The 121896-nt window shown below is 43.6% G+C and overlaps 2 protein-coding genes across 5 annotated transcripts in view; both read right to left on the bottom strand.

Annotated features, from left to right (window-relative positions):
• Positions 1-374: 374 nt before the first annotated feature.
• Positions 375-94604, bottom strand: CFLAR (CASP8 and FADD like apoptosis regulator). Of its 4 annotated transcripts, none has more exons than XM_068245151.1 (10): positions 94526-94604; positions 32918-33279; positions 29303-29408; positions 26510-26645; positions 19299-19375; positions 17293-17323; positions 11017-11054; positions 4605-4689; positions 2280-2796; positions 375-539 (listed from the first exon to the last, which is right to left on the bottom strand). In XM_068245151.1, the coding sequence occupies exons 2-10, from the start codon at positions 33277-33279 to the stop codon at positions 416-418; spliced, it is 1476 nt and encodes a 491-aa protein (XP_068101252.1). In that variant the 5' UTR covers positions 94526-94604; the 3' UTR covers positions 375-415. The 4 variants fall into 4 exon arrangements, with proteins under 4 accessions (XP_068101252.1, XP_068101248.1, XP_068101250.1 ...); XM_068245147.1 differs by lacking the exon at positions 94526-94604 and adding an exon at positions 79982-80371; XM_068245149.1 differs by lacking the exon at positions 94526-94604 and adding an exon at positions 63794-63916.
• A 23734-nt stretch (positions 94605-118338) lies between these two features.
• NDUFB3 (NADH:ubiquinone oxidoreductase subunit B3) overlaps positions 118339-121896 on the bottom strand; it is a 14934-nt gene continuing 11376 nt past the window's right edge. The window contains exon 3 of the mRNA XM_068246949.1: positions 118339-118571. Coding sequence (XP_068103050.1) covers positions 118415-118571 — 157 coding nt within the window. The 3' untranslated portion in view covers positions 118339-118414. The remainder of the gene's footprint in view (positions 118572-121896) is intronic.

The following is a 121896-nucleotide window of genomic DNA, read 5'->3' as shown; positions in this document are numbered from 1 at the left end:
TAAAAAATAAGATAACAACACATCAGTGATGAAAAGCCGCATCACACGTTGCCACTTTGATGCATACAGTGCAGCATACAGTCCATAAACTCATGTTTGCACCGTAACCACATACGTCGGCCAGTAACGCGCAGCATGCGTGTGTTGACCCAGCGTGGGAGCGCCATTGGAATATAAGATTATATTGTCTGTTGAACTGCAACAAACATGGGGCTTGATTCACTAAAACGTGATAACTGCTATCACAGCAATTATCACGCAATCTGTGCGCACAGAGTTACTTTGCGTGATAAGCGAAGGTTTGCGCGCGATCACATGCAGTTTTCACATGATAAATCTCCTGTAGCTTACTATGATCAATCTGTCCCATTAAGAATAGGTGAAAATATATATTTATTTCAGAATGAGTAGAATTTTAAGCAGGATGAAGGAATAGCTTCTTTGTGAGAGTATGCTGCAGCATTAATGAGTATCCTCTTTGCTTATTGTATATGATGCGATTAAGTTCTGTGTGAATCTCTTGTATGTCCTGGTGTTTCCTGCAACCAAAACAAACAGAAATCTTGTTAGTAACATTATAGTCTGTATTCTCGACAATGCTGCCCACTAGGAATGGTCCATGAGATGCAATTCATTCTGAACTGATGCAGGATTGTGACAATTTGTGTATGCAGGTTTGTGAAGATTGAAAATGAACCGACTGAATCCCACCAAGGTGGAATTGGACTTTTCATTTTAAAGCTGATAATCCTGCATTAACTCTGAATTTGCATCTCATTGACCATCGCTACTGCCCAATGAATAAGTGACTGTATCTGTATAAGGGCCCATTCACACTTGAGCGTTTTGCCGACGATTTCGGCAAAACGCTCAAATGCTAGCTCTTTTGAAAGCGCTAGTGTAATTAAACCCTATGGGCCCTTTCTTACTTGCACAATTTGCGCTAATCGCCGCAAACTGCCCACAATCGAAGCGCAAATGCGTCACCTGCACCATTTCCTGGTTTAGCGTTTCAGTGCTATAGAAGCGCTAAACACGATCGCTGAAAAATCGCTGCATTGTTCAGTGATGTTTCCACTGAAAAATCACTCATGCATTTTTTTTTGCTTTCATGTGTGAATGGGCCCTAAAATCAAACTGACAAGCTAAAAAAAAAATACAATTTCTTGTGATCGTTTTTGATCAAATGCAATAATTTTACTAATGGGAGGGCTGGAAAAATTTGATTGCATTAAATAGATTCAACCATTATATATATTCAAATGATCACCTTTTTTATATGTCTATGCAAAAGTTTTAAGTCAATAATTTAATAAGATAGCAATGAAACCTATATATGTGTGTGGCCAGCATAAGAGACTGGTTTCAAAAAAGTCTGTTCAACGATAGATTGCACATCTCTGTAGTCTCAGGTGCCGGACCAACAATTTTAATAACTCTATATTATTTAGTAAATCCCACTGAAGGTCCACACACCACTATCCATCCAATCACTGAGGATCATTTTGGGACTACATAAGATACCCTTTGTCAAATCACAGGACAGAAAAATACTCATGTATGCATTGCTTAGGGCCTCCAGCAGTCACCCATGCCATCCCGGAGGGATGCTCCGGGTGCGGAACTGCTCTGACTCAAGCTACATACACATGGAGGGAGCTCGGATACCGATCCCATCAGGGCAACATAGAAGCGACGACACTGTACACAGCTTCTGGCTGAAGATACGCATGTTGCTATGCAGGGGGGTTGGAGGGACTGTTGGACAGGAGTATCCTGGACCCGGTCATTCATATGACAACGGTACCTGTTCTTGCATCACTTAAAGGGGAACTGAAAAGAGAGGTATATGGAGGCTGCCAAGTTTATTTCCTTTTAAGCAATACCAGTTGCCTGGCAGCCCTGCTGATCCTCTGCCTCTAATAATATTAGCCATAGCCCCTGAACAAGTATGCAGCAGATCAGGTGTTTCAGACTTTAAAGTCAGATCTGACAAGACTAGCTGCATGCTTGTTTCTGGTGTTATTCAGATACTACTGCAGAGAAATAGACCAGCAAGAAATAAATATGGCAGCCTCCATATACCTCTTACTTCAGTTCCCCTTTAAGAAAATGTTCAATTTAACTGTTTTAATTTAATTGTTAAATGATTCCAGTTATTTAAGTTCATTAGTAATGTCATAGTTAAAATAAAATAAAACAATTCACATTACTGTACCAAATAATTCACAACAAATAGTTTGAGCCATGCATACTTGGTTCTTAAAGCTAAGCATTACCTTCTTTTTATGTCACTTAGTAACTCTATAAGCGTGTCCAGGTACAAAGAAGGGCTCCCCGAAAACCTCTGAAGTTCCAGCTCATTTACTTTACAATGACTGGAAAAAATGTCTGCTTCATTGGGTGTAGTTACAGAGCTCCGTCTCCTCTCTTCTCCTCCTTCACTGCAGATGGGACCATCAGTTTCCAAGAGATTTTCATCTTGCTCCACTTCGTAGTCGCAACTTAAATAGTTTTGCACAAAGAAAAGTTTTGGTTTTCCAATTAGATTTGGACATGACTGTCCAGTGAAAAAATGTGTAATATTTTGTAAAGAGAGGCCGGGCGTGCAGCCGTCTAGGAAGAACAGAGATTCTGTTTGCCCCCGGCTGATGATGATACATACAAACATATCATGATGTCTGTGCTGTTCCATGTTAGCAACGTCTCGTAGTATCTCCTTAACTTCCTGAACGCTTTTATGCGTGTGACATTGGACACTGAAATGGAGGCATCGGAAGGCACGTTCCAGCATTTCTGTAGGAAAATGTAAAAAGTCACATTAAATAGGACAGCTGCAAAAAGATATTGTACATGTATACATCCATGATAAATTTCCACTTTCAGCCGCCGCGTATCCTTGTTCTAGCGCCCCACTACGTAGTTGTAATGTCACAGATATGTAGTGCGCCTGCGCAGAGCGCTTCTGGCCGCGCGAACATGGATGCACATCGCCGTGCAGCACCTGCACAGTCATCCCCAAACCACCCAGACCGGAGAGTAAGTTCGGAGAGTCCGTAGGCTGTACCGTAGGGGAGTTTTTTTTTTTAAATTTTATGTTGCACTAAGGTATCCTTTAAGTAGTTCAGAAAACAGGACTGTATTGGACCCAAGATGGGTCAAATAGGTCAGAGAAGCTCTTTTGCATAGATAACAACTGAAGTTTTTTTTAACTCTTTCTGCAAAACAATATGATTATTTTCTTTGCTACTAATGCTATTTTTCTTAGCTGTACTACACATATAATTCATTATCTCATATATTTATTTTGGCTTCAGGTTTGCTTTAAGTGTAATGCTTGATCAGTCAGTTTGTCGTATTGTTTTCTAGGAGTAAACCATGACTGGTCCACTCGCCACATTAAAATAGTAACAAGTGATCACATTTTTATGGGTTGAAGGTGTACCAGGGCCTAAACTTCACAGAGGGCTTTCTGCACACTATGGAGACAAAGTGATTACAAATGATCCAGAAGTTAAAGATAGTCAGAGAAGCTCAAGCGTCTACTTGATGCAGATCAGATGTTTGGCGTTTGACTAAATTTGTTTCATGCTTCTTTCAATTTTTTGATTCAGGCACTACTGATGCATGAAAGATCAGCAGAGCGCTAGGCAACTGGTATTCTTTAAAAGGAAATAAATATGGCAGCCTTCATGTTCCTCTCAGGCATACCGGTTAGTTGAGACTTCTGGTTGCCTGAGTTCCGGATAACCGGAACTTTGCTGTACAATAAGATAAAATGTACAAAGGTCAGTATTCCAGATGTGGCCTTACTAGAGAGTTAAACAGGGGCAATATTATGCTAGCATCTCAAGTTTGTATTTCCCTTTTAATGCATCCCAACATTTTGTTAGCTTTAGCTGCAGCGGCTTGGCATTGAGTACGATTATTTATCTTGTTGTCGATGAGTACTCCTAAGTCCATTTGCAAAATAATGGAACTAACTAAATGTTGAAACACCCTGTATGATCAGTAAGGCTACGTTTACACTGGAGCGTTGCAGGGTGTTGAGTCAGACAATGTAATTGCATTGCTAACATAATGGTATGTTCACATCAGTGTATAATAATGTGTTGCGGTGGAACCTGTCAGCACAACGTAAGGTATGCTGTGCGATATTGGACAGCATGTTTACAGTTGCAGTGAGACATACTTTTCATTGACTGTATGCGTCGCAATGCTTGAGTACCACACAATGCAACTTTTGCAATCTGGCATCATTCTGTTTTTACAGGACAACACCCCAGTGTAAACCTATGCTATACATTTCACAGGCAGTCAGTCCTCCCGTAGAGTCTTTCACAAAATTCCCTGCCGGTAAAGTATTCACAGGGCCTTACTTGTTCCACATTTTGTTATGTTACAGCCGTTTTCCAAAATGGATTACATTTATTTATTTTTTGGAACTTGTGTCACCTAAGATACCATTTTGCTAAATTGGATAGGTTCACCGCTGTTCTCAAACTTTAGTAAATAATATTTAATTTAATATGGAAGACCATGAAACATGCAGTTACATTTTCCTGTATCTGCATCAGTACATCTAGTAAATTAAAGTCACTTACCTGCATCATTTCCCACACAGTCAATGATTAGGCAGAAGCCCATTGGTTCATGTCTAACAGGATACCGATCATCCATTACTTCTGTCTGTAGAAACATAAACCTACCGTAAGTCAGAGAATCCCAAAAAGTCATAAAGGAAAATATTTTCTCTCAATGAAAAAAAATAAAAATATTTAATTTAAAAATGAAATAGGTTTACTGCAAATTACAATCAGCCTTAAAGGGAACCTGAAGTGAGAAGCATATGGAGCAGGGCATATGGAGGCTGCTATATTTATTTCCTTTTAATACCAGTTGCCTGGCTGTCCTGTTGATCATCCTTTTCTCACTAATGTCTGAATCACACATCTGAAACAAGCATACAGCTAATTTTGTCAGCTACCTCTGATCTACATGCTTGTTTAGGGTCTATGGCTAAAAGTATTAGAGGCAAAGGATCAGCAGGACTGTCTTGCAATCTTCATTGTTTAACCACTTCAGCCTTCAGTCGTTTTCACTTTATGCTTCCGAGCAATGTTCACCTCCCATTCATTAGCCTATAACTTTATCACTACTTATCACAATGAACTGATCTATGTCTCGTTTTTTCCGCCACCAATTAGGCTTTCTTTGGGGGGTACATTTTGCTAAGAGCCACTTTACTGTAAATGCATTTTAACAGGAAGAATAAGGAAAAAACGGAAAAAAATCATTATTTCTCAGTTTTCGGCCATTATAGTTTTAAAATAATACATGCCTCCATAATTAAAACTCAAGTATATTATGTGCCCATTTATCCCGGTTATTACACCGTTAAAATTATGTCCCTATCACAATGTATGGCGACAATATTTTACTTGGAAAATAAAGTGCATTTTTTCCGTTTTGCATCCATCACTATTTACAAGCTTATAATTAAAAAAATATATAAATATTTCATGTTTACATAGATATTAAAAAAGTTTAGACCCTTAGGTAAATATTTATGTGTGTTTTTTTTTTTAATTGTAATGTTTTTTTTTTATTTATTAAACATTTTATGTGGGTATTTTTGGGAGGGTGGGATGCAAATCAATTTTTTTTAGGACATATTGGTCTATTTTTTTATTTTTTTTTTGCATTTTCCTGCAGTTAGCTTTTTGGCCACAAGATGGCAGCCATGAGTTTGTTTACAATGACGTCACTCTAAGCATAACACGGACGCTTAGAGTGACGCCGGGGGAAATAGGAACAGAAAAACCTCAGCTTCCGTGCGAAGCTGACGGTTTTTCTCGGGGGGAGAGCAATCAGTAAACGGGCTCCATAGCCCGATTCACTGATTGCCTGGCTAGCGAACCGCGGGCTGGGAGTGCGCGTCCACGATCGGCCGCGGGGGCGCGTGGCAGCGCACATGGCCTCCTGGGCGTAGCTAGTACGTCCAGGAGGCCAAAGTAGTTAAAATTAAATAACAATGTCAGCCTCCTCCATATCCCTCTCACTTCATGTTCTCTTTAAAGCATACATGTCAAACTCTGGCCCTCGGAGCCATCAGATTTAGTGGTTTCCCCACTTTGCATTATGTTTGGCCCACTCTAGGCCACCGGAGAAGCTATATTGGAGGGTAAGCTCTAGATCACCAGTGATGCCATTAGGGGAGGAGGATAGCACTAGACACCAGGAAACTGTATAGGAGAGGGAAGGGGGGCAATAGACACCAGGGAACTGTATAGGGGAAGGTGAGGCCACTAAACACCAGGAAACTGTAGGGGAGGGAGGACCACTAAACATCAGAGAACAGTATAGGGGTTGGAGGGGGGCAGTAAACACTAGGGAACATTATAATAGACAGAGGTGGCCACTAGACATTGGGGTCGGCCCGCAACTTGGTCCCAGAGTTCAATTCGGCGCCACTTTGTATTGGAGTACGACACCCCTGCTTTAAAGCATACCTGAACTGACAAAAAAAATATAGACCTAGATATCTCAGTCAAACTTCTTATGCCCCTCTGTTCCTGCGCTGTGACCCTTTGAAAATATATGACAATGCTGTTGAATATGATGCTAGGGGCTGCACTCTCCTCAGTGTACAAACGTGGCCACAGTGTGCAGGTGCAAAGTACATCCTACGCCTGCACTGTAGCACCAACCTGCTTGTGCACAGCTTTTTCCTCTGTGCCACTAGGCAGGCGCAAATCCTAGTGATGCCTGCATGGTCTGGCCATGCTTGTACATGGAGAGGAGTGCAGGAGCAAAGAAGAAGAGGTGGCAGCAGTGGATTCAAGGAGGATCAGGGAGGCCCCTGGAAAATCCAGAGGCTTCCCTCTAGCGATGTAAGAATTTCGTCTTTGGGGGTTTAACACTTCAGATTTGCTTTAAATTGTACCTGAGACGGGGGGGGGGGGGGGGAGATTTAAAAAAAAAATTACACATACCTGGGGCTTCCTACAGCCCCCTTGAAGCTTATTGCTTACTATTCCTCCTGCGCTGCCTGGATGCTCTGCAATTCGCCCTCCAGAAGTCCTTCAGTCGGGGCCAATCAGCACAGGCGCAGTCCAACCGCATGCACTCCACTTTTGTGCTCCTGTGGGCGATGGGGGCACACAGGCGGACGGGAAGTGATCAGCCTGGAGGGGGCTGGAGGAAGCTTCTGGTATGTATCATTTTTTTAAATCCACCCTTCTTAGGTACACTTTAAGGTGGCCATACACAACAGCATATTTAATATTTTTTTCGGATTTCAAAATTACGATCAATTTCTCCATTTGATTTTAACTTTTGAAAATCCTTACCGATGTATCACACACATACGTTCAATAGTACCTCAGTTATGAAACGAAATATTAAGTTGATTGGGTCTATACATTGAGATACTTACAATCTATCCTACACCATTTAATCTTCTGAAAAATGTATCAGAATTTTCTACCACAGGTGAATAGATTTTATATATATATATATATATATATATATATATATATATATATATATATATATATATATATATATATATATATTTTTTCCCTATCTAGTGTTTTGTATGCACTATATTGTATGGGAGAGAGGGGCATTAGTGGCACGGAGGAGAAGAAGGGGGACATTAGTGGTGTGGGAGAGAGGGGCATTAGTGGCATTGGGAGGAGGGGGGACATTAGTGACATGGGGAGAAGGAGATGGGCATTAGTTTCATGGAGGCGGAAAAAAATTCACTACAGTGGCATGGGGAGAAGAAGGGGGTCATTATTTTAGCGGCTAGGAGAGAAGTATGTACAGTATAAGCTGTGACTCTGTGCCTGTACTGTTAGTAAACCAGCTGCAGTGTGCGCCGATCTTTGCTACCTCTAGTATGTACAGTATTAGCGTTTTGTCATATTATCTGTATTTTGGAGGATCCTCTGCCAAATAACATGTATTTTTGGGAAATGCTGTCAGATTACATGTATTTTGGGGGTAAACACTATGGCAGCGCTCAAACTTCCCTGGCAGACCTTTTACACCACTGCTAAGGTCATGTATATTTGGCCCCACCCATGACCACACCCACATTCTGTTGCGTGGTAACACCCATTTTTTTGACGGGAGCCCCGCCTGCCAGCCGTTGAGCCCCCCAAAAAATCTGAAGCTAGAGCCGCCGCTGATTTGAAACAACAACATAGTACATGCTGTTCATGAGTACATGCTGTAATGATAGAGACAAATAACCTCACTGCTTATAGAATATGCAATCATGCAATAGAATTGTTTCTGTGCTCAGAACTTCCATCACATTGCACCTTGTGACTCTGAGAACATTCCCCAGGCCTGACTGATACTAAAAATTTTGTGAGCTCAGATATATACACATAGCTAGTTTCATTTCTTCTGAGTAGAGCAGCTGAGGTGTGGGTGTAACATAAGCAGGAAGCTGGAAATCCCCAAGCTCTGTAGTACGTAACTTTCAGAATCTGGTATGCATTTCCATAAATTAGTTATTGATAGGAATCCTAAATACTGTAAGGTTCAGATTAGGTTCAATACTATTCAATGTATTTATTAATGATATAGTAGAAGAAATAAAGAGTATCTGCCATCTTCACAGATAATACCAAACTCTGCAGAATTATCAACACTAAACAGGATAGTGACATATTAATACAGGATCTAGATAGCATGGCCATATGGAAAGGAACAAAGTAGGACTATCCACGAGGCCACCTAGGCAAGTGCCTGGGGCCTAGTCAGTGTCAAGGGCCCCAACTGCCGCCTTCTCAGAACCCTCTCCATATCATATTACCAAAAGGACCACAAGTGGGAGCCAAAGCTACTATGGTGTCCATGGACCAATTTCCTCCTAATCCATCTCTGGGAAGGCATATAGCAGATAAAATGTAATGGTGATAAATGTAAACCTTGGACGTACAAATGGTAGAGCATCATATAATTAAATGGCATAGAGCTGGAAGCATTAGACTTGGAGAATGATTTGGGAATAATGGTTAATAAGTTAACTAAACACATTCAATGCCAAGCTGGAGCTAAGGCAAATTAAATTCTGAGTTACATAAAACAAGATGTTTGTGTGCTAAATCACTTGTGAGGCCAATGGACATGCTAGAACAGGTACAAAGACAGTCTAAATTAATCAGTGGGATGGAAAGTCTCACTTATAAAGAAAACATGGACAAACTGGGCTTAATTAGTCTAGAAAAAGAAATATGACCGAGAGGAGACCTAATTAACATGTATACACACATCAGAGGGAAATACAGCTTAACAGATGAGCTTTTTGTCTCTAGGATTGTACAAAGGACATGGGACTTGATCTATCTGCATATGGAAGGAAAACATTTTTGCCATTGATTTAGAAAGGTTTTATTTACGGTAAGAGAGGTTAAATTACTGAATATCCTACCACAGGAGGTAGTTATTGTTGTTTAGTCGCTATTCAGTTACGTCAGACTCCATGGACCATAGCATGTCAGGTCCATCTATCCTCTGCTGCCTCTGGAAGTTTATCCAGGCTCATGTTTGTTGCTTCCATAATACTATCTAGCCATCTCATTTTCTGCTGTCCCCTCCTCCTTTTGCCCAGAATTTTTCTCAACATCAGCGTCTTCTCCAATGATCCTGGTCTTGTCATTAAAAGCTTGATTCACAAACCAGCGGTAAGTATACCGCACACAAACAGCGCAAGTTAATATAGCGTGTTATATCAATGTAGCGGGGGGAGCAGGCATGTATAGCAAGCAGTTCAGATTCCCACTGCTCTGTCCATTCTTTTCCGGTCCCCTCCATTATCTTGTAAATGCCGTCCAAAGCTACTTTTGGTTCGGCCAGGTTGGTGAGCAGTGCGCAGGTGCTGCCCGGCGACGCATATTTTTTAATGTTGAGCCTTATGCCAACTTTTGCACACTCTTTCACCCAAGAGGGTTCTTAATCCTCCTTCACTTTCTGAGTTGTATCATCTGCGTATCTGGGATTATTGATATTTCTTCCAGCAATCTTAATTCCAGCTTTTGCTTCATCCAGTCTGGCATTTTGCCTGATATACTCTCCGTATAAGTAAGATAAATATACAGCCTTGTCCTTGTCGTACTACTTTTCCGATATTGAACCCATCATATGACCGATATGGAACCAATCTTGACCTGCATACAAGCTCCTCAGGAGACATGTTAGGTGATTCGGGACTGTCATCTCTTTGGGAACTTGCCATCATTTATTGTGATTCACACAGTCATAAGCTTTGATATAATAAATGAAGCTGACGTAGAAGGGAGACGCTGTGCGTAGCGAATGCTGGACAGATACAATGCTCATCTACAACCAAGTAGCCTGCTCTCTTCTATGGATAGGGGAGAGATGACAAGTCAGTGACATGCGGTGCAGAACAAAAATGCTTATTCATTGTTGCTGATTGATCGTCTCTAACAATGCAAAATGTAGCATTTGTAAATAAGGCTTATGATTGTAACTATTACAACCAAGGCAATACAAAAAATTATTACAGAACCATTGATGTAGAGATCCAGAGATTTACCAGGCTCACAGCCACTGGCTCACTCTGACTGTAGTGGCAATCTCTACTTCCAAACAATGTTCCATTCAGTGTACTGCAGTTAAAGGAGTACTACCTTAAAAGAGAGATTGCTGCCACTTGTCAGTGCAAACAATATTATGTAATCAAAGTTCAGAACAGGCAGCAAAGTGATTGCTGTATGCTCTCTGTCTAGCACAAACTAGCATGAGGAATCTCAAGCACTCTATAGTCATCTGTCATTTCCAAAGCAACCTCAAAGCAATCATTTTTAATGTTTGCCTACCTGTGATAAATTATGTTGATGTATTTATATAGTGCACAGGGAAGGACCCGGTTGGACATTATGATGGAGAAATATCGGTGTGTGACGCATTACAGACAGATAACATACATATTAAACACTCATGTTTCTTTTGAAAGAGAATGTAGAACATCACCTGTATAAATGGTCTTGTTTCCTGCACTGGGGTTGACCCTAGAGGTGGGAAGAAAAGAGAGAGTTACAGTAAACAATTTGTACAAATCTTGTTGAGGCAGATTTACCAAAATAGGTGCAAAAAGAGCATGATCAAAAGTGGATTGGGTACCCAAAGTAACCAATCACGTTTTGCTGTTGCAACAAAAATTCTGCTCTGAACAACTGAACAGCCTCTATTTCAGTCTTCTTTGCTAATTGCATTGACTAATCAGTTTTCCAAAAACTGAGGTTGTGGATACCTTAAAAGTGTTTAGAATTCCAATGACATCATCAATCTAGCCCTACTGTGCTTTCCTAGCACCATGTCTATTGGCACAAATTGCTTCTGTCCCCTACACCAACTTCATAAAGGATAACTAGGCAGCAATAGTAGAGAAGTCAACTACCAATACAATACAAAATCTGGAAGTTATAAGTTTATACCAGCGATTCAACATGACTAAAAAATATACTAAAGAAAATAATATAGACTAGAGTATCACAATGCAGACATGAAATGACATGATGTGAATGGAATGTGGACAGAGTGCATGTGTGTTCACAAGTTATAAAGTGCCCACAGCCAGGAAGAATTGCAAAGGAATCCACATTTCAGAGATTAGAATACTCTTTCATCAAGGTATGTCGTTCACCCCTCCAAAATACTCTACTAGCTGCAGATACTGTAGATGTATGCTACAGGAAATATCATCCCTAAAAAAGCCTCAGTGAGGAGCACAATGTAGTTATCAGGTTGCTGAATCTATGGTTATTTCTATATCACTGCTAGCAAAGTCAAGTTTACCTGTAAACTTTACTTCTGCAGTCCCTTACATCATTTATTTCTGCAGTCCCTTACATCATTTACACACAGTTCTACCTGAAGTGAGAGGGATATGGATTCTGCCATGCTTATTTCCTTTTAAACAATACCAGTTATCTATCATCTGGCTGATCTTTCATGCCTCAGTAGTGTTTGAATCTCTCACCTAAAACAGTCAGACTTCAGTTAGAAGACTCTGATCTGCATGCTTGTTCAGGGTCTATGGCTAAAAGTATTAGAGGCAGAGGATCATCAGGACATCCAGGCAACTGGTATTGTTTTAAAAATAAATACATATGTCAGCCGCCATATCCCTCTCACTTCAGGTGTGCTTTATAAAGAGGATGGACTACCTGGTTGCCAGAAAAGAAAAGTGCTGTTTCTTTAAAATAATGGCATTTTTCAGATTGCCAGATGTAGAAGAGGCGAAAATGACTCACTCCTTCATGCATAATTGCCACCTTTCCACAATCATTAGTTTAATGTTTTGTTTTTTTAACAATGATTTAGTGATGATTGCCATATTTATAAAGTTGTGATCAAAGTGAGCAATGTCTAGCATTCATCACTCGCCTCTTGGCAGACACCAAAGGCAAAATGGGAGAACTTTCAATCACCCGGCTCACCAGTTAACCAAGTATAGGGACTCTGCTACAGTGAAAGTCAAATGGCTGTGTGTTCACTACTTTGTATGCTAAGAAGTAATAATTATGAGTAGCCGTCAGCTACTCCATACAGGTCTGGCGCCCCAGAATACTATTCAGGACGGCACAGTATGTCACCTGATGAAACGGCTTTAGCTGCAAAACGTGTTGTCCTAAAAGTGCTGAATCTTAATAAATTATTCTGGAACTTAACATGTGAGTCTTCTTCTAGACGTTAGGGTGCTTTTTATTATTTTATTATTTTTGGAATATTTCTGGGCACCTCCAGTCCCTCTGTTTAGCATTCCAGTCACCCCCCTTAGGGGATAACTTTGGGTTTCTGAAACTGTCAAATTTTTGGAGCTGCAACCTTCACCTGACACAAGGTCGAGTGAAGATGGTACTTCGTCACATGCTTCCACGAGTGGTTACTTCTTACAGCAACCCACACTCGTGAGTATAATCAATTTACTTAACACAATTTTAACTTTTCTATTGTGTAAAATACCTGGAAGGGTGTGTGCAGTCCGTTCCTTCCCTTTAATGGCTAGTGTCATGATATAGCAACTAGTTAGGATGTTCGGAAAATACAGAAGCATATTTTTCATTTTTCTGACTGTATCATATGTGTAGGGCGGCTACAGCCACTCTGGCTTTGGGGGAAGCTGTGATTGTTTGTATGGCAGAATGAAGTACTTTGAGCTTTTGTATTCAGTTCCTCTGGAAGTTGGATGCTGCTAATTGAATCTCCTGTAGTACATTTGCATTTGAGGGGGAACAATAGCAGTCAGGTCTTCACCTTTGATCGGCCGTCTCAATGTGATTGTCTGTGTCTGTTTACAGGCAATTACAGGTAAACTGCTACCTGTGGCCAAAATACAATCTTTTGATGTATGGACTAGACTATAGTTACCTGTGGAAATTGGATTTTATGGAAGTGTTCTGAAATCTCTGAAAAGATCAAACACTAACACAGGAAGGCTTTGAAGTCTTTTGACGGGTGTGCTATAATACACTTTTACATATGGAAGTTAGATGTCTGGGAATTAAATTATGTCTGGAAATTTAATGAAAATGAGTTCCTCCCCTTCCCAATGAAGTTGCAGCCTCCAGGCATATATCCCAGTATAAAAAGCAGGGCCAGATGCCTAAAAATCATCTACTCTTGAGGGTAGCACATCGCCAGAGCTGATCCCGATCGAATCGGTAAATCCGTGTCCCTCCACGGTTGGACATTTGCGTTGGTAAAAGTTCACTTTACGTTTATTTACCTTTTTATTTTTATGCAAACTTATCTTGTGTGTATCATTGTAATTTTTACTTTGTTTCTGTAAATCTTTTGTATATATACATTTCTGAATTGTTCCACTTTTTTCCTGGAATATTAAATCATTATTTAATAAGTTTGACTTCTGCTGTACTTAGCTAACCCTCATAGCCTAGAAGAGTCTGAAGTGTAACTGTGTATAAGTCCATGCCTGATTGTATGATTGAGCAACACTACCGTATAAGATTGTAATTGCATTGTGTGTATTGGGCACTTCTGCGCTCGACAGCAGAGTGGGAAGTCTCGGAGTGGCTAACAGTATCGTTCGGAACGACTGTTAGTGGTTTTGCTTTACTACAGTGTAAGTTTACAACTGTGTGTGTGTGTGCGTGGCGTTCCCGTATTTGGCCTAAAGCGCAAAGCTGACCCGAATATGAAAACGTGTATTGCGTGCTGAGCACTCGACAGCCGAGTGGACGTGTCTAGCAACAGCTATTATAATGTTATAATTATATATTATTATATATAATAGTATAATGGAATTGGTCAAGGGACAGTGAAGAGAACAAAGAATATTAGTCTGGATTCTTTAGCCAGATTTTTTAGTCAAATTACCTCTGGTAGATCCAGGTTGGTAAACCAATTTTGAACTAGGCATTAGAAGGGTCGGAGGGAGCTGTAGGAGCTGTTTGATTTACGATTCCCCTGGGCTCTGCAATATAATATCTACCAGCTAATTTCCTTTATACATAGAACCCTGTCCTCTGCAGAAAATTTTTTATATTTTTTTCATTTAATTTAATTTCTTGATTATGCCTGTTTGTAAAACATAGGGGGCATTTCATTTTAATTTTAATTTTAATTCTGGCCGGAAGTTAGTCATTTGGCCACTAGATGGCAGTAAATGTGATCTGACAATAAAGCATTAAGCCAAATGTTGTAAGTCCAGCAGGGAGTTAGCGATTCTGCCACTAGATGGCACTAGGTGAAACTTAGCCATTTCTCTTAGTCAGTGGAAAGCGCCGGGGACACCTGCGTTCCAGGCGATCACTTATGATGTCAGTACCAGGAAGTCGCGCAGCCCTAGTGCGCGCGAGGCACTCATGTATTGAGGAACGAGCCAGCCCAGAGTATAAGAGACGTCGGCGCCCTAGTGACGTTAGCCCCTGATGAGTCCATTGGACGAAACGCGTAGGGCGTGACCAGGAGCGCTGACGTCACTGGGCTTGAGGAGGAAACACGGATGGTGAGGGTACAGGCTGCTACCAGGAGCGGGAAAATCGGGACGCCGGTGCCGCTAGTGGAGGAGACATGTTAATGGGCTGGGATGCCCGAGATGCCTGATATTTCTCTACACACGTGAGTGCGCTGAAATTGCGCAGGCCCTGACTTTTAACCTACTGTATTACGCTATGTATGTTTTTTATATTTTTTACATATGGAACTGAATATTAAAATGTGGATCTTCTAAACTACGGATCAGAATCTGTGTACACTGTGATTGGAGCTGGCCACTCTCAAGGCTAAATGTGAGACCCACCTGGAAAGTGAGGTGGCGTTTATCCGGTGAGCTGCTGGTGTGAAGGGGGAGAGATCACGAGTGGAGCACTTTTGAGCACATGTGCACGTTTGGGGCTTGATTATTGTGATTCATGATGACAGTAATGCACTATGTGCGGCCATCTGTTTCTGTTCAGTTTTAGAGAGGAAGAGGAGCGCTGTCACACTCAGATTGAATGTACATCAAGGACCTGTGATAGCGAATACTCGTTGACAACTTCCAGTATATTGCATGCAAATTATATGACTGTCTATTGAAATTATATGACTGTTTATTGAAGCATTGGAGATTTTTGGCAGGCGCAGTTTGTGCATACTATAGTTAGCAACAGCTAGTGGTGGCAGTGAGAAGTGTTTGAGGGGTCACAGCCTTGAGGGAGCTTGACTAAGGCTGCTTCCCCTCTCGATCTGGTCAAACCCGCAGTCGGGAACCGTATACGCAGGTGTGCCGCGGGCCGGTTCCTGACAGCTAGCTGCTCCCAGGTCAAACGGACGTTTGCATACAGGTTAGCGTCCCTTCCAAAAGGATGACCTCACTGCGATGGAAGGGTTCTAGTATGAAACTGTTTGCATGCAAACTCTTTTAGAAGCTAACATCCTCCATTAGTGTAAGTTGTAGCACCTGTTTCAGATGCAGTTGGGTGCATTTATGCCTTTAAGAGGCTCTGCACAAAATTTTTGCTGTTAAGTCATTCAGATGCAGCCTGGGTTTGGATGCACTGCCATTTCTTCCTACTGTGTACAATCCATATACTTTACAACCTCCCATTGTGATTACCTTAATACACTAGATCAGGCACCTGGTGTCCCTGTGTTTTTTCTCTTTTACATGTCTGGATAAAAGCAAGAAGTTTTGAATCGGGATGATACAATTTATACAATATTCTACTGCTAGTACAAGTCTGGATAGACTCCATACAAGTAAGTGTAGCTGCTGGTCACCAATTTTAAGTAAGTACAATGCCCTCTTTTCCACACAAAATCTGATAGCTTTTTTTTTTTTTTTTTTTTTTTTTTTACAAATCTGGCATCTAAAAAGTTTCAATTAGATATGTAAATGTGTGGTAAATGAAAAGAGCAATTTTCAGATTGCCATGTCTTTACAAATGAGCCCCATAATGACAAATACATAGCCTGCAAGCTAGCGACATTCTGTTGCTGTGTGATGGGGTGCAGGGTTGCAGTTGACATCACGCGGCTGGCTTGATGAGTGAGGAGTAAAAAGCTGATTACTGGCCGTTGCATGAAGGGATGCTGTACATCTCGCGGCTGGCGGGGTGAGTGAGGAGAAAAAAGCTGATCACTGGCTGGGGCATGAAGCAATACTGTACACTCACTAGATTCTCGGCAGTGGTAGTCATTATCAGTTGCCTCGGGTAAGTTTCATCTAGTGTATAAGTATGAAGCTTTACAGCAGAAGGGGTATGAAAAAGAGCAATCACTTGGCCGAGACAATCCAGTACTTCGGCAGTACACATCCTAGATTCTCTGTACAGGCTGCCCCATCCAACCGCTTCAGCTGAGACCCCCTCTAGCATGTGTATGAGGTTTTACGCTCTCTCGGGTCAACTGAGTCACATGACTTTTTAAAATATGCAACCTGAAAACTTTTAGGGCCTGCAACAACTGTACTGCATGTCAAAATAGTGCACTTTACCACAAACTAACTCCTTCCCAATATCATTACACAGATGTTTATAAAGTATACTGCTGTAATGTACAGCGATGCCAGGAGGCATTTTTTCATATATTCCTCATACCTCTCAGGATAGTTATCTCAGCTATCATCACTTCATATTGACACCAAAACAGATAAAATCTAAGAAACTTTTCTTGACTTTCCCTAGGGTTGTATTAAAAATAAAATCTGTTGCGAATCTGAATGCCTTTAATCTACAAGTTATGACATACAATGTTAATGTGCATTTTAATGCAAATTAAGAAACATTCTGCAATCCATACCTTTATGGCCATTAAGTATACTCGAACTGCTCTGAAAGACAAAAATTCAGAGGTTATATAAAAGTATCTAAATTATCCTACATGATTTATTTGGTCGTTTACACACTTTTTTTTTTATTGTTATTTTTTTTAATAGTCACATGCATGGCAATTATCACACACTTTTTAACCCCTTCCCGACTGCCTAAACGCCTATATGAGCCGGGAAGGTGGAAGCCCCAGGACCGCCTAACACGTCAAGTCCTGGGGCAGGGTTTTGCAGGGGATCGCACGTGCCGATGTGCGCACATCCCTGCTAAGTGACAGAGCGGAGCTCCGTGATCAGCCTGCCAAGCTGCGACCGCGGCTTGCAGGCTGTTAAATGAGAAAAAATAAAACAAAAAAAAAAGTTTGTTTACATTTGTACAGCGCTGCGATCTAGCACAGTGCTGTACAGGGGACATTAAGCTGTCCCTCCGAGTGTCCCCTGAGCTGTCCCTCTCATAGACTGATGCCTATGAGAGGCGGGGAAAACTTCCGATAGCCACCTGGTGACAAATTAGGGGGCATGGGGGGGGGGGGGGAGAGTGTTAACTGTTTTTGTTTTTTTTAAAGGCTCTTTATATGTAATTAAAAAAAAAACCCTAATGATCGCAGCAGTGATCAGAGCCCACCAACAGAAAGTTCAGTTGGTGTGCAGAAAAGGGGGGGGGGGGAGGGAAAGGGATTCATTTGAGTGCTTGGTTGTGTGTCTCTGCAGCGAGCCATTAAAGTTGCAGAGCCCTAATATGTGAAAAATTGCCTGGTCACTAGTAGGGCGTAAGCCTGTGGTCCTTAAAAAAACGCTGAAGTGAAAAAAAAAAATTATGATATAATGAATTGGTTGTGTAGTACGGATATTTACTAGAACATTAGTAGCAAAGAAAATATTCTCATTTTTATTTTCAGTTATGTAGTTTTTTTTTTTTATAATATTGCATCATTCTCTAATATTTGCAGTTTACACACTACTCAGCATTCTAAATAATTTTACAGATCAGTAGTGAACTTTTCAACCCCTTCTCTGCAGAGAAAAATAAAATTACAATGACTGACAGTTGAGATAACAAGCTTTAGAAGACAGAGCTCTCTGCGACTTTGAAAGTCATGGAGCTTAAAGTAGTCATCAAGGGAGAAATAGTAAAATAAGTGGTACTTACCGGGGGCTTCCTCTAGCTCCAAGCTCTCAGGACGTCCCTCGCTGCAGCTCTGCCCGCAGCCGTTCGCCGCAGGTCCGCTCCAGCGATGACGTCAGAGCGACCTCCAGGTCGCTCTGTACTGCGCCTGCGCGAGCGGTGCTGTCAATCACGCCACGTGGGCCGGAGCGGACTGCGCAGTAGTACTTCGCCTGCGCAGTCCGCTCCGGCCCACGTGGCGGTGATTGACAGCGCCGCTCACGCAGGCGCAGCAGGTCGCTCTGACGTCATCTCCGGGGACCGGGACGAACCTGCGGCGAACGGCTGTGGGCAGAGCTGCGGCGAGGGACATCCTGGGAGCTTGGAGCTGGAGGAAGCCCCTGGTAAGTACCACTTATTTTACTATTTCTCCCCTGATGACTCCTTTAATGGCTTTTTTTGCATAGATAACAACTGGAATTTCTCTCTACCTGTACTGGAAACAATATTAGACTTATGTCTCTGCTTCCTAATGTTTTATTTCTTAGCTGTACTACACATACAAATCATATCAATTTTTTTTTTCGCTTCAGTGTCTATTTAAGTGGTTAACATGTCTCCTTATTCACTGGTTTGGTTTTATATTCCCTTCTCAAGTCACACGTTATTCCATTATAGGTCACATCTTTGTAGTGATGATCTATCCAAATGCAGCTGAATCATGTCGCTGTTTAGCTAGATATAGAGCATTTAAGATTATTCCTATAATGGTAGTGGTTTGCCAGTTCCCTACCAGGGATGGGTTACTGATGCGGTCATTGCCTTCTGTAACATAGGTCCAAACACTGTACTTTGTGTAACCTGAATACTTACAACAGAAGAGGGTACATGGCTCCTAGGACCAGCTGGATGTGCTGCATTGATGTACTGACCACCTTGTACTGTATTACCTAAAATAAAGCAATTCAACAAAGAATGAGCTTCTCCAATAAGACAGAATGCAAGTTATGTAAATAAGAACACTGTGCTTTCCCTTTGTTGTCTTTTTTGTGCGTATAGTTGTCACCCAGAAATCTCAGAGATCCTGCTCTCGAGTTCTAATTTCATCAAGAACACATGCCATTTCCATAGTTTACCACAAAAAAATATGATTTCTGGCTGGTCGCTGTGAATAGGGACATCACTGAATGCTGTAAGAAGCTTCTATAGCAAGATACACTTAAGGGCTCCTCTTGGGCCCCAATAGAGATATAATTCTGGGCCTCCCATATTGGGTCCAGTACAGGAGTACCACCTGTAACCCCCTGATAACAGCTATGGTAGTTAGCTACAGTTAAAATCTAGCTTTCTCTGGTTTGGTACTAAAATACAGTATAGTAATGCTTTACAAAATAGACAAAAGGATGGAATTGTAGTGGAACCCTCCAAAACTGTATGCTTTGGAGGAAGTCAAAACAAATGTTGATAAAGGAGTATGATGATGTAATGAACTAGCCTGAAGGTGTGTGCACACCTTTGATGGATGTTGCCCTTCGGTGATCAGAACCTAAAATCCAGTGGCAGAATGGTAAATGTGGTTATTTACAAGAAATGGTAATGGGTAGGATGTAGGCGCACAATGTGTATTCTATTTTAGCGTTTTAAAATATAAATAAAAAAGATAGGTAATCGCTTACCTCTCCAGAAGATTTAGAAACCAGTTCAACTAGAAAAAGGTTTTTATTCAAAAAGCAATCTGACAATGCGTTTCACGGGTCATGGACCGCTTCCTCAGGTCAATACAAAATGCCTTGATAGCATAGGGGATAGATTAGAGGCGCCTATACTCTATCCCCTATGCTATCAAGGCATTTTGTATTGACCTGAGGAAGCGGGCCATGACCCGTGAGACGTGTTGTCATATTGCTTTTTGAATAAACACTTTTCTCAAGTTGAACTGGTGTCTGTATCTTCTGGAGAAGTAAGAGATTACCTCTTTTTTTATTATTATTTTTATTTATATTTTAAAACACTAAAATAGAACACACACTGGGTCCACCATCCTACCCATTACCAGTCAGACGTCCTTTGGAGGTAATAGGTTTGCAGTTTTTCTGGACCCTCAAAGAGGAGAGCGACCATCCAGTATACAGCAGGACCTGGAGTACCAAGCAGTGATGGTTAATTCCCTGCGGGCCTATACAACCCAAACCTGCAACTGCAACCCAACTTTGTGAGAATACAGGGAGTGCAGAATTATTAGGCAAGTTGTATTTTTGAGGAATAATTTTATTATTGAACAACAACCATGTTCTCAATGAACCCAAAAAACTCAATATCAAAGCTGAATATTTTTGAAAGTAGTTTTTAGTTTGTTTTTAGTTTTAGCTATTTTAGGGGATATCTGTGTGTGCAGGTGACTATTACTGTGCATAATTATTAGGCAACTTAACAAAAAACAAATATATACCCATTTCAATTATTTATTTTTACCAGTGAAACCAATATAACATCTCAACATTCACAAATATACATTTCTGACATTCAAAAACAAAACAAAAACAAATCAGTGACCAATATAGCCACCTTTCTATGCAAGGACACTCAAAAGCCTGCCATCCATGGATTCTGTCAGTGTTTTGATCTGTTCACCATCAACATTGCGTGCAGCAGCAACCACAGCCTCCCAGACACTGTTCAGAGAGGTGTACTGTTTTCCCTCTTTGTAAATCTCACATTTTATGATGGACCACAGGTCCTCAATGGGGTTCAGATCTGGTGAACAAGGAGGCCATGTCATTAGTTTTTCTTCTTTTATACCCTTTCTTGCCAGCCACGCTGTGGAGTACTTGGACGCGTGTGATGGAGCATTGTCCTGCATGAAAATCATGTTTTTCTTGAAGGATGCAGACTCCTTCCTGTACCACTGCTTGAAGAAGGTGTCTTCCAGAAACTGGCAGTAGGATTGGGAGTTGAGCTTGACTCCATCCTCAACCCGAAAAGGCCCCACAAGCTCATCTTTGATGATACCAGCCCAAACCAGTACTTCACCTCCACCTTGCTGGCGTCTGAGTCGGACTGGAGCTCTCTGCCCTTTACCAATCCAGCCATGGGCCCATCCATCTGGCCCATCAAGACTCACTCATTTCATCAGTCCATAAAACCTTAGAAAAATCAGTCTTGAGATATTTCTTGGCCCAGTCTTGACGTTTCAGCTTGTGTGTCTTGTTCAGTGGTGGTCGTCTTTCAGCCTTTCTTACCTTGGCCATGTCTCTGAGTATTGCACACCTTGTGCTTTTGGGCACTCCAGTGATGTTGCAGCTCTGAAATATGGCCAAACTGGTGGCAGGTGGCATTTTGGCAACTGCACGCTTGACTTTTCTCAGTTCATGGGCAGTTATTTTGCGCCTTGGTTTTTCCACACGCTTCTTGCGACCCTGTTGACTATTTTGAATGAAACGCTTGATTGTTCGATGATCACGCTTCAGACGCTTTGCAATTTTAAGAGTGCTGCATCCCTCTGCAAGATATCTCACTATTTTTGACTTTTCTGAACCTGTCAAGTCCTTCTTTTGACCCATTTTGCCAAAGGAAAGGAAGTTGCCTAATAATTATGCACACCTGATATAGGGTGTTGATGTCATTAGACCACACCACTTCTCATTACAGAAATGCACATCACCTAATATGCTTAATTGGTAGTAGGCTTTCGAGCCTATACAGCTTGGAGTAAGACAACATGCATAAAGAGGATGATGTGGTCAAAATACTCATTTGCCTAATAATTCTGCACTCCCTGTATACCTCCCTATACTTGACTATACTGCACCATTGGGCTCCCGGTCTCTCCCGACTTCTCACCTAGGTATTCTTGGCCCTTACAAGAATCACCAAAGAAAAAAATCCTATAAACAACAAGAATTGTCATTATTACCTTGTAAGGGTAAATTTGTAAGGGGAAAAATCTTTTTTTTTTTTTAAGAATTACCACTTATACACACTTACACAAGGGAAACAGTGGTGATGTCATCGATAAATTTTCAGGGAAGAACACACACACACACTCCCATTATGGAAATTATGTTTGTGCCCTCAATGTGGGTGTGATTTCTTATCACTTCCTGTTCTTGGTGATACTGTCTCTGTCTAAATCCTGGTACACACATCCAATTTTGATTTGCCAATCTTACCACTTTGATGTAGTATGAAAGCTTACCTGCACAGTCTGTTCATAGTTGTCACACTCTGTCGACCCTCATACTACAAGGAGGTGGTAAAATTGAGCAGTGATCGGTCAATCAAAATTGGATGTGTGTATGCGCCCGAATGCCTGGTACACACAACGCAATTTCCTATCAGATCAACAGGTCAAATCAATAATTTTTGACATGTCTGATCTGCTCCCGATCAAGAGCGGGATGGATTTTGTGCAGGACTCATCTGAAAATGAATCTTATTCTCGATCGGAAGCTGACACGTCTTAAATTATTGAAATTGCTTCCTGTGTACCAGGCAAGGGCGTAGCAATGGGGATAGCAACCATAGCGTTGCTACGGGGCCCCTACGTCAGGGAGGCCCGCAGCAGGATGCCCCGCTAGGTGCTGGAGGGGTCGCAGCATGAGGGGAGAGCTTGGTGGCACGTCGGTGGGGAGGGGGGGGGAGGGCCCCCCCCCTCACCTCGGGCTCTCCCCTCTGCGCTCTCCCCTCCAGCATTAAACAAAGATTGTATGCAGGCGGAGGCGGTGGGGCAGCGGCGGCAGATACATACCTTCCGTGCGCTCCAGCCTCCACAGATGCGTCTCTCTAGCTTCTGACGCGACTTCCTGTTTTTACTGGAAGTCGCGTCAGAAGCTAGAGAGACGCATCGGTGGAGGCTGGAGCGCACGGAAGGTATGTATCTGCGCCGCTGCCCCGCCGCCTCCATACAATCTTTGTTTAATGCTGGAGGGGAGAGTGCAGAGGGGAAAGCCCGAGGTGAGGGAAGGGGGGGGCCCCCCTCCCCACCGACGTGCCACCAAGCTCTCCCCTCATGCTGCGACCCCTCCAGCCCTCAAAAACGGCCCTGAGTGGGCCCGGGGGGAGGGGGAGGGGGCGGCCTAACCTGGGGGTCCCTGTCACTCACAGCCTAACCTGGGGGTGCCTGTCACTCACTACTTAACTGGGGGGCGCCTGTCACTCACAACCTAACCTGGAGGTCCCTGTCAGTCACTTCCTAACTGGGGGTCACCTGTCACTGCCTGAACTGGGAGGGCTCCTGTCACTACCTGAACTTGTGGGGCTCCTGTCACTACCTGAACTTGTGGGGCTCCTGTCACTACCTGAACTTGTGGGGCTCCTGTCACTACCTGAACTTGTGGGGCTCCTGTCACTACCTGAACTTGGGGACTCCTGGTGCTACCTTAACTAGGGGGCACCTGTCACTACCTAAACTATCCAGGCCAGCCAGCCTAGCATCACCACCAGCCAACCAGCCCAGAATCACTGTCAAAAAGGCCACAGCATCACCACCAGTCAGGCCAGCATTTACTTCAACCAGCCAAGTACAGCCCAGCATCACCGCCAGCCAACCCAGCCACAGCATCACCGCCAGCCAACCCGGCCACAGCATCACCGCCAGCCAGGCCACAGCATCACTGCCAGGCCTTTCAGCCCACACATCATCCCCAATACAGCCAAACACAGTATTGCCAGGCACAGCAGCCAGTACAGGAGAATTCAGAAGCCAGGTGAGAGGAGTCTACCATATTAAGGGGGCATTCTGCCTATTTATGTGAAATGCTGTCTATTTATGTGCCTCATGACTGCTGAATGTGTCTTGGTGGGGGCCTCATGATTGCGGAATTTGTCTTGTTGGGGGCCTCAGGATTGCTGAATTTGTCTTGTTGGGGGCCTCACGATTGCTGAATTTGTCATGTTCGGGGCCTCATTTTTGCTGAATTGGTCTTGTTGGGGGCCTCACGATTGCTGAATTTGTCATGTTGGGGGCCTCATTTTTGCTGAATTTGTCTTGATAGGGGCCTCATGATTGCTGAATTTGTCTTGTTGGGGGTCACATGATTGCTAACTGCGAGACTATGGGAAAAGCTGAATCATCATCATATGAGACAATAGCATTAAACCTACTTTTTTAACTTTTAAAATAGAAAATAAAACTGGGAGGTTGTACAAAATGAATTTATTTTTCAGGAGTAGGATGGATGAAATTGTTTATCTTCACAGTTTATTTTCAACTTGGATTTTCCATAATGTTCATGTATGAGTTAAAACGTTTGTACAGTATTTAGGTTAAATTGCTGTTGCCACAAGGGGGCCCAGTGATTTTCTAGTTACGCCCCTGACTACTACCTAAACTGGGGACACCTATAGACCTGGCTACTTATACAGTACTTAGAGGGGTGTGGGAATGTTGGAGTGGAGGGTCCTGAAGGAATGTTTGGGTGGGAGGTCCGAGGTTCGTGGGGTTGGAAGCTACGCCCCTGGTACCAGGCATTACTCTTGCCTACGCTATTCAAATGTAAGTTTTAAGTGGCGTTTCACTTAGCAGTAGCATCCTCCATTTCAAGTCAGGTATAAACTGCAGCTAGTTTGTAAGAATTACAGAAGTGATTGTTAATGCCCTTATTTGGTCAACTAGCATTTCCAGAAGCAGGACAGCTATGATTGTTACCATGGTTCCCTCACAACAGTTGAACTTTAAAAGACAACTCCAGGATGTTCAAAATGAAAGCATCCCTCAGGATATATATTTGTTACTGTAATTAACCTGAACATAGATTCTTTGCTCATTAAAGTGAAAAGAACAATGAATAAAATTGCATATTTTTTTATAATATTCAGTTATAGATTATAAAGTCAGTGTTTGCCCATTGTAAAATCTTTCCTCTCCCTGATTTGCATTCTGCAATTTATCAGTGGTGGTAACATCTTTAGTCGTGCCAGGTGATCTGTAAGGAATGTTCGTTACTGAGAGTTCTATGCACAAAGGGAGATACTACTTGCTTGGCAGTTAGAAAAAGCTGTTATTTCTCACAATGCAATGAGATTGACAGCAAACTGTCGGGGACCATGGTCATGACATCACACTGTGGGAGGGGTTTCACTACAATATCAGACCACGCTGAAGATCTAGTTGATAAAAGGTAAAGATTTCTCATGGGAAAGGTGGAATCAGCTACTGAGTGGGATGAAGTTCAATCCTTGGGTACAGTTCCTCTTTAATATGCTGACCACAACTGCTGCTATTGCATTTGAGTGAATTTTCCCAGGGATCTCCAGGTTCCCCTCACATGGCAAAATTATATTGGTGGATCAAGTGCAACCCCCCCCCATTGGCCTTTAAAATGACACTGAAGCGGAAATAAACTTAGAATATATTGAACTGTATGTACTGTATAGTAAAGCTGATAGATCATTAGTAGCGAAGAAATTATTCAAATACTGTTTTCAGTACAGGAAGAGTTAAGAAACTTCAGTTGTTATCTATGCAAAAGAGCTTCTCTGCACTCTCTGACCAAAGTGGTCGGCTACAGTGCTGTTTTCTGAAGCACATATACATCAAAGAAACAGAAAGACAGATTTAGCTAAGATTTTTACTGCAGGGAAGTTCAAAGGCTCATTAGCTCTGCTTGTTTTATAGTTTAAAATACAGAGTGTGGCTTGTAATTGCAAATATATCAGAATTATGCAAGGTAATAAAAAAAGCAATTTTGAATCTGAAAAAAAAAATTTGAGACTATTTTCTTTGTTACTAATGTTCTATTTTTTAGCTGTACTACAGGTACAGTTCAATATCCCATAATTTTATTTTTGCTTCACATGAGACAATGATTACGCTAGGGACATTAAATTGTGATCTCCTCTGAGGGGCAGTTGAGGATGTGAGCTGCTCGATGTACTCAGTAAAGTATTGCTTATATCCTAACCAGGTGAGTCAGCCAGCTAGCGGGAGAGAGTGATACGTTTTTGTGCATTTGATAACTTTAAAAGGTCAACACAGGTATACATTATAAATGTTATTCTTACAGCACACCCTGACCAACAACACAGCATGGGTGTTCTCCTTTAAGCTTAAATGTAAGAATTTTAGAGCAAGCTCCCTCCCTTACCTTTCTGTTTGAATTTGAGAATCTTGTTCTTCAGGTCAGTCCTGTGGATTCTTTGTAAATTTCTCTCCAACAAGTCCAGGTTTTCTGGTGCTATTAAGCCATTTTTCTCCAGGTCAGTTGCAAGACACAGAAATGTCTGTGGAAATATAAGAGAACCAGCTAAGCATCACAATGAAATGGAATAAGTAAACCATTAGCTGTCCTTCCTAAACAGAAGTGAGTTGAAATGGCCACAAGTTCACTTCAAAAATCCAGCAGCTTTTATTTTTCTATGGGTGTTTAAAGGTGAACATAGGAGTCCTATTGGGGATATGCAGTCCATCTGGGAATAAGGAATCTGTCAGAATAAGTCAAAGGTCATCTATATGTAGGCGATAAACAAGTGCACCAAAATGTGTCCAGATGATATGTTGGAGGTACCAGGTACCTATAAGTCCTGCTGCAGTAGACAGGGCCGGCGCTACCATAGAGGCAAAAGGGGCATTTGCCCCAGTGCCCCGACCTCTGCTGAGGCCCCAACAGTGCCAACCCTGCTATATTTTCTCAACCACCCCCCCCCCCTTTGCGCTCGCACACACGCACTGCTCCCCGGGGCCCTGCTGCAAGTATATTAGCAGCCGTAATTACCTTAGTCCCGGCGGGTGAACGGGCAGGCAGCGGCTGCATTCGGAGACACGCTGTCTCCCTCCTTCTCTATGACCCGGCGTGTGTTTACACATGACACGCACTACTGTCGGCTAAAAGGCCGCCCAGCGGGAGAGTCCGGCGGACACGTCGTTGCCGCTGGTAGTGTGTGTGTACGCACCTTTAGCAGTTTTTCTCTAATTGTTTGGCTAGTCAAACTATAATTAACTGCAGTAGTCTACTTTGGGACTGTTATAATTCTATTTACTAATGTACCAAATATTATCTTGGTTCCCCACTTCTAATTACATGCGAGTAGTGTAGTGTTGGGCGAACAGTGTTCGCCACTGTTCGGGTTCTGCAGAACATCACCCTGTTCGGGTGATGTTCGAGTTCGGCCGAACACCTGGTGGTGTTCGGCCAAACTGTTTGGGTTCGCCCGAACTGCTGAACGCCCGGCCGAACAGGGCCCCTGTTCAGCCGAATACGGCCCCCCTATGGGGTCGCAGGCATAAGGGGGGAGCATGCCCCGATCGCGGGGGGGGGGGGGGGGGGGGGGTGTCGGAAATTCCCCCCACCCCCTCCGCTAGCGCTCCCCCCTCTGCCCGCTTCCCCATACAACAGTTTGACGAAAGTAAAATAGTACCGGTGGTGGTGGCTGGCTGCTGCAGTGGCTGGCTGGCACTATGAAGTGACTGAGGAGGAGGAGTCTCTGACCTCACGTCCTCTGCGTGATGACGCATACGAGGGTACGCGTGACGCGTACCCTCGTATGCAGAGGACGTGAGGTCAGAGAAAGGGCGGAAGTACCACAAGGGTACTACCGCTGAACCGCCCGCTGCCCGGCCTCCCTCAACGCGTCCTACTCCGACTCCTCCTCCTCAGTCACTTCCCAGTGCCAGCCAGCCACTGCAGCAGCCAGCCACCACCACCGGTACTATTTTACTTTCGTCAAACTTTTGTATGGGGAAGCGGGCAGAGGAAGGAGCGCTAGCGGAGGGGGTGGGGGGAATTTCCGAACCCCCCCGCGATCGGGGCATGCTCCCCCCTTATGCCTGCGACCTCATAGGGCCCCCAAAAGCGGGATGTTCGGGGTTCGGCCCGAACATGCCGAACATCGCGGCCATGTTCGGCGAACGTTCCCGAACCCGAACATCCAGGTGTTCGCCCAACACTAGAGTAGTGTGAGTAAGGGTTGGTGTACAGCAACTGTGCTTTTGTATAACTTTACTAACAGTATCATTTTACCGATGTGGAAAACTCTGAAAGGCATGCTGTAAAATCTGGTGGCACAGCAGTGTAGTAAATAGTACTCTCACTTTGTAGCCCTAGAGACCAAGGTTTAAAGAGGAACCAGTGGCGTAGCGAAGGAGCTATGGGCCCCGATGCAAGTTTTACAATGGGGCCCCCCAAACATTCTATACATAATAAATGATACAGCGCACCAAAACCTGCCAATGGCAACTACAGTGTCAGAGGCGCAAGAAAGGGATGGGGAACAGTTAGTAAATGATTATCACTATTCAAAGTATCTATAGAAGTGATTATTATGAGCACAGGACTAATAGAGAGCTAATACTGTAGTTGAGGGAGGGCCCTTCTGGCCCCGATGCAGTCGCTACCTCTGCACCCCCTATTGCTACGCCCCTGAGAGGAACATTAATCCAGGATTAAACTTCATCTCAATCAGTAGTCAATACTCTCTTTCTCATGAGAAATCTTGACCTTTTTTTTAATAGATCATCAGGGACGAGTGTATGGCTGATATTGTGGTGAATCCCCTCCCACAGTGCGATTCCAGGACAATGGCCCTGACAGTTTCCTGTCTGTGATCATAGTTGCATTGTGGGAAATAATGTCTGTTTACACACACAAAGTATGTATACACAATATTTTAGCCTATCATATTGTTTGTTAGTGGGTGCGTTTAGATAATGGTAGTTGGTCATTGGCAAGTAACCAGCCGATCTGTTTAAGGCAATGGATATTTTTTTACATTTTTTTAATAGTTTCGTAAGATGAGAATTGATTAAAAGGTAGCAGAATTACAGGTTATGCTATATACTGGCAGTGTATTAAACTCTGATTAAAAGCATTCATGCAGGCTTCAAGACACATGTAGCAAATACATTTGACCACTTCAGTTTTAAATTGCAGAAGCATACATACTTTTTTCTTCAGCCGGCCTCCGTTATTTAAATCTGCTTTTAACAAGAACACGAGTGATTCCAAATCGTCTTCCTCCATATGTTCATTTATTTCTACTAAAAGTTTACTGCAAAATAAACACACAAAAGTACAGTAGTATGAATCATTCAAATTTCTCATCTGGAGAAGCTGACATTGACAAATGAATAAGTATATATTTATTTTCAAGAAGATGGCAAGATAGAGGGTGATAATAGCAGTATGTATACTTACCTGGGGCTTCCTCCAGCCCCATGAGGTCCATGGGCTCCCTCGCAGTCCTCTACGGGAGCTCCGTTCAATTGCAATAGCTCCCGATATTCTAGCCTGTGGCGCTTTTCTTTGCATGCACAACCCAGCTGCGATGCACCCCGCCTCTCCTGTGTTGCAGTAACGTGCAGACGCAGAACATGGGGCGCATGTGGCCAGGTCATGCATGCACAGAGGCCCACGACTGGCCAGAATACCGGTAGCTATTACAATTGAAAGAAGTTACTGGAGACGACTGTGAGGGAGCCCACAAAATTCATGGGGCTGGAGGAAGCCCTAAGTCAGTATAAATAAAATGTGTACACATGCTAGCTGTAACTCAGTCAAGGTAGCCAATAACAACCACCTTTCCCGAGAATCTAGCAGGTGTACGATTTGGTGTCCACCCTCCTTCAGCCAGCGATCAGCCAGGTGGAATGATTCAGCCAAGCACTGGTGGAGAATATGGTTCTCCCCACTCATCCCTCCCACAGCATGACATCAATCTCCCGCCGATATGTCCTCGTCTATTCTGAGGCTGGCTGCTGGCTTCAGAACAGGACAGGTGAGGGAGAGGATCGCTGCAGGAACGGGGTGAGGTGAGAGATACTTAAGGTGGCCACTAACGGTCCAATTTCTAGCGGAAAATCGTTCGAACCATCAGAAATTCTGATCGGAAGAGAAATCGTTCACTACACCATCAACGAACCAATCTTTATTGGAGATTATTTACAACCAATCCGATCAGAATTTCTGATCGCTCGAACGATTTTTCACCAGTAATTGGACAGTTAGTGGCCACCTTTACACAACATTGCTTCCTGCTGCCAATCTTTGCCTGGGGAAATCTCATTATAGGTGTTCAACTACACCCAATAGCCTATCTGGTACTCGAGTAGCACAACCGTTGCTACGGTAACGCTTATTTTATGATCCGCAAGTATAGTATTTTTCGGACTATAAGACGCACTTTTTCTCCCCCAAAAGTGGGGAGAAAAAGTCCGAATGTACCGTATTTGGACTTAAGTTTTTTACCATTGTTTAAATTCCCTGCAAGTCGCTCTGAAGATCTAGCGTCCTCAGCTAGTTTTCAATGCCCCGAGTCCCCCGACCACGTGGATAAGTGTAATGAGCCAGCTTACCGATGCATGAATAAGAAGTAAGGACCCTGGTCTTCCCTGCATGAGCTGTGTAGCGTACCCAGCTGGTTAACACTGCCCCGCGTCATTGGCTGTAATTGGCTGCGTGCATCTCAAGCTGTCACTTGACTCTTCTCACGAGAACAGGCTTCAGTTACCCTAGATGTGCGAATGCTGTTAGCGGACAATCAGCGGAATTGTAATGGGCAGCGGCAGCAGGAGAGGCAAGTGACAGCCGGAGATGCGCGCAGCCGATGCACAGTTGCTAATCAATGGAATGGGAAGCGGGGCAGTGTTATGTTAACCAGCTGGGTACACTAGACTGCTCCTGCAGGGAAGACCTGTTACTTATCATTCATGCATCAGTAAGCTGGCTCGTTACTTTGTTCCCGCATCGGGTAAGCTTTGGTGATTCCAGGAAAGGGGTGTGACGTGGCTGCTGTGGATTGGTTTACAGCCCTGTCAGTCAGGGCTGCCGCTAAGTGACTGGCCCCAATGGTCCCACTGGCGAGACCATCGGATCCAGTCATTTAGCGGCAGCCCTGACTGACAGAGCTGTAAACCAATCCACAGCAGCCACGTCACATAACACTGCCCCGCGCGTCCCATTCCATTGATTAGCAACTGTAAACCAGCAAACCTGTAAATCAGCAGCAGCAGACATGTCAACCCTCTTTCCTACAATGTGGTATCTGCGATTGCTCAAGCTATTGCTGCTCATAGTGAGGCTGCAGCACCTTTCAAGTCACTAGAATCCTGGGGAACATAGAGGTGAGGCTGCAGCCCGCAGCACTGCATCAGCTAATTCCCACACACGCGAGGATGTCTGCTGATTTCGCCCTCCAGTCATCAATGGCATAGAATCAGGGTAATGTACGCTGCTTGCCAGCCAAGCAGCATTTAGCAGCGAGCCTTCCTCCTTCTATTCCAGACACATAGCCCTTCCCTGACTCACATGCAGGCCTCCTTATGTCACTGCCAGCAGAATAACTCCACACACATCACACCAATCCTCATCTGAGGACTCCTGCACACAGCAGACTTGGCATATGACCACAGGGAGATGCCAGGCTGAGTGCAGAGCTTGGCTGCTTCTGCTAAACCAGGAGGACTTGCTAATGCATCCTTCTTACTACTGACAGCTCCAACTTACAACTGTGCCATAGCCAAATCCATTCTGCTCTTCCTATCCTACCTGGACTGAGCCATATGGTGCCCATTGATGATACAACACAGGTGGACAGAGGCAGAAACCGGACAGAAGAGGTAACAGGAGGAGTACAGAGGAGGGGACACAGGGACAGAGCAGGACACAGGGGGGACACGAGGTACTAGGGGGACATGAGTTACAAAGGGATATAATAATGGGGGGGTGGAGAAGATCCACAAGATGCCTCTGCACCATGGATGCACCAGGAATAGTTTTTTTTTGTATTCCCAATTTTTATCCTCTAAATCTAGGTGCATCTTATGGTCTGGTGCGTCTTATAGTCCGAAAAATACAGTAATCGGAATTGAATCACAAAATGCTGCTAGTGGAAAAGAGCTATAAATAACTTCAGTTATCAGATCACCGCTGAGGACTTTTAAATTAAAAACTTTGTTTTCTGCCTCACTGGACAATGCTGTGAGGCAATTATTATTATCACAGCACAAGTAAAGACAAAACACATGAAAAATGCTCAATCAGCATTTCCGGTCTGAACTGAGAAAACAGAAATTGGATTTCCACAGAAATTCGATTTACCGCAAATCGGTAATTTTAGCCCAATCATGGAACTCAGAAGCACTGGACCAATCAGAGAATTTTTCCACAAAAAAAAACAAAACAGATTGCTGTGGTAATTTTAGACCAATTACAAGACTGGGATACAACCGAGTATTCCGGAGTCTTGTGACCTGAAATTTCCATGGTATTCTGATTACCACGGTAAAATTCTGCACTCTCTGATTGGTCCACTACTTCTGAGTTAACTTGGAAGTATTTAGCCAATCAGGGAATGCAAAAAATGAGAAAAAAAAAGACTTCTAGGAAACTGGAAAAACGGAAATCGGCATTTTCGACAATCCCTACACATGAACTAAACTCAGAAAGCATTACTGATAAGCCTGATAATAGTGTCAAGGGATAAACAAGACAGAACAATCTATGTGCAATAAGTACACTGCACAGCAAATATTGATAAAGGTCACAAACAAAGGGTTTTACCTGTAGTCAGAAATGGCTGTGCCTTGTGACATCAGTCGTTCTGCTTCAGGCCTTGTCAACTTTAGATGTCTTTTCAGGAGATCAAACCTTTTAACTAGGCACAATACTTCAACTACCGGTACTCCATGCACAAATATTTCACTTAATTCACTTAGAAGTTCCTTTATGTTGGTCTGAGATGTGATGTTCCGGCAAGCGAACCGTATAACGTCTCGCTCGTCAGACTCCAGCTCTTCCTCTATTTGCAGAAGTGTTCTACTCGAAATGCATTGAAAGCTCATTACAACAGCCCTCTGTGTTAAAGTATCAGCAGTCACAAGGAAATGAGTCTTTTCTTTGACAAATACGTCATTTGGAGGCATCTATGGAAAACAAAAAGAAAAAAATCTTAGTTAACGAAAAAAGCCCATTTCTCTGCAATGACATCATGACCTACTCAAATAGGAAAAAAAGTCATGCTGCAAGTGCTAATCATATCAGTTATAATTTCCTGGACTTGCTACTTTACAATCACCAGTTCAGGGCTCTCCAAATATGCAGTGCAAATTTCGAAATGTAAGGCTTTTTTTGACTTGGCACATATTTCAGCTATCAGCCAAATACCATTGTAACAGGTCCAAAGGTCCGTGCATGCTGGTGCTCAGCCACCAGATCACCACTACACTCTTCCAGTATCCACGAGAAAGGTACTCTTATCATGGCAGAATATTAGATTCTTATACAGTTTGTTGCTACTTCGCTAAGAACCATAATGATGTTTAGGGGGTGGGACACAGTCAGAGCCCCCTAAAGTGATTGCAACTATAGTCCTTCAATTCTGTTATGGCCCATACTCACGGGCTACAATTGTCGCCGCAACCACGCTGCTGTCGCAGGCGATTGGCGGCGGTCAATCGCATGGCGACAGTTGCCGCCGCAACTGTCGCTAGTCCGTGTGTGTATGCGGACTAGTGACAGCAACCTTATAGCCGGAGCATTGAGTTTCCGGCAGGGGGGAGGAACGTCGGCGACAGCTTCCGTCGCATCCCTAGTCCCACTTCCGCGTGTGTATGCGAAGGGACTTGGCGACGAGCTGTCGCCGAACTATCGCGCACATGCTCCCGTGTGCTAGCGACAGCCAAGAAAAGTAGCCCGTGAGTATGGGCCATTAATAAACGAGAAATTGCTGTTGAAGAGGTCCCTTAAAGAGACACTGGAGCGAAAAAAAAATTGTGATATTATCATTTGTATGTGTAGTACAGCTAAGAAATAAAACATTAAGATCAGATACATCAGTCTAATTGTTTCCAGTACAGGAAGAGTTAAGAAACTCCAGTTGTTATCTCTATGCAAAAAAGACATTAAGCTCTACGACTTTCAAAGTCGTGGAGAGGGCTGTCTTCTGACTTTTATTATCTCAACTGTTAGTGAACAAATGTATTTTTCTCTGCCAGAGGAGAGGTCATTAGTTCACAGACTGCTCTGAAAGAATCATTTTGAATGCTGAGTGTTGTGTAATCTGCACATATTATAGAATGGTGCAATGTTAGAAAAAACACTATATACCTGAAAATAAAAATATGAGCATATTTTCTTTGCTGCTAATCTTCTAGTAATTATTCATAGCAATTAGTAGAGATGAGTAAGGCACCCCTCTATTGTAACTGGGTGATGTGCCCTGGCAAGACCTGGCAGCACTCCTGGTCAACCTTGTAATCGAAAGAAAATGCCGGCACCATCCAAAATCTTCTTATGCTCTTTTATTGATCCATATACAAAGCAGCCGTCATGGCAACGTTTCAGAGACAACTTCTCCTTTATCAAGCTAAGCCGCAATGTAAAACACGTCATACATTGAATTCTCACACTTTATATAGAGGACATGGAGGGCCATCCACCAATGGCGCTAGAGATTGGTATCTAACCAATCACTCAGGTCCGCTGCTAACCGGAACGGATAGAGAACTGCGCTATTTCAAACCCATTGGACGCTGGCAAGAAGTCCAGCCTCCCATACCTTCAAATCCATTGGTCGCAGCCACGCACCGCCGTTACCTCCGCCGCCCCTCCTCTTGCGTGTATCTCCCACCACGCCCACATCTAGCGGACCTGATGGTGAACATCGCAGGGTGACGTCAGCGGGAGCGGCGTCACCCGCTCGCTACCGCCTACTCAGAGGGACAGCCTATGATGAGAGCGCCGACACCAGTTGGCACCACCTATCACTCCTGATGTAAACAAAACGGCGGAGCGTGGAGCGAGCCAAATAAAGAAGGAAGGGCGAGCGTCAGTATGTTATATAAATAAAACAAAACACTAACCAAGACATGGGCAAGAAAAGGGGGGGGGGGTGCGGCTGGGAAGGGGGAAGGGGAAGGAAACACTCTGGAGAACGAGGACACATTCAGCATAAATCACAAAGTCAAAATAAAGCCATCAAATGCCACATAGTGGCAAGACATATCATGTAACTTACATATGTGAATACCTATACACACTATGTCAAGTGCGGCAGCCCAAGAGAGGCATCTAGAGAAACGGCAGCAGATCCAGCTCACGATTTAAGCCCCGTGGCTCCATGGTGTCTAGTTTTTTTATCCAAAAAGCCTCACGCCACAATAGCTTTTTGATTCCATCTCCGCCTCTTCTGGGAGGCAGGACCTGTTCCAAAATCATAAATCTGAGTTGGGAGACATTATGTCTAGCTAAAGAAAAATGGTAAGGGACTGCCTGATCAATCAAATTTTCCCGTATGGCATGTTTGTGAGATGACAATCTCACCTTCATTTTCTGTGTTGTCTGGCCAATATATAAAAGTCCACAGGGGCATTTAAGTGCATAAACTACGTACATTGGGTCACATGTGTGACATCCTTTGATCTTAAATTTGGTGCCCCTGTGGGGATGAACAATTTCACTACCTTTAATGACTTAACTGCAATGCACGCAGTTCAAGCATGAAAAGATACCTTTTCGTGTAGATACTGATCTAGTAGCAGGCGGATCTGTATCCGCATGTACCAGATGGTCCCTAAAGTTTGGTGCTCTACGATAAGAGAACAAGGGAGGATTCACAAAATATTCTAAATCTGGAAAACTGAAAAATCCCAGTGTTTCCTAATAATTTTTGACACATTACTGCTTGCTGTACTATACCTAGATACAAATGGTATCCTGTTCTCCTTCTGTCTGTTATTTCTCTGTCTGCCGCCATTACCCAAACACCTCTCGTGGGCTGCGTGAACCACATCAGAAGGGTAACCTCTCTATATAAACTTTGAATGCATCTGGTCCATTCTCTCTTTCCTCACTGCCTCATACTCTACAATGGTCTGCACCCTCTGAAACTGACTTATAGGCACTGACCTCTTGGTAGCCCACGGGTAAAAACTCCCAAAATGCAACAGGGAGTTCACATCCGTGGGCTTGACAAAGAGATCAGTGGTCAAATGGCCATCCTGCCTGATGACCTGTGTAAAGCTGACATTACCGAGCAGGGAGATAAATTACCGACTTGGCTGCAGTTACCGACAACACATGTCAGTAAATTGTCAGCAAATGTCAATTCACAAAGCCTTCAACAAGCAGTAAGCCTGGCGGTAGTTACCGACACCTCTGGTGAGGTCTTAACAAGTTACCGACACCTCTGACAGCTCTGATTAATGCAAAGTGCAGAGAGCCGATGTCTGTTTGATTCATCTGTGGAGAGAGCCAGAGAGCCCTCTGTGTGAATCATTTCAGCAGGCAGGGAAAGACTGTGTGACTCATCTGTCTGAGTCATCAGTGGGAGAGCCAGAGAGAGCCGTCTGTGTGATTCATTTCTGCAGGGCAAAGAGGGAATCGGGACACTGCTCTACTCTACCGCTCAATGGGCTGCGGTAATTTACCGACCTCCAAGGGCAGCTGGGGAAATCTTTATGAATTAGCACACAGACCGGGAAAATACCGAGTGCGGTATTTTCCCAACAAGATTTTTTTTATCGCACTGCTGTTTATGAATCGAGGCCATTGTGTCAAGAAAGCTGATCCTTTCTCTAGAGCTGTGGGTAGTAAGTTTAATCTCATGACATTGGTCCATTAATTCCGAGACAAACGCTTCGAGGGTCGAATGCGGCCCCGCCCACATGCAAAAAACATCATCAATGTATCTAAGCCAATGTAAGGCATATTTTTTAAAGAGGCTATTAGTATATACATATATCTGTTCATACAGGCCCATATAGATGTTCGCGTAGGACGGGGCCACATTCGACCCCATAGCAGTACCCCTCAATTGCATGTAAAAGGTGTCCTCAAATCGAAAATAATTGTATTGCAAAACAATCTCCAGTAAGTTACAAACAAAATCAATCTGTTCCCTTGAGTAATCCGAAGCAACCTCCAACATATGTCGGACAGCCTCCACACCCCCATCATGTGGGATGGAGGTGTAGAGGCTCTCCACATCCATAGTAACCAACCAGCAGTCATCTGGAATTGACTGTACATTACGAATAACATTCAAAAACATAGGAGTTTCTCGCAGATAAGTAATTATTCATAGTACACAACCAATTCATTATATCATTTTTTTTTTCCGCTTCAGTGTCTCTTTAAGGGTCACTTTAAAAGTACTTTGAAAGATTAACGGAGAAGCCTATACACAGAAAAAACAACAAGATCTGCCACAGTATACTTCAGCCACAACATAGAAACTGTATTAAAATGAATTCCCTGGGGTCTATTTGGTCTTCCCTACTCTATAAACTTGAAGGGAGTCTGTAGCTAATTAAAAAAAAAAAAAAAAACAGATACTTATCTAAGGAGAGGGAAGGCTCTGGGTCGTATAGAGCCTTTCTGTTCCACTCCTCGTCCTGGCGTTCCGCCACTGGCTCCCCCGTTAGCAGTCTCCGACTGATCGTCTTCGGGAGCACTTGGGCTCTCAAAGACTTCTGAAGCCTCCCGGGCAATTTAAAAGAAGGAGCCTGTGGAGGAACTAGGGGATGAGGAGGCTCTATACGACCCAGGAAGGCTCTTCCTGGGTCGTATAGAGGGAACTGGAAGGCTCTCTATGACCCAGAGCCTACAGTAGGTAAGTATCTGTTTTTTGTTTTTTAATATGGCTTCAGATTCACTTTAACTTAAAGGAGTTATCAGGCATTTTAAAAGAAAATAAGTGCTACTTACCCGGGGCTTCCTCCAGCCCCAAGCTCCCAGCATGTCCCTCGCCGCAGTTCTGCAGTCAGCTGTTCGCCGCCGCTGTATCCCGGTCCCTGGCGATGACGTCAGACCGACCTGGAGGTCGGCCTGTACTGCGCGAGTGGCTTGTAAATCACTGCCACGTGGATCGCAGCATACTGCGCAAGTGCAGTAGTTCTGCGCCTGCGCAGTACGCTCCGGTCCACGTGGCGATGAGTGATAGCAACGCTCTCAAAGGCACAGTACAGGAGGTCGGCCTGAGGTCATCGCCGGGGACCGGGAGGCAGCGGCAGTGAACGGCTGACGCCGGAGCTGTGGCGAGGGACATGCTGGGAGTTTGGGGCTGAAGGAAGCCCCGGGTAAGTAGCACTTATTTTCTTTTAAAATGCCTTGATAACTCCTTTAACCTTAAACTCACCCTTTGCACAACCACACCATTCAACTCTGTCCTGTTCCCAACACTATCACTTACCAATACGCCCTTCCCAAAAACTCTGACCTGAACTTTGTTTTAAATTTGTTTGATCAGCTCATAGATTTGCAAAGCTCTGATTTGCTGTGATCACATCCTGCTTTAGCACATGATCATGACTAACAAATCAGAGACTTACATAACTATCACCTGACCAAACTGATCACATGCTTGTCCATTAGTTCTTCTAGACATAACCTTCACTAATGCTTAACCTTAACCACTTCCCGACCGCCTAACGCACAGAGGCGGCCGGGAAGTGGAGCCCTGAAGGACCAGCTCATGCCCAAAGGCGGCGGTCCATTTAAGGGCATGGGCGGAGCGTTCGCGTCATCCGTGCCGCGATCCTCCGCCGGCGCCTGTCACCGCTCGCCCGCCGCAACATCCCGCCGGCTATACGGAAGCGCCGGCGGGATGTTAACCCCGCGATCGCCGCATACAAAGTGTATAATACACTTTGTAATGTTTACAAAGTGTATTATACAGGCTGCCTCCTGCCCTGGTGGTCCCAGTGTCCGAGGGACCACCAGGGCAGGCTGCATCCACCCTAGTCTGCACCCAAGCACACTGATTTCTCCCCCCCTGCCCCAGATCGCCCACAGCACCCCTCAGACCCCCCCCCCCCTGCCCATCCCCCAGACCCCTGTTTGCACCCAATCACCCCCCTAATCACCCATCAATCACTCCCTGTCACTATCTGTCAACGCTATTTTTTTTTATCTCCCCCCCTGCCCACTGCCCCCTCCTGATCACCCCCCCCCCACCCCTCAGATTCTCCCCAGACCCCCCCCCCCCAGACCCCCCCCCCTGTGTACTGTATGCATCTATCCCCCCTGATCACCTGTCAATCACCTGTCAATCACCCGTCAATCACCCCCTGTCACTGACACCCATCAATCAGCCCCTAACCTGCCCCTTGCGGGCAATCTGATCACCCACCCACACCAATAGATCGCCCGCAGATCTGACATCAGATCACCACCCAAACGCAGTGTTTACATCTATTCTCTCCTCTAAACACCCACTAATTACCCATCAATCACCCCCTATCACCACCTGTCACTGTTACCCATCAGATCAGACCCTAATCAGCCCCTTGCGGGCACCCAATCACCCGCCTACACGCTCAGATTGCCCTCAGACCCCCCCTTATCAATTCGCCAGTGCAATATTTACATCTGTTCTTCCCTGTAATAACCCACTGATCACCTGTCAATCACCCATCAATCACCCCCTGTCACTGCCACCCATCAATCACCCCCTGTCACTGCCACCCATCAATCAGCCCCTAACCTGCCCCTTGCGGGCAATCTGATCACCCACCCACACCAATAGAACGCCCGCAGATCCGACATCAGATCACCACCCAAGCGCAGTGTTTACATCTATTCTCTCCTCTAAACACCCACTAATTACCCATCAATCACCCATCAATCACCCCCTATCACCACCTGTCACTGTTACCCATCAGATCAGACCCTAATCTGCCCCTTGCGGGCACCCAATCACCCGCCTACACGCTCAGATTGCCCTCAGACCACCCCCCCCTTATCAATTCGCCAGTGCATTAGTTACATCTGTTCTTCCCTGTAATAACCCACTGATCACCTGTCAATCACCTGTCACTGCCACCCATCAATCACCCCCTCTCACTGCCACCCATCAATCACCCCCTGGCACTTCCACCCATCAATCACCCCCTGTCACTGCTACTCATCAATCAGCCCCTAACCTGCCCCTTGCGGGCAATCTGATCACCCACCCACACCAATAGTTCGCCCGCAGATCCGACGTCAGATCACCTCCCAAGGGCAGTGTTTATATCTGTTCTCTACCCTAAACACCCACTAATTACCCATCAATCACCCCCTGTCACTGCTACCTATCAGATTAGACCCCTATCTGCCCCTAGGGCACTCAATCACCCGCCCACACCCTCAGAATGCCCTCAGGCCCCAGCCCTGATCACCTCGCCAGTGCATTGCTTGCATCTATTCCCCCCTCTAATCACACCTTGAGACACCCATCAATCACCTCCTGTCACCCCCTAGCACACCTACCCATCAGATCAGGCCCTAATTTGCCCCGTGTGGGCTCCTGATCACTCGGCCAAACCCTCAGATCCCCCTCAGACCCCCTTCCGATCACCTCCCCAGTGCATTGATTGCATCTATTTTCCCCTCTAACCACCCCCTGAGACACCCATCAATCACCTCCTGTCACCCCCCTAGCACTCCTATCCATCAGATCAGGCCCAATACAACCTGTCATCTAAAAGGCCACCCTGCATATGACCGGTTCCACAAAATTCGCCCCCTCATAGACCACCTGTCATCAAAATTTGCAGATGCTTATACCCCTGAACAGTCATTTTGAGACATTTGGTTTCCAGACTACTCACGGTTTTGGGCCCGTAAAATGCCAGGGCGGTATAGGAACCCCAGAAACTGAGCCCATTTTAGAAAAAAGACACCCCAATGTATTCTGTTAGGTGTATGACGAGTTCATAGAAGATTTTATTTTTTGTCAAAAGTTAGCGGAAATTGATTTTTGTTTTTTTTTCACAAAGTGTCATTGTTCACTAACTTGTGACAAAAAATAAAATCTTCTATGAACTCGCCATACACCTAACGGAATACCTTGGGGTGTCTTCTTTCTAAAATGGGGTCACTTGTTGGGTTCCTATACTGCCCTGGCATTTTAGGGGCCCTAAACCGTGAGGAGTAGTCTAGAAAACAAATGCCTCAAAATGACCTGTGAATAGGACGTTGGGCCCCTTAGTGCACCTAGGCTGCAAAAAAGTGTCACATGTGGTATCGCCGTACTCAGGAGAAGTAGTATAATGTGTTTTGGGGTGTATTTTTACACATACCCATGCTGGGTGGGAGAAATCTCTCTGTAAATGGACAATTGTGTGTAAAAAAAAAATCAAACAATTGTCATTTACAGAGGTATTTCTCCCACCCAGCATGGGTATGTGTAAAAATACACCCCAAAACACATTATACTACATCTCACGAGTACGGCGATACCACATGATTGGCACTTTTTTGCAGCCTAACTGCGCTAAGGGGCCCAAAGTCCAATGAGTACCTTTAGGATTTCACAGGTCATTTTTGTTTCAAGACTACTCCTCACGGTTTAGGGCCCCTAAAATGCCAGGGCAGTATAGGAACCCCACAAATGACCCCATTCTAGAAAGAAGACACCCAAACGTATTCCGTTAGGAGTATGGTGAGTTCATAGAAGATTTTATTTTTTGTCACAAGTTAGCGGAAAATGACACTTTGTGAACAAAAACAATTAAAATCAATTTCCGCTAACTTGTGACAAAAAAATAAAAACTTCTATGAACTCACCATACTCCTAACGGAATACCTTGGGGTGTCTTCTTTCTAAAATGGGGTCATTAGTGGGGTTCCTATACAGCCCTGGCATTTTAGGGGCCCTAAATCGTGAGGAGTAGTCTTGAAACAAAAATGACCTGTGAAATCCTAAAGGTACTCATTGGACTTTGGGCCCTTTAGCGCAGTTAGGGTGCAAAAAAGTGCCACACATGTGGTATCGCCGTACTCGGGAGAAGTAGTACAATGTGTTTTGGGGTGTATTTTTACACATACCCATGCTGGGTGGGAGAAATACCGCTGTAAATGGACAATTGTGTGTAAAAAAATCAAAAGATTGTCATTTACAGAGGTGTTTCTCCCACCCAGCATGGGTATGTGTAAAAATACATCCCAAAACATATTGTACTACTTCTCCCGAGTACGGCGATACCACATGTGTGGCACTTTTTTGCACCCTAACTGCGCTAAAGGGCCCAAAGTCCAATGAGTACCTTTAGGATTTCACAGGTCATTTTGAGAAATTTCGTTTCAAGACTACTCCTCACGGTTTAGGGCCCCTAAAATGCCAGGGCAGTATAGGAACCTCACAAATGACCCCATTTTAGAAAGAAGACACCCCAAGGTATTCCGTTAGTAGTATGGCGAGTTCATAGAAGATTTTATTTTTTGTCACAAGTTAGCGGAAATTGATTTTAATTGTGTTTTTTCACAAAGTGTCATTTTCCGCTAACTTGTGACAAAAAATAAAATCTTCTATGAACTCACCATACTCCTAACGGAATACCTTGGGGTGTCTTCTTTCTAAAATGGGGTCATTTGTGGGGTTCCTATACTGCCCTGGCATTTTAGGGGCCCTAAACCGTGAGGAGTAGTCTTGAAACGAAATTTCTCAAAATGACCTGTGAAATCCTAAAGGTACTCATTGGACTTTGGGCCCTTTAGCGCAGTTAGGGTGCAAAAAAGTGCCACACATGTGGTATCGCCGTACTCAGGAGAAGTAGTATAATGTGTTTTGGGGTGTATTTTTACACATACCCATGCTGAGTGGGAGAAAGATCTCTGTAAATGGACAATTGTGTGTAAAAAAAATTAACAAATTGTCATTTACAGAGATATTTCTCCCACCCAGCATGGGTATGTGTAAAAAATACACCCCAAAACACATTATACTACTTCTCCTGAGTACGGCAATACCACATGTGTGGCACTTTTTTGCAGCCTAACTGCGCTAAGGGGTTCAAAGTCCAATGAGCACCTTTAGGCTTTACAGGGGTGCTTACAATTTAGCACCCCCCAAAATGTCAGGACAGTAAACACACCCCACAAATGACCCCATTTTGGAAAGTAGACCCTTCAAGGTATTCAGAGAGGGGCATGGTGAGTCCGTGGCAGATTTCATTTTTTTTTTGTCGCAAGTTAGAAGAAATGGAAATTTTTAATTTTTTGTTTTGGTCACAAAGTGTCATTTTCCACTTACTTGTGACAAAAAATAATATCTTCTATGAACTCACTATGCCTCTCAGTGAATACTTTGGGATGTCTTTTTTCCAAAATGGGGTCATTTGGGGGGTATTTATACTATCCTGGAATTCTAGCTCCTCATGAAACATGACAGGGGGTCAGAAAAGTCATAGATGCTTGAAAATGGGAAAATTCACTTTTTGCACCATAGTTTGTAAACGCTATAACTTTTACCCAAACTAATAAATATACGCTGAATGGGTTTTTTTTTTTATCAAAAACATGTTTGTCCACATTTTTCGCGCTGCATGTATACAGAAATTTTACTTTATTTGAAAACTGTCAGCACAGAAAGTTAAAAAAATCATTTTTTTGCCAAAATTCATGTCTTTTTTGATGAATATAATAAAAAGTAAAAATCGCAGGAGCAATCAAATAGCACCAAAAGAAAGCTTTATTAGTGACAAGAAAAGGAGCCAAAATTCATTTAGGTGGTAGGTTGTATGAGCGAGCAATAAACCGTGAAAGCTGCAGTGGTCTGAATGGAAAAAAAGTGGCCAGTCCTTAAGGGGTAGAAAGCCCTAGGTCCTCAAGTGGTTAAAGGATACATTAGTTCAGCTGTCTTCCAAACATATGCTGTCACCTCCATAACTGCCGGCGGCTTTTGTGCATGCGCAAGTGTTCACACGTGCCACTCACGCTCAGGTGGCCTTGATGACAGCGGAATTGCGGCAAACAACACAGTCTTCTAGGGGCTGGAAGAAAGCCTCAGGTAAATAAAACTTTGTATGCTGCATTCAGCTAATGTATTAAAGGAAACCTTAAGTGACATGTTGAGGTAGATATGTGTATGTAAAGTGGCAAGCAAATAAATATGCTATTTTTTTTCTTCTTTTTCTGCCTGAAAGAGTTAACATTCAGCTATGCAACTGGTAGTTTCTTTCCAGTCAGGACCGACTCGAACTATTGCATCCCTCACTGATGAGGAATTAAAGCCACAAAAACACTTTCCTGGCAGAGAACAGAGAATAATAAAAAAAGGTCAATATTTCATATATTTCAGCCATATGAGACACGGGACAGAATCTGGCAATAAAGTGAACCAGACGAAGCACCCTCATGTATTTTACCATATATATATTAATGGTAACATTAGCGAAAACACCTACCATGCTCTCTGTTTCATTCTTAATGCTTGTTATCGGCCCTGATAAAATCCCAGACTGAGCATTCAGTCTGGCTTTGCTCAGGAATCATTATAGCGGATTCTGTCTTTGATGTATTTTCAAGCCCAAGCCTGCCCCCTACTGGCTCTGCTATAATGACTCAGCTATAATGATTCCTGAGCAAAGCCAGATTGAATGCTCAGTCTGGGATTTTATCAGGGCTGGTAACGAGTAGGCTGAGCAGTAAGGATAGATACAATTGTTTAACTCATCAGTTTATGTTCATGAAAGTTAACGTTAACCCTTTGTCTCTACAGTCCATAACCTGAGCTTCTTACCTTAATCCTTTACCCATAACATTAACCTATTGGGCAAACTAGAACTAGGGCTTTAAAGCAGACCAGAACTCAGAGTTTCTTCTCTGCTCTAAAAAGATAGCCAACAGCATAATAACCTTTAAAAGTAAAGAAAAACATTTCTTGGTTACAGCTGATACAAATCCTGTAATAAATCTTCAGTTTACTTCTGCTTTCATGGAAGCAGACATATCGCTAACATCATGTGTTTACCAATAAAACCTCTGCCATGACAGCCAGCTGACACAGCTGAGGGATCAAATTACAACTTGTGCTTAGTCACAGATGAGGAGGGATTAGACAGGCTAAATACATGACTATAGAAAAGCTAAATACTATCAAAATACATACAGAGTGCATTTCTATACAATTTCCTTCTGTCCTGTGCAAGAGTTCAGGTCCACTTTAAAAACCAAAACTACAGTACCTATTTGAAAATCCTGCTATTAATCAATCAGCATATAACCAAAATATCAAGCAACCACATAAACTGCTACATAATTTACTGTACATCATCAATATATCAATGTACAAAAAGCAAAAAGACAAAAAGATATAAAATGCCCTAGTTTCAGAAAAGTTTCATTATATTTAATGTTTTACTGAATATTTCATCTATTGAAATAATGATATTACTGTATAGGTACATTCAGGGAATTCTTACAGCAGTCAAGCATTTCACTTTTCGGCTTATAAAATATTACAAAATGGCAAAATGGAGTTACAGGCTCAACTCAAAAAAACACGCACGCACGCACGCACGCACGCACGCACGCACACACACACACACAATTTTAATTTCTTATTAAGATATTTTAAATTAGTCCTTTTTTTGTGCTAAACACAATGAAAAAAATAAATATACCAACAATAGCATGCATTCCATTTAAAATGAGTATCTACTGTAGATTAGGCCTAATTCACACCATGTCCTCTTCTGTCTGCTTTTTATCAGCACATCAATGTTACAAATTGATACATGTTGCTGAAAAGCAGACAGAAGCACATTAGGCCTCGTTCACATCTAGCTAGCGCAGATGGCCGTGCAATCCGAATGCAACGCATACGATCGCACGCCACCTGCGCCGCTGCCCGCTGCACTGCCAATGGGATCAGCTCTGCATTTCCGGGCAAAATGCAGGCAGCCGTACGCAAGCGCTTCCTAGCACATCGTACTGCTGCGCAGCGCAGTAGATGTGACCGGTAGAAGGGCAGTCTATGCCCTTCTGCCGTTCCTGCGTTTCAGCACATCATACGCGCTTCCGAATGCGCACGGAAGCGCGTATGATGTGAACGAGGCCTTAGTGTGAATGAGGCCTTTCCGCAAAGGCCAGATCTACAGAAGTTAGCATTTTCTGGCTTCTGGTCATTGCCTGGCCTCTGCACAAATACTGGAGCCAGGCAGATGTCAGATCAGAGGAGGGGGGGGGGGGATGCGAGAGTTGGATGCTCACCTGAGGGGACTTGCTGGGGCTCAGTAGAGCTCTGTGACTGCAGCTAGCTGAGGTAGTAAGTAAAACTGCATGCTATGAAGCATTACTGCCAGGTCAGGAAGATGTGGGTATATCAGTATACATGTAAGATGAAAGTGAAAGTAAATTAGGGGGAATATAATTAGATTCATGAGTATTCATAAAAAAAACCATCACATGCTTTGGCCTTAGGGGGAAACAGCTCAAGACTCAGAAATTACAGACATAAAAGGGAAAGTCCCTTTTACTGTAAAACAGTTTTGATAAAGAATTGAGACGAACACATAAAGCCCTTCCCAGCTTATGCTGAAATCATCATGTAGAATCATATAGTTACGAGCATTGCAGTTCTCCACCGGCCCAGAAACAATGGTACAGTAGCAGGGGACCAGTGGAGCAGCTAAGTAAGTTTTACACTGACAACCCCCCCCCCCCCCCCCTCAAGCACTGTATATGTAACAGTTCATTTGGCGCAACTAAACTTGCCAAGGACTTTTACGGTATAAGAAGAGTAAACAGTGGAAGGGAACAATTTTTTTAAAGATTACCACTATTCAAAGTTTATATACAAGTGATTAGTATCAGCATAGCACCTTTAAATAGCTAATACTGTAGTTGAGGGAGGGCCTCTAGTGGTCCCCTCTGGACCAAGGGCCCTTATGCGGTTGTAACATCTGTATCTCCTATTGCTGCTCCACTGCAGGGGGCAGTGAATGCAATATCCATGCTCACCAATCATGTTTAACTATCAATATTAATTTAAATGGGAGATCTTTGATGTGTACCCGTGGCAAATTGAAGTAAAAAAGATAGATCCTCCACAAACTTCCCGCTTCCCCCTTTCCCCACTTTTGCCGCATAGTGGATTTTCCACTATGATGTTTTAAGCCTCTTTTAGGAGGGAAATATGTGTATCATGTATATCTAAAACCCTATTCAGCTGCTCTATGTGAAAGAAAATAATATTCTGCTAGTGAAGAATTAGTACAGCGCTCAGATCATTCCTCACCACACTGTCGGCTTTGTAAACAGCAGAGCCCAAAAACAGCACAAGAAGTTGGCCTTCACCACTGTGAGTACAGCCGGTGGTTTGAGCTAGTTGGCTAAGACTGCTAGTTAATTGAATTCTGGATAAACTGGGATAATAAGGTTTTAGTGCAGGAAAGTACAAAGGGTCATTACTTTGGTATCTTTGTTTGCTAAACAAAACAGAGCAATGGATTCTAAATAGCAAATGTCACTGATGCAATTTTAAAAATGAATTTTAGAAATGAAAACTGAAAATACTATCTCTAAAGCCAAACTGACTATAAAGAAATAGAAATTGGGCATTAAAGAGAATCTGTATTGTTAAAATCGCACAAAAGTAAACATACCAGTGCGTAAGGGGACATCTCCTATTACCCTCTGTCACAATTTCGCCGCTCCTCGCCGCATTAAAAGTGGTTAAAAACAGTTTTAAAAAGTTTGTTTATAAACAAACAAAATGGCCAACAAAACAGGAAGTAGGTTGATGTACAGTATGTCCACACATAGAAAATACATTCATACACAAGCAGGCTGTATACACCCTTCCTTTTGAATCTCAAGAGATCATTGTGTGTTTCTTTCCCCCTGCAGTTCTCATGCACTGAAGTTTCAGGCTGCTCGTTTTTCTCCTGCAAACAGCTTTGCCCTTGTCTGTAATTTTTCAGTATGTGAAAGCCCAGCCAGCTCAGAGGACGATTTATCCAGCTTGTAAAAGATAAGAGAGAAGAGAGAAGCTGCCCTAATCTAAATAATACACAGGCAGTGTGCATAGAGGGGCCTGGAAGGGGGAGTTCATAGCAGAACCACAACACTGAAGAACTTGGCAGCCTTCCAGACACAGGCCGACAAGTCTGACAGGGGAAAGATACATTGATTTATTACAGAGACTGTGATAGTAGAAAGTGCTGCAGTAAGCCAGAACACATTAGAATAGCTTTTGTTCCAATTTATCATTGTAGGATGATAAAAAACAGGATGCAATTTTTGTTACGGAGTCTCGTTAAAAGAAAAAAAAAGCAGTTGCTAAAGTACATAGTAAAATAATGTTGAAACTAGGATATAAGAAAGAATAAGCAGGGTGTCCTAGAGCCAATGTGACTTTGTATAGACAAAAGGCTGGAGCCATATGAAAAGCGCATGCAATTTCGCACAATGCGGAATTGCACATAATGATTTTCAATGGTGACACACGTTTGTTTGTTACTCCACTTTTTTTGACCCTTGGTTCACAAGCATGTAAAAACTGATTCCCTGCCGCATAAAATCGCAATGTATGTACGATTCCCATACTCTGCTAGCAGGTGCCGGCAGTCTATGGTGGACGACATGAGTGAAAACATACATAGAATGCAAAAATGTGTACACAAGTGTGTAGTCTCCGTTTGTTCTAAATCTTTAAGTGACAGTGACCCATTGGTCCTCATCCTTTACCACTTCCTGAAGCCGCTCCATCATGCACCTCTACGTCGCCTCTCCTCACCTCCCCATTGCAACAGTACGATTTACTCTGATGTACTGGATCAAAGCATCTGTACAGCGCACATTTGTTGAAGTCCCACCCACAGGGTCAAGCTCAATCCTGACAGGCGACACTAAAGCGTTCCTTGATACAATGTTGACAGTACAACCTTTTCAAACCCATTTAGAATTTTAAACTGTGGGAATATACTTTGAACAGATACTTTATGTAGTACTTCATATTCCATAGATGTGGAATATTGTACAAACAAGACTGTATCATCAATTTAATAACGCATGTGTATACACATTTGGAATCCAAGAAACAGTGTACAATACTCTAGTCTTCAGGAGGAAGAGGCACCGGGGGGGGGGGGGGGGGGAGATAGAACAAACACTTTTAAAGCAGTAAAATCAGAAATACAGGGATGAGTTGGCCATATAAGTGCATTGTGCAATATCAGTACACGGCTGTTTATATATCTGACACTAAGGTTTGGCCTGGGTAAGTGGGTCGTATGTGCTCACAGGGTTCTTCGCTCTAATGCAAATGGACTTTTAACTTTTTTTCCATAATTACTGTCGTCTCTGAGATAGGCCGCCTCTTTATTTTAGATTTTATATTGATTTATCCCCCCCCCCCCCCCCCCCTCCTGGACAACTCTTCTTCCTGACATTTTATACCCTCCTTAGGAGGGTGACAATCTGCCAACACGTTTGAGTAGGTAGAATCATCCCAGATCTTTCAAGTTTTGATAAAATAGTGTTCTACAAATACCTAAAAATTAAACTGTTGAATAAACCTGCAAACAGGATTTCTATCTGTTATGGAAAACTGTTGCATGGCGACTATGAATGACAGAGTAAGCCAGGTAGACACTGGAGCGGAGAGGAAGTATGTTTGTATAGGTGGGGGGCAGAGTTACGGATGTGCACAGAAGAAAATGTAAAAGGAGATGCAGGGGAAATCCCACACTCCATGCCAAGGTTCCAATCCTTCCAAGACCAGAAGACTGAGATAAAACTAGTTTCACTTACCTGGGGCTTCTGCCAGCAACCCCTGCAGCTGACTTGTGCCCACGCCATGACATATCGATCCTCTGTTTCCCCACCGCGGCTCACTTTTCTTCTCGTAGTGGAATCCGACTTCTAAGTCAATGTCCTCTTTGCCTTGGCCACGCGTATCCTCGTACGCTTTCTCGTGGCCAGGAGCCCAAAATGTCTACTGCACCTGCACAGTACACTTCTGGCGACCTGAGTGTGAACGAAGAGGTGCGCGACCAGGACACCGCCTTCAAGTGAAAGTGAGCCATGGCGGGGGAATGGAAAAATCGGTATGTCATGTCGCGGGCACCGGTCGGCAGCAGGGGGCTGGCAGAAGTCCCAGGTAAGTGAAACAATTTTTTAGGACCTTCCAGTTCCGCTTTAAGAGGGAAGCCTCTGAAAACTCCAAAGATTTCCCACATCTCTCTCCAGACCACTGCCGCTGACCAGGACCCTCAAATTTTTGCATCCGCGCTCCTCTTCATGCATGAGCGTGGCTGCTCCTGCGCAGTAGCAGAGCCGCTAGTAGGCGAGTGTGTCAGGCTTACTTTGTACGCACCGCCGTAATCACGCAAGTGTAATGGGGACAAGAAGGATGTGGGAAGCCTCTGAAGGATCCAGAGGCTTCCCTCTTCTTAGTAAAGTATCTGGGTTTATTTGGCCTCGGGAACAAATGTGCCTGAGGCAGAATAAAATGTAAAATACAAACAAACATACTTACCTATGAAGATGGAAGCCTTTGGATCCTCCAGAGGCTTCCCACTTCCTCCTGGAGACCACTGTTGGCGAGCGCAGATCCTCTGAACATATCTGAGGAGGGCTGTGGAGTCGGTACAAAATCATCTGACTCCGACTCCTCAGTTTATGAAACCACAGACTCTGACTCCAGGTACCCAAAATTGCTCCAACTCTGACTCCTTAGTCTAACACTTACCAAGGCTGTAGAGTTGGTATAAAAATCATCTGACTTCTTAGTTTAGGAAACTAACACCAGGGCCCATATGCAATTCACTTTTTGACTTGAGTTTTTTACTAGGAGATAATTTTTATCTTCGATTCATGACGACTTTTTTTTCATTTTGAAATGGAAAAGGTACCGATAAGTACTTAAAATGGTGCTATCAAAATTATTTCAAGTATTTGTTTGCTTGGTGGTGGTTTAAAACACATTTTATTGACAAGTTTGAAAATTTCACCTAGGAGAAAACTCTGTGAAAAAGTGAATTGCATATGGCCCCAGGTACCCAAATTTGCTCCGACTCCACGACTCCTTGACTCCACAGTCCTGCTTTAACTAGTTTCTGAAACATAAAAGCAACATCTGAGAATAGTGCATTTATCAATTTATAACCTGACAGGGGTCTACAATGAGCAATATCAAGTAAGTTGGTCCAACATATAATAAAAATGTACAAGGATAAACAAAAATTACACAGCAACAAATCCAGATATAAGAATCTGCAAGATTCTTCAGGACAGGTAAGCCAACTACTCCCTCCTCCTTTGTTTTGTAACTATTTTATGTTTGTAAGTGCCTCCACCCACCAATGAGCAAGGAATAATATGTAGGGTTTACTGAACAGCTTTGGTTTTTGAAAACAGAGTTTTTCCAAATAAGGGTAAACCGTACTTCTGATCCAATTTTCTTTATTTTATCTTTGAATAATAGCGTGTGGAAAAGAGTTGAAAACCTTTGGAGGGAAGGGGGTTTAATTCCCTTTGTCCCCAATAAATATATTTTTCCTCACTCCTGTGGATATTGTAAGCTTTTATATGAAAACTGATCATTCTAGGAATAGGAAATGAGGACAGCAATAGAAACTAGTTGCGGACTGTAAATCTTTCCCTCTACAAAAAATGTTTTATTTGTTGCTCTCTCCATCACTCTTGGAGTTATTTCCCTACTTCTGTTTGGACAGGAAATAATGGAATACCGCATAATGGAAATCCCCACAGTTGAACGTACAGAACACCACTACAGATCCCAAAAAGTTCTAACACCTTACTATTTACTTACTATTTTCGCCATAGCTCCCTTGATTTTTTAACTTTATATTGCTGAAGTGAGTTTTTTCATTAAAAGTATATTTAACCGAGCATAACAGAGCCCTTTATTTGCATAAAGCACCTGGACTGAGTCTGCATCCCCAGTCCTGCTACCACTGCAATTACATAGAGTACCGTATATTGAAATTCATAATACATGGTTAGATACTTTATGGATTTTAGTTTGATATATTGCCAAAAATGGCCCATATGCAATTCACTTTTTCACCTGAGTTTTCTCCTAGGTGATAATTTTAAACTTGTCAATAAAATGCATTTTAAGCCACCAGCAAGCAAGAAAATACTCAAAATAATTTTAATAGTACTTTCTTGCCTACTTTTTGGTACTTTTTTAGTTGAAAAGTGCTGGAAAGTTATTTTAAATTGAAGATGAAAAATTATCTCCTAGGAGAAAACTCAGGTGAAAAAGTGAATTGCATATGGCCCAATGTTTCATAGCTTCTTTATTTAGTTAATTTGCATCAGTCAGGCAAGCAGGTTCACTGCTTCTGTCTTCACAAAGGAAACAGCACTGTTGCAAATTACAGAGGCAGAAGAGTCTCAATCTTCTAACTGTAATATTAAATACTTAACGCAGGAAGAAGTGAAGGTAAGACTAAATAAATAAAAAATAGACAAGGCACCTGGCCCGGATGGCATGCATCCTCGGGTCCTAAGGGAATTAAGTTCAGTCATAGATAAACCCCTTTATCTTATCTTTTGTGACTCTCTTGCAACTAGCAGAGTCCCAGTGGATTGGCGTACAGCCCACGTTTTCCCATTATTTAAGAAGGGCAAAAAATCAGATCCAGGAAATTATAGACCTGTATGCTTAACATCAGTTGTACACAAACTTTTTGAGGGGTTACGAAGAGATACTATACATGACTTCATAGTAGAAAATCTTATTTCTCAGCATCAACATGGGTTTACTAAAGACAGGTCCTGTTTGACTAACATGCTCAGCTTTTATGAGGTAGTGAATGCTAATATGGATATTGGGAATGCTGTGTAATGATCTGCTCAGCTGCTTGTGCAGGCAGGCAGCTTTTTGACCATTGTTTAGGTTTGCATGCTGCAGGACTCTGGAAAGGAGACCTTCTGTCAGTTTTGCAGCTTGTGCTTGCTGAGGAATTTGCATACATTGTCATGCAAATTGCCTGGCCACATTCATTGGAGGTGTGTACTATAAGTACTATGTGTTTCCCACAATGCTTGGCTGGTCATAAGGATTCCTTCCTGTGAAACACTCCTGGAGGAGTGTCAGCCTTGCTCTTTGTTTGAAGATCAGCTTAGAGTAATTCCTGGAAACTGTGCTAGGCAGGTTCCCTAGTGCAGTTAGGATTGTTTATCTGTTTTGTTTGTCTGTTGCGATTGTCCTGTCCCAGCGGTGGTCGACAGGAAATGGTTCTGATCTCTGTTCTTGGAGTATAGCTGGTGCAGCGGTTGCTACCAGCTATCTCTTCTGATCTGCCTCCCTGGATCGTACTAGCCTCTTTTCGCTAGTGCTGTGGATCCTTCTGTTCTGCCTCCCTGGATCGTACTAGTCTCTTTTCGCTAGTGCTGTGGATCCTTCTGTTCTGTCTGTCTGAATCGCACTTGCCCTAGCGTTAGTGGCAGTGGGATCCTCTGATCTGGATCTTGGAGCTAACCTCGGCTGCGGTCGCTGCTGGTTACTCCTTCTGTTTGTCGTGTGCTTGGATCACACTGCTCTGACAGCAAGAGCAGTGGATCTTTCTGATACCTGGTTCGCACTGGCTCTGACGGTAAGAGCAGTGGTTGCTGTTTGATCGATTCTCGTTGTCTGTCTGTTTGTTTGCGTGCGCTTGCTGGTGCCTGCGGTAAGGCAACCGTGTAGCAAGCGCGTTTGTGTGGTGTCTGTCTTGTGTTGGTTAGTTAGGCGTGCTTGTCCCTGTTGTGCTTATCACGCGGGGACCGCGCACGAACGCGTGCACTGTTGCGAATGAGTGCGTTGTTCGCGTTCAGTTAGCGTTTGTTGTTTTCTTTATCTTCTCGTTGTATGATTTGCTGTGCCTTTGCTATCCTCGTATTCTGTTCTGATCTGCCTTGTGTTGCTTCTGGCAATCGCCTTTCTTGCGGTTGCGTTTCTGTTTCGTATCTGCTGTTGTGTGTGCGCTGTCGCGGGGTGGCGACTAGATTGGCGCACACACATACAACCTGTCGCTTTGCTCGTTCTCATTCGCAATCGCTTTTCTTGCGATTGCGTTCTGCGCTTCGTACAATTCCTGTCTGGCATTTGTGGAGGTACAGAGGATTGGTTCCTCTGCACTCCCCAGCGCCATCTGCCGACAGGAATTTCCCTCTACGGGTGCGTAGCACCTTTTTCTGGGTTCCTGCAATTATACGCTTGTGGAGGATTTCCGCCGTATCAGCGCACGCGTTGTGCGCTGATCACGGAGAAAGTTCCACAATCGTTACATGCTGTAGATGTGATATACTTGGACTTTGCAAAGGTCTTCGACACTGTTCCCCAAACAAAAAGTCTGGTGCAAAAGTTGAGGATGCAAGGACTGGGGAAGAGTCTGTGTGCATGGATAGGGAACTGGCTAATGGACTGAAATCAAAGAGTTGTGGTCAATGGGTCGTACTCAAAATGGGAGACTGTTAGCAATGGGGTCCCACAGGGGTCTGTACTGGGTCCAGAGCTCTTCAATTTATTTATTAATGACCTAGTAGATGCAGTAGTGAGCAATGTTGCTATTTTTGCAGATGATACAAAATTGTGCAGAATCATCAACTCTCAGGAAGATAGTGTCATATTGCAACAGGATCTGGATAGGATGGCTATATGGGCACATAAATGGCAGATGAAATTCAAAGTTGAAAAATGTAAAGTCCTGCATTTTGGTCATACCAATGGTCTAGCACCATACAAAATAAATGGGATACAGTTGGGGACATCAAACTTGGAGAAGTACTTAGGAGTACTCATCGACAACAAGTTAAATAATTGTACTCAATGCCAAGACGCTGCAGCTAAAGCTAACAAAATTTTGGGATGCATTAAAGAGACTCCGTAACAAAAATTGCGTCCTGTTTTTTATCATCCTACAAGTTCCAAAAGCTATTCTAATGTGTTCTGGCTAACTGCAGCACTTTCTACTAACACAGTCTCTGTAATAAATCAATGTATCTTTCCCCTGTCAGACTTGTCGGCCTGTGTCTGGAAGGCTGCCAAGTTCTTCAGTGTTGTGGTTCTGCTATGAACTCCCCTTTATGCACACTGCCTGTGTGTTATTTAGGATTAGAGCAGCTTCTCTCTTCTCTCTCTTATATTTTACAAGCTGGATAAATCGTCCTCTGAGCTGGCTGGGCTTTCACATACTGAGGAATTACAAACAAGGGCAAAGCTGTTTGCAGGAAGAAAAGAGCAGCCTGAAACTTCAGTGCATGGGGGAAAGAAACACACAAATGATCTCTTGAGATTCAAAAGGAAGGCTGTATACAGCCTGCTTGTGTATGGATGTATTTTCTATGTGTGGACATACTGTACATCAACCTACTTCCTGTTTTGGTGGCCATTTTGTTTGTTTACAAACAAACTTTTAAAAACTGTTTTTAACCACTTTTAATGCGGCGAGGAGCGGCGAAATTGTGACAGAGGGTAATAGGAGATGTCCCCTAATGCACTGGTATGTTTACTTTTGAGCGATTTTAACAATACAGATTCTCTTTAAAAGGGAAATAAAAACTCGAGATGCTAGCATAATATTGCCCCTGTTTAACTCTCTAGTAAGGCCACATCTGGAATATGGAATTCAGTTCTGGGCACCACATTACAACAAAGATATTGCAGTTTTAGAGCAGGTGCAGAGACGAGCAACAAAATTGATACATGGGATGGAAGGTCTTGCTTACCAAGAAAGGTTAGATAAACTGGGTTTATTTAGTCTAGAGAAAAGATGCCTTAGAGGAGATCTAATTAACATGTATAAATACATCAGAGGGCAATATAATAGCTTGGCAGATGAGCTTTTTGTCCCTAGGCCTTCTCAAAGGACTAGAGGATATGATCTGCGCATGGAGGAAAAACGTTTTAGCCATTTATTTAGGAAAGGGTTCTTTACAGTAAGAGTGATTAAGATGTGGAATGCGTTGCCACAGGAAGTCGTTATGGCAAACTCTATACCTGCATTTAAAGGGGGCTTAGATGCTTTCCTTGCGTTGAAAGACATCCATGGCTACAATTACTAGGTAATGCCTAATGATGTTGATCCAGGGATTTTATCGGATTGCCATCTGGAGTCGGGAAGGAATTTTTCCCTTTTGGGGCTAATTGGACCATGCCTTGTAGGGTTTTTTTCGCTTCCTCTGGATCAACAGGGATATGTGAGGGAGCAGGCTGGTGTACTTTGTACTGGTTGAACTCGATGGATGTATGTCTTTTTTCAACGAAAATAACTATGTAACTATGTAACTGTCTGTGGCATAGTATTTGCACGGCACTAACACAAAACTAGCACATTGACAATTTAAAGGACTTTTGAATTCAACAGAAATACTATGTGATGCATCTGTCACCACTTCCCAGTTGATATCTTAAGATAAAGAGTATAAATAATTTGCCTGTTTGATCCACTTAAGTCAAATGTACAGCCATATAACTAATCACAGAGCTAGTTCAAATGTCATTTCCTCAACGTGATTCCACTCTCACATTTCAGTCAGTAACACGGTAGCCCGAGTCAACTTCCTGTTGCTCAGACAGGATCCAAAAGCAGCACGAGCAGACTATAACATGAAGCATAATGACATGATCATTTGAAAGCAACCAGCAAATCAGAAACTTACTAACTGATATCACATGCTTACCTGTGGATTCTCCTGAGGATTTATGAAGTAGAAACTAACCATCTCTAATAACTTCAATGGCATTTTAGAAACAGCCATACACTAACGTCCGGTTATTAGGTAGCTTATCCAGAACTTCTTATGACAATTCAGAAGTCAAGAAGTCAGATAACAATTCAGTTGATCATCAAATCGGTCAGATTATTTAGTAACTCCTCCGAAGCAGAAATCATGTAGGAAAAGATTATTGATTAGACTCTAATCAGCTTTTCTCAACCTTATTACCCTGGAGGAACCCTCTAAATACTTTTTGGATCTCAAGGAACCCCTGACATGGTGTTTAAAGTGAACCAGATATGAAGAATGAAAAAGATTTTATACATACCTGGGGATTCCTCCAGCCCCATCCGCCTAAATCGTTCCCACGCCGCCGACCTCTGCTGCCCGCAGCTACAAAAACCGGGCCGCACTTCCGTTAGTCGAAGCTAGTCTTGCGTAAGAGAAGTGCGCTGTTTGTGCATCTCTCCAGCAGCCGCTGTAAAGCTACGTAGAGGGTTCTCTTCTACTGCATAGGCTGGCTTCAACTGCCGGAAGTGCGGGGACCCGGTTCTCGTAGCTGCGCGCAGCTGAGGACGCCAGCGTGGGAGCGATTTAGGCGGATGGGGCCGGAGGAAGCCCCAGGTATGTACAAAATCTTTTTCATTTTTCATATCTGGTTCCCTTTAAAAGCTGGTGTGGCTGTTTATGTCACTTCCCCTATTACAGTGCCTTTCACTAGAATGTTTCTAGTGCTTTTTTATTAATGTGCTCATTATTATCCTGACCCCCAATTTAGTGCTTCTTTTTACAGTACTCCCTATTATAGTGTGCTCTCTATCACATTTCCCCCAACCCCCAAGATGGAGAAAAATGCAAAGGAACCCCTGCAGAGTACTCGAGGAATCCTGGGGTTCCAGGGAACCCTGGTTGAGAATGCCTGGATTAGAGACCGCTTTAAAACTGAGAAAAAAATATTTAAAGAGGAACTGCAGTGAAAATAAAATAATTAATAAAATTGCTTATTTTTATGATATTAATTATAGATTATTTAGTAATTATTTGCCCATTGTAAAATCTTTCCTCTACCCGATTTACCATTCTGAAATTTATCACTGGTGTCCACATCTTTAGTTCTGCCAGATGATTTGTACACAATGTTTGTTACTGAAAGAAGACAATAAGCAGGCCACCGCCCTCGAGTCCAGGCTTGCAGCCGCAGAGGCACGCTTGGAGGACCTTGAGAACAGGGAGCGCCACTCCAATCTCCGAATCAGAGGCCTCCCTGAATCTTTCTCAGCGCTGAAAGAGGTAGCCATAAATCTTTTTACAGCCTTACTGCCTCAAGTCGACCCGGAGCTCCTGCGTCTGGACAAAATTCACAGTGCTCTCGTGAAGCCTAGAACCCCAGACTTGCCCCGTGATGTCATCTTACAACGAAACTATTATGAGGCCAAAGACATGATCATGACTGCTACCTGAGACTTAACTGCTTTACCGGGGGGTCCCTGTCTCTGTCCATATACAGTATACTCAGACCACTGCCCGCTCACTCTACAGAAACGTAGGACTCTCAGACCTATCTCCCTGGCTTTAATTCGTGAAAAAAATCACTATTGTTGGGGCTTCCCATGCTGCTTGAACTTTACAGTGAATGGCAGACAGTTTACTGTTCGATCCCTGGATGAAGGCCGCGAGGCCCTGGACTCAGCTTCCATTCAGTATGACCTGCCAGCACCACAGCCCTTACCACAACGGTCCTCCAGACTGGAATGGATCTGGACCACTGTAACTGCCTGCTCGCCCTGGTCTCCCGGATCACAGCCTATTCCACCAGAACTCCGATATCTTTCCACAAGGTCCACGGTCTCCTAGATCCTAGGTTCTCAACATGTGGTACGCGTACCCCAGGGGGTACTTCTGATGGTTCCAGGGGGTACTCGGGCTTGATATATTTAACCAACAATAACAAATTTAGAGATTTAGAAAATGATAAATCTTATTTAAACAACACCAAGTTAACATACTAGCTAGTTAAAAGCAATAGTAAATGCTTGGAAATTGTTTAGAACCAATTATCATGTACTACAATCAAATATATATTTGTCAAGGGGTACTTGTGATAATTTTTACTATACTAGGGGGTACTTGGTGATTACTGGGTTTTAAAAGGGGTACATACCAATAAAATGTTGAGAAACACTGTCCTAGATCACAGCATTCCTCTCCGGGATCATGATCTGAAACATTTATCCCCTGCGGATTAGATTAATTAATCTCATAACTTTACTACCGGCTGACTCGGATGTGAAGATCTCTGTTTAATTGAACTCTTTTTCATGGTTCTATCCTAAAGAAATATGTTTTTTTTTTTACAACCATGAGCCTATTTACACTATATTTAGCCGATACCACAAAAGTTATATTTCATCCGCAGGCTGAGACTATGCGTTTCTGGTATAACTGCACATCAACAACTGTATATCATTTTGTTTTAGGTTCCCATTCTTGCTTTTTGCTGAGACATTTTGCTTTAATGAGAGTTCTTTATATTAAAAGTACTTATTTGTTCATGGTCTTAGACCTTTTGCCCGCCTGGGCCTGGCGGGTCCGTGTGCTTTTTGGGTGGAGGCCTTGGAAAGGGCGGCACACATCCCTATCCTATTTGAGTGAAGTTTTTTCTCTGGGACGCGGGTTCGGTCGGTGGAGGAACTTTTAGTAAGACTCTTTAGCTTTTATATTTACTTGGCATGCCCTGGTTTCCCAGATGTGTATTGTAGCTCGGAAGACTGTCTCAAATCATTTCACCTTATCTGTGAGCCACCCACTTGGCATATTATGCTCTATTGATTACATTGTGCTCTCCTTAGCGAGCTGGGCGCTTAGGCCTGGCGAGGTCCCGGGGCTAAAGAGTGGAGGCTGCGGGAGGGTGAGGAGTGCCACCCTTCTTTAAAGAGCCCCTCGGGGCTCTGGGGTGCTCACCAACCCCCTCTGGTCAAGGAAACCCGCCTTGGGGCCTCCCTGGGTTAGGGCGACCTAGCAATATTGAACTTAAATTTAATCTTACTTCTCTGATTTATGGTCCCCTTCCAAACTGCTGCACTTTTCTTTGGCTTATAGCTGGGTACCTTTCCATGCTGCCTACCTTCGATGGGTTCCCTAACATCTCTACACCCCATTAAGGGGAATCTGTACCATTACCTTCTCGTTCTTATTCTTGTTATGGTTATTATATGTATCTTTGCTCTAACCATTTTGTTTCCACTGGTCATCATGCTGGGTTACTTCCACCGTAATTATTGTACTTTTAGCCTATCCAATATTTCTATATAATGGTGTTAGAGATATTACCTCATAATGTCCGGGGATTTAATATTGGAAGTAAACGCAATAAAGCCTATCCAATATTCCTATATAATGGTGTTAGAGATATTACCTCATAATGTCCGGGGATTTAATGTTGGAAGTAAACGCAAACCCCCCCCCCCCCCCGCGGAAAGATGACGTCTTCGCGATGGGATCGGGCCGTTCGTATCGGCGGGTCGTTCATAAGTCGGGCGTTCATAAACTGAGGACTACCTGTAACTGTAATTAAATTTAATATTGCAATCATACTATAACATGCATGATAAGATTTATATCTAGTACAAAGATATCATCAATCTGATGAAATGATTGATATACTGTTAGTTATAAAGCAACAACAAATTAAATAATGAAATGCACCATATATAAGCATCTCCTGTCAAGCAACCTCCCTATTTTCTCCATTTTATATGGAAAACATGGAGAAATGTACCCTGTATGTATTTAGAGAATTTAGCCTGTTTAATTCCCCCCTCATTTGTCACTGATCACAAAATGTAATTTGATATCTCCCGTGTCACATGACCTCAGCAGAGATGGCAGATACACTCATTAGAAAGTACAGGCTGTAAACAATATGTCTGCTTCCATGAATCAGGAAGTAGAATCAGTGCAGATTTATTTTAGGATTTGTATCAGCTGTAACAAAGAAATGTTTTTTTATTTAACATTTATTATGCTGTTGCATATCTTTTAGAGCAGAGAGGATATTCTGAGTTTAGGTACACTTTAAGAATACCTGCAAATCATCTAGCCGACTCCTATTTCAGGCGTCACAAATGTTTCACATAGTTTTAAAATGAATGCAATCTGGATTAGTAACTTTCAGACAAACATGTGACCTACATACCGCTAACAATCTATCATAACATATCTTCACTTCAGTCTCATAATGCTAATAATATAAGCACCAAAGAATTCAAGAAGTGTAGACTGGTGGGATCAGACTAGGGTACTTCTCCACTCTGTAATCCCCCTTGGTGTTTACAGCTTTCTTAGTAGATCTGTTTGGGAGTCAACAAATTAAACCACAGATTAGAACCCAGAATGTGTGTGTAATAAGTATGAGATTTCACGATTGTATCACATGAATCTCTGCAGATTTGTGCACATTCATGGCATGACTCTCCCGTTCTACCACATTCCCACATTCCCAGCACATCAGCCTGTACCTTTGACAAAGCAGGATGGGTCCATGGATTCATGTTGTGGATGCCAAATTATTACCCTACCATCTGTGTCCAGCTGAAGAAATTGAAATTCTTCTAACCAGGCTACATCCGGTTTACTAGTTTGGTGTTTGATATGCACAATAAAGCTGTCTATACACTATATAATTTTGAACGTACAATTCTACCACCTCTTTGCACTCTATGAGGCCGAAAGGACTATGAACAGATTGTTAGTATCAGCTCTGACGCTGCATATGAATTGTAAGAATGGACAAGATTGTACAATCAAGCCTTCAAATGGATACAAACACATATCAGACACAACGGATATGTTAAAAATATACTGTTCATCGGCTCAACTTTGGATCGTATAGTTGCCAAACCAGCATAGTGCGGACCTAGCCTACGACGGACTGATGCCACATTAAGGTTCCCAGTAGAGGTAAAATACAAATCTGTAACGCAATAATACATCATTGCCATTTACAACATACCTAACGTTGCCTGGAGAAAGTGGACAGTAACCATGTAGAAGATGCTAAAGAACAACCATAGGTGAGAGCTGAGAAAAAGAAGGCTTGCTCTTGATGAGATACTCATCCCATTTTCGATACAGATAACAGAAATTGTCCAACTTTAAGACTTCTTCCTTTAAATCATTGTGTTCATTCTACATTCCACCCAGCTGACAGGAATAGCTTAGCATTTACCATGTTTGGTCAACCAGTGCACTTTTATAATGGAAGTGAGACATATGACCTACGGTTACATTCCTATAAAACCCCCTGTGAATTTCTAACAAAATTTGTTATGAAGGTTTTGGGAAAAAAAACAGTACAAGTGTAACCAGCTATATGACACAATGAAAAAGATGGTACTATTTTCTCAGTGCTTTCATCTGGAAATCATGGTATATCTCGGTACAACGCACAAGGGATTTTCCAGCAGTAAATACCCTCTTTCCCTGAAATTAAGACATCCCCTGAAAGTAAGCTCTAGCAGGAATTTCGAGCATGGGGCTCGAAATATAAGCCCTACCCTGAAACTAAGCCCTAGCTGCAGTAAGGGGAAAAAGTATAGCAACCTGTCTTTCTACTGAAGCCGATGGTCTCACAGGCAGAACCAAGGCTCTGTCATTGGGCCAATCACTGCAACCGCTGCTACTCAGCGAGTGCAGTGATCGGGCCAATAACGCAGCCATTGCCCCGCCTACGTGATCATCAGCTCCAGTAGAAACACAAGTAGCCATACATCTTCCCCAGTAAGCCTGGAGTACTAGCGGACAGTTCAGATGCTGCCAAGGAGAAGCAAAGATGCCATCCAGGGTAAGCAGAGGTTCAACTGCACATTCAACTGCACACTCCAAAACACAGTAGCAGGGACATGCTTCCAAACTGCACCCTGTATTAGGGCTACAGCTGCACATTGTGGTGTGTGGGGGGGCCAAAGCATGTCTCACTGAACTTACGTGAAAGGCTCACGCAAGTATACATCTTACATCAAGCATATTTAACTCCCTCTAGGGCCTAGGTTCTCAACATGTGGTATGCCCCAGGGGGTACTTCTGTTGGTTCCAGGGGTTACTCGGGCTTGATATACTTAAACAAGAATAACACATTTAGAGTTTCATAAAATGATAACTCTTATTTAAACAACACCAAATTAGTATTTTAGCCAGGGCTGTGGAGTCGGTACAAAAATCTTCCGACTCCAACTCCAACTCCTCAGTTTCTGAAACCACGACTCCGACTCCGGGTACCCAAAATTGCTCAGACTCCGACTCCTTAGTCTAATACTTAACAGGGCTGTGGATTTTGTACAAAAATCATGCGACTCCGACTCCCGACTCCTCCGTTTCTGAAACCACGACTCCAACTCCGACTCCGGGTGCCCAAAATTGCCCCGACTCCGACTCCACAGCCCTGATTTTAGCTAATTAAAAGCAATAGCAAATGCTTTAAAATTATTTAGAACCAATTATCATGTACTATGATTAAATATATATTTGTCATGGGGTACTTGTGATAATGTTTACTATGCTAGGGGGTACTTGGTGAGTACAGGGTTTTAGAAGGGGTACATACCAATAAAATGTCGAAAAACACTGCTCTAGGGTACTTAGATTTAACAGAGCAGTGCCAGATATGTGCCCTAAATGCCAAGCCCAATCCCCCATATACACATCTATTATGGGACTGTCCGCCCATTATTGAATTTTGGCGACAAATCGTCAAGTTCCTACATGACAAAATGGGATGCCCAGTGTCCACTGACATGAAGCAATGTATATTGGGTGTGTTTACAGATAAATCCATCCAGATTGATACAAAACAAATTCCTAGCAGAAACTACTTGCAGCTCAACAATAAATTGCATGAAAATGGTTAAGTCCTAACGTCCCAATAAAAGCAGGCTGGATGAGAAGGATACATAAGAGCCCACCTTATAAAAACGTTATATACGCACATAGGAAAGCACCTACCAAATTTCATAAAACATGGGATAGGTGGCGAGAGAGATAAGCTCAGTTTGTTGGCGAGGGACGGGTCCTGATAGTGCAGCTGCTAATTAGCCAACACTGTAAGTCACTACAAACGGCCGCATCCTCATGACATATCCAGCTGAGTTAAATTACCTGATGATAAGACGCAACAGTTTCAACTGACAGACCTACCGTCTCTGATAACATCAGTATATGTATGGACTGTACTTCCCCTAGAAGCACATGGCATACACTGGAAATTCTGCACCCGAACACTCATGGTAGCAATCTGACAATATTGATGCACTAATCTGTAAACTAACTCATTATTCTCTGTACAAATGATTCCTTTACTTATGATTCGTCTGTTACCATGCATGGGGACATTTGTTATGTTTCTTTGTACATTGTGCTTCAATAAAAACCCTTTTTTTGTTTAAAAAAAAAAAAAAAAGCTTATCTGTAGATCAGCCTATTTGCGGTGATATATAGTATGTCTATATTAAAGTAATGTATATTAAACAGTATAGCTCCTTTAATTAACGAGAATGTATATTTTATTTCTGAATTATGGTCAGGCCTCTTTCACAGTGCAATGTTAAAGTCGCACGTTAGAAAATGTTTTAACGTGGACTAACGCACAAACATTCACAGTGCACAGGTTGCGTTGTGTGTAACGTTATTTAGAAAGTGCTGATTAATCAGGAAAGAAGGATAACGTGCTCACAGCTGCATTGTGTTGTTTCTTAAAGACACAGGCACATTAACCACTTCTTTACCATGGCCATAAATGATTATTTTGTTCTTTGGACTTTACCGCTTTTTCTGCTACTATTCTAATATGCATTTGCACTTCATTCCTGCATTTTCTAGGACTCCTCTAGCAACAGACATGGGCTCTATTCACAAAACTTCTCATAAATGACTTCTCACCAAAATGATAAAATAACCAGCACATTTACAAGCAAAACAATCACTCAAAGTTGTTCCTGATTAACTTAATTTCAATATTACTTTTCTTACCTTAATTATATTATATTTTTGCTCTTTGGAAGCTTAAAGCTTAAAGTAAGTGTCCAAGGAAAAAAAAAAAAAGGACGGCTGCCACAAGCTGGAGGAAGCCCCAGGTAAGTAGATTTTTTTTTTTTTTAATTCCTTGGATGTTTCCCTTAAAGAGAACCAGAAATGAAGCACCCTCATGTATTTTACTACATTTATCAGTGGGAACATGAGAGTAAACACCTACCCTGCTTTTAGTTTCATCCTTCTCTGCTCAATCTGCCTGTTATCAGCTCTGATAAGATTGCCCGACTGAGCATTCAGTCCAGGTTTGACCTGGAATCATTATAGCTGAGTCAGTCTTCAGTGAAGTCTTTTCAAGCCTGCCCCCTCCTGGCTCAGCTTTCCTGCTTTGCATACTCAGAGCACTGATGACATTGGAGGAGCTGCTTGTGCTGAGAAAGAAGATCTGAAACAACAGACAAGTGTGGCTGCTGTGTGATCTGTGTGCACTGTGCACTGTGCAGTCATCATTATTATCTGTGCAGTTTCATTCCTATGAGAGACACTTCCTACTGGCAGCCACACAGCATACCAGAATAATGAAGTTGAAAGCACACAGATGAAAGGCTGCAGCAGCAGCCCTGCTTGTCTATAGTTTCACAGAGCCTAGACAGCACATCCAGAACAACTCATAACCCAAAAGCAGAAGGGATATGAGCCAGCAGCCATATTGGATTTTTCCTGGAGCAACAATAGATAAAAAAACACTCAAAAAGGCACACCACAGCGGCAAAATTATCAGGTAGAGAATTTATTCTTTACAAGCTATCGACTGATATGTTTATTTTGTGTGAAACGTTCATCTCTGGTTCCCTTTAAAAATATAACAGACAAGGTGAAAACAGAGGAAAACAGATAAAAAAGCTTTGTGAACCATGCCCTATCATTGTTTATTTTAGGGCCGGTTCACACGGACGGCAGGTGGCGTTGGGGCGGCCAGGAAGTTGCGTCGTCCTGTGACGTCCCGTTCAGTGGCGGCAGTACGGAGATCGTCGCGATCTCCCGCAGGGGGACATGAAGCCGCGTCGGCTAGCCGTCCCTGGACGTCGCATGCGGCTTCTAGGGACGGCCGAAACGACGCGTTAAATCGGGATTGGAACGACGCGTTTATGCTACCGGCGGTAATCGACGGTAACCGCGCAATGCTAAACGCTCCCATTCACTTGAATGGGAGCGTTTAGCCGATGGGTCCCGAACGCTTGGCGGTAGATGCCGCCAAGCGTCCGTGTGAACCGGCCCTTAGTCTCAGAGTTATTTGCATTTACTCTTGTTACTCCTGGGCAGATAATATGTATTGTAATTGTACCATATAATTGTTTAGCTCCTACCACTGTTTTTGTGGTTTTATCTTTATGTATATATTTTTTGCCTTCAAGAAGGTTAATAAATGATTTCCTATACGTAGTTATGCATGGGTTTGGTGCAATACATGGATTTTTTTTTCTTTCTTCTCTTGCTATTTAATCCTATGCACTGCCCAGTACCATCATTTTATCATTGTTTAATTGTAACCGATGCTTGTCCTACACTTTTGTTCTATAGTGAAAAATGTGTCTTAAAGTGTGCTTGTGAGGAAAAAAAAATGCAAAAGATAGATAAGTACCTCAGTAGAGGGAAACCTCTGGATACTCCAGAGGCATCCTCCCATCCTCCTTCACCCTGCGCTGGGACCCTATGAACATATTCAAAAAGAGCTTGTTGAATGTGTGTGTAGGAAGCGGAGGAGGAAGCCTTGCACGAGCGGCTTCGTTCTGCTGAGCAGACATGGGCCATCCTTGCACCTGCGCAGGGAAGCCATGCACACATATTCAACAAGCTCTTTTTGAATATGTTCATAGGGTCCCAGCGCTGGATCATAGGGTCCTTGCGCAGGGCAGTCTGCACAAAAAGCTATCTAATTATGTATATAGGGTATAATTTTAACCACGAGAAACTTAAGAATATAATTTGCTATATATTATGGCTGAGGCATGTCATGCAAATTCTTTTTAGTCACAAACTGAATCAAAAGTAATAAAATTGTTATTTTCCTATACCGTGTACCAAAATAAAATACTTGAAAAAACTAAACAAAACAACAAACAAACAAACAAAATTGACAGAATTGAAAAGAGAATGCAAACAAAGTTGCCTGAGGGACTCTGATTTATAAATATGTATGCCATGAGGGTGTATTACTGTTAATTTTGCAAATAAGAGCTTGTAATAACTGATAGAGTACAACGAGAAAACAAAAAACAATGCAAATGCACTTTTATTTCCAAATAATATATTGTCTCCATACATTGTACTAGGAACATAATTTAAATGTTGGGATAACCAAAACAAATTAGCAAATACAATTGTGGGTTTTACCTATGGTAACATTGTTTATTTTAAACTATAGTGGATGGAATTTGAGAAATAGTGTATTTTTTTCATTTGCTTTCTATTTTTCCCTTTAAAATGCATAGAAAATAAAGTAATGACTGAAAACAAATACCACCACCAAAAAAGCCTATTTGGAGGTGAAAAAAAGATATAGATCATTTAGTTGTGATTAGTAGTGATACAATTATTGGGGAATGAATGGGAGGAGGGCTGACAGGTGATAAATGCTCTGGTTTTTAAGGGGAAAAACCTGTGGTAGGGAAATGGTTATGGCTCTCTACAGGTACAGGCGGTTTCCTAGATCTGTGTAGGGATCCAGCTGCAGAACAAATGTAGTTTATTGCCAGTTAGTGTAAACAGACAATAGCAGATGGCACCAGATTATGGTGAAAAAAACATTTATGTAATAAACAGGTGACAACACAGCAAACAAACGGAACCACAATAACCAGCAAGCGCTTACAACTAAGAAAACGCCACAATTCTGGCTCCGCACCAGCACAAACATATACAGAATTATATACAAAGAGGCACAATACAAAAATTCTGCAAACAAAAGCAAAGTCCAAAGGCACAATACAAAAAGGTCAACAGTAGGAAAATCAGACTTTAGACAGGGTCCACACTACATTTTGCACACGTGAACGGCCACACACCGATTGCTAATCAGTTGGAGTCGAGGAGTCTGAGCAATTTTGGGTACCTGGAGTCAGAGTTAGTGGTAAACTGAGGAGTCGGATGATTTTTTAACCAAATCCATAGCCTTTGTAAAAATTAGACTAAGGAGTTGGAGCAAGTTTGGGTACCTGGAGTCGGAGTCGGTGGTTTCATTAACTGAGGAGTCGGAATTGGATGATTTTTGTACTGACTCCACCTGCGTTTTATACAGTATGCACAAAATGATTCCGACAGTCTGTAGCAATTTTTCAGATGTTCAATTTTTATATAAGCAGCAGTGGAAAAAAACAAATACATTTTTGCAAACGAACACGCACTTGAAAATATGCAGGAGAATTCCGCGCATGGAACTCTGAACGTAGTCCTACACAATAGGAAGAAGACAACAGGAACAGGTATGCCCAGAAGTTCAGCAGCACTCAGGACTTAAAGTGTACCCGAGGTGTCAAAAAAACACAAAAGGTACTTATCTAAGAAGAGAGAAGCCTCTGGATGCTAAAGAGGCTCCCCATGCCATTCTCTGGTCCCCCAGCAGCAGAAGCAGCTGGAGCCTGTGCAGGCTGGTCCGCACGAGCCGCTCGAGCCTGTGCAGGCTGGTCCGCACGAGCCGCTCGAGCCTGTGCAGGCTGGTCCGCACGAGCCGCTCGAGCCTGTGCAGGCTGGTCCGCACGAGCCGCTCGAGCCTGTGCAGGCTGGTCCGCACGAGCCGCTCGAGCCTGTGCAGGCTGGTCCGCACGAGCCGCTCGAGCCTGTGCAGGCTGGTCCGCACGAGCCGCTCGAGCCTGTGCAGGCTGGTCCGCACGAGCCGCTCGAGCCTGTGCAGGCTGGTCCGCACGAGCCGCTCGAGCCTGTGCAGGCTGGTCCGCACGAGCCGCTCGAGTCCGTGCAGGCTGGTCCGCACGAGCCGCTGAGGTCTGTGCAGGCTGGTCCGCATGAGCCGCTGTTGGGCAGCTGGATGAGCCCTTGGCTGTTGAACTGCAGGCCCAGTCTGTGGCGGAACAGCAGGCCCAGTCTGTGGCGGAACAGCAGGCCCAGTCTGTGGCGGAACAGCAGGCCCAGTCTGTGGCGGAACAGCAGGCCCAGTCTGTGGCGGAACAGCAGGCCCAGTCTGTGGCGGAACAGCAGGCCCAGTCTGTGGCGGAACAGCATATTGCACAGACCAGCAGATTGCAGATGACCACTTTTGCAGCAGTATATTAAAAACCAGAAACCAGATAATGGTAAAAATTAGCATGTAGGCCCCTTTTCCACTAAGAAATGCGATTGAAAATGCACTGCAGACATGGATCTTTTAAATTTCCACTGCTGCGATTCTGCCGTGATCCATAAGGTGTACAGCACGATTGCAGGGAATTTGCCTGGAAGCAAAAGAAAACAGTGGGAAAATATTTTGAATTGCCAAATCTCATAGCAGTGCGATTGCTATGCAATTTTCCTGCATCCTGATAAAATGTATAGGAGCTCAAGCACACGATAAGTGCAGCAGGATAGCAATTGCAATCAGGAAAAATTGCATCTCAAAAGCATCGCATTAATGGAAACATTCACCACGGATTCCATCAGTTTGCCTGTACCTAGGGTTTTGTGTTCCATAAGTAGTCGGAATCAGATCGCAGAATGCGGATAGTGGAAAAGGGCATTAACGAGTAAAAACACAGCAAACATAAATGGAGCCATAATAGCCAGCAAGTTCCCACACAAAAAAAACCTCACAATCCTAACTAAACATGAACACATATATATATATATATATACACAGCAATATATGCATAAAAGCACAGTACAGTAATCAGAGGACAACAGCAAAGTCAAAAGGCATAATACAAAAAGGTCAGGCCTAAAAAAATCAATTAAAGAGAATCTGTATTGTTAAAATCTCACAAAAGTAAACATACCAGTGCTGTTTCTCAACATTTTATCGGTGTGTACCCCTTTTAAAACCCTGTACTCACCAAAGTACCCCCTAGCATAGTAAACATTGCCACAAGTACCCCTTGACAAATATATATTGATCGTAGTACATTATAATTGGTTCTAAACCATTTCCAAGCCTTTACTATTGCTTTTAATTAGCTAAAATACTAATTTGGGGTTGTTTAAAATAAGATTTATCATTTTCTAAAACTCTAAATTTGTTATTCTTGGTTAAGTATATCAATCCCAAGTACCCCCTGGAACCATCAGAAGTACCCCCTGGGGTACGCGTACCACACGTTGAGAACCTAGGCGTTAGAGGACATCTCCTATTACCCTCTGTCACAATTTCGCTGCTCCCCGCCGCATTAAAAGTGGTTAAAAACAGTTTTAAAAAGTTTGTTTATAAACAAACAAAATGGCCACCAAAACAGGAAGTAGGTTGATGTACAGTATGTCCACACATAGAAAATACATCCATACACAAGCAGGCTGTATACAGCCTTCCTTTTTAATCTCAAGAGATCATTTGTGTTTCTTTCCCCCTGCAGCTATCTTCCACTGAAGTGTCAGGCTGTTTCTTCCTGCAGAGTGCAGACAGCTCTGCATGTATGTAATTCCTCAGTATGTGAAAGCCCAGCCAGCTCAGAGGAGGATTTATCCAGCTTGTAAAAGATAATAGAGCAGAGAGAAGCTGCACTAATCTAAATAACACACAGGCAGTGTGCAGAGAGGGGCCTGGAGGGGGGAGATGCATCACAGAACCACAACACTGAAGAACTTGGCAGCCTTCCAGACACAGGCTGACAAGTCTGACAAGAGAGAGATAAGTTGATTTATTACAGAGATGGTGATAGTAGAACGTGCTGCAGTAAGCCAGAGCACATTAGAATAGATTTTGGAACTTGTAGGATGGAAGAAAACCGGATGAAATTTTTGTTACGGAGTCTCTTTAACATATGTCATACAGTTGGTTGCAGAGCTGTTTTCATTATTATGCTGTCAGAAAACTGGTTTGCTAACCCAAATATATTTTATTAACAAAGTAAACCATTCTCCACATATAAACAGGCCATTGTTCCAATGACAAGGCTTTGTCACCTAGGCCTAGTTTAGTGTAAACTAGAGACATTTCAAACAAAAGGATCTATACTTGCCTAGGGCTTACTCCAGCCCCCTTTAGTCCGTTACCTCCCTCCGTGTTGGTTCGGTCCCCTGCATTGAGCCACAGTGGAGTCTGCGATCCAGCTGGGTTGCCGGCCACTGCGCATGCCTATTCCACTCCCATGTCTAGGAGCGTTCTTCCCAAGCCCAGTTACAGTCTTCCAGCCACAGGAGCAAGATTGGAGGGTGTGCACATCCGGGACTGTGCATGTGAGACTGGAAGCGGCACAAAGGAGAGGACTAGGAGGAAGGCAAGGGAGCAGAGAGACTAAAGGGGGCTGGAGTAAGCCCCAGGTAAATATAAATCCTTTTTTGAAATGTCTCAGGCACACTTTAAAAAAACCTCAAGGCAAACCTTTGGGGAAAAATTAGATACTTATCTGGGAAGACTCGGTACCCGCACCCGGTACCGGTGATAGAGAGGGCTGAGGACGGCGACGTTGGATCGATCCGAGCGCATGGAGCCGGAGGAAGCCCCAGGTATGTATAAAGCTTTTTTATTTATTGGTCTCTAGCTTCCTTTAAGACAAGAACTGTAAGGAAGATGGTAATGCAATGTATATAAAGCACCTTTATCCTGAGGTCAATATCACAGTAGGGACTTGATTCACTAAGACTAACAGCATTCCTTATCAGAGTTAACATGCCTTATCAGAGTAGTATAGCGAGCGATACGAACTTATACCTGCTAATTGGCAATGAGGAGATCTCCACTCGTTCTGCCCTGAGCCCCAATGGGTCCAATCACTTTAAAGGACATTATCCTCACACTTTGATTGGCCCAATAGGCTGCCTGTCACTTGACAGGAAACTTGACATGAAAATTGACAGGCAGCCTATTGGGCCAATAGTGGAGCTCTTGTCATTGCCAATTAGCAGGCATAAGTGCGTAGCGCTTGTTATGCTACTCTGATAGGGCATGTTAACCCTGATAAGGCATGCTGATTGTCTTAGTGAATCAAGCTCTAGGTGCATTGTGTTGTTGCATGTGAACTCACTGCTTATACAACTGTATGGGGATTTTCACATCTATGCATTATAAAAGATCACAATATCTTAACGCAATTTATACACTTTCTAATGCGTGTGACATTTTACCATGCAGAGTGCGCAATGTGGTATACACCCATTACAACATGTGCATAACAAAACGCACACAGTGTGAAGTCAGCCTTAGAACACACTACGTCAGGTCTGATCCAGGTTTTTAGGATGCTTATGCTGGCTACACACAAGTAGGGTCTTCTTAAATTAAACAAAAGTGCAAACAGTGGAGATGGTTTATCAAAGCAAACGTGCTATGAAGCCTCGCTGTGTTTTAAACATCAAATTGGAATCTGAGAAAAACAACAGACAATCTGCTGCACACAACAGCATTTTTAAAGTCAGCAACCAGAGACAAGGAGCAGTCGCCACTACAGCAAGTAAAGAGCATGAGGGGCAGCTCAACAGGCACTAAACACTGTATGCCCCCACTCCAAGCCAACACAGCATGCTCAGTAAGTAGAGGAGGATGATTGAAACACAAAAATAGAGAGTTGTCGCCGTTGGCACTGCCATGTGTCCATTTGAAAATTAAAGAAAGCCTATTGGCTATGAAACATACCGGAGTTGGTGCTGCAATGGTGGGTGCCAGTGGCATAGCAATAGGGGTTGCAGAGGTAGCAACCGCATCGGGGCCCTTGGGTCATAGGGGCCCTCACTCAAGCACAATATTAGTTCTTTATTGTTCCTGTGCTGGTAATAATCACGTCTATAAATGCTTTAAATAGTAGTAATCATTAACAAACTGTTTCCCATCCCCTACTTGCACCTCTGAAACTGTGGAAATCCTTGGCAGGTTTTGGTGCGCCGTATCAATTGTTATGTATAGAGTGCTTGGGGGGCCCGATGTAAAACTTGCACCGGGGACCACAGCTCCTTAGCTACGCCACTGGTGGGTGCCAGTTGCAGGAAAGCCTAACAGCCGTTTTGCATGTGGCACTTCACCCGAGGCTGTAGTTTGACACACTAATAAATGCACATTGGCAATGCCAACCACTCTTTATTTTTACATAGTTACATAGTTATTTGGGTTGAAAAAAAAACATACGTCCATCGAGTTCAACCAGAAAATAAAGTACAACACCAGCCTGCTCCCTCAAATATCCCTGTTGATCCAGAGGAAGGTGAAAAACCCCTACAAGGCACGGTCCAATTAGCCCCAAAAGGGAAAACAAATCATTCCCGACTCCAGATGGCAATCAGATAAAATCCCTGGATCAACATCACTGGGCATTACCTAGTAATTATAGTCACGGATGTCTTTCAATGCAAGGAAAGCATCTAAGCCTCCATTAAATGCAGATATAGAATTTGCCATAACTACTTCCTATGGCAATGCATTCCACATCTTAATCACTCTTACTGTAAAGAACCCTTTCCTAAATAAATGTCTAAAATGTTTTTCCCCCATGCGCAGATCATGTCCCCTAGTCCTTTGTGAAAGCCTAGGAACAAAAAACTCATCCACCAAAGCTTTTATATTGCCCTCTGATGTATTTATACATGTTAATTAGATCCCCTCTAAGGCGTCTTTTCTCCACACTAAATAAACCCAGTTTAGCAAGCCTTTCTTGGTAAGTGAGACCTTCCATCCCACGTATCAATTTTGTTGCTCGTCTCTGCACCTGCTCTAAAACTGCAATATCTTTCCTGTAATGTGGTGCCCAGAACTGAATTCCATATTCCAGATGTGGCCTTACTAGACAGTTAAACAGGGGCAATATCATGCTAGCATCTCGAGTTTTTATTTCCCTTTTAATGCATCCCAAAATCTTATTTGCTTTAGCTGCAGCAGCTTGGCATTGAATACGATTATTTAACTTGTTGTCGATGAATACTCCTAAGTCCTTCTCCAAGTTTGTATCCCATTTATTTTCTATGGTGCTAGACCATTGAACTTCATCTGCCATTTATGTGCCCATATAGCCATCCTATCCAGATTTACGTTTTGGATTTGTAAAGTTATCACAGCAGTAGTATTGAGTCAGTGTTCTCCCCAGGCTTTTTTAGCCGGGTGCTCCACCCAGCTAGTTTTGGTGAGCACCCGGCTGTCATCAGCTTACCTCCTCCTTTTCTTTAAGAAGAGTTGTGCAAAGAAGTGCCAGCCCTGCATTCTCTAATCTTCGTCCCACCCGGCTACTTTTTCATGCCACCCGGCTGGGGAGAACACTGTGAGTAATGATATCCATCAGTTAAAGCAGGAAGTTTGGTATCGTACTGACTGAAGACGTCCTGCTAAGTTATCACACGGAAACATATCTGAATGTTAATGTGAAATGTTTCTCCTCTTACATATATCTACCAATGTGCGGCCAATATTACTTACCAAGCTGAATGAGTTTCTTAAAAAAAATAAAATAATTCCCCTCTCTGTACCCCTACAGACACATATACTGAAAAGGGGGTGAGGTCATAAAATTCTGACAACTCCACATCCATCACAGCCACATTTGATTCAATAAACTTGTCTACTAAGTTTTCAAACACGTTTTCTCATCATGTCTATGAAATACCCTTTCAACACATCGCATGTAAAAAAAAAAAGGACTAAAAAGTTGATCATAGAAGTAATTCTTGAACTTAATTTACGATACCTTCTGAATACTCTTGTTTTATGCCGGGGGCTGAAAGGGTACTTTATTGGTAAGCTGTAAAGCCATTTACTGTAAGAAAACTCAGAAGAAAACCAAGCCCCAGCCATTGCATTGGAGTGTGACTGATACATTAGTCCAAGCTCACACTAAATCCAGGCTCCATGAAGCTTGCCCCCTACAATCAGCACAAATAAATATTCCATCATGTTTTGTTAGAGCTACATTTGTGCGGCAAAAATTAAAGGACAACTATCAAAGTTAACTAAAATTCTAAATGCCACATATTTATCCAGTAATTACTAGCAAAGAGCAATACAAAGGCTTTTTTCCATCATTTCATGTTTTATGCGAATATGACATTTACATGCTGTGGGCATTACTATAGAGCAGTGTTTCTCAACATTTTTTTGGTATGTACCCCTTTTAAAACCCTGGACTCACCAAGTACCCCCTAGCATGGTAAACAATATCACACGTACCCCTTGACAAATATATATTTAATCGTAGTACATTATAATTGGTTCTAAACAATTTCCAAGCATTTACTATTGCTTTTAATTAGCTAAAATACTAATTTAGTGCTGTTTAACCATTTAAGGACCGCAGTGATTGAAATCTACGCCCTGTTTTGGTGGGCTTTTGGCTGGGTTTGAGCGGCGCGATCGGCGGGTAGCTGCGGAGACAGCGGATGCGCGCTGCGGACAGTGATTGAAATCTACGCCCTGTTTTGGTGGGCTTTTGGCTGGCAGGGCGTAGATTTCAATCACTGTCCGCAGCGCGCATCCGCCGTCTCCGCAGCTACCCGCCGATCGCGCCGCTCAAACCCGACGATTCTCGCCGCATCTCACAGGCTCTGCCTGTCTCTATGACGGCAGAGTCATGTGAGCCGGTCAGGAGCCGATTTCATTGGCTCCTGGCCCTGTCTTTCAATGTAAGCTGTTCCCATTGGCTTACATTGAAAAACAGGGTCAGGAGCCAATGAAAGCGGCTCCTGACCGGCTCACATGACTCTGCCGTCATAGAGACAGGCAGAGTCTATCTCCTGGGGGTCCCGGCGATGACGGCGGTTGCGACGGGTATGTGCTGCGATTCGTCGGGATTCTGTCGGGATTGGACCAGCGGTCTCTGGTCCTTAAGTGCCCAGAGACCGCTGGTCCTTAAGTGGTTAAATAAGATTTATAATTTTCTAAAACTCTAAATTTGTTATTTTTGGTTGAGTATATCAAGCCCGAGTACCCCCTGAAACCATCATAAGTACCCCTGGGGTACGCGTACCACACGTTGAGAACCTATGCTATAGAGCACTGTGTCCAGCACATTCAGCATACAGAAACAATCTTTACTGGCTGTAATACTGTGAATGATAGAAAGCAGAAAAAGCTTCAAATGTGTGTAAATAATCACCAGCTGCAGCTCTGTGCGTCTGATTCTGATTCTGTCTCTCTCTCTCTCTCTGCCTCCCAGTGTAAAGTAAACAGTTTACAGCCAGGAAGATCTCATTCTGAATGGGGGGGGCATTCAAGGAAAAAGTACAGGTCCTTCTTTACAGATCCTTCTCTATATCTAAAAATCCCTCAGCTGTTCTCATATGATCTGTGAGAAAGCAGGCAGGGCAGAAACAAACAGTAAATCATTCCTCTGCGAATAGTGACAGAGAAGTGTAACCTAGCTACATGGTACAGCTCTAGCCCGATGCCGATACAAATCGTTTCAAATAGCTGGTAAACAAGGCATTTTTTCACATAGGCTGTGATGAGAGACCTATGAAAAGCTTTCTAGTGTTGCTGACTAAAAGCTCTATAGGTATGTGAGGTTTACAGAAGAACAGTTTCTTTGGTAGTTCTTTAAGATTTGTGCTGCTTACTTTTGAAGATAATAGAAATTATTTTTGCCCAGACAATAACATCTCTGCACAAACGCCTAAGGACATGAAACTGGTACGGTTCAATAGTGCGGTTCTTGTGCTCATTTGTGTTGCAAAATCATCATTCTATCTTTTATAGTTTTTGAGATACTCAGGTTTGTATAAAAAAAGTCAAAAGTTAACCCAGTCTTTGCAATGTTGAAGGGGGCTGAGTAACTCTTTTTTCTGACTTTTTTTTTACTCTAATAAAAATGTGAATATCCCAAAAACTATAAAATACAAAATTATGATTTTTGCAGCAAAAATGAACACCAACACAGCACTAACCAACCATACCAGTTTCCAGGGGCATAGCAATAGCCGCAGCAGCCATAGCAGGTGATATGGGGCCCTGGAGCATAGGGGGCCCAGGTGGTACTTAATGTATTCACCATTAGGGGTGAGCCTATTAACACAGCTGTATACGATTCTGTCCGCTTTTCAGCATCTGCTACATTGATGTGTCACTGAAAAGCGGACACAACTGCGTGAGTGGGCTCAGGCCCTTAACTTTCATGTGCTTCTCCACCCTCTGACCATGAATTATGTGCAGAGTTGATTGAGAATGTAAAGTGCCCAATTAACTCCTAGACATAGGGTAGGGGCAGGTGGCATTGCTTAAGAGTACCTACACCAGAAGGCCCCAAGAAAGTTTTGCTATGGGGCCCCATGATCTCTAGCTACGCCACTGCAGCCAGTTTCATATCTCTATGCTGTTGTATGGGGCTGATGTTAGGGCTCAAACTCACTAGAAGCCTTTTCTAAGTGCTAGTGATTTTAAAAAGCTCTTGCTAATGCAATGCTATGGGGGCCCTTTTCCACCTGCAGTCGCTAGCGTTCACGCTGAACGCTAGCGATTGCTGAATCGCAAAACCGGCGATTCCCCGACGTTTTGCGGCCGCGATTTTGCTATGCTATGCACTGCATAGCAAAATCGCGGCAAATATCGCTCCGCCTCGCGTTCGGGTAAAAAACGAATCGCGGTAGTGGAAATGACCTACCGCGATTCCTATGTTAAAAAGCAAACCGTAGCGATTGTAAAATCGCTAGCGGTTTGCGACTTTGCGATTCAGCCAGCGCAAACGCGCTGGTGGAAAAGGGCCCTGGGAGGTTTTTTTTATAAAATCACATCGCAGGTGCAGGGGTGTCCAACTCAAATAAAAAAGTGGGCCAATAATTGTACCCTGGGACCTAGTCGCAGGCCAACCTCAATGTCTACTGGCCACCTCCCTCCCTTATAAAGTTCCTAGGTGTTCTAGGGCTTCCCTGGTGTTTAGTGCTTTCCCCCTCGCTACCCTATATGGTTTCCCAGGTGTTCTAGGGCTTCACCTCCAATATAGCTTCCCTGGTGGTCTAGATTAGGCAAAACATAATGCAAAGTGGGAAAACCACTTGAGGGCCAAATTTAATGGCTCTGAGGGCCAGATTTGGCCCGCAGGCCAGAGTTTGACATGTGTGCTCTAATGGGATCACACCAATAGCATTACATTGGCAAGAGCTTTTCAAATCGCTCAGAAAAGCGCTCCTAGTGGGTTCCAGGCCTCAATGGACACAAATGTAGCACTAACCAAACATGATGGAATTTTTATATGTGCTGATTGTAGGGGGGGCAGCTTCACAGAGCTCACATGAGTACGGATTTCAAACTGGCTTCTCGCAGCAAGAGGCACATCATAACACAAAGTATCTCATTGCCTGTTATTTCTAAGGGGGGTGTAACATGTGCGTTGTCTGGTAGTGCACAGCTCAGCTAATTTTATTACGAGGGAACCTAAGGCTTGGTTTCGATTTGCGGATAGAAATTTTTGCCACAGAGTGGGGAGGACAATTCTGGATCAGCTCAGCTTTGTTTTACCATCGCATTAGCATCCAGGGGTGGACGTGTTGCACCATAGTTGGCTATGGGCAAAACATTTGCTTGTCCGAAAAAAAAAAATGCCGGGTCTACGTTGTTTTGTTATTTTTTACATTAGGATCCTCTTCCTTCACTGAGCTTGCAAAAATGTACCTGGCAGATGCGTAAAAACAAGAATGCAGCACAACAGACGGTAAAAGTCGCAGCATACATTATGCAAGTGTTGTGTCGCAGTCAATGAAAAAGCATTCTTCACTGCAACTGTTAAAGAGACTCCGTAACAAAAATTGCATCCTGTTTTTTATCATCCTACAAGTTCCAAAAGCTATTCTAATGTGTTCTGGCTAACTGCAGCACTTTCTACTATCACTGTCTCTGTAATAAATCAACTTATCTCTCTCTTGTCAGACTTGTCAGCCTGTGTCTGGAAGGCTGCCAAGTTCTTCAGTGTTGTGGTTCTGCTATGAACTCACCTTTCCAGGCCCCTCTCTGCACACTGCCTGTGTGTTATTTAGATTAGAGCAGCTTCTCTCTTCTCGCTTATCTTTTACAAGCTGGATAAATCGTCCTCTGAGCTGGCTGGGCTTTCACATACTGAGGAATTACAAACAAGGGCAAAGCTGTTTGCAGGAAGAAAAGAGCAGCCTGAAACTTCAGTGCATGGGGGAAAGAAACACACAAATGATCTCTTGAGATTCAAAAGGAAGGGTGTATACAGCCTGCTTGTGTATGGATGTATTTTCTATGTGTGGACATACTGTACATCAACCTACTTCCTGTTTTGGTGGCCATTTTGTTTGTTTACAAACAAACTTTTTAAAACTGTTTTTAACCACTTTTAATGCGGCGAGGAGCGGCGAAATTGTGACAGAGGGTAATAGGAGATGTCCCCTAACGCACTGGTATGTTTACTTTTGAGCGATTTTAACAATACAGATTCTCTTTAACATGCGCGTTATGTGGTAACGCATTGCATTGGATCACATCGCACCAGATGCACTCTGAATGTCACAGATTTACAATTGCAGTGCAATACTGTGCATTATATCGCACCACAATGCTGTGAACTTAGCCTTTGACAACTATGCTTTCATGTGGGCCTGAAAAGCAAACATCACTCAGTGTGAACAGGCAGCATGTCCTTTTATCTTTCAAAACAAGCAGCTGCTGTACTAAACTGCAACTTGTGTTTGTTCTTTCCACGCCCACATTACAATGAATATGATTAGTGCACTCAGTGATGGCGTACATGTGATCGTAGCAGGACAAAAGCCTTCAGAACGTCCTGTGATAGGAAATTAGGAATACTGCGTGTCACAAGTCACAACCACAGACATTACTTCCTGGATTACTCATGCAGTCATAAACACTACTTATACTATACATGTAAAAAAAAAAAGCACAGTATTTCTTCATCTCCTTATAAGCTCTACATGTGCTGATACTAGAAGACCTGCGTGGTGCCTGCGGTTGCACACTACACAATAGAGCAGCGTATTATGCTGTGTATGCAACCTGCCGGATGACAGCAATGCCTATATGTGTTCTACTATAGCTGTGCATGAACCTAACGTGTGGGAACCGCAGAACAGAAATCCTCTCACCAGCTCATTGCGGAAGATTAGTAAGTCCCTCACTCGCTCGGCTCGGCAAGCAGCGCAGACATCTCCAGCTTCTTCCTGTGAACTTTAGCAGGGAGTGGCAGACACAGCATTTCCTTGTTTAAACGAAAACGATACGTAGCATGGAGAGTACAGCTTCTGTTCCGTCCATGCAAGAAGCCTAGCGGTGAGGTGACGCATGTGATGGGAATTGCCTGTATTATTTCATTTAGTACAGACACAGCGCAGTGACGTATGGAAAGTTGAAAAATTGCTGGGGGTGTTACAGAAACAGTTGGGGATTTGTGAATGAAAACTGTGGGGGGATGGATTTACAGGAATGTGAAACAAACTATGTGAGGTGGGAGCGCAGGCTCTCCACTCTCCAGAGCTGGTGATGCAATACATACATGGATAAACAACTTTCCACACAGCTCCCAACTGTCTCCTTTTCAGAGGGACAGTCCCTCTTTTGGAGCTAAATCCATCTGGACCCATGTACAGATCTATGTAATTATATATAGATATTTCTACAAAAAATTGTGTTTGACTCTGAGGGCTTGATCACACTGCAGGCGTATTCAGGTTTTTTTTTTTTACACGCAGGCGATTTTTGAAATCGCCCACCAAACGCTTGTGCAATGATTGTCTATGAGAAGGTTCATATCAGCGCGGTCGTGCTCTGTCCGTTCAGTAAAGCAGTGCGTGGACCATTTTTGTGGCAATTCCGCCTCAATGGAAAGTATAGGAGAAACGCAAAACGCTCACAAAATCGCTTTGTGTAGCTATTGCGTTCACCTTTTTAAGCATAAATACATTGTATTTATTATTTTCCGGGTCAAAGAGTTCACTTCCCCACTTGCGTCAGGGAGTGAATTACAAAACCGCTTGGAAAAAACGCTTAGAAAACCACTAAGCACAAAAATGAATCGCCCACCCAAGCGCTGGGAATCAGAAAAAAAGACGCCTCAAAAAATGCCCAACGCGGACGGACACGCGAACGGAAACGCAATGTGAACAAGGCCTTAATGTTATTTCCTTAATATAAATTGATATCTTCCTTATTTTTAAATGTTACATCGAAGGAGAGCTAATGATGATAGAGGACCAGTGTGGTCTAAATTATAAAACTGCCTCTTTTGCTTCTGAATTCTTCCTGATATTAGTGATCAGTGGTGTGAAATGGGGGTGTGCCTTAAGGCTAATTTCACACCAGGACGTTGCGTTAGAGGAGGCGTTAAGGTCGCATAACGTCCCCCTAACTCAACGCCTGGTGGTGCTGGATCTGGACGTCAGAGTGAGCCGCGTTGTGCAGCTCACTCTGGCGTCAGTGATGCCGTGATGCGCACTCTTGTGCGCATGCGGCATCACGTGGTCCCGCCGGCCAATCGCCGCACAGAGCGGCTGCTCCAGGAAGTAAACACTGCACGTCATAACGTGCAGTGCATATTAATTAGCCATGTGCCTGGCCGCTCTCCGCTCCTCCCCAACATTACTGAGCATGTGCAAGCAGTCTAACGCGGCTCAGCCGCGTCCAATGTACTGCATGCAGTACGTTGTCTTGTGACGCAGCGTTACAATGTAACGCAACGTCCGCACTGTGAACAGCCCCATTGATTTTTCATTACTGTGCGGTGGGCTGCGTTACAGGCTGCACTAACGTGCGCCTGTAACGTCCCACTGTGAAACCAGCCTTAGACACACGATACAATAAAATTATCCAATTTTACGGCATCTCCCGAAAAAAACGAAAGCTTTTTTTTTTCATTCGACTGAAAAATCCAATCGGATTTCCCGTTTTTGTTTTTTTTATCGATCCGGAATTCTGGAAATTTACAATCCGTCAGAAAAATTGATTGCAATTCTTGAATCAAACAGATATTTAAAAAATGGTATGATGTGTGGCCACCTTTAAAGAGACACTAAACGAGTAAAAAACTCGCTTCTTCTCTTATATTCAGCAGGGGCATGTGTGCCCCTGCTAAACCGCCGCTATCCTGCCGCACAATGGGGGTCCCTTACCCCCCCAATTCCCCCCCTGCAAAATCTACGACCAACTTGGTCGTAGATTTTGCTGCTCCTAGAGGCAGGGCTAACGGCTGCAGCCCTGCCTCACAGCGCGTCTATCAGCGGCGCATCGCCGCCTCTCCCCCGCCCCTCTCAGTGAAGGAAGACTGAGAGGGGCGGGGGAGAGGCGGAGATACGCGCTGACAGACGCGCGTGAGGCAGGGCTGCAGCGGTTAGTCCTGCCTCAATGCGGAAGAGATCCCCGGCGAGGACGGAGGGTATTTGGGTGTAAGGGACCCCCCTTGTGCGGCGCAATAGCGGCGGTTTAGCAGGGGCACACATGCCCCTGCTGAATATAAGAGAAGAAGCGAGTTTTATACTCGCTTCAGATTCTCTTTAAAGTGTCTCTCTTTCTTATCTCAAAATTTTGGGAGATGACGGATGTGCCTGCTCTCTTTGCCAAGCCATCTGTAGCAAGAATTATATGGCGGTTACCTTATTTGTTTCCTTTTAAACAATACCAGTTGCCTGGCAGCCCTGCTGATCTATTTGTCTACAACAGTGTCTGAATCACACCAGAAACAAACATGCAGCTAATCTTCTCAGATCTGACAATCAATGGTGGGCTTTAAGGTGGCCATACACTTAAGGTGCATACACACACACTACTATAAGGAACGACGAGTCCGTCGGACCCTCCTGCTGGGCGGGCGGGCGTTCCAGCGATAGAAGAGTGTGTGTACAGTCTGTCTGCAGACTGATAACACTGTTTCTGAACGATCCACTCAGCGGATTGCTCAGAAACAGCCTTTTCAGTCTGCAGACAAACTGTACAGACGCTCTACTATCGCTGGAACGCCCGCCCAGCGGGAGGGTCCGACGGACCCGTTGCTCCTGCAAATAGAGTGTGTGTACGCACCTTTACAGATTTGCAGCAGATTCAGCCATCAGATAGATTTCTGTCAGATGCCTATCAGGTCAAATCTGATAGGAATGTATCTGATGTGTGCCACACAGTAGGAATCGAATTTCAATAGATTTCAGAATTAAATCTATTGAAATTCGATCGAAATGCAGTGTTGCACCATTCAATTCAATGCAACCTTGCTGGCAGCCGATCGACCCAGATTTTCTGTCCGGACTGATTGACCAAATTGATCGAAATCTGTCGGAATTCGATCGGTCTGTTGATCGATCATGCTTTCTGCTGCATCAAATTCTAGCCGATTCGATCAAAACGGTCGAATCGGCCGTTGATCAATGGCTAAAGTCGACCAGTGTATGGGCCCCATTAGAGTAGTTTACTAAAATTTGGAATTCAAATGAAGTCTAATGACTTCACGTGTGACCACAGGCAGCGGGGAGTCAACTTACCCAGACGTCTTAGGGGACGTCTGCGTTCCATTAGGCGTCATAGGTGAAATGACTCACTACCGCGCTTCCTCTTTCCGGCTTCAAAGAGGAAGCACGGTAGTGAGTCATGGAACGCGGCTTTCATTACGCCTATGACGTGTAATGGAACGCAGACGCCCCTGAAGACTTCTGGGTAAGTTAACTCCCTGCTGCCTGTGGTCACACGTGAAGTCATTAGACTTCATTTGAATTCTGAATTCGAGTAGTAAACTACTCGAAAGATCACCACTGCTGACAATGTCAGAATCACCTGATCTGCTTATGCTTTGTAATGATCCGCTCAGCTGCCTGCGCAGGCAGGCAGCTTTTTGACCACTGTTCAGGTCTGCATTCTGCAGGTCTCTGGAAAAGAGACCTTTTGTCAGTTTTGCAGCTTGCTGCTGCTGAGGAATTTGCATACGTTTGTCATGCAAATTGCCTAGCCACATCCTTTGTAGGCTTGCTCTATAAATACCATGTGATTTCACAGTACGTCGCTGGTCATAAGGGTTTGTCCTGTGAAACACTCCTGGAGTGTCAGCCATGCTTATTGTTTGAAGATTAGGTTAGAGTAATTCCTGGGACTGCACTAGGCATCCTTGCTAGAGCAGTCAGGATTGTATTATTTGTATTGCCTGTTCTGTCTGTCTGTGGGGTGCTAACCAGAGCAGCGGTTGTTACTGGTAGGCCCTTCTGTTCATCTGTCTGTCGTGCTTGGATCACACTAGCCTCTAGTGGTAGCGGCTGTGAGTCCTTCTGATCTACAACTCTCTTGCTGTACTTGGATCGCACTTGCTCTGGCGGAAAGAGCAGTGGATCCAGCTCGCTCTGTTTCTATACTTGGATCACACTCGCTCTGGCGGAAAGAGCAGTGGATCCTGCTAAACTCTCTTGCTATACTTGGATCACACTAGCTCTGGCAGAAAGAGCAGTGGATCCTGCTAAGCTCTCTTGCTATACTTGGATCACACTAGCTCTGGCAGAAAGAGCAGTGGATCCTGCTAGCTCTGTTGCCTTACTTGGATCACACTCGCTCTGGCGGAAAGAGCAGTGGATCGTATCTGTCACTTATTCCTGTTTTCATGTATCTGTCTTGTCTGATACGAACGCTTGCTGGAGGCTCGGTGAGGTAACCCGTTAAGCAAGCGCTCGCGTCCTCTGTTTCATGTTTGTCTGTCGGTGGTTAGTTAGGTGTGCTTGTCTCTGTTGTGCTTAACACGTGGAGACCGCGCTGTAAACGCGTTCGCTGTTGCGAATGAGTGCGGTGTTCGCGTTTAGTTAGCGTTTGTTATTTTCCTTAACTTCTCATTGTATGATTTGCTGTGCCGTTGCTACTCTCATGCCCTGTCTTGCTTTAGCCTTGTGTCACCTCTGGCAATCCCATCTCTCGCGATTGCGTTCCTACTTCGTATCTGCTGTTGTGTGTGCACCGTCGCGGGTTGGCGACTAGATTGGTGCACACACATACAATCTGTCCATGTGCTCATTCTCATTCGCAATCACTTCTCTTGCGATTGCGTTCTCACTTGGTTTCCTCTGTTGTGTGTCCACCGTCGCAGGTTCGCGGCTAGATTGGTGGACATATATACATTCCTCATCTGTGCTTATTCGGTCTTGTGTTGCTGTTAGCAATCAACATCTCTTGCGATTGCCTTCTCACCTGAACTTCATGGTTGTGTGTTCATCGTCGCAGGGTGGCTACTAGATTGGTGGACACACATACCCTCTGTCGCTTTGCTCTCTCTCTTTCAGGGCTATCTTGTCCTGCGTTTCTTCCCTTCGTACAATTCATGTCTGGCGTCTGTGGCAGGGGATCTGTTCCTCTGCACTCCACAGCTCCATCTGCCAACAGGAATTTCCCTCTACAGGTGCGTTGCACCTTTTGCTGGGTTCTCTCAAATTATACGCTTGTGGAGGATTTCCGCAGTGTCAGCGCACATCCTGTGCGCTGACCACGGAGAGAATTCCACAATCGTTACATGCTTGTTCAGGGGTTGCGGCTAAAAGGATTAAAGGGAGAGGGTCAGCAGGATAGCCAGGCAACTGGTATTGCTTAAAAGCAAGTAAATATGGCAGCCACCATATCCATCTCACTTCAGGTGTCCTTTAAGGTCTTGGGCCAACTAGAACATCTTTTTGGAAACCACAAAACATTCGCAATTTCCAAATCACGGAAGTACCATGCTTTTAAAGAGATTCCTGCAGTGATCACAATTTGGCTCTGAAGCCATTATATGTGATCACTGTGATCACTCCCAAGATGCTGCATGCAGAGCTTTGTGATGAGGAAACACCCTCATACGGTTCCAATGTTGCTGTGCTTTGCCGTTCGCCGGCAATTGGAAAGCGTTGCAAAAGCGTTGCCAGGAGGCTCTAGGCCTCACACTAAACTCCCTCATAACTTCCATCTTTTTGAGATCAGAAAGAGGGACACTTAAGCCACACAACTAACCACTCCCCCAACACACCCCTATTCACGCATACAATAAACATTTCATAGGAACAATGTTGTTTTACAACTCAAACCCCACTGGTCTTTTCTATCCTGGTTTATTTTTCTTAATATTAAGTTAAAATAGGAAATATATCATTTTAATGGATGGGGATAAAGTTTAGAGTCAATTAAACACATTTTTTCAGTAGAAAAGTACATGTATTTACATAGATTTCTACATGAGTCCTGGAAGAGGGACAGATGAGGAAGAAAGAGGTTTCCAAAGAGGGACTGTCCCTCCAAAAGAGGGACAGTTGGGAGCTATGTTCCCTCTCTCCTTTGCCTAATACCAACCTCTTTTGCCTATGCATGTAGGCTGCTTTGATGTGTAAGCTAAAATGTTAGTTCACCTGCCATTTTTTTCTTCTTATTTTTCAGGGATCTATTGCCATGAATTTTGTCTGATACATCAACCTTTCTTCAATTTCATCAATCAGAAGGACAATCAGTGATGCTGAAAAATATGTTGCAATGAGCAGGTTTTTTGCTCCACGTGAAGCTGAGCTCACCTGCATATTTAAATTAAATATTTGCATGGGGCTAATCGGCAATAGCCCACAAGGTCTGCACACTGTGAATCAGGATCCAGCCTTCATTGTTCTATTATACACACATCACAATCTGTCGATAATATGGTTATCGATAAATTGTGATGTGTATAATAAGTAGCTGGCGGCAGGAGAACGGAGGATCGTGAAGGACTGGCGCAGAACACGACGGCTGCTAGAGGCTTAAGGAAGCCCCAGGTCAGTGTTTTTTGTTTTTAAGGGATTTACAGTTCCGCTTTAAAGGGAAGGTTCAGGGAGGGATGTAAAAAAAATAAAAATGAATATCCACTTACCTGGTGCTTCCTCCAGCCCGTGGCAGGCAGGAGATGCCCTCGCCGCCGCTCCGCAGGCTCCCGGTGGTCTCCGGTGGCCGACCGGACCTGACTAGGCCGACTGCCAGGTCGGGCTCTTCTGCGCTCCAAGGCCCGGCACTTCTGCGTCCCACGCGGGCGCGATGACGTCATCGGACGTCCGCCGGGCTGTACTGCGCAGGCGCAGTAGTTCTGGCCAAATCAAATATCACACCTCATTGAACAACACCTACTAGCTATCAGGGAGTATAAAATATGGTTTATTTGGGGACTTTTTATTTTAAAGATGGCGTTCCATAATCATATTTTGGGTCACCAGGGCCATCAAATTATCAAGAATAAAGAACTCCTTGGACTTCCAGTTGGATGTGATAATATAGTGGGCTGCCATAAGAATATGCAGGATTATCTCTGTGAAAATGTTCAATCTCCTCAAAATCAATCAATAAAATAACTAACTGCGGTGAAATTGTGAAGGTTGAGCAATAGAGCATTTTAATCATTGTCCCTATATCTGTCCAAAAGTAAGATACTAATGGGCATTCCCAGAACATGTGGACCAGCATACCAATAAACATATCACACTTCCAGCAAATATCCGACTTAGAGGAGGAAAACTTAGCCATTTTCCTGGGTGTAATGTACCAACGATAAAATATTTTTTTTGAAATTGCTCCCAATAGGAATTTCATTTAGAGTATTGCAGAAGTAGTTTATTCGCGCGGAGTATCTGTTGTATTGGGATAGATACCTTGAGATTGCAAGACCACATCTGCATATATTTCTGTAATGGAGAGCGATTAGACGATAGAAGGTAAGTGTACCATATACCTGTTCCTCCTGTAGGGATTTGTTTGGAAGGAAACAGTGTCATAATATGAACATTAATATCTGGGATAAATGCTTTTTTTGAACTTGAGATTGAACATTTTATAGTAAGTAAAATAGTAGGAGCTCTGTAACGTAAACTGAGTTTGGAGTTCTTGGAAGGAATTAATACCGTCCCTTAATAGGTAATTAAGGGAAAGGATACCCTGTGTTTGCCAACCTAAAAATGAGACTTCAGTAATCAACAGTTGTATGGTAGTAAGAGGTATTTGAGGAGTAAGGGAGTTCCCAAACTTGGGAGGGTGAAAGAGTAGATTTAATGGTAGGGCAGACAGAAGCAGGGAATCTATGGCCTATGAGGGTGCTAGATAAGACAGCATGCCATTTCTAAGTTAGTGGCATGATAGTATATTTCAATATCTGGAAGTCCCTTCCCCCCCTAATTTTTTTTTTTTTGAAGAAGAACCATAGTATTATATGCTACTCTTATTTCCTCCTCCATACAAATTGACTAATCAATTTCTTAAAATCATTCAAATAAGATTTATATAGCAGGATATTCAATGTCCTGAACACGTATAGAATCTTTGGCAGTAGGAACATTTTAAAAGTTACAATCCTCCCAGACCATGAAAGTGTAAATTTTGCCAACGCTTGGGATTCTTTCCTGACATTTGCTAAAAAGGTAACATAATTATCAGTGTTGCCAACTCATCCCTTTAATTACTGACACATCTAAGTTATACAGGTTCTGGGGCTATTTGCACATAATCAGTGCCTTAACTGCATTTACTTAACCACAAAACCTGTATAATTCATATGTGTCAGTAATTAAAGGGATGAGTTGGCAACACTGATAATTATATTTACAGAGATCACTAGCATGATGTGGGAGATGAAGGCACAAATATTGTACGGAAGATTCTGACAATGGAAAAGGATAGTAGGACTTGTGTAAAGCTTTTGAATCCGGTGGGATATTGAAGCCTAGCATATACGATTTTTTTTTTTTATTCAGCTTATGTAACACAGCTGGTAGGGAAATTAAATGTTTGGTGAGTATTACGGCCACATCATTTGCAAACAGGCTGAATGTGAGTAGCAACTGTTTGAGCAACAGTTTCCCTTAATAGGACAAATATAATTCGGGAAATGGGGCACCATTAGTAACAAATCCCTCTGATAAAAAGACAGCTGCATTCACTTTTGCCAATGGTAAGGAGTATAACGCCATAATTGTCGTGATGATCAGGCCTGTAAACCAGAAATGTAAAGGATCTCATCAAAGCTTAGATCTACTGTATCTATTTCCCCTAAGGGCTCTGTTCTCACTATGGTGATTAGTGGGTGATAAATTATGAACCCCAGAAGCGGCAGCCTTATGATAGACACGTAGAAACATCTACCTGACAGGAAATGCATTTAAACTTTCACAAATACCAATCCCCTGCAGCCCTCTGGCCTACCAATACATATGTTAATTGATGACATGTATTAGGCTGTTATTGACCTGTGTGAGGCTAGCATAAATGAACTATCAATCTGACATAAATCTATCTTGAATGGGCTCCCAACAGAAGGGATCAAGAGTCTTCTCTCTTCTTAGATAAGTATATAACTTTTTTTCAGTGGCTACAGGAATGTTTTAAGTTATCTGTCTAGCACTGTGTAAATTAGCTGATAAACTCTAAACCACAACTTTTTGACGTAACAACAAACATGCCTGTGGAAAAACATTTTTGGAATTTTTTTCGTAAAGTTGGTCAGAATTTTTTCATCATAGACAAACAATCAAAAGATTAAGGTAAGGAACACACTTGCAGAGCTGTTTTTCCCTGTGATTCCCAAATTTCCATCCGGTGTTGCGTTCCGCGATCGTTTGCGGCGGCATATACTGTATGTAAACGCATACATCGTGCGGGAAAAAGCGGAAAACGGTGCGGTTTAGAAAACGCAAAAAACGCAAAGTGGGAAAGAACGGTTGTGGCGGGTGTTTCCTGTGCAAGGATATTGACTTCGTTAGCCTGTAGAATTGTGCGAGATTTGCCATCCAAATGCGTCTAGTGTGTTTCCTGCCATAAAGGGATATTATCGATTAAAGTGTAACTGTCGGGCATAAAATCAAAAATAAATTATTTATTTTTATCTGGTAAACAAGTAATACGGATGCTAACCAGGCAATCCAAAAGTTAAAATCTCTATTACTTTTCTTGTTTATAAATGATCATTCTTCAGTTTACCTGACTCTTATTTGGTACATTGCCGCACAAAGGAAGTTGCAGGGCATGCTGGGTTGTCTTTATGCTTTTTTATTTCCCCTCAGACATAACTAATGTACAGAAGCAAAAAAGGACAACCCAGCATTCCCTGCAACTTCCTTTGTGCGGCAACGTACCAAATAAGAGTCAGGTAAACTGGAGCACATCCTGTCCCACCTGGGCAAACCAGACAAACCAGACTCTTATGCCAGACTACTCCTCCTCGACTTCAGCTCCGCTTTCAATACCATCAGCCCCAACATCCTTTATGACAAGCTGATCCAACTCAACCTGCACCCCTCCATCTGCACATGGCTGAAAGACTTCCTCTCCAACAGAACCCAAGTGGTGAAGCTTGACTCCCTTTTCTCACGTGCGCAAACCACAAACACAGGTGCCCCCCAAGGCTGTGTCCTCTCCCCGATTTTGTTCTCCCTATATACAAACTCCTGCACATCACAGTCTGACTCAGTGAAAGTGATTAAATTCGAGGACGATACCACCATCATAGGCCTCATGGACAAGAGCGGCGAACAAGCCTACCACCAGGAGATAGAAAGGACCTGCAACTGGTGCCAGGCCAACAAGCTTGTCCTCAATGCAGCTAAAACTGTTGAACTAACCATTGATTTTATAAAAAAAAAAAAAAAAACCTGTCCTCCCACCGGTGCTCATTGAGGGCTCTGAGGTCTCCACGGTCCCCAGCGCTCGCCTCCTAGGCACCACCATCTCTAGTGATCTAAGGTGGGATGGAAACTCCTCCAGACTGCAAAAAAAGGCCCAACAACTGCTGTTCTTTCTGCGTCAGCTAAAAAAGTTTGGCATGTCCCGCGCCCTTCTGACCCGTTTCTACTCCTCCACCATCGAGTCGGTACTCTGCTCCTCCATCATTGTGTGGTACCCCGGGGCTTCCGCCAGGGACAAACACAAACTACAGAGAGTTATCAAATCTGCAGAGAGGATCATCGGTACCTCCCTGCCATCCCTAGAGCTCCTGCACCATTCCAGACTGCTGTCCAGAGAAACCAGGATTGCAAAAGATCACTCCCACCCTGGCAACCGTTACCTCAATCTTCTCCCACTGGGGCGCCGCCTCAGAACTATCTCCACCGAGACCTGCAGACACAGGAACTCTTTCTTCCCCCAAGCTGTCCAGGCCCTCAACTCAGCGGCCCTCTTCACCATCCCTGAGACACGCTAACTGCTATCGGGGCTGCGCCGCGTACTGCATACTGCATCGTTAACAGAGCGGGCAGTCGTACAAAGCAGAGGTCGGCAACGGAGCGGGTAGTCAGACAGGCAGAGATCAGCATTCAGAAGACAAACAGGCAGACACTAGATTAGGTCACGGGAGTACAACTCACAAACTAGCTGCAATACTACAGCACTGGAGAGTGGCACTCTCCAGGCTTAAATAGGCCGTTTGGCGCCAGTGCGCAGCGCGTCACACCATGCAAACTCAACAGGCAGTAAACATGCATAAAACAGAATCCCTTACACGCGCGCACAGCGCTACACCAGCAGCTTTCGCCACCAACGGCGCGCAGAACGCCAACGCCCTACGCAGGCGAACTGCACCCGGAGACCTGCCAGCATCCGTATGTGCCAGCCGCCGACCCTGGACAGGTAACTGACCGTGACAAGAAGAGAGCTGCTTGCCTTTTACAAGCTGGATAAATCGTCCTCTGTTTTGCTGTGAAAGGAGCTGGCCTGTCACGTGAGGAATTACAGACATCGCAGAGCTGTCTGCAGGAAGAAACAATCAGCCTGTCACTCTTCAGTGGATGATAGCTTCAGGGGGAAGGTAAACACACAAATGATCTCTTGAGATTCGAAAGGAAGGGTGTATACAGCCTGCTTGAGTATGGATGTATTTCCTATGTGTGGACATACTGTACATCAACCTACTTCCGGCTTTGGTGGCCATTTTGTTTATTTATAAACAAACTTTTTAAAACTGTTTTTGACTACTGTTAATGTGGCGGGGAGTGACGAAATTGTGACAGAGGGGAATAGGAGATGTCCTCTAACGTACTGGTATGTTTACTTTTGTGCGATTTTAACAATACAGATTCTCTTTAATATTACACTGTTCTTAGCATGTCAGATTGCAGAGATTCATACCTCTGCAAATGAGACATTCCAAACATAGCTTAAATCTGCACACAATGGGCTTGATTCACAAAACAGTGCTAACTGTTAGCACGGCCCTTATCGCGCGAATTTTCGCATTGCACGCGGTCGCGAATTTTCGCGCGAAATGATAACGTTTTCGCGCGCAGACGCGAATTTTACCGCGAAATCGATATCGTTTTCGCGCGAAAATTCACATTTGCGCGCAATGCGAAAATTCACGCGAAAACGCCCGTGCTAACAGTTAGCACTCTTTTGTGAATCAAGCCCAATGAATTAAAGCTTTTGCCTCTGCTATTTAACATGAATAGTAGGGAAATGTTTACAGAGCTACCTAGACATTATTTGTACATTGTCATTTTAGAACACTTGGGTATTGAGAGTGTTCCTTTAAAAAAAAATTAAAAAAAAATTGCATTTGATTTTTCCATGCAATCAATGTTTTATTCGACAATTTAACCTTGTGGTTGAATCATGTATGGTCACCTTATGAATGTCCATGAAATCTGTCAAAATTTGCAACTACAAAAGCAAAAAGTTCCCGTCTTTAACCTCCTGAGCGTTATGCCACTCAGGAGGTTTTCCAGTTAGAGTCCCCCTGAAGATTGTAAAAGATTTCTTGCCCCCACAAGCTGTAGCTAGCACAAGGCTAGCTAGCATAAGCAGCCGGCACCCTCCGATCGCCGCCGCTCCCCCGATTATACTTTACCCAGTCTGGATCCAGCGATCAGTGCAGCCTCCCCGCACAGCTCTGGTCATCACTATGGGGAGGATCACACATGATGTCATGACGTCGCCATTTTAAGTGGCTGGATCGGGGGATCAGCGGCGATCGGAGGATGCCGGGCACTTGGACTAGCTAGCCTAGTGCTAGCTACAGCTTGTGGGGCCATTACATCTTTTACAATCTTTTCGGGAGAATTGTAATTCAAGGAAGTGGTATGCCCGACACCATGTCAGGCATACCACTAAGGAGGTTAATATCTTATTTATGAAGTGTCCATATATAATTCGGTGCTGTACAATAAATTAGTAAGGGGTGTAGACTGAAAACAACATTTGACTCAGAGGGGGGGAAGTGGACATTCCCTATGAAGCATACAAAATCTGCCAGACGTTCAGTTAGTCCTGCTACAACCACATCTCTAACCCATTCCATAAATGCATGTGAAACAGCTGGCCACATTTACAGTGGGGCATTGCTGTGTGATGTAACGGAGGCAATTACAGGTACCGTAAATCCTCAGTAACATACTGCAGTTGTAGGTCTATGCGATGTTCAGAGTGTATCCAATGCGATGGGATCCAACAGACTACAGTGTCCCAACACAGAGTATTGAGCGTGTTACTGGATAATGCATGTATAAACAGTGGTGATACATCATATTTTTCATTGGATGTATGCAATGCAACATGCGTATTAGATGCAGAGCGACTTTTCACCTCCTTTGAGTTACAATCCTGTATTTACAGGGAATGCAATGCAGCTGCCACTGTGAACTTAGCTTAAAGGACCTCTGTCGCGAAAATCTTAAAATTTGAAATAAATGTAAACATATACAAATAAGAAGTACATTTCTCCCAGAGTAAAATGAGCCATAAATTACACTTCTCCTAGGTTGCTGTCACTTATAGTAAGTAGTAGAAATCTAACATTACCAATAGATTTTGGACTAGCCCATCTTCTCATGGGGGAGGGGGGTTCTCAGGGTTTTCTTTATTTTTAAAAGCACTTAGTGAATGGCAGTTGCTCCATCCAACTGCCAAAAAGGTGTGCAGCGAGCAGGGAAGCTGGCCAGCATCTTTGTATAAATCTTTTCCAGGGAATGTATTTATAAAGAATAAAGTTCATGCTGAGAATGCCCTATGGAGAGATGGACTAGCCCATAATCTGTTGGTAATGTCAGATTTCTAATACTGTGAGTGACAGCAACATAGGAGAAAAGTAATTTATGGCTCATTTTACTCTGGAAGAAATTAACTTCTTATTTGTATGTGTTTTACATTTTAAGATTTTCGCGACAGTTCCTCTTTAACCTCCTTGGCGGTTATCCCGAGCTCAGCTCGGGGTAACCTGCGTAGGAGGATTTCTCAGGCCCCGCTGGGCGGATTTTCAAATTTTTTTTATTGCACGCAGCTAGCACTTTGCTAGCTGCATGCATTTATCGATCTCCGCCATTCGCCGCTACCCACCGCGCCGCCCCCGCCCCACTCCAGACCCCTTGCACAGCCTGGCCAATCAGTGCCAGGCAGCGCTGAGGGGTGGATCGGGATTCCCTCTGACGTCCATGACGTCGGTGACGTCATCCCGCCCCGTCGCCATGGCGACCGGGGAAGCCCAGCAGGAAATCCCGTTCTGAACGGGATTTCCTGCTTACTCTGATCGCCAGAGGCGATCGGAGTGGGTGGGGGGATGCCGCTGCTCAGCGGCTATCATGTTGCGAGCCCTGGGCTCGCTACATGATTTGAAAAAAAAAAAAGTGCTGTGCTGCCCCCTTGCCGCAGGAATTGGACCGGCAAAGGGGTTAAACAGTATGCCCTCAGGTATTAAAGAATCTAGACATGCAGTACAGTACCTTAATTGCAGAATCCAAACAGATGGTCAGTATGTCCAGGTGGCAGGAGATCTGACTAATGAGTAAACTATTAGGGAATTGTCACACTAAGATCTTCAATAGCGTATTTTATCATAGAGGAAGTGACTCCAGAAAGGGGAAGGTACACTGCACTAGTACAAGCAATATGTGTACTGACAAACGTCACATGTCACCAAACCAGAAATACCAATCTGACCTGTCATGAATGATATGTAATTACAGTTTATACTCACTATGCTGATCAAATGAAAACTTGTAGACAGTCAATTAAAATGAGAGAAAATATCAGTCCACTAACATCTATCGTATAGACATAATAGAGGTTCTTGATAAAATCTGTTATTTGGTTTGATGTCACTATTTTCCATTTTTTTCAGCTTTAGTAATAATACCGCTTTATAAGTACTTTATTAAAGCCCAAGTTTCAGGTCTGTCTTTTTCATTTTACATGTATTTGATATAGCATTACATTTTAATTCATTATACAAATAAAGATTTTGTTTATAAAAAATGCAGATTTTGCTAAATAAAAAAAAAATACATGTTGCACCAATTAATAGATCCTCACGAGTTACTTAGTGACCTACTGTCTGCTCATTCCCTTAGGCTATGTTCACATTATAAATCGCCAGCGCTATCGCAAGCGCTGAACGATTTATTGAGAGTTTTCTCAGCACTTTTCCCTGCGCTTGCTTTTGCAGAGTGATTCGTTTTTTTCACTTCCTTCATAGAAGCATTTCATGTATTTCTTCATAGAAGCATTCTGGAAATCGCTATACAAAGCGCTTTGCTATTTCCCTATGCCTTCCATTGAGCCAAAGTGCTCAGAAAAAGGTACAGGCAGCGCTTTAGTGAGCCGATCGCAATGGAACTGCTCATATGTGAACACTCTCATAGGGAATCATTGCACAAGCGCTTTTAGGGTGATTTCTAAAATCGCCAGCGCTTAAAAAAAATACCCAAATGCTCATAGCGAGAAGAAGCCCTTATACCCCCCAGTCAGTATGACACTTCCTCACTACTGGAGACTGGAGGCTATGATCATTCAGTAGGAAGGTATGACATCAGCTGACATAGCTTACGCTTCCTTATGCAAGCTCAGGTGATTAACCCTTTTAACTACTCATTTATGTAATGGCTTACAGCAGCTCCAAGCCTATTTATTTTAACAAATCCATCTAGGTTGAGAAGTTTTTTTTATATACATGCTGTGTAGGAGTATGTACTCATATTTTTTCGCTTTTTTTTTTACCCCAAAAATGGGGGGAAAAGTCCCTGCAGTTTTTGGATCGATTGCAAAAAATTTGCATATGCGTACGCATTTGCAATCACGTTCGCGTACACATTTATGTGATCACAACGCAAAAATTAATAGAAAAGTGTTTGTTTTTTGGTGTGTCTTATAAGTGGAAAAAAGCGGTATTCCCTATTGATGTGGGTTTTTCATTCACACAGGGCAGGAGAGTAGTACACTAAGGTACGTATAATAGTGCCACAAGATAAACTGGGCACAAGATGTTGCCAATAGTAGAATGTCAGTAATATTAATGATATTCTACTGAGATTTTTCTGATAATAGAATATTGGTAATGTTACCGATATTCTACTATCACCTTACCTTAGTCTAAACTTCACACTAACATCCGCCCTACCTATGCCTAAGGCAGGGAACACACTTGCAGGGCCGTTTTCCCCTGCGTTTCCCAGGTTTCCGTCGGGTTTTGCGGTCGCGTCTAACGCGTGCGTTTTTCCGCGTGCGTTTCTGCGTTTGCATGGCATGTAGTGTCATGCAATGTGCGGAAAAAAGCAGAAAACTGTGCGGCTACAAAACGCGGAGAAAAACGCGAACGCAAACGCGCACAAACGCATGCGGCGCAGCGTTTCCCGAGCTAGGCTATTAATTTCAATAGCCTCTAAAATCGTGCGCGTTTTGCCGTTCGCGGCAAAACGCGCAGAAACGCATGTAGTGTGTTCCCTGCCTAACACTAACAGTCTCCCTACCTACGCCTAACACCAACGGTCCCCTACCTTCGCCTAACAATAACCTTTCTGCTACCCTTTGTTTGCTGCTATCCAACTCCTGCTGCTAACTCGGCATCAGATTTCCAGCCACTAACAGCAAAGTAGAGTTAGCGGCAAGTTTGGCTATAGTCAGAGCTGGATTTGTACTATCCAGCACCTAAGGCCCACTAGCAGCAAAAGGTATGATCAATTAGATACAAATATTTCTGTGTTCATGCTGGGATTATGTAAATTTGTATGCAAGTATATGCAGCTTGAAAATGAACCAATCAAGTCCCATGAAAGGTTTAAATTGATTGGTCCATTTTCAAACTGCCTATATTTGCATATACATTTACCTAATCCTACATGAACTCGGAAATATTTGCATCTCATTGATCATTCCTAACCTCGAAGAGACATAAAGGGCTGGTGCACACCGAGCGGCTTTTTGGGCGTTTTCAGATCCGCTTGCGGCTGCGGATCTGCTTGGTCAATGTATCTCAATGGGGTGGTGCACACCAGAGCGGCAGGCGTTTTGCAGAAACGAAAAATGCCTGGGTGAGGCATTTTTTGGATTGCGGATGCGTTTCTGCCTCAATGTTAAGTATAGGAAAAACGCAAACCGCTCTGAAAAACGGCACTTCAGAGCGGTTTTGCAGGCGTTTTTGTTACAGAAGCTGTTCAGTAACAGCTTTACTGTAACAATATATGAAATCTACTATACTGAAAACCGCAGCAGCAATCCGCAAAACGCTAGCAAAACGCCTCATAAAAATAAAAAAAAGCGTTTAAAAATCTGCTAGCGTTTTGCGGATCTGCTAGCGGGTTTTGGTGTGCACCAGCCCATAGAGAGTGTGTGAGACATACAGAAAGAATATATGTGTGTGAGAGACCAAAGGTGCGTACACACATGCGACTATAGTCGTTTGAAACGATCGTTCCCCGATGATCGTTTCAAACGACGATCGTTTAAAAAAAAGCAGCCAACGACTATTAAGTCTAACGAAGGCCCCAAGTGTGAATGGCGATTTTTTTTGGGGGGCGTTAATCGCCAGAAATCGCCAGAGCAAAACTCTAGCAAAAGCGCTAGCGTTTTGTAAGTGTGAATCGGGCCTCAGTATTGGAGGCAGAGGATCAGCAGAATAGCCAGGCAACTGGTATTGTTTAAAAATAAATACATATGTCAGCCTCTATACTGCTACTACAGGTGATCCCCACTTACAAACAGGTTCTGTTGCTAGAGATAGTAAATTTAATTTATTAGTAGTCTGAGTCATGTGTAGTGAAAAATGAATAAATAATTTATTCACGGATAACTCTGGATTTGAACATTTAGCATCAACAATGGTTATTGGTTGTGTTTTTTAAGCTACTTACAACAGTTTATAAAATACTGTAACAACAAAAATATGTAATATCAAAACCAGTACTTGAATACATATTGAGTCATTGGTAGGGATTAGAATGTGAGTGGTAGGGATTAGATTGTGAGTTCCTCTGAGGGACAGTTAGTGACATGGCTAAATACACAATGTAAACACTGTTGAAAATGTCAGCGCTATATAAATACGCAATAATAATATTAAGTAGGGAACTTTCTGTATTTTAAAAAGGAAACTGCGCCATCTAGTGGTTTTTTAAGATTTGTGAGACAGTTCTGCCTAGATTTCTATAAACCTAAAGCCCAATCTACACGATGCGATTCTTTGTGCGATTTGATTGCGATTCTGTTTACGATCCGATTAAATCCGACATGTCCGATCGGGAATAGATTCAATTCAATTAGATTTGCCATTGTTTTGCAATTTCCGGACATGTGGCAAATCGCTCATGAATCGCTACACATGGCGATTTGTGTGTGATTTTTAATTACTGTAAATTGTAAAAAAAAAAAAAATTTGGAAGGACCGATCAGAATTAAAATCGCAAATCGCTATCGCAATTGCTGGCAAAAAGCGTACTTTTGAAAGTCGCTACCAAAATTGCCGGAAAACGCAAATGTAATCGCTTACAAAAAAATTAATTAAAAAGGAGAGCGATTGCGATATTGCTTTGCGATTTGTAGTGGGTTTCAGGCCTCAGACTTCTTAAGGCACAATTTCCTTTGAAAACAGGAGATAGGTAGGCTTTTCAGAATGGGTGCAGTCTGTGAGAGAATCCTCTGAGTGAGGTACAGTAAGTTGTACTGTGGCAGCTTTAAAGGGAAGGTCCGAGGTGTTTAAAAATCAAAAATCTACTTACCGGGGGCTTCCTCCAGCCCCTGGCAGCCGTCCTGTGCCCTCGCTGCAGCTCCGGTGGCTCCCGTTCCCCTTCGGTGCAGATGCCGACCCCGCCAGGTCGGCATCTTACTGTGCTCCAGTGTGCGGCTCGCAGAGTCGCACTCACTTAATTCCAACTGTACTGCGCCTGCGGAATACAGTCCAGATGATGTCACTGCGACTCCCTGAGCCGCACGCTGGAGCGCAGTAGACAGCTAGCACTAAATGGGACCCCGGGCCACCGCCAGGGAGCAGAGCTGGGGCACAGGACGGCTACAAGGGTCTGGAGGACGCCCCAAGTAAGTAGATTTTTAAACACCTCGGACCTTGTCTCTAAAGACTAAAAAAACAAAAACAAAAAAAGATTTTCACTTACCTGGAGCCTCTTCCAGCCCACTGGACTTGTACTGTGCCCACAACATCCTCCTGGTCCTCTCCGGCTAGCAGCGGCGACCCCAACAAAGCTAGCCGGTTGCCACCAGTTGGGGCTACTGCGCATGCATGGACCTGAGCCACGCGATCCCTGATCGCGCTCCCACAGCAGGGGTCTTTATGTGCAGTAGCGATTTCAGCATACTGCACTCGGGGCTGTGCATGGAGGATGCCGTGGACACAATACGAGTCCAGGAGGCTGGAAGAGGACCCAGGTAAGTTAAAATCATTTTTTTTTCAACCTTAAAGAAAACCTAAACTGAAAATTAAAAGTCAAAATAAGCATACACAAGTCATACTTACCTTCCATGTAGTCTACTCCTCAGTGTCTTTCTCCTGTCCCGCGTGCTATTTGTTCACTGTGATCAAGGGAATTTTCTGTCCTCCATTTTGAAGATGGCCATTACCCATAACAGCTTTCTAGTCGCTGCAGCTCTCCGTGAAAGATGACGTCAATATTTACCTTCCCGGCTCCTGCGCAGGCGCTCTGACGGCTGTCGGCTCCGAACTACACGGAAATACCTGATCGCCGTCGGGCCTGCTCTACTGCGCAGGCGCAAGTTTTCGGCGCCTGCGAAGTAGAGCGGACCCGACTGAGATCGGGTATTTCCGTGTAGTTCGGAGCCGAAAACAGCCACAGCGCCCCTGCTGGAACCAGCAAAGGCAAATATTGAACTGACAGTCGGGTCTGTCGCCGGCTGTTCAGAGGGCTGCGGCGAGATCCCCGTGGGACAGAGGCCGGCGTGGGAAGCCTCATTAGGATCCGGAGGCTTCCCCCACCCGAGGTGAGTACCCCCCAGGGGATCTTTTTCATGTTACAGAGTCTCTTTAACTGATAGCAACTGATATTTTACTGACAGCAACTGATATATTAAAGATCTGACAAAATATTGTCACAACTGGAAGGGATTATTGTCAGAAGAAAATGGTGAGCTTCTGAGAGGAACTGATGGCAAGGTAACTATACAATGTTCATTTGAAGTTACCTCATGTGTTTATTTTAAATATTTTTACTCAGTACAGGTTCTCTTTAAGCTTCCATTTAAAGAGAAAAGTGGAACTCAGAATAATATTTTAATGCTAATAAAGTAGCAGTCAGACCATGAAGCCTCCACGACAGGTCCACCTGGAGATTACCCCGCCCATCCCTGGGACAGGAAGAACATAATCAATTTAAATACCACCTCCTACTTTCAGTGTTTAGAGAATCACCTTGTATCATTAAGAGACTTACCGTTTGTCTTATGGGTGGGTTGCCCCACCTGTCGAGGAGGCTACATGGAAATCCAATTAAAAGTAAGCGTAATTATTAGCTTCCACTTGCCTCCACCACAGGTCCATCTGAAGATGTAGAATATCACAACCTCTCAGGGCAGGACAACAGAAGACAGTACCTTACATCTAAAACACAAGTCTTGATTGCTTGGTAGATCCAAACAGTAATGCTTTATGAACGTATCATAAGAGGCCCATGTGGCAGCTTTGCAAATTTGAAGCACCGTGGCAGAATTTCTCTCTGCCCAGGAAGAGGAGACAGCCCTAGTGGAGTGCGCTTTCACGTTATCCGGAGCTGGCTTCCCTGCAATATCATATGCTTTATTTATACACAGTTTTAACCAGTTACTAAGCGTACTTTTAGAAAGGGCTTTGAACCCTTTTCGAACACCTTGAAACTGAACAAACAAATTATCTACCTTCCTCTATGCAGAAGTTTTGTTGAAATAAACTAAAATTATTTTCCTCACATCCAGCGAGCTGAATTTTTCCTCTTTTTTTTGTTTGAGGGATTTGGACAAAAGGAAGGAATTAAGATTTCCTGCACTCTGTGAAAATCTTACCACTTTTGGCAAAAAAGAAGGCGGTAACTGAAATTTAATTCTATCCTCCAGGATAGACATAAACGGTGGTTTAATATTAAGGGCCTGTATTTCTTCGATACTCCTGGCTGTAGTCATCGCCACCAGAAAACAAATTTTCTGTGTTAAGTCTTTCATGGATATTTCATCTAAAGGCTCAAAAGTAAATGGAGTAATAGAATTTAAAGAGGAACTCCAGTGAAAATAATGTAATAAAAAAAGTGCTTCATTTTTACAATAATTATGTATACATGATTTAGTCAGTGTTTGCTCATTGTAAAATCTTTCCTCTCCCAGATTCACATTCTGACATGTTTTACATGGTGACATTGTTACTGTGGGCAAGTTATGTAGCTGGTCTGGCTTTAACAGACAGCTGTAAGCAGCTATTTCCTGTCTGAACATTGTTACATTGTGGCAGTTTGCCCAGAGTACCGTACGGTACCAGAGCCTCTTGTGGGAGGGGTTTCAGCACAAAATCAGTCATACAGCGCCCCCTGATGGTCTGTTTGTGAAAATCATTATTTTTCTCATGTAAAAGTGGGTATCAGCTACTGATTGGGATAAAGTTCAATTCTTGGTCGGAGTTTCTCTTTAAAACTAAATTCAGATCCCAAGGAGGTACAGTTGGTTTCTTCACCACTGACTATCTTTTTACCGCTTTTATAAACCTTTTAATCAGGGAGTATTAGGTCGCATTTACAGTGGGACGTTGCGGTTTAATGCGACTTTAAAGTCGCAACGTGTATGCGTCAAGAGGTAAGGCACTGCAAGCAGTGAGTTACCACAATGCAACAGTTTTAAACGCGACTTTAACTTCGCACTGTGACACAGATAGGATTAGCATTGCCGAATGGTAAGCTGCGTTATAAGACTTTATAATGCACGACCATAACGTCCCACTGTGAATGCAACCTTAAGTAAAAGGAATATGCTTGGAAGAACAAAGAGAAATCGAGAGCCCAATATGGTGTAATATTGTTAAGTTGGTTGTGGTTTAAAGCAAAATATTTAAATATACTCACAAACATGGGTTACCCATAGGCAACCACTTCAAGTGCAGGTGGGGAGTATTAGAACCTGACCCCACTCGGGTTTTTAACATGTCGCTCTCTGTAGATAGGAAATGGGGTAGCACCCCTCCACCGAGGGTGGAATCAAGATTTCAGCAAGGTTTGGTGTGCAGAGGCGCCAGAGTAGAATAAAAACGTTTAAAAACCGTCTAAAAGAGGGGGATGTTCAGGTGGACTTACCTCCCTCGAAAATATAAAACTCAATTGAGTCACTATATCAATACAAAAATGTTATTTAACTCCACTTAGTGCAACGCGTTTTGCAGGTGTGGTCCTGCTTCATCAGGCAAACAGGAGCATAACTCAATGGGTCTAAATGCAGAAGTGAGCGCCAGAGGCATTTAGACCCATTGAATTATACTCCTGTTTGCCTATGTTTAGCCTTGCTGAAATTAAGTAAAAGGAACATCAAAGTATGCACCCAAACCTTCTAATTGCACTTTAAGGGTGTTCAATTTTAAACCCATAACTAGGCCTTTCTGCAGGAAATATAGAATATTGGGAATTGAAAAATGTATAAAATTTATCGGAGTATGAATTCACAAAATACTCTCCAAACTCTTAAATAAATTGTAGAGGTGACAGGTTTCCTGGCATGAAGCAAAGTTTCCATAACTTTCTCTGACAAACCCCTATTTGGTAGTAGGCGCCGTTCAAAAGCCACGCCTTCAGACTCAGCCTGGTATATTTGTCCCTGCCTCAGAAGCCATTCTGAGATTGGTAGGACCATCGGTTCTTCTACCAACAGGGAGAGTAACAAAGAATACCAAGCCTTCCTCGGCCAGTCTGCAGCAATTAGGATTATTGTGGCCTGATCTCTTACTACCTTTTGTAGTACCCTGCCTATTAGTTTTAAGGGAGGAAAGGCATACACTCTCTCCAGTCCCCAGTCCAGCAGAAATGCGTCCACACACACTGGGAAGCTGGGTTGAGGGAGCAAAATCTGGGAAGAAGAGCATTGTCCCAAGCAGTAAATAGGTCTATGGATGGAAGACACCACTTTCTGCAGATCATCGTGAATACATCTTTGTTCAGACACCAGTTGCTCTGAAGAATCTGATTGCAATGCAACCAATCTGCTAGAACATTGTACTTTCCTTTGAGGTAAACCGATTTCAAGGAAAGAACCTTGTTCTCTGCCCAGCCAAATATCTGAAGTGAGAGAGGGACTCTGAGTCCCCCCTTGTTTGTTTATGTGAGCAACAGACGTCGGATTGTCTGACTGGATCATCACATTTCTGTTCAATAGCAGATTTTCCCATTTCTGAATATCTTTCCAGATCGCAAGCAATTCCTTGTGGTTTGAGGAGAATGTTTTCTCTAGGGGAGACCACCTGTCCTGTATGTAATACTGTTCCAGATGCGCTGCTCAACCCCAGAGGCTTGCGTCTGTTGTAATGACGAACCAGGGTTCGAATCTCGGCTCTGCCTGTTCAGTAAGCCAGCACTAATTCAGTAGGAGACCTTTGGCAAGTCTCCCTTACACTGCTACTGCCAATTGAGCGCGCCCTAGTGGCTGCTGCTCTGCTCTGGCGCTTTGAGTCCGCAAGGAGAAAAGCGCAATATAAATGTTATTTGTCTTGTCTTATCTTGAGCTATCCACCTTACGCCTTTTAGCAAGTTTGGAAGGAAAGTCCACCAGTTTAGGGAGAGTCTCACTGGGTCTCTAGATCTTTCTGTTTGCCTGACCACTGACACAAGATTGTCAGTTGAAATACTCTGTTATCTTGCTTGTGCCCAAGCTACAGTTGGGATAAAGGCTGAAAATGTTCCCAGGAGACACATAGCTTATCTTACTGTGACAATCTTTGCTCTTAGAAGTGTCTGTGTACTCTCGATTAGAGGATCCACTTTTTTTTCCGGCAAACAAGATCTGTAAAGTCGAATTGAGTGAGACTCCCAGAAAACTTTTTCTGTCCCGGAATTAGATTGGATTTCTGTAGGTTCAGAATACATCCCAAGTCCTTCAGAGCTCCAATCAAAATCTGAATATGGTCTTGGAGAGTCTCCTTCTGTTTTGCAGCTATCAGAAGATTGTCTAGATAAGGAACTAGAATAATCTGCATTCTCAAAAAGGCTGCTACCTCTATCATGATCTTTGTGAGGATCCTGCACTCGAAATCCCAAACAGGAGAGCTTTGAATTGCAGATGGACCTGGGAATGCATCTGAACTGCTGCTCTCAGGTACTTCCAGTGCATTGGATGGGGAGATGGTAGTATGCATCCCTAAAGTGTATGGAAGCCATGAAATAATCTTTCCCCAGAAGGAGAATTGTGGAGTGAACCAATTCCATCCAAAATCTTTTGTATTTAATCAACTGATTCAGAAACTGAAGATCGATGATGAGGCAAAACTCGCCATTCGGTTTGGGAACCGGGAAAACAGTGGAATAAAATCCTTTCACTTTCTCCTGTAAAGGAACCTCTTCCATAACTCCTTTCTGGAACAGAGACCCCACAGCTTTTTCCATCGCTATCTGCTGGACAGAGGACTGGAAAGAGCTTGTTACCCTGAATGATCTCAGAGGTTTTCAAGTAAACTGAATTTTGTAACTATCTTTGATGGTAACTGTTTTGAAATTTTTTGCCATGCTGGAAAAAATGTTTTCAACCTGCCACCCACCTGAACATAGTCATTGTTCAGACTAGGATTGCTTAGGTGTGCTAGAGGATTTTAGATTGAAGAGGAAGCCTTTAGTTTTGGCACCTTTTTTCCCTGCCATTTCTTACCAGAATTTTTATTTTTCTTATTTTTCCCAAAGAAAATTCCTTTTGTTATCTCGCTTTTTCTTTGGTGGAAAAGATTTTTTTCTTTTCCACCGCTCTTTCTAGCACTGCTTCCAGAGCTGAACCAAAAAGCAGATCACCTTCAAATACAAGGCCACAAAGCTTATTTTTGGCCACCACATCACCATCTCGATTTTTTTAGCGACAGGAACCTTCTGGTTGCATTAATCAATGCTAAGCTATGAACATTGCTAAACTATTTATTGCAGCCACCCAGATAATTAAGCACCTAGCAGGACAGGTGGCTGCTAAATTAGGTGCAAACGAGGCTGAAACAGCCTCCCATGATCTTTTAGGCCTGGAACCCACTGAAATCAGCAAACGCAAAACGCAACCGCTAGCGTTTTGTCTGAGCGGTTTGCAAGCAGATTCATGCGCGTTTTTGGTCGTGTTTTGCAACATTGTATTTTTTTGCCCAGCGGGTGCGTAGCGTTTTGCGTTTTTATCCTGATTGGTCCTGTGAATTATTTTTAATTTTGTTACAGTGTGCTGAACCGCAAAACGCTAGCAAAACCGCTCAGTTTAGGTTTTGCTGAGCGTTTCTGCTAGCGTTTCAATACTTTACATTGAAGCGCTAATGCTCCCAAAATGCTGCAGGTCCTGCGTTTGCGTTTCTGGGAAACGCAAACGCTCCTGTGGAAGTTGCCCCATCCATTAACATCAGCCCAGCGTTTTGGCAAACTGCTAGCGTATCGCAGTGCTGCCAAAACGCTGCCAAAAGCGCTCCTGTGGGTTCCAGCCCTTAAGGAGAGTTTCCATTCTCCTATCGCAATGATCTGCAAACCTGGCTCTCCAGCTGTTAAAAAACTACAAGTCCCACAATGCACTCAGCCACAGTCATGATTCATAAAGGCAAATGCATTGTGGAACTTGTAGTTCCTTAACAGCTGGAGAGCCAAGTTTGCAGATCACTGTCCTATCAGATGCATCTTTTAAAGTTCCTGTGTACCGCGCATGCGCAGTACTGTCACGCCCGCCGCCGTGATGACAACTGACGTCATCTTTCAGGAAGAAGGAGCCCGACACTCGGGTCCAGTGTCGCTGGGAGTCATTTCTGAGCAGGGCCTGGGAGAAGAGCCAGAAGGACGCCGAGGGACCTCCTGATCCAAAAGTGGGCTGGAGAAAGCCCCAGGTAAGTACAGATTTTGATTTTAGTTACTGCTCGGAGTTCCTTTAAAAGGGATGTTGTCTTTTGAAAGATTTAGGAACAATTAACTTTTTGTCCGGTTCTTTCCATTTAGTTTCAATCAATTCATGCATGCTCTTATGATTTGGAAACACTAGCCCTTTAAGCACCGTCTGTTCCTAATACATCATATCCTCAACAGTGGATGGTTTCGGAATTGCTGTTTGAATATTTAATGCTGAGCATATATATTCTAAAAGTTCTTCAGACTTTTCAAGGGGCAATTTAAATTTCCCCTTAGAGAAGCTTCTGGGTATCTCCTCTTCCTGACCAGAGGACCCCCCCCCCCCCCCCCCGCCCCCATCAAGCTTCGCTTCCTCCGAAGAAGAAGATTCAGAAACCCTTTCAACCTGGAAAACTTTAGGTATATGACTAGTCCCAATAGGCTGTGATACCGCAGAAGTAGATGGTAAAACAGAAGGATCTCTGGCAGCTAAAAACTTTTTAGTAAGCCGATCCTGAAATTTAGAAATAATGTCATTAAACATGTTTCCACCTTCATGCTTTTCAACAGATAAAATACAGGCATTGCACAAAGGTTTCTGGTAGGTTGCAGCAAGCTTTTTATGACAAATCCCACAAATTTTGGATTCAGAGCCATCAGCAGGCTTAGCAGGCCTTGGGTTCTAAAATGACAGAAAAGAACCCCATTAATAGCCTGCACAATCTTAGCAAACACACTTGCTGGACCAGTATTAAAAGGCCTAACCTGGTCTGTACTGGTCTGATCGGTAGAGTTCCGGCCAAGGGCGTAACTAGAAATCTCTCAGGTTGCCCTGCAAACCTTTGGATGGGGCTCCCTACCCCTGGTATAGGTGCCCGCCCCAGTATAGCCAGGTATAGGTGACCCCAGTATAGCTTGGCATAGGTGTCCACAGTTTAGCCAGGCATGGGTGCCCTCAGTATAGCTAGGTATAAGTACCAACAGTACAGCCAGGCATGGGTGCCCCCAGTATAGCCAGGCATGGGTGCCCATAGTATAGCTAGATATAGATACCCTCAGTCTAGCTATGCATGGGTGCCCACAGTATAGTCAGGAGGGGACGCAGCGCATGAGGGGGGAGCGATGCCCATACACAGCTGCAGGGAGGGGGGCCCACTCCCCCACCCTCCCTCACCTTGGGCCCCCTCATCAGTGCTTCCTCCACCAGCATTAATTAGTAGCAGCAGCGCCATGGTATAGGGAACGCAGACTTCCGCGTTCCATGCCGGAGGCCCGATCTTCTCTGAATCAGCGCTACTTCCTGAGTAGCGTCGTCGGGCGCTGATACAGAGAAGAACCTCTGGTGCGGAACGCGGATATAAATCTGCGTTCCCTTTTCCATACTGCTGCTAATTAATGCCAGAGGAGGAAGTGCTGATGGCGGAGCCCAAGGTGAGGGAGTGGGCCCCCCTCCCCGCCCTTGTGTGTGGGTATTGCTCCCCCTCGTGCACTGCGTCCCCTCCTGGATCCTGCTCCCCAAAACAGCCATGGGCGGGCCCCAGAGGTGCTCTTCCCCCCCTCCCATGGCTGCATCCCTTGCAGCCCCTATTGTTACGCCCCTGGTCGCAGTCCTGAGAGGAGGATTGCTCCCTGGTGGAGGCGGTGGAGCGGCGGATCCACTTGCAGCTGACAGTTTCAGCTGCCAACACGCTGCTCTGCCTCTAAGGGTACATACACACATCAGACCATAGTCTTTGGAAAATGAAAGATCACAGACCAATTTTACCCCCTTCCATGAAGTATGAGAGCCATACCTACACAGTCTATTCTGAACTTTCCATCAGATAGAAGTCTATGCTGAACTTTCCATCAGATAGAAATCTTTGCAAGATGTTGAACACAAAGATGCTGCACACGTGCAACATATCAGTATCTACAAAAGATCTGTTCCTGCAAAAGATCTGTTGCTGCAAAATGCATTCATAGTCTATGATATCTGCAGATCCTCATACACACCTTGTTTAACAGACATTCACCTGCAGATCAGATCCACCAGGATGGATCTTCAGATCTGCAGATGAATGTCTGTTAAACAAGGTGTGTATGAGGATCTGCAGATATCATAGGCTATGAATGCATTTTGGAGGAACGGATCTTTTGCAGGAACAGATCTTTTGCAGATACTGATCTTTTGAATGTATACAGCATCTTTGTGTCCAGCATCTTGCAAAGATTTCTATCTGATGGGGAGTTCAGCTCAATAGAATAGACTGTGAAGGTATGGCTCTCATACTACATGGAAGGGGGTAAAATTAGTCTGTGATCTTTCATTTTCCTGGAGATTACTCCACCTATCTCTGGGACAGGAAGAACAGAATCAATTTAAATACCACCTTCTAAGGGTACAATGGTTAATTTGCATATATTCAGCAGTGGTGCCTGGGAGACATCTCGAGCTCACTCCAACCTGAATTATCGCAAATTCTTTCTGTTTTAGGAAAGCAAACTTTTGTTTTTCTTAACATCTTAGTAAGGGGGCTTTTAGGACCATTGTAGTCCCTTACACACCCCAATGAGTTCTGGGTCACCATGAGCTTGCTGGTTAGTCTGTGCCTCTCGGATTTACAAGCCCTACTCCATAGAGCCAAATTAATCCATGCCATGCACTGATGAGGATCAAACAATCCAAAACAGTCTGTATGCATGTTGGATTATTATGGCTCTGTACATATTAACAAGCTGACACATCATTGCATTCCAGCGGTTCTGGAGGTGTGTTTAGCTTCTAAGGGTACAATGGTTAATTTGCATATATTCAGCAGTGGTGCCTGGGAGACATCTCGAGCTCACTCCAACCTGAATTATCGCAAATTCTTTCTGTTTTAGGAAAGCAAACTTTTTGTTTATCTTTCATTTTCCAAAGACTATGGTCTGATGTGTGTATGCACCCTTAGTCTGGTTTTAATCAGACCTTGCTCAGTGCCGGGTCCCACGTGTGGCCTTGGTCCTCCCCCAGCCGGTGGAAGATCCGGGCTCCTCCTTCTGCCGGAAGCCACTGGTGGAACACACGCCCGCTTGAGTGCTCCATGCGTTCCAAGCGCAATGTGGTAAAGCGTCCGCATCCACCAAACAGTGGTGCCTGACGCTGCCATTCTCTGGAGATCTGTCGTCAGCCAGCGCTACCCGGCGGCCTGGGATCCCCACATATGTTCTCCCCAGGCTGGCTAAGCAGGTCTCCAGCACTTACCCTCTAGCCCTCCCAGCCGGAACAGGATTATAGCAGTCCGTCCAATGGACAGGAAGAACACTGAAGGTAGGAAGTAGGAGGTGGTATTTAAATTGATTCTGTTCTTCCTGTCCCAGAGATAGGTGGAGTAATCTCCAGGTAAACCTGTCGTGGAGGCAAGTGGAAACTTCTGTTTTTATAAAAGAGTGTGGCTCTCCTATCTCACAGTATAGCTGCTGGAGGGCAGGCAGGGCCAGGGAGCACATGGAATTGCATGTGTTTTCTGCATAGAAAAAACACACATACGGTAATGTAAGTCTATGGGCTGCACAAAAATCATGTTGGTGTGCGATTCCCAGTGCGCTTTTATGTGCATTTTAAAATTGTTCAGCAAGTTCCTTCTTCCCCCATACTGTAAGCAAATCTCAGGCAGTTCACATACAATGCTATGGGGAATCAAAATCGAACACACTTTTTTCAAAGCATTTGTACGATATGCTGGATTTTCATCAACAATGTTTCCCATCAAAAGAGGCACACCTCAGAGCTGCCCATTGTCATCTGTCATGCTAGAAAAGTTTTACTTACCTGAGTCTTCTTTCAGCCCCTAGAAATCTATCAGGTCCCACGCTGTAGTTCTGCTGTTTCCCAGACCACTACTGTCCCCTCCGTAAGACCGCAAACCCCGGGCTGGGTTGTGGTCTTCGCACATGCGCAGGCATGCTGCGCGCCTCTTGTGCTTTGGTGGTCAGGAGTAGAGATGGCCCGAACGGTTCGCCGGTGAACAGTTCCTGGCGAACTTCGGTGGTTCGCGTTCTTTTCCGGAAGTTCGGTTCGCCCCCATAATGCACCATTAGGGTCAACTTTGACCCTCTACATCACAGTCAGCAGGCACACTGTAGCCAATCAGGCTACACTCCCTCGTGGAGCCACTCACCCCCTTATAAAAGGCAGGCCCCGCCGGCCATTATACTCACTCGTTTGCCTGCAATAATTAGAGAAGGGAAAGCTGCATCACTCTCTCATAGGGAAAGATTAGTTAGGCTCTTGTAGGCTTGTTAGCTTGCTCCTTGCTGATTCTTATTGCTAAAATAGCACCCCACAACAGCTCTTTTGAGAGCTAATCTTGTTCTTGTGATCTACGATTTTTTGTGTGTATGTCCCACTGACACTTGTGTTGCATAGACAGCCTTGCTAATTCATACTGTGTGTGTGCCACTGCCAGCCAGGCCCAGCACATTCAGTGACTACCTGTGCGTGTGACAGGTGCACATGTAATACTTATCACTGCATATACCTACCTGTTGTGTTCAGTGCACCCACCTCATCACTGCATATACCTACCTGTTGTGTTCAGTGCACCCACCTCATCACTGCATATACCTACCTGTTGTGCTCAGTGCACCCACCTCATCACTGCATATACTTACCTGTTGTGTTGAGTGCACCCACCTCTTCACTGCATATACTTACCTGTTGTGTTGAGTGCACCCACCTCATCACTGCATATATCTACCTGTTGTGTTCAGTGCACCCACCCCCGGACGTCACTACCTCGGGACGTGCATTGCCATGCCTGCTGCCTTCCTTGGATGTGTGGTGGTAGCAGTTTCTCAGGCTCCAACTCTGGACCGGAATCGAACCCTGATTCCCCGGCCATTACCCGTGGTCACAATGGCAGACTTGCCCTCCATAACAGATTCTTGTTACAGGCAGTGAACAGCCATCAGAAAAAGTAATTAAAATAAATAGATGTAAGCTTTAACTATGTTAAGCCCAATCTACACGATACGATTCGATTACGATTCTATTTACGATCCGATTAAATCTGACATGTCCGATCGGGATTCGATTCGATTCAATTCGATTTGCCATTGCAAAACAATGGCAAATCGAATTGAATCAAATCGAATCCCGATCGAACATGTCGGATGTAATCGGATTGTAAATAGAATCGTAATCGAATCGTATAAAGAATCGTATAGTGTAGATTGGGCTTTAGAGAAAGAACCATTGAAAGTTGATAAGGCAGTCAGACATTACCTAATATCACTGAGTGAGGAAGAGCAATCTAGCCATGGTGCGCAGTAGTCCAGCACAGCCGTGTACTACACAAACAGCTGTTTGCGGTGCGTTACACAGTGAGTTTGGTGTGTCAGTGTGAAGCAGTATTCTAATTACACTCCCTGATTGATGTATACACACACAAGATGTTTTAAAGCACTTTTGGCCTGCAATTTAGCATGCAATGCGATTTACACCCTTAAAACGCTGCCTTGCGTCAAATCCAGATTTTTTCCCGGGACTTTTGGCATGTATCCCACTCCGCCATGCCCCCCTCCAGGTGTTAGACCCCTTGAAACATCTTTTCCATCACTTTTCTGGCCAGCATAAGTGTTTCTAGTTTTCAAGGTTCGCCTCCCCATTGAAGTCTATTGCGGTTCACGGAAGTTCGCGCAAACCAAACTTTTTGCGGAAATCGGAGGTTCGGGCCATCTCTAGTCAGGAGTGATCAGTGCTTGCGCAGTTCACAGAGACTTGCAATCACAAGACCATGATCCAACCACAAGTCGGGATCTTATGGAGTCTCACGTATCGTTTAACCACTTCAGGTTCCTAGGTTTTTACCCGAAGGTTCCTGACTTTTTTATTGTTTGTACCATCAAAGTGACATATACAGGTCCTACTAAAAAAATTAGCATATTGTGATAAAGTTCATTATTTTCTGTAATGTACTGATAAACATTAGACTTTCATATATTTTAGATTCATTACACGCAACTGAAGTAGTTCAAGCCTTTTGTTTTAATATTGATGATTTTGACATACAGCTCATGAAAAGCCAAAATTCCTATCTCAAAAAATTAGCATATCATGAAAAGGTTCTCTAAACGAGCTATTAACCTAATAATCTGAATCAACTAATTAACTCTAAACACCTGCAAAAGATTCCTGAGGCTTTTAAAAACTCCCAGCCTGGTTCATTACTCCAAACTGCAGTCATGGGTAAGACTGCCGACCTGACTGCTGTCCAGAAGGCCATCATTGACACCCTCAAGCAAGAGGGTAAGACACAGAAAGAAATTTCTGAACGAATAGGCTGTTCCCAGAGTGCTGTATCAAGGCACCCCTGTGGGAAGGAACAAGTGTGACAGAAAACGCTGCACAACGAGAAGAGGTGACCAGACCCTGAGGAAGATTGTGTAGAAGGACCGATTCCAGACCTTGGGAGACCTGCGGAAGCAGTGGACTGAGTCTGGAGTAGAAACATCCAGAGTCACCGTGTACAGGCGTGTGCAGGAAATGGGCTACAGGTGCCGCATTCCCCAGGTCAAGCCACTTTTGAACCAGAAACAGCGGCAGAAGCGCCTGACCTGGGCTACAGAGAAGCAGCACTGGAATGTTGCTCAGTGGTCCAAAGTACTTTTTTCGGATGAAAGCAACTTTTGCATGTCATTCGGAAATCAAAGTGCCAGAGTCTGGAGGAAGACTGGGGAGAGGGAAATGCCAAAATGCCTGAAGTCCAGTGTCAAGTACCCACAGTCAGTGATGGTCTGGGGTGCCATGTCAGCTGCTGGTGTTGGTCCACTGCATTTTATCAAGGACAGGGTCAATGCAGCTAGCTATCAGGAGATTTTGGAGCACTTCATGCTTCCATCTGCTGAAAAGCTTTATGGAGATGAAGATTTCATTTTTCAGCACGACCTGGTGCCAAAACCACTGGTAAATGGTTTACCGACCATGGTATTACTGTGCTCAATTGGCCTGCCAACTCTCCTGACCTGAACCCCATAGAGAATCTGTGGGATATTGTGAAGAGAAAGTTGAGAGACGCAAGACCCAACACTCTGGATGAGCTTAAGGCCTCTATCGAGGCATCCTGGGCCTCCATAACACCTGAGCAGTGCCACAGGCTGATTGCCTCCATGCCACGCCGCATTGAAGCAGTCATTTCTGCAAAAGGATTCCCGACCAAGTACTGAGTGCTTAACTGGACATAATTATTTGAAGGTTGCCTTTTTTCGTTTTAAAAACACTGTTCTTGTATTGGTCGGATGAAATATGCTAATTTTTTGAGATAGGAATTTTGGGTTTTCATGAGCTGTATGCCAAAATCATCAATATTAAAACAATAAAAGGCTTGAACTACCTTCGGTTGTGTGTAATGAATCTAAAATATATGAAAGTCTAATGTTTTTCAGTACATTACAGAAAATAATGAACTTTACCACAATATGCAAATTTTTTTAGAAGGACCTGTATATTGTTTTTTCATGACAATCTAGGCTTTCTTTGAATAATTGTTGAATTTTATGGGCATTTTACAGGGGAAAACTAAAGGTAAATGCAAAAAATGTTTTTTTTCATATTTTACACCTCCTCATGACAAGCGCCCCAGTTATAAAACACCTCAAAAATATATTATTATTGTCCTTGTTAAAATGATACCCTATATGCCATATTTCATCACAAGTCTGCTGCGCAGTCCGCTCCGGCCCATGTGGCGGTGATCGACAGCGCCGCTCACGCAGGCGCAGTACAGGCCGACCCGGAGGACGCCCTGACGTCATCGCCGGGGACCAGGACGGAGCTGCGGCGAACGGCTGCGGTGAGAGAAGCGGCGAGGGACGTGCTGTGAGCTTGGGGCTGGAGGAAGCCCCCGGTAAGTAGTGCTTATTTTCATACATTTTGCCAGATAACTCCTTTAAGGCTAAGTATAGCTGATATAAGGGGTTAATTAGGTAGGGGTTAACACTTCACTGTAAAAGGGGGGGGGGGGGGGGGGAAGAGCAGCCGTAGCAATTAGTGCAGGAGGCAAGTCTCACGTCCACGAACCTACAGGAGCACTAAACTGGACGTAAGACTAGGGCCTGGAACCCACTAGAGCGTTTAGGGAGTGCTTTCAATCACTAGCGATTTCACTAAACATTCTGCTAATGTAAATGGATGGGACAGATTCCACTACAGGGAGTGCGATTGCATTCTAGAACATGTAGCATTTTGGGAGCGTTTCCATTCTAATGAATTGTATAGGAGCAGGGAAATCACTCCCAAAATCACTTGCAAAAAGCTATCACAAATCACTAGCGATTGCGATAGCGTTTTGCGCTTTCTAGTGAGTTCCAGGCCTTACAAGTTTGTCTGTTCTTTGACCAGCTCACAAATTCATTATTTAGGGATTAAATGCACCCCTCATTACTCCTCTTATTTAAAGGTCATTATTATGCTATAAATACTTAGATTATAAACTTCAAATGAAATGGCTAAATCTTCAGTTGTCCTGGCTAGGTCGTATTAACACAATAAAAAATGCATTTACTTCTAAAAGTACATCTCTTCAGACTCCTTCTGGTAAAAGTTCAAAGATCTGCAAAATCTATTTTTTACTTACATGAAAGGTTGGGTGGACTAGGTGCTCCAAATGTATTTGCATACTGTCAAGCAATGCAGATATCTCTAGTGTCCATCTTGAAAGGGAAGGTCATGCCACAATTAATGGCTACTTGAAATTCCAAAATTAGCTTCTCATCCTCTTCAAAACTTGGACTTTACTAACGCCTTCAATACTGTTACCCACAATTATCTGGTGCAAAAGTGGAGGAATGCGAGGTCTGGTGAAGAATCTGTGCATGGATAAGGAACTGGCTAATGGACAGGAAGCAAAAAGTTGTGGACAGTGGATCATATTCAAAATGGGTGACTGATAGTAGTGGAGTCCCGCAGGGTTCGGTACTGGCCCTGTACTCTTCAATTTATTTATTAATGACCTAGTAGATTATTTGCATTGAAGGACATCCATGGATTTAATGCCTAGGTAATCACTGGTAGTATTGTGCCAGGAATTTTATCTGATTACTATCTGGAGTTGGGAGGGTCCTCCCCCCCCCGCCCCCCTCCTTTTAGAACTACTGGTAATTGGCCCAAGCCAAGGGTGTTTGCCTTCATCTGGATCAATTAGGATAAGTGAAGGTTCAGGCAAGTAAGGTTAACGTTTTGCAAGTACTATACTTTCTGGTTGAACTCAATGGACGAATGTCTTATTTATGCCAAACTAAGTACTGGTAGCTATATAACCTTTGTCTAACCTTCACTTGGATGTACAGCATCATTGGAAAATCAGTTTTACAAGGGTTAAGATACTGTATATACCCCCCCCCCCCCCCCCCCGACTTTCACCTAAAAAAAAAAAAAAAAAAATCGTGGAAGTGATTGACTCGAATATATGCCGAGGGTAGGAAATGCAGCAGGGACCTGATAGACTGTGGGGGTCTGTAAAAAGTCCCAGAGAAGTAAATGACAGCTTTTTAGCAGTGCTGGCAGTGTAGCAGTGATGGCTTATCAGATGGGATGCTGTAGGCAAAAAGATGTTGTAGGCAACAAATTCAGATACTTTTTTGAATGTAATTTTGATGTATAAAATCCATAGGGCCTTTCCATCTTCTTCTACTAAGGAGGATGCCTGTAACTCCCCTGAGTGCCCCTGGCATAAGCAGAGTGGTGCAGGCAGCAGGTGGAATGTAAAAGGGATGCCTGTGACTCCCCCGAGTGGCCCTGGCATAAGCAGAGTGGTGCAGGTAGCAGGTTGAATGTAACAGGGATGCCCGCGACTCCCCAAAGTGGCCCCAGTATAAGCAGAGTGGTGGGGGCAGCGGGTGGAATGTAAAAGGGATGCCTGTAACTCCCCCGACTAGCCCTGGCATAAGCAGGGTGAAGCAGGCAGTGGGTGGAAAGTTTTTACACTGACATACTGAAATATGCAGATTTCAGAGCTGTAAATGACACTTTCTTTCCAATCTGAATCAAAAAGCAGTATAATTCTAATTGATAACTAGTTATAGACCATAAAACTATTGCAGAGAAGCATTGAATAGATAAAGGTCAATAGTCTACAATTGGTGCTGTAAAACCATTTTAAACTCATTTACAAAGTAAGGCTTTGTTCACATCTAAAATTGAAATCGCTGACGCCAGCGATTTACTATTTTGTGGGCGATTTTTTTTTCCTCCTCTCAGCGCTCGGGTGGGCGCTGTGGTTTTTGTAAAGCACTTTTATAAGCGCCTTTGCAGAGCAATTGCGTTTTTTCACTTCCTGACGTCAGTCAGGATGTGAACTTTTTGAACCGGAAAATAATAAATACAATGTATTTATTGTTAAAAGCGCCTGGGAAATCGCTATGCAAATTGCTTCTTCAAGTGTTTTGCAATTTCCCTATACCTTCTATTGAGGCAAAACGCCTTAAAAATGGTACAGGCACCGCTTTGCTGAGCGGAAACGAACCGCTCATATGTGAACTCTCTCATAGGGAATCATTGCACAAGCGTTTTCAGGGCGATTTTCAAAATCTGCTGCGCTTGAAAAATAGGCTGAAAACGCCCTAGATGTGAACGAGCCCTAAGACTGTGTTGTTCCAGGAATGTCCTATTAAGTGTAATTATACATGAGCGTTTTCACTCCTTTTTAAAACTTTATTTAATGCTGCAATGTACCACTACTGCTGACGTTTGCACCATAAGCAAGTGCAGAGTTTACATGACACATGTTGGAATATAGCACAGCATTCAATAAAGGTTTAAAAAGGACTCATGTAACATTTTTAAAGAATTGGTGTAATCATACATTTGAGTTTAAGTACCCCCTATTAAAGAACTAGCGTAATCATACATTTCTGAGTTTAAAGGATACCAGAGCTGAAAGGTTCTGGTAAAAACTGAAGCTGTAGGGGGTAATAATCAAAATACTCACCACGGCTCCCATTCCCCTGCGCCTGCCACTCTTCTCCGGTCAGTCCCGTTCTCCTTGGCGAGTTTGGCGACTCCAAACCTGGACATACTGCACTGCGCCTGTAACATCACCCGGCATGGCCACAGGGGAGCAGAACGGAGGACATACTGTGCATGTGCAGTGCAGTATGTCCACGTTTGGTGTCGCTGAAGGCGCCCAGGAGAACGGAACTGACTGGAAAAGAGTGGCGGGGGAAAGAGGTGAACGGGAGGCGCGGTAAGCATTTGATTATTGCCCCCTACCCTGTACAGCTTCAGTTTTTACCAGAACCTTTTGGCTCTGGTATCCTTTAAGCACCACCATTAATCAATTATTTCATATGGTGTCCAACACTAATTGGCCAACATGTTGACTTTTTAAGGTGGCCATACATTAGCCGACCTACCAACCAATTGACCATCCAATTTGATTATTATAATCGAATTGGATGAAAATTGGTGCTGCCAAGTGCATGCCCGACCGACAAAGCGACCAATTCAGGGACAAAAATTGGCCACACGGTCGATCGAGCATGCTGGAAGATGTCGGGCCGAAGTTGGTTGGTCGGGTGTGTGGCGGTATTGTGGCCGATTTGCGACAAAACTCCCGCCGCTGCAATGTATAAATGTATGTAGTGTGTGTGCATTTATACATTACCTGTACGGTGTCAGCCTTCACACGGTTTCCTTCCATCTCGCCGAGTTCCGCATACATGCCGGCGGCCCATAGCGTCTGACGTGACGTTATGTGCCGCTAGCGTGTATGCGGCTGTTACCCGGTGAGATGGACGGACACCGTGTGGAAGCTGCTACAGGACAGGTAATGTATAAATGCACACACACTACATACATTTATACATTTTGGGGGCAGCAGCCGGGTGGATGCGGCGGGCTTAGCCGATTCCCTGATGATTTCATTCTGAAATTGGATGGGAATCGGCCCATAGTGTATGGGCAGATTCGACAAATTTATCTCTAATCAGATTTGATTAGAGATAAATTTGTCTTTTGGTTGAATCTGCCCATAATCTACTAATGTATGGCCACCTTTAGGAGTAGGACTAGAGATACAAATGTTTTTATTGTCAGTTTATTTTCACTTTGCTTTGAATTGCTATTTGTCTGGCTGTAGTGCAAGTTCTTTAGTCATATTTTCTATGTTAAATTACCTTGATCAAATATGCAGATCAGGAAGTCAGAAATTTTCCAAATGGTTACAGCCACTTTGTCCACACACCAGCACTTTGTAAAAGAAGCTAAGATACAAAATGGCAACACACCCAAGTTAGGACAGATACAGGTTTAATAAGGTTCATTTTAAGCAGTCCATGAGAAATTAAGGTACATCCTTCTTTCATGTTTTAATGGTGTCCATCATCCTTCTTGGGAGGAAAAAGTGCATACTCCACTCCAAGTGCCACAACAAAGGCTGCAAAGCCCCATTTAAAACCCTTGAAGAGAACTTGCCCTACGGTAACGGGCTTAGCAAAGGCTCCTGAATATCTCCAGGCTTCATTTCTGTAACAAAAAACAAAACAAAAACAGAAAAAAAATATTGTAAACCAACTAAAAAAATAAATAAAATAAAAAGAACTCTATTAATAATTAGCATAACAAAAAAGTCAAGGAATGAGAGTAGTAATGCAATCCAATTATTATAAGTGAAATAGAGTTTAAGGGTAGCCTTACCACCTTGCTTGCGCAGCTAGTTTACACAGATTTCCTGATAGTGTTTGACGTTCCTGCTGGGACCTTTACTGCTTTATCACAAATACAATGCAAAGTATGGTCACTCTAAGGTCACGTGCTGCAAAGACAAATCTGAACTTGAAGTCCTCTTCCCCCCCATCCCATATGCTGGGCATACACGGGTCGATCCGGCGGCCAATTAGCCGCCGGATCGACTCCCGCCACGTCCCCGCCGCATCCCTGCTCGTCCGCGCGTGCACCCGAATCGATTGATTCGCCGCTATTGTCCGGCCGCGGGTATCGAGCGCGGAATTGATCCCCACTGTGATCGGACAAGTCGGATATTATCAATCAAGCCATCAGCAGCTCGATTGATAAGGGGGCATCGAGCCGTGTATGCCCAGCAATTCACTCTCAATATGTTTGTTATTATTATTACAAATACCGTAATGGTTGTTGCAAGTCTTACTTAGCCATCTGTCTCTACCCACAGTATATGCTCCATCTTATTGCCTGAGGAAGCGGGTCACTCCCGTGAATCGCGTTGTATTTTAATGGAGTATGTAAAATGGTTTTGCTGAAAATTGGTTGGCATTTTCTGGTGTCTGCCCGGAGGAGGCAAGTCCGCCAATACCTTCTCATTTTTAAAGGTTTTAGATCTTTTTATCCTTCTGGCGCCTCTGTATCCATACTACATTAAATCTGAAGTTGAGCTTGTAGTCAGATTCTTCTGATTCTTCCTGACTTTGGGAACCACTGGAGTCCAACAGGATATCAATTGGAGGCAGGCTGAGCATGTATTTTTCATATAGCTGCACTGAAAGCAGAATTACCATCCGTCCACATTGTAGTCTCTTAAAAGTTATCCCCAGATTAAAATAATTACTGTATATGGGAGACGCGAGGGCAAGTATGTCTATTAAAACTGAATTAAGCACCCTTTGAAGAAGTGATACATCGGGTCACTAATTTCATGATTTAGGAGCAGTTGACTGGCATTTTTCTTGACAGATGCACCAAGGTAGACAAAATCTGGAAGCCCTGGAAGGACTATCTGGCTGCCTCTGCTAGTGGATGATCCCTTGGGATAGATGGGCGCTGTTGCCTCATGAATGATATAGAGGGCCTCCCTGTTTTGGGGCTTCCTTTTCTTATCCTTAATTTATGGGGTTCAGGGGAGGGGATTTTCGGAGGTCCTTGCTAGGGGCTGACCTGCCATCCTGGGTCTGAGGGTCTCTTGGCTCTATGGGAGTAGTTGTCTTCAAAAACTCTAAATATAATTCAACACTGAATGATGAATAAGATAATTCCATGCACCATTCCAATGATAATCATAATGCAATAGTAGAGAAAAGAATTGGCTCTTGGGTGCATGGAAGTACAAAAATAATTTATTTAGATTAATATAGAATGAAAAAAAAAAAAAAAACATAATATGCATAATCATAGAAAATAGCAATCTCAAAACAGGGGCCACCATAAGCACCAGGGGCTGCAGCGTGGCCCTGTTTTAGATTGCCATTTTCTGAATTATGCATATTAGGTTTTATTTTTCGTTCTATATTTATCTAAATAAATTATTGTTGTACTTTCATGCACCCAAGAGACAATTCTTTTCTCTGTTGTTGCATTAGTTGTCTTCTCCCTCTGTTTCTACAGGACAGTCCACTGTGATTGATGATGTTTGTATTGAGTTTGCGTTGTATGTTTTTTGTGTCTCAAATCTTAATGTACTGTTTCAGTTGTGACTGGGGATCCCCTCTATCTTTACAGCTGCCTTCTGGCAACTGTTATTTGTCTTAATCCTGAAACCTCAATAAAACTGTTTGAAATAGAAAACTGAATTATGCAGCAGCGTAATAAAGTACAGAAAGGTTCTCATCACATAATTTATACTTGTATGGTACATGTCACTGGGTTAAACCCCATGAAAAATGCAGCTTACTGACAGCAGTTGGTGTCATATTAATCCTGTAATGAATACGTCCATATAAAATCACTGAGGGCTGGTTCACACTTGGCGCTTTTCAGCAGCAAAACACTGCTACTAATGTATCCCTATGGATACATTCAGACTGCGGCGCTTGCGATCAATCGCAAACACACTGCATGCAGCATCTTTTGGGCAATTCCTCTGTGATTCTCGATCTATTGACGGGAATCAGCACTGCGTAATATGTTGGCGCTTTATAAATACAATAAATAAATAAATCACAAGCGCAAATCACGCTAAAATCATGAAATTTTGTTGCCGAATCGCGATTGCGGACCCACCGCGATCGCCGGGAAGCATCTGGAAAGCGCCCAATGTGAAGTGGCCCTGAAACATTTAATAAAATTACAGTTGCAGGTTTTTCCTTGAAAATCTTTTGTCCATCTTATCCAGCACATGATAACCACAGAAAGTCAGGTACACATTGTCTAGCCCTGGCTCAACATGCTGACGCCCATCTGATTTCGGCCCCTTCACCATATTTGTGTTTCCAGACACAATTTTGGTAATGTGATGTGACACGATACCTACGGACATTAGATGTGCACAGACTGCACTGTCAGATCAGATCTCATCCATGCAGAATCGCATCCATCATTTGTGATTCACTGTGGAATTGCAAAGCACAGTTGAAAACAATTTACCGCCTTATTATGAAAGGTGATGGCACTGGTGTTTCCCGATGCATACAAGTAAGGAAGGGGCCTAATCCTCAGCCCATCCCTTCGCTTGATGGAGATTGGGTGCACAGTGATCAAGTGGAAATCAGTAAGCAAGTTTGAGTGAGCTGCAGACATTCCATAATAGTATTTATGTATCTGTTTTACCACTTCCGAACCGCGCTGACTGAAATCTACGCCCTGTTTGGAACCTGTTATTCCTGCCAGGGCATAGACTTCAATTATCCCTGCCTTATGCTCCCACCGATCTCGCCACTGCAGCCCCCTCACTCTGCCGTCGGTATGACAGCAGAGCTCCCTGAGCCGGTCAGGAGCAGATTTCATTGGCTCCTGACCCCGTGATCACTGTAACCAATAACATTGGCTCACATTGATGACAGGGTCAGGAGCCAATGAAATCGCCTCCTGACCAGCTTAGTGATTGCTTCCATCATAGGGACGGCAGAGCAAGGGGGCTACAGCGACGGGAGAACGGTGGGTC

Source organism: Hyperolius riggenbachi, chromosome 7, assembly GCF_040937935.1.
Source record: "Hyperolius riggenbachi isolate aHypRig1 chromosome 7, aHypRig1.pri, whole genome shotgun sequence".
Classification (NCBI taxonomy): domain Eukaryota; kingdom Metazoa; phylum Chordata; class Amphibia; order Anura; family Hyperoliidae; genus Hyperolius; species Hyperolius riggenbachi.
Note: the sequence above shows the minus strand (reverse complement) of the source record. Positions and strands in the feature narration are given on the sequence as shown.

What these genes read in the sequence shown, in the direction of transcription:
- CFLAR (XM_068245151.1), bottom strand. Translation starts at nt 33,279, where the DNA reads ATGCCTCCAAATGACGTATTTGTCAAAGAAAAGACTCATTTCCTTGTG. An exon ending in TCTCAAATTCAAACAGAAAG is followed by an intron (nt 19,376 to 26,509) that starts GTAAGGGAGGGA and finishes GCTTTATTTTAG; the next exon opens with GTAATACAGTACAAGGTGGT. An exon ending in TATACTTAATGGCCATAAAG is followed by an intron (nt 11,055 to 17,292) that starts GTATGGATTGCA and finishes TCCCACCTCTAG; the next exon opens with GGTCAACCCCAGTGCAGGAA.